General features: G+C 33.1%; 6 protein-coding genes and 1 long non-coding RNA gene across 11 annotated transcripts; 4 read left to right on the plus strand and 3 right to left on the minus strand.

The window, feature by feature from the left end:
• Positions 1-26564: 26564 nt before the first annotated feature.
• LOC124364290 (39S ribosomal protein L3, mitochondrial) lies at positions 26565-42772 on the minus strand. Its single transcript, XM_046819645.1, has 8 exons — positions 42587-42772; positions 38482-38590; positions 35454-35702; positions 34358-34486; positions 32067-32227; positions 30133-30316; positions 27400-27506; positions 26565-26779 (listed from the first exon to the last, which is right to left on the minus strand). Exons 1-8 carry the CDS (start codon positions 42673-42675, stop codon positions 26644-26646), a joined length of 1164 nt encoding a protein of 387 aa, XP_046675601.1. The 5' UTR covers positions 42676-42772; the 3' UTR covers positions 26565-26643.
• Positions 42773-49404: 6632 nt separating this feature from the next.
• LOC124364291 (CCAAT/enhancer-binding protein zeta-like) lies at positions 49405-75884 on the plus strand. 2 transcript variants are annotated; one of them, XM_046819646.1, is made up of 15 exons: positions 49405-49726; positions 51203-51311; positions 51807-51995; positions 53181-53464; positions 55780-55925; positions 56979-57114; positions 60926-61119; positions 62959-63106; positions 64374-64550; positions 65534-65792; positions 67462-67705; positions 69839-70068; positions 71183-71415; positions 73505-73646; positions 75677-75884. In XM_046819646.1, exons 1-15 carry the CDS (start codon positions 49595-49597, stop codon positions 75799-75801), a joined length of 2748 nt encoding a protein of 915 aa, XP_046675602.1. In that variant the 5' UTR covers positions 49405-49594; the 3' UTR covers positions 75802-75884. The 2 variants fall into 2 exon arrangements, with proteins under 2 accessions (XP_046675602.1, XP_046675604.1); XM_046819648.1 differs by having other exon boundaries at positions 71186-71415.
• Positions 75885-77064: 1180 nt separating this feature from the next.
• Positions 77065-98691, minus strand: LOC124364292. 3 transcript variants are annotated; one of them, XM_046819650.1, is made up of 9 exons: positions 98544-98691; positions 95528-95635; positions 91535-91744; positions 89970-90383; positions 89037-89106; positions 87680-87842; positions 86082-86246; positions 82292-82337; positions 77065-80785 (listed from the first exon to the last, which is right to left on the minus strand). In XM_046819650.1, the coding sequence occupies exons 1-8, from the start codon at positions 98568-98570 to the stop codon at positions 82310-82312; spliced, it is 1185 nt and encodes a 394-aa protein (XP_046675606.1). In that variant the 5' UTR covers positions 98571-98691; the 3' UTR covers positions 77065-80785; positions 82292-82309. The 3 variants fall into 3 exon arrangements, with proteins under 3 accessions (XP_046675606.1, XP_046675607.1, XP_046675605.1); XM_046819651.1 differs by having other exon boundaries at positions 82280-82337; XM_046819649.1 differs by lacking the exon at positions 82292-82337.
• Positions 98692-102445: 3754 nt separating this feature from the next.
• LOC124364293 (TOX high mobility group box family member 4-B-like) lies at positions 102446-112870 on the plus strand. Of its 2 annotated transcripts, none has more exons than XM_046819652.1 (5): positions 102446-102569; positions 107801-107885; positions 109218-109354; positions 111746-111847; positions 112692-112870. In XM_046819652.1, the coding sequence occupies exons 2-4, from the start codon at positions 107805-107807 to the stop codon at positions 111795-111797; spliced, it is 270 nt and encodes an 89-aa protein (XP_046675608.1). In that variant the 5' UTR covers positions 102446-102569; positions 107801-107804; the 3' UTR covers positions 111798-111847; positions 112692-112870. The 2 variants fall into 2 exon arrangements, with proteins under 2 accessions (XP_046675608.1, XP_046675609.1); XM_046819653.1 differs by having other exon boundaries at positions 102475-102778.
• A 4833-nt stretch (positions 112871-117703) lies between these two features.
• Positions 117704-142764, minus strand: LOC124364295 (cyclin-dependent kinase 1). Its single transcript, XM_046819655.1, has 8 exons — positions 142606-142764; positions 139542-139635; positions 138556-138712; positions 137639-137777; positions 135881-136036; positions 134926-135089; positions 133917-134058; positions 117704-118678 (listed from the first exon to the last, which is right to left on the minus strand). Exons 2-8 carry the CDS (start codon positions 139627-139629, stop codon positions 118565-118567), a joined length of 960 nt encoding a protein of 319 aa, XP_046675611.1. The 5' UTR covers positions 139630-139635; positions 142606-142764; the 3' UTR covers positions 117704-118564.
• Positions 121339-123734, plus strand: LOC124364296. The gene is made up of 2 exons (XR_006922594.1): positions 121339-121780; positions 123570-123734. It is a non-coding gene; the product is annotated as an uncharacterized LOC124364296 (long non-coding RNA).
• Positions 127488-131689, plus strand: LOC124364294. The gene is made up of 2 exons (XM_046819654.1): positions 127488-127876; positions 128530-131689. Exons 1-2 carry the CDS (start codon positions 127488-127490, stop codon positions 129839-129841), a joined length of 1701 nt encoding a protein of 566 aa, XP_046675610.1. The 3' UTR covers positions 129842-131689.
• Positions 142765-144179: the final 1415 nt, after the last annotated feature.

The following is a 144179-nucleotide window of genomic DNA, read 5'->3' on the forward strand; positions in this document are numbered from 1 at the left end:
GCAAGCGTGTTATTGTTGTGATGTTGAGTTTAGCTCTAGTTCATCTTTCTTTTATTGCAGCGTCTGACATCTGGCGCTGTCACAGACTTGACTCCTGGAATCTGGAGTTATGTTCGTCTGAAGAGATCCAAAATTAACTCGGCGACGAGGAAGTTCTCTGCGTCATTTCGATACCAGATACACCTAGGCTACAAAATACAGTGTAATCTAGGTGTAATATTCTCACTGTCTCATCAGTTGCACAATAATTGAAATGGAGCAAAATTCAACATTTACATTGAATGAACCCTTCCCACCATAGCTATGTCATCTTATTGTTGATTTCAATATTCATTTTTCAATTTATTTCAAGCTATTGTAAAAAGAAACACGAGGTTCTAGTACTATGGTTAATTTTTTAATCAGTGGTTTGTAATTTACATTATTGCATTCTACCTTTTTTACAAGAACAGTTGTTAGAAATAATACCAATATTTCATGCCTCGAAAAAATTGAACAGATAAAAAATACAATAATCCAAGCAATAGTGAGTAATTAAAACCAAACTGATAATGAAACATGATAAACATACAACAAAAGAGTCTCTTTAACGCCTCCTTATTATTAATATGTTATTCTTCTATTTTTATATTTATAAAATTATATTGTCGAGTTCCACATTTCATTACACGTTTATTGTCTACTCGGTTTTCCAATCAAACTTACCGAGCACGTTCTTCATTTTAAACTATAGAACTGGGACTAAACAAAACAAAGGTGAACCATTCACATATGGAACTAGACCGGAAGAACATCAAAGCTACAATGCTGAGGTACAAGATGCTATTCCTATCGCTACTATATAGCTTTCATCGTAGTCCACGAGCCGAGAGACAATTTGCATTGTTTAAGCTCACAACCTACCTTTCTTGAAAATCAATAGAGACATTCTCCATAAGAAATAAATCGATAGGCAAGCGTGGCTGTTTTGGGGTAAACGGACTGTAGGTCCACGTCATAAAACTGCCGGAAGCATTTCTTACCTACTTCTTAAGGGGTGGACAGTGGGTCCACGGTCCCGGCCTGGGACCCACTGTCCGACTCACGGGTTTCTTTTGACGAGGGGTTGACAAGGGATCGTCGTACTCACACTGCAGAACTGAATGGATGTGCCGAGATCTAAACTCTGCTAAATAGTTTTCAGTACACTACATAAGACCGCTGCAAAAAGAATTAAACAAAATTATATACATAAAATAAAGTCAGGTTAGTTATTTCTAACTTAAGAATGTCTGTAACGGTTATAGTGGTCTTTGCTTTGTTGGATACGTTTTCGCTCCGACTAGGAGAACAACGATTAAAATATCGTAAGAATGCACAGAAAAATCAGGTAAAGAGAACAAGACATTTATGTAATAGTATAAGAGCCTTTTAACTTTAGCCAATTGTTCTGTGTAAACATTGTTTTATAGTAGCACAATCATAAATTAACTTACATTTAGTCGTGAAAGCATAGAATAAGCTTGATAATAACAACACTTCTTATTTCAAACTTTTTTGCGACTACTGTTGAGCACAAGTAAGACAAATATTTAGATAAATAAACTAAAAGTCTTATTAAAAGTCTACTTTTAACTGTACACTTTAGTAAATATTGAGTATGCATGATGAGTACTGTATGCAGACATCAAAGGAATGTACTATATAACTTTTATATAGTTATAAAACGTATAGTTTATTTGACTTTTGACAGAAGTAGGCTTCTCAGAAGTTTGTATGTACCTTGTTTGAGAAAACAAAGCAATATTAACTAGGGCTTTTTTTAACTAAACACCAAATTTTAAAACTTTTAACGGTTAACGGTTTATTTTAAAGAGAAATAAAACTGATAGGGTTTAAGAATAAATTTAAGAATTTGGAGCGTTCGAGGTCCTTATAACTGCTAGTAATTAAACATGTTATCTCCTGTCGTTCCGGGATCACTATTTGAAATAACGTTAATTATTTCGCAGCGAGATATAGCGATGAATAGCAATTGGAAGTTTGAATGAAACTAGACAAATTTTTAGCCGTTCATCGAATTCCTGTTTTAGTGATATTTTACAACGTATCGTTAGCGGCATAAGGTCACTATTATGTAAGTTAGTGTGTCTGTGTAGGCAGATGTTTTGTTTACTGTTTGGATTATATGCCAAGAGCCACTATTTAAGGTTATAAAATATTTTATCTTCGTATCTATTTAACTTAATTTGGTACAACTTTAAAAATGATATATTATATATGAACTAAATGGTTATTTTAACTATTAACAATGTTAATAAAACAATAAACCATCCATTGCAATTAACGTGTACTACGAGTAACGTGCCTACTGGTATATACAGTATTATACAAACGATGGTCCAATATAAGGAATAACTAATACAAACTTACTGTAGATGTTTATGATTCATTAGGACAATGCCAAATTAATCAGAAAGTAATATAATGCTATATGGAATTCGTTAAGATATAATCCCTATTAGTAATCCACTTCATACGTGATAGCTTGAGTAAACTGTTGTTAATATTTACTGCTTTAGCAGTACGCTGTGCGAATGTAGTGGAAGCATCACTGACCAGAATAAGTGCAGGTAGAAAAACTAATTCACGGCCAGGTCAGTTTTGAAAAGTAGGACAGTTAGTCCGCAGGTGTCGGCGTGGACTAACTGTCCTACCTACCCTGCAGAAAAGTGACGTCAGCCACCCTCGTCAAACTAGGCGTGGACCTACAGTCCTACAATCGAGTTTTGGTGGAGGTCGAAATAGGAGGGTATACCAAAAGGGTTAAAAATAGGAAATGATAATTGTTACTCAGATCATGCGTTTCTCATTTCGACACACTTAAAGGCAACTGTTAGGCACTTAAATTAATTTTTAAATGTCGTCAGCTCATCATAGACAGATCCTTGAAGTGGTGACTTACGGTTTATTTAACCTAGTTATCTGACGGTGATATGACTATTATTTATGTATTTAAGGGTTGGTTTTAAGTGAATAAAGGTAGGAAAAACATAACATGAAAAACTTATCGTTTCATAATTTTTACCCTTTCGATATCCTACAAATTCGCCTTTTTTTGGCAAAACGTATCTATTGATTTGAAGAAAACCGAAGTTGTGCCCTTATACAGTGCACCTTGGGTCTCAGCTCCTACACTATTGATCTTACTGACTGCTTATGCAAAATTTTCAGCTATAGACCTATAGTACCAAAAACTAATACAACCAGACTGTAAAGTTGTTTTTGGGAGGTATATTTAATAAATTTGAAAAATTAATTAATATACCAGTATAGCTATAAACAAAGCGGCTTCGATCTTTAGTTTACTGATAGACATAGCGAAGGTACAAATCCTAATATTTTTTCAACTATAATAGTTCTATACTATAGTTCAACTATAATAGTCTACAACTTGAATCTGACTGTGGTAATGACGTGTCATCAGTAAAGAATTCTTAGTGTTGGAAAATGACCATATAGATATATAAATAAAATCGGTCCAATAACAAATCCTTTGGGGATATCACAAAAACAGGGACTTTACAGACGGGTAACTCATGAAGATGTCCAGAAGTGTTCATTACGGGAATCTCCTGAATTGCCTTCAATTCAGGAGGTAAAAAATCACCTAATCAATAATTGCTCCTTCACTTATCGCGTCAGTGGAGTTCATCTTTTTTAGCAACAGGCTACAGCCCATAGTTCTGGAAGTCTTGCTTAAACAAATAAGTTGTTTAAAAAATAATTCTTTTCATTTAATTTCCAACAACTTTACTAATTTACTGTGAAAAAGCCATACAGGCTTTTAAAAACGGCGACTGCCTTATTTTTTATTGAAATTGTCTCGTCCTATATGTACTTTAAAAATTCTTATGCTAATATTTAAAAAAATTTACGTCAACTTTTCACTGACCAACCCCCCGGGGAAATAAAAATGGAAGATTACGTAACTTTGAGTTATAAATTGAGAAGCAGAGTTTCAGTTTTCATAAGTATACATAATCTAATATATAAAGGACTTCATAAGATTAAAATGCCTACACGTCAAAATAGAAACCTCACAAATTGCCTAGTATTCATTTGACGTCCTGCTCCAACTATTCATTTATAATATCTAAATTAAAACTTTTTTGAAGTAGTAGTGACATTAAAAGTGGTCGGTTTTTTTCCTAGTAATGTCTTTGTGTATCTTAATCTTATCGATAAGATTTGTAATGTTGAATTTCGTAATGTTTACAAAAGTACAAAAGTGTTTACATTGTAAAGTTTTATCGAAGCATTCGGCAAGGTTAGTAGACTATAAGTACTATTAGAGTATCATTAAGAATTTATCGAGTATGTAAAATTGATAGCAAAGAAACTATATGAAACACCACATGTGCACCTTACCTCTTGGCTCCTCGCTGTGTCACTGTAGCCCATACACGACACCCGGCTGTTTACTAGTCTGTGTCCCCCCTCTTTCTCCGCCGACAGCCGACACAGACTCACAATCTTGCGGCCGGGGATTCCACTTCAGTGGCCCCGACCCCCTTGTGTCATTCTCAGACAGAACTCCTCGCAATTCGTGGTCAGGTTCATGGGAATTCATTCGTCCGGCTTCCCTTGATCTAATAACTAAGCTGTCACCTCATCATGGAATTTTTCTCAGTGAAATGTTCAATACATATCTCTTTCTGAAGAAATTGGGAATTCTCCGGACATTTACCAACCGTTCAGTGATACAATAAATCAGTAATCACTACGTTTCGAGACCATGTAATCTGATCTTTTCCTCAAGTGGATAACGAATCTAATATATAACTAACCACAAAATTTCATGAGGATTAGGGGAGAAACTTAAGGTCATTTTATTAGAGCTGGCTCTAAAATCTACTTTCTGAATTGAACCTGGCTCTCCACAGCAAAGCCTAAATACGTATCTCAAGATTATAAGTGTTTATCAATGTTTTGGTGGGATGTGAACCGGAAGATTTAGCAGAACATCAATAGTTTGAAAGGATAACAGGATTTTGGACATTTGCCATCGTTATACAGGTTGAATAAAAAGTCATGACCTCCCCCCCCCCTCCTTATATAAGGAGATATCCTATGGGTAGTGGTGCAATGTGAAAAAGGAGTGATTTTGATGATTTTAAAAATATTTTTGTGATTTTATTTTATTTATTTATTATTTATTTATTTTGTCTTCCAACGGCTTAGCCAATTTACAATCAGTATAGTTAAATACAGGACATTATACATATATAGTAAGCAAAGTAGCACAATGTTGAGACGGTGTAACAAGAGATATACAAGAAATATTTTAAAATAAATAAATATATATATTTATATATTTTTTATAAGAAATATTTTTAAATATTTTTAAAAATATTTTTGTGATCTCAAAAGTGCAGGACCAGTGGCGTAGCGAAGGGGGGTCCAGGTGGTCCGGACCCCCCCCCGAAATTTAGGAGAGTTATCATTACTCTTGTCTACAAACATTAAATTGATTGATTTAATACATTGAAGTGACCGTTGTTAAAAATGTAATTTTTCTTTCGTTAAATCATAAAGTATCAAACGATACTTTTGGGCTCGGCCTGTCGGATAGTGTAGTGTAATCACGGTATTTCTATAGGGCGCGGTCACGTGACGTCGCAAAGTAACCTGAACCGTAACACGGCGAACAGTTAAATTAGCGACCACTTCGTTCAAATTCGTTTTTAGGACGTAAAATTACTGCTTAGAATTAAGTTTACGACGTTGATTTTAGGTGTCATTAAACTGTAAACGTGTAAATAATTATAGAAAAAAATATAAAAAATCACTTTCGGTCTGAAAATACACTTAAAAAACTCTACTGATTAGAACTTCAACTAATTTGGACTTCAGTGATTTAGGTAAACGTGGTGTTTTTGATTAAGTTAGGACGATGATTTTTGTTTATCATTAAACTATACACTGTACCTATAAAATTATCGAGAAAAAAAAATTACTTCCGTTTCGGTAAATACCGAAGAAAAGCCCTCTACAGATTCAAGTTTTGGCGATTTTTTATTTCACTGGTTGAGTGGTTGAGGTAAAAGTGGTACTTAGAATTATGTTAGGGCGGAGATTTTAGGTATTAATTCAACGCCGACTAATACATATATAATTATCGAGAAAAAAAACAATTAAATCATTTCCGGTCGGAAAATACCGAGGAAAAGCTCTACTGATTCAGATTTTGACGATTTTGGATTTCACTGGTTGAGTCGCTGAGATAAAAGTGGTACTTAGAATTATGTTAGAACATTGATTTTAGGTATCAATTGAACGCCGACTAATAGCTATATAATTATAGAAGAAAAATTGAAAAAATCACTTCCGGTCGGATAATACACCGGAAACACTCTACTAATAAGAAGTTCCGACTACTTTGGATTTTACTCACTGAGGTATTATTTTCATTTTCCTTAGTATATTCCGATCGGAAGTGATTATTTTTGTTTTTTTTTCTCGATAATTATATATTTATCAGTCGGCGTTGAATGGATACCTAAATCAATGTCCTAACATAATTATAAGTACTACTTTTACCTCAACTACTCAACCAGGTGAAATCCAAAAATCGTCAAAACTTGAATCAGTGGAGAGCTTTTCTTCGGTGTTTACCGACAGGAAGTGGATTTTTTTCCTCGATAATTATATAGGTAGTCGAGTACAGTTTAATGATAACAAAAAAAAATCGCCGTCCTAACTCAATCAAAAATACCACGTTTACCTCAATAACCGAAGTCCGAAGTTCTAATCATTAGAGTTTTTTTCAGGTGTATTTTATTTCCGACAGAAAGTGATTTTTTTATTTTTTTTCCGATAATTATATACTCGTCTACAGTGTAATGATACAAAAAATAGTCATTATAACTCATTCACAAATACCATCAATCAGTGAAATCCAAAGTAGCTCAACTTCTAATTAGTAGAGTTTTTCCTGTGCATTTTCCGACCGTTAGTTTGATCTGTACCCGAGCAACGCTAAAAAATTGCCCCTCCTTTTCTAAAGGGTTTTTTGGGCGTCAGTGGCCCAATGTCCCTGAAGGGGTATTTCATTTTCTCCACAGAATATAGTTGTGTCAATTATACGCTTGAGTGAAGCTCTGTTTTGTTCTTTTTCTTTCTTATCCCGTGAATCCAACATTACTTTGGTGCCTTCTACTCGGCCCAGAATCGAACTTCGTAAAGTTTCTGTAGCTATACAAAGAAAATTTTTTGGTACTAGAGTTCCTGTGAGAGTTGAATTTGCCTATTACATCTTTCCACTTTCTATAAGGCGTAGTTACTAAAGCTCCATATTTTTGGTATTTACCTTATACCAGTGAATTCATTGGCAAATAACACAAAAAAACGTCCTCCGGATCCCCCGGTTTCGGACCCCCCCCCCCCCCCGAACTAAATTTCTGGCTACGCTACTGTGCAGGACCTCTCGTTTTGAAGAGCGAGATGAGGAGTTCACCCTACGCTTGTATCACTGCCTAATAGTAGAAGGGCTGAAGTTTAAACATTTGATTTGACTTCGCAACGTGGTGGGTTATTTCTAAATATTGTTCTCGTAACACTATCATCAATAATAAACTTTCAACAAAGAATCAATAGTTTCTTCGATTTAGTTTTTATCACAATTCAATCGAAAGAAGCTGTTGTTGTTTGGAGAGGGTATTATACCCTCATTACACATCTAAGATACGTCATTACGTCAACTAAATTTAACAACATACGTATTAAATTACGTATGAAAACTAAGCATGCCCCATTCAACGCATGCGTCCTTTGTTTAAAGTTTGTTTTTGGCGATGGAAATATTGTGAATGAAGCAGGTTTTTCGGATATTTGCCATCATTCAATCAATCAAAAAATCAGTAACACTACTTTCGAGAATTTGCGTGGATAACGAAGCTAAATACATAACAACAAATCATACACAGAGAGTTGTGACATGCATACGTCAAGAATCAAAACATGTTTTGTGTCAACTCCATGTAAATGTGAATTAACAAAAACAACACAGAAAATGGTTAAAAACCAAAATAACAATAGGTCTGCAATGAATGAACAACCGCTAATAACTGAGTTGGTAGTTCAGAGCTTGCCTATTGTAACTTGTTTAACTTTGCTCACCTGTGGAAGTCTTCAGATTGCGGATCCAGAAACGTGGTGTTATTCATTTCTAGATCACTGAAGGCTTGCAAATGTCCGGGAAATCATGTTTCCTTCACAATCCTTCCACCGTTAAAAACCAACTTATAAACAAACGAATTTTTTGTATGACACTATTTTCAAGAAGATTTTTAAAGTTTTGAAGAGATGTATTTAATTGTGTTGGCAGGGCTGGACCCAGTGGGAACGCCATAATATGGATCGAAAATGAAGGGCAAATTATAACGTTCTTTACGAGTATAACACACTAGCAGTTACCCGTGGCTTAGTAGTTTACATGCAATTACGTTGTACCAATTACACGCATTGTTGTGTTATACCCATTGTGAGCACTTCTGGTTGAAGTGAATTTTGTTTTCGACTCCAATGTTGATTTTTTCTTGCCATGATCAAGAAAATATGTTAAAAATTGTATATGTATGACCATTTTAATTACCTATAGTCTTAGTATTTGTTTGTCCCATAGATAGTCGAGTTTACCTTTTTTCCCGATCAAGTAAATAACTACATATATGCATTTATAATATATAGGCTCTGAGAACCCTACTTCTGTCAAAAGACAACACTAACATAGATTTCATAACAGTCTTTTAAATGTACCGTAAAAGTTAGACACTTTGTTTTTAATATCTGCACTCTAAACAGTTACCCACTGCTTTGCACGCAATTTAATAGGTGCTACACGTTTTATGGCTACTGCTGGTTCGAGTGAATTATGTTTTCCGACGCCAACAATGTTGAGTTTTTTCTGTTTATCACGATCAATAAAATACGTCAAAAAGTGTATTTATGGGCATTCTAATTTACTTCGTTCTTAGTATTAATTTTCTTTTTTAGTTGATTTTCCTTTGTTTCAAGATCAAGACTATATATATGTATGTAAATAAAAGTCGTTTGACAGGTATTTGGTCTTCCGATCATATGTTAGTTTCCTTATTTAAAACGCATATGTGACAGATACGGCCAAATACAAAATAATTTAATCGGAAAAAGTAAGCGCTCTGAGGTGTAATGGTAGCACATTCACCCGGCAAGTGAGAGAACCGGGTTCGACTCCCGGCGGAGCAAGTACTTTTTGTGATTCAATGTTTATTGAAATTGTATATATATATATATATAGTATATATATATATATATATATATATTCATTAAATTTGTAAAAATAGCCGAATTTAATTTATTTCAATAAACATTTGAATCGCAAAAAGTAACTTGCTCCGCCGGGACTCGAAACCCGGATCTCTCACTTGCCGGGTAAATGTGCTACCATTACACCACAGAGCCCTCACTTTTTACGATTCAATTATTTTGTATTTGCCGTTTCTTTCACATATGTGTTTAAATAACCAAACCTAACATATGATCGGAAGACCAAATACCTGTCAAATGACTTCTATTTACATTCATTAAATTTATATAAATGGCAATAGCCGAATTTAATTTATTTCAATATATATAAAAACGGGCTTTATAACAGCCTTAAAAATGTATAGTAAAAATTATATATTATGTTTGTCTTTTCATATCTAATATTAGCTAAACAAATATGCATTTAAAAGTAAATTTTACAATGGACCTACTTACGAATTTGTTTGGTCTTTATAATCTGAAAAGTATTTAAAAATATTTTAGAACACTTAAAGCTGGAATGGTACATTGGTAATGGTTCAAAAGCACAGTCCAGCGAACTTTCATCTAGCATAGTTCTTTGCCAATTGCTTCAAAGAGAGTTTTCGGAGTTAAATTATGCTTATTTTATATTTTATGAAATTGACTAAGGTAGATGAGTACTTATCTAATTGCTGAAGTATAAAAACTGCGTTAAAAAACTAATGGTTACTCCTTAGAGAATCTATACACACTACAGATGTAAAAAAATTGGAAATAGTGGTTACAGTAATTGAATATGTGGTTGGGCTGTCATAGAACAACGTTTACACAGAACAGTTGACTAAATTTGCCAGGCTCTTTCGATTAATATTTTTACGACTTTATATACCAAGATGGGATCTCTTTCACTACTTTAAAGGTCAGTGAGTATGCCCGGTGGATTTCGAATAATAAGAATAGGCCTATATTCATATCAGGGACCGTAAGAATGTTCATAGAAAATTTCAGTCACCATCGGTTTGAATAGTTTACTTGTGGAAGCAAAAAAAACAAACAAAGGCGCTTCCGCATTTATAATATTATTAGGATTAAATTTAAAGTTTCGACTAAAGACAATTCAAACCTAGTCGTATTGCAGAGATCCACCAATTCGCCAGTGACGCGTAACATCCAATAGTAGTTCCTAGATTGTCCGCCGCACGGCGTTGTTATCAGTGTTCCAGTGGCGTTCTGTGTCGTCTGTACCGTATTTCAACTACGCATTTTAGAATTTTGTCAGTATCCAAACGGCTAATAAAGTAATTGGGGAAAAAAATGTTTTTATAGAAACAAAAATTTTTTACAAACTTACTACAAAATATAGTGGAATCCAGTGTGAAGAAGTATGGTCAATCGTTTCATCAGGTACATAACTGAGTGCACTATGATATTCTTCTGGCACGATACCTCTATATTACGGGAAAATATCAGTTGTCTGGATCCCCCCTCCATATTTTTCCTGGCTACGTTTATTTATTATCTTGTAAATATCTGAATTAAGCTCTAATGGCCAGTTTGGTGACCCTTTTCACTTCAATTAGGCAGTCTTTTTAACAGTAAATTAAATTCACAACTGCGTTATTTATAAAAACCTAGAGAAAAGGCAAATAGTATTCTGAAATGATTTCTCAAACTTTTTGTTGTGAAACACATTTTTTACAGCTCGAATGAAGTTTTCGAGATATTGCTGATTATAAGGGAAATCCCATGAGATTAAATTAATAAAGTTTTAGTTGTCACTACCTACATCTGCCGTTTGTTTCCGGAAGGGCTGTTTCTAAAGCTCTGATTATAAAATTTGCCACTATTAATCCACGTGAGACTTTAAATGCCTTCTAAGTTTTATATACAGAATTTTAAATACCTGTCACTGAAAGTTGTTTTAATAAAAGATTACCCAAGTGCATTAGTTTGCACTTTTACAGCAGCACATGACTAGAGCCATGAGATTGTAACCACCACGTGTTACAATCTCTTCGACTGGTCACTCTTTACGAAGGCTTCGAGGGGTCAAACTTAAGTTTCTTAAAGAATTTGAAGGTGTGCCACAATGGATGGAAGTACTTGTAGCTATTCTTGCAGCCTGATAACTCGAGTGGGTTAAAAGCTGCAGTCTTCAATCTATAAATGAACTCATGTTGTTCACTAAGATTCAAAACATTATTTTAAGAATTGGTTACATCAATCACACATTCTCGTGGTAAATTTACGTAATTAAATGAAGTTAATTCAATTCGCGGTTAAATGAGATAAACATACAAGATAACATGAGACATACACCTTCTTGGTTTTATCGTAAATCGATTGGCTGCTGATTGGTGGAGTGCATACATGTACTTCATGCAGGATCCGAACCACTAACATTTGGCTCTTCAGAAAATTGAAGGAAATGTGCTGTAAAAATCTGGCTGAAACTAAACTTGCTAGAAATAGATGATGAATAAGAAATTAGACCTATCAAATGGAGCTGTTGACGTAACCAAGGACGTAGCCAGCGAGGGGGTCCAACGGGTCCGGACCCAACCCAAATTTTCAATGTTTTCCAATAATTTTTTAATAAACAATTATTATTATTTAAATAATTCAGTTTTAATGACATGTACTGCTGAAAGATCGTTTTCAACAAACGATCAACGGGTCAAGAACTTCTAAAGGATCAAAATTGGGCCTTACTCTATGTCCACTACGGGAAAATATCAGTTGTCTGGACCCATCCCCAAAATTCTGTCCTGGCTACGTTCTTGGACAGAACCATATATTGTGTTTATTACGAGGAATATAAGAAAGGGTTTAGGACCGATGGGAATGATCTTACTTCAACAGATAAAAATTATATTATCAAGCATTAAATATATTACCTTAATTGTACCTTTGTATAGTATCAGTGCTTAAGTGAGAAACATTAGGATTTAAATTAATGTCATGTCTAAATAAAAACAATGCGACAGTAGGAATGAAGTCGTGAAAAAGAAAGGGTGACAGAGACGCTGAAATATTACTTGCCCGAGGTGTCGAAATATCTACTGCAGTCGCTGTTGCCCTGATTGCTATCTTATCTCTTAATTGTGAAACTGAATGTTCAGCAGAACTCACGTAGTGTCGGTTTTTTGTGTTCTCTTCTACTTATTTTAGGAGAGAATACTTTGGCCGCTTCAACTTGGTGATTGAGGTATGTTAATATAAATTATACTTAATGGATGGTACTTTGGCCGCTTTAATTTGGTGATTAATATCTGTTAATATACATTATACTCGTACTTAATGGAGGATACATTGGCTGCTTTAATTTGGTGATTAAGATATGTTAATATAAATTATACTTAATGGATGGTACTTTGGCCGCTTTAATTTGGTGATTGAGGTCTGTTAATATAAATTATACTTAATGGACTATACTTTGGCTACTTTATGTGGTGGTTGAGGTCTATTAATATACTTGATGGAGTGTTCCTTGGCCGCTTTAATTTGGTGATTGAAGTCCGTTAATATATATTATACTTAATGGAGGGTACTTTGGCAACTTTATGTGGTGGTTGAGGTCTATCAATATACTTAATTAAGGGTAATTTGGCCGCTTTAATGTGGTGACTAAGATCTGTTAATATAAATAATTATACTTAATGGAGGGTAATTTGGCCGCTTTAATTTGGTGACTAAATCTGTTAATATAAATAATTATACTTAATGGAGGGTAATTTGGCCGCTTTAATTCGGTGACTAATATCTGTTAATATAAATTACACTTAATGGAAGGTACTTCGGCCTCTTTAATTTTGTGATTGTGGTATTTTAATATAAATTGGATTTAATAAAGGATACTTTGGTCGCTTTAATGTGGTGGTTTATGTCTGTTAATATAAATTATACGTAATGGAGGCTACTATGGTCATTTTAATGGTGTGATTGAGATCTTTTAATATAAATTATACTTGATGGGGCCCTTGTAGGATTTTAAAGGCTCCAAAATATTTAAGAAAAGGGAATATATTTGCATTCATGTTATCTTAGTTATTGAGAGGATAGGTAAGTGTTCTAAAAGGGGGTTTAACAATACTGTATGTAGTCTACATATGTAAAAGTCTAAGCTAACCTTATAAACAGGCTATAGCGTCGGGTTAGTTTTCTAATACCGATACTTGATTAGAAAAGAGATGTTTATCATCCGCCTACTTTCTAAGCTCTTCAAAATGAGGGGATTTACATTAGAAATTTTGACTTGCTTCCAAAAATCCCTGTTTTGAAGACATCCTCAAAATTACAAAAATCCTAATAATACCAAACCTTACTACTTAGCTTGATACTATTAGACTAACCAACAAAATAATGTTTGTTTTAACTCAGGAAATATTAGAGGAAGTCTGGACTTAGGTAACCCACGTGTATAATAGATAAAAAAATTGAAAACTAACTTTGTACTCGTTGTACTGTATCAGCATCCCATTATGGTGAAAGTTTGAACCTAAGAATTATTTCGCAATTACTATAATAGTACCATCCAATTTGTAGTTTATTTTATATAGGCCTTTTTATACAAGAATAATCCAGGGTAAATTAAATTCTCAGGATATAATAATAGTTAATAAATGAATGCACCTACCAGATCCCATAAAATATTGTTTAGTAAAATTCTCTTGACAGATGTATGAATCACCCGATTGTTTTTTTAAATTTTTATTTGTTTCTTTTTGTAGTGGTTTTTCGTTTATTATAGTAACTGCTTCGTAGAGTTTTGCCATTCATACTATGTATGGCAGGTGTCTGTCCTATGTCTGCTTGCCGCTCGTCCCCCCTTTCAAGTTCTAAAATAAGCATGTCAGATAGGAGGCTCTAAAATCAATCGCAACTATTTTTGCCTCCAGTTCACATCAAACGCGTGTCAGGTCTTGGAGTAAAAAAACACTCACGCCTAAGAGCCTATCTTTATGTATGCATGTCTTCAATCAGACATGAATTCATTAGTCTTTGATTAAAATAAGCTAACTTAATGAGTTCAATAGCATCAACCTTTAATTATTGATAAAAATAACAATAACGTATTGTTATTTTAAACCATCCAAGATAAAGCAAAGTTCAAATACAAAATAAATAGTTTAGAGAACTAAGATATGTATAATGACAGCCATAACTTGCTATTTCAATTTTTTAGGTCCTACAAGTTTGAAATATCTTGAACTTGAGCTGTTTTATAAGTTTGAAATGTGCTGAAAACTGACCACATATGTTTAGAAAGAGTAATTATTTGGTAATCTTGGATAAAAATTTAGATTTCCTACAATTAAAAAATAAATAAAAAATACCTATGAAACCCTAAAATTTTGATATTTTGGACCACCCTGTATACATAAATCGAAATAAATAAAACTTTTTCAAAATTATAATTGACTTACCTAACTTTAAAATGAAGTATGGATCGACCTACCTTTACATTCAAATATCTTTCAAAAATAACCTCTATCCCCCAGAAGTGTCATTTTGATGTATTTTATGGTGTTAGAAATTATTATGCCGAATTCTTTGGGGTTGAAATATTGGAGTTTTCGTTACATCGCGGACGGGTGGGCTGACTCACCTTGTTTGTGTGGTATTGACATAAAAATCTAGTCCGCAATGACACGTCAATTATATAAAACAATAATTTTTTACTCCGACAATATTTTTTCCTGGCTTAACTATCAGATACATAAACAACGAGATAAAGAGATTGATCTCTTTAATGGTCTATACATGGTTAGCTGGCTTTGATTCAAGATGAATTTACATGCCTGGTGGTTGGTTTTAAATGTTTGGTTTTAAGAATCACTAAAGTCAGCAATAGTGTTGTGATTATCTGCGATTTATCGAATTTCAATTTTTTTTATAAGTACACTTTATTCAGAAAGTAATAAAAATATTTTGCTGAAATTGTTATCCTTTGTTCTTGACAATATGACTGATATGTAGAACTAGGATTATGCCAATTTAGTTTATAATAAATAAAAAAATTAAAACAGCAAAAATAAATACAAAAATAAATGGGTTTTTTCAAAATTCTATTGTTTGTGAATATTTGTAACCATAGAGACAAAATCCTAGTTCAGTGTATTCTTCAAGCATACAGATTGACTGTGTAAAAGATTTTACCCTATAGGTTAAAGGGTTCATGAGTAAAATGTACCTAAACATAGCAAATTTAACTTGGGCTCTGATGGGCCGTTCAGCTCCCCTTAAGCTAAAAAAATATATCAACTTAAAAACATTACCGTTTGGTATATTTAACCTTTTTGGTACCTTCCAATGTTGACCACCAATTATACTAGTGCGACTGGCGATAACATTCTTTTTAGGAGGAAATCCTCTATGGATTTAAAAAAAATAACCAGGTTGTGTGCTCATGCAATACAAATCGGCTCTCGGCTCCTAAACTACTAAGTTAAGATACATTTTATTTGTCTGAAGAAATGCCATTGTTTTTACAACTGTTTTCACGATCTTCTCAAAGAGTATTTAATAACAAACTGTAAGAGACACACCTACAGCTTTCTGTGTGAACTTCACAGAGACAAACGTCGTGTACAAGGGAAATTACTCTCAGGCTAGATGTTTATTTACTCTTTGTCTTGTCTGAACATTTTCGTTGTTATTTCGATTGTTGCCTCTTTGATACAAATAGCACAGTTGTTCCAAGTGGTAAAACAACATAGTATAATTAACTTTTAAGAATGGTTTTTAACCGATTAATTTGTCCAAATATTTAATGAAAATGTGTTTGTGATTGTAAAATTAAATTATTGTAATACCTTACGTCACTGGATTACCAATTGAATTATTTTTAAATATAATTGTTTGTCAGTTACAAACACTTTGCTACAAAAGCGTTGCTTTGTTTCGTCACCAAAAATATGACTTGTTTTAAAACTTGTTTGTTGTAATCTCTTTAACACTCTAATTTTCAAATATTTTAATTACGGAAGTGTTACGGATTCAATTTGCAGACATGTTTGGGAACCAACCTCAATTTTATTTAATTGTCAGTGAATATTTGAACGGATATGTTCTAAACTAATACTTGTGTGCCGGTATTATCGGAGAAAGTTAGAATTATAAGCAGAAAATTCAATATTATACCTGCTTTTAAAACGCAAAACGCTAGTAGACAAAGTTGCGTAAAACCAAACCAAAAATGGCACACAGGGCTAAAAAAACTGAAAACCTGTTTTTATATTATAATATGTTCTTGTAATATGGAAAACATAGGCGAGACAGAATACCACTAAATGTAGAATTGAAGAATTGAAGAACACACGAAGAATGGGCTAATGGAAATATAAAAATAACTCAACACTGCTGATCTGAAATTGATCACCTGAAATGGGATGAAGCCGGGCATATACACTACAAGGAGAAAATCTTTCAAGGACTAACTTATTGTGCCTTTATACATAAAATTACCAGACTAACCGCTAATCAAGTAGATTTTAATGATTAAACAAACCCACCGTCCTTTTGGACGGTAAATGTCCAAAATCCTATTATTCTTTAAACCCATCCATCGTAAAAGTATTTTAACGTATTGAAATGTTATTGGCAATGTAATAAATGAAGTTTTTAATAATAATAAAGAGTGCCTTACATGGTGGGAGATTCTGCATACAGACATGTTTGTATGTTCTATAAGAAGGAAGCAAAACACAAAATCCTAAATAGTAATTTAGAGAAATATTTGGAATTTATTTACTAAAATCAGTATGCAGCTAAAGCCAATTTTACATGAAGGGGTCAGAAGCCAAGGGGTACAAGTGACTTTATGGTTTTTTCTGAGTTAACTGCAGAAGCCATATCCTGAGTGTATTAAAAATGTTTGTGGCCAACAGGTATAAGTAAAACTCTGTTAAATGCCTGAGATCTAGCGGCAAATGAAAAACTACTTTCAGCATCAGCCGTTTTTAGTTAGTGGCCAAGGGGTACAAGCACTTGTATCCCTTGGCCTCGAACAGCTACAGACATTTTGTTCTGGAATGTGTTCTGTTTACTGCATTGTTCAACAAGCGAATTACTAATGTTGCTTCTAAGAAACACATATCTGAAACAGGTATTCCACCTCGAGACAAAAAGAGGGCGTAAAGTTCCTACCAACAAAATTGTGCAGGAAAAAAAAACTGACTTGGTCAAGAAGCATATTGCAATGTTTCCAAGATACTCCAGTCACTATTCTCGACATCAAAAATCCAAACAGGAAATATCTTGACAGTAACCTTAACACAAAAAAAGATGTATGAATGTTACAAGCTTTTATGTGAAGATCGGGGCGTGGAACCTACTACTGTATCTTATTACAGACACATTTTTAACACCTGTTTCAACCTTACTTTTCCATCGACCACACACAGACACTTGCAATACGTGTGATAAGTTGCAAAAACACCTTCGAACACGGAGATGAAGAAGCAAAGGTAGCTGCTACTACAGGTAAAGAATTTCACCTCCGTCAAGCTGAGAGTACTAAAACTGAAATGGAACATGCGAAAAAGGAGATAAAAGATGACCCAACCCATGTTGCGATATGTTTTGACCTCCAAAAAAATGTTGCCAACCCCAATACTAACTTGTATTAGAATTTACTAATCTCGTCAACTTTGGACCTATAATTTCAACGTCCATGACATCTGTACAGGTAATGCGTTCATGTTCATGTGGCATGAAGCACAAGCTTCTAGAGGGTGCGAAGAAATTGTCTCTTGTTTTGTTGCAGTATATAAAATCATTTCCTCCAACTGTAACCCACTTGACAGCTTTTAGCGACAATTTTGGGGGCCAGAACAAGAGTCACATCACAGTAAAGTTCTGGTTTCACACACAACCATTGATTTGAAGTTTCTGCTTACTGGGCACTCTTACAACCACTGTGACAGGGACTTTGAGAAGATTGAAAAATATGAAGAGGAACACGAAGAGGGGCGTTTATGTTCCTGACGATTGGATGGAGATTATTGCCGGAGCAAGTAAAAATTTCATGGTAAAAAAGATGTCAGATGAAGATTTTTGTTTCCCTGGAAGCCATTCACAAGGTTCTAATGTTAAATCTGTGAAGGGTATCAGTAAGATGCAGTGGTTACAATTTAGAAAAAACATCCTTGGACTTTGTTCCTACAAAACTACTTTCAATAAAGACTTACCGTTTTCAGATATAGCATGATCGCTAAGAACCCAGGAAGGATTCCGACCCAACTGCCACCTTTGCCTCCAAAAACAAACAAAAAGAAAATAAAGGCATCTAAGTAAAAGAATCTTCTTAATCTGCTGCAATTTGTACCTCCGAGTTCACCACAGATTTTACAGATCTCTAGACTATCAAGGGGAATACTTTAACAAGACAGGGCCAATCAAGAGAAGATCAACCTTGTGAGGAACACCCTCATCATGAAGAAGTCAACATTGAATTGGAAAACTTTTTTTGACAGTGATTCTGACTAAATATTTAAGATAGAGCTTACTCTTTGTAATAAAATGTGGTTTTTATTTGACATAAAAGCCTGTGTTCTTAATTTTTTCCTAACTCCATTTGGAAGCCAAGGGATACAAGTGGCACCTCTTATCAGATAGTAGCCCATATCATAAAGAGGAAAAATTCAAACCAATATAAAAAAAGGTATTTTTAGCATTTTGAAATACCAGTAAAAAATAATGTGCTAAATTTACTGAACATATTTGTAACTGGGATTTGATTATATAACTTAAACTTTAAACCTTGTTTTCTCAAAACTCAAAAAGAGTCACTTGTACCCCTTGGCTTCTGACCCCTTCACATAAGTTTGTCGCATAATGATCCGATACTTAAAGTAATAAAACCTAAACCTGATATAACCTAATCAGTTTAGCGAATGTGTCTTCGCGCCAATGATTTATATGGGCAACATCTTATGAACGTGTATTTTGAGATACAAAACCTCGGCTTCTGAATTAATTTGAATATTGTTTTTTAACATATCTCAGTTACTAGCGAGTAGTTTGTATTTGGAATTCCTTTTATACTTTTTAATTTCTGTTTACGATCTGATTTAACATATATTTATGTTTCTATTGATAGATCTTAATTTACAATTATTGTACATTGGGTTTACCGTTGGAAGTGAAATGAATAAATAAATTTGTATAACAGAAGGTATAAAACTGTTATTGATTTGTCAAAAAAAGATTTACTCAAAACTTAGTTTGGGATTGTATAAAATCCCTCCACTCTGATCCTGTTATAAAGGTGCACAGATGTCAGACACGGAATGCAATGTCAGATAAACTTATGTTTGCCGAGGGCGGATAAGTTGTTCACCAACTCTGAATACTTTAAATGGAGATCATCTTGTCTCAACATTGCGGCATTTGTCAGACCTGAGCCGAGCTCAAGCTCGCTTTACTTTAAACAACTGGCTTTTTGTTAAATATATCCTCCATTATCTGACAGCAGTATTGGTGTTTTATAGAACCTGAATCCTCCGCTTCCTTAACGGTAATCCTTATGTCTAACATTTTCTCCTTTATACCGTTTAAGAAAGCTTTCGAACTTTGTTAAAATAATAAATATTCACAAAGTCTGCACAAATATTTCTCCTTAAGAGAGTTATTTCAACTTCAATTGCATCGGTTACTCTAAACTTTTTTACAATAAAACACCCCAAACCCATTTGCAAATTTGTATTGTCCTCCTCGGGAATCGAACCCGTGATATCTTGGTTACAAAGCCGCAACCTTTTCCTTACGCTATTGTGAAGGTCATTGTTATAAAAATATAACTATTGAGTTCTGGAAACTCTAAAGATTTATGTCAATGCTGGATAGTCTTTTAAGTTCAATTGGTTAAAATGAAAGCTTTTTACAAGAAATGATAAGTTAATATTCTTTATGAGAATTCTTATGTACAGGGTGTTCATAAAAGGGTGTCACAAACTTCTGTGGCCGATAGTACTCATAATCCCAAACAAACAATGTCCTGTAAACATAGGTAAAAGAAATGTGTCGTTCAGCCACTAGCCGCCATTTTGTACTATTTACAACAAAAATTATTATCTCTAGAACTAGTACAACTACAGATACCAAACATTTCAAATATATTACGACTCAAAAAAAGTAATTATTTGATATGCTAGAACAAATAAATGGCATATGTTGAAAATATTTTAAATCAAATAACAAAAAAACCCGTATACTTATAAAAAATTTACAAGATACCAACTATTTTTACATTTTTATTACAATTCCAACGGTACTTTTTTAAATAAATCCGTCAATGCTTAAGAGACATGACTACCTTGAATGTATGCTTGCACAAGCCGAGAGCATAAAGCATTATTGACAATTGATAAGCATCAGCTGTGACATGTTGTTGCTCCGGCTTATATGAGCATGCCTTTAAAGCGTAGGCGTTGACGGATTTCTTTGGGAAAAGTACTGTTGGAATAATTGTAATACAAGTTGCAAAATAGTTGGTATCTTGTAAAAACTGGTCCCTTAAAACATGCTGGGAGTTTTAAAATACGAGCAGGTTATTTGTTTATATTTATAAACTATGTATTCACCGTGTGAATTGCCCCAAATGACAATTTAAATGAAGTAATCCTCAAATACAGGTAAGGCTGCTTACATACTTATAGCCAAAAATTTGAAATATTTTCTTCAACATGACTTTGTAGCATATCATTTTCACTTGGGGCTTTAAGCTTTAAGTGAAATCCTTAGAATATCCACGCCAAGGGCGTACCCTTTGGTCTGTTTGAGTAATAACAAATTTACGTATAATTTTGTAATTACAAAAATTAAATTTGTGCCAATTTTTTTCGACAATGGGATAGATTATTCGTTCTATGTTGTAGTTATAGACAGCTTTTTGACATCTTTGCTGCATGTCAATTTGTTAGGTCAGCCGCAAACTAGTCAATAACTAACGTCAAAGTTTTCCGGTTCACACCCAGTCAAAATATTATTGCTCACACATCTCACGGTGAAACATTTCGGCCTTATTGTGGATAGTCATCTTCAGTCAATACAGAATGCTAACCGAAACTGCCAATATCTACAGTCGCCTATATAGGCGAGTTAAAGGATCGGAGCTTTGTTATGATTGGCTAAAGCTTAACCAACCACCGACCAGTTACGATTAACATGACTTCCCAATTTCACGCCTAGACCTACTGCAGTTAGGCATGGTAGTTTGGAGAATTAACGTGAGGTTTGTCTGTGGTGCTAAAATGGAGATATTATTTACCTCTGGAACATATTATGTCCATCACAGGATGTCTCACAAATTGGTCAAAACGGTAAGAGCATTATTAACGTGTTCTAGTCTTTGATCAATCAGTGACTCCTGAAATGGCATTGTCTAAAGGCCTGATACCTTTCTTCAAGATACTCTGTAATTTTCACCATGTGTCAGTTGAGTCATTCGAGTAATTTAGTGGAAATATCATTCCACAATCGATATAAAAGTGCCTGCCAACCAAAATTGTCGATGGAGTGCGGCACCACCACCACCCACCACCATTGTGGTGGGAGTGCCGATGGCCGGGCGGTCTAAGTCGTTGGGACTTTGTGTCTGAGTTAGAGATAGCGCAGGATCAAATCCTGTCTGTGACCGTTGCACTTTTTATCAGTACAATCAACCTCGTACTGTATCGACTTTCCCCCTTATTCTGTTTGATAAGATCCTCGCACAGGCCAGTGGCCCATGAGGGCGGACAGAATAAGGCTTAAAAGGGGATCGGTCTCTCCTTTTATTAAAAAAAAAAATAAAAAAACAAAAAAAAACCGTTGTTTCCTTGATGGGCATCTCCCCTCCGACCGTGCACGGATAGTTGGATCGGTGATGAATTGCAAAGTGAAACATTATCGATATTTTGTAGAATCGTCTTTTAATGTGAATTACAATTATTTTGAACATTTATGAATTAATTTTTCAATTGTGAACATTTTATGAGACAAAACAGTCGGTTACCGAATGCCTGCCGTCTGCAGCCGGTCTTATGCTTCACTTCGTTCAGCCACTTATAAACTTAGGTTACATATGCCAAATATTTATATATATATATATATAAATCAGAGCAAATTTATGGATTCTAGCACGTCTGCAGTTACACGCTAACCAGAATTAAAATGCAATCTGTTAAAATTATGGGCAATAGTGTTTGCATTTATGTATTTTGCATCATTATACTATTAAGCATAAACCGACTATAGCTAGCTAGTCTAGAGATGAAGACTAATTCAGATTAGTCCGAAAAGATTTCTGGCGAATTTCGGTATTTGATTGACACCAGTATTCCAAATTTGGTCCATTCATTTGGCCATATCCAATGCTTAAACACATGTTATAGAATTGCTGCCGAATTTATGTTGATAGCATCACACTAATAGATGCCGCATGTGACATGGCGCCGGCGGCGATTGTTGCTTTATCTGATGCTGCTGGACAGTGACACAGTTTAACTTTGATGAAGAAAATAAAAAATCCGATGATCTCAGAAATATGATAAACAATTTTGTGACGATCTCCCCTTAGTGCAAGCTCTCAGGATTGTCAATGACACCACTGTGTTGTGACCCAGGTTTTGAGAGTACTTTGCTCCATCTATCAATCTTTTCAAGGCGAGCAATTTCACAACAAACAAAACAAACTTCAAACAAAGAATTTTACAAGTTAGTTTGTAAAACAGTGAAATCATTAATTAATAATTTTTTCTTACATCAGTTAAAACTTCTCAGCCTGCTACCAAATACCTTAAAACTGTTTTTCATAGAAGAAGGGGCCGATCCCCTTATTCCATATTATGGCCATATTCTGCTCGTCTTGACGGGCCATTGCAAATGCAACGGTCACAAACGAGATTTTAATCTGCGCTATCTCTAACTTAGATTTAAAGTCCAGCGTCTTAGTCCGCTCGGATCTGCCTGGAGGTTAATTGACTGTATTAACAGTTATTATATGGTGGAGTTTATTGACAAACTTAATTTCGTTTGGACATTTGTTCCAAAAAATCCTTAAATTCTCCCTAATTTTAGACCACTTTTGCTGTTGGTATTGAAACCATAGATTTTCAAGTATATTATGTGCATATTGTCTCAAAAGCAAACAATAACCCTTATATCTCCAAACCAACATGAGTTTATTTACTAGCAGCATAACATTTATTCTGAATGATATCCAAATTTATATTGATAATATTAAGATTCATTAACCAATAGCTTTGCTTACAAACAATTTAGCTCTCCAGTCAGCCTTTGTCTATTGTAAGATGGCTTGAAATCAACCACATCTCTTTGATCTCAGCTAAATGTGGTATTTTATTGGCTTGTTAAACTAATCCCTTTTATAGGATTTTTCACAAAAGAATCAGGGGAAAGTATATTATACAGGTACCTTGGTGTCCTGATAGATTCTAATATGATCTCTGAACACATAAACATTATTGTTTTGAGGGATGGAGGAAACTTGTTTAATGATATTTGGATCACATGATTTCTAAACAAGTCGATTCTTATGTGACATTATTCAAAACCTTGAATGAATGTTGGTGTTCCAAAGTCATCTGAATGTGCCAGTTTTCTGAATGGAAATCAGGGTTACATAAATGATAAATGTAAGCAAGGCTGTGCAGAGAAAATTCCTTTCGTGGATGGCCAGAATGTTTCCAGAGCTGGTTGGAGTGTCTTTACAATAGGGTTTCTGCTCTCTTAATTTTCAGCTCACCATGTTGTGGTACGTTTCTTCATGATCACAGAATCCTGAAAAAACTAGATCAAAGAGTTCTAGTGTAACCATTTTATAGGAGAAAGCTGTTCGTTAGTTCCTAAATTGGAGTCTGTGTCTCAGTAGATTTAATAAATTTTAAGATGTTTTCAAAACAACACTTGAAAAGTATTACGGAGATTTAAAATTGTATGCAAGCTATACATAAGACTGTGTGATTTCTTACATTTAGCTTGATCCATGATGACCTCATTTTCCATCTGTTGCTTGGTTGGGACCAAAACTGCTTTCAGAAATAAGAAATCGCTTTCAGCATTTCAAAATTTTATTTTTTGGAGTAATTGGGAATGGGTGGATTAAAGGATGTATGGTTCAGTGAGATCCTTGTGAAAAGAAACTGTATGTGAATTATAGATCAATGAAACAATATTATTCATTGTTCAATAGAATTTCACATTTAAATATACTATATGTAAGCAGTAAATCCAAGATAAGAATCTAAAACATTACATCTACGTCACATCATGGTCGTAAGGAAAGACAGGGTGCTCTAGCCCTCCTCCAAAATTTTGAAAAATTAATTAAAATTACACCTAGTACTTTTCAGATACTACAAGTCAAGTAATACATTTATAATCTTTACATAAAAACTGTCCAGCACCAGCTTTTTGTCTGCATTCACTGCAGAATATACTGCTCACGAGGTGGACAGGCTTTCTTGATTTGCATTCTTTTCACACAGGACTGTTACTGAGACAACAAGTTTTGCTTACCCCTCTCCGGTGTCTGGGGATTGGGCTCAAAAGAGCAAGATATTTTTATTGCCCTGTTATAATGTTTGGCAGTTCAAAACAAACTTTGGAAATTCGTTATAGTTGTTGTCAGTGAATAAATAGTACCAATTATTTAGCAGACAGTTACGTTCCATAAGAACCAGCTGTAGTGAAACGATGTTAAGTTTTACACCATAAACATCAATGTCAAACCTCAGACACTTGCACCTCGTTACGTTTGATTGTAGAATTATGGTTGATGTTTCACTTTAAGAATTTTATTAATATGGATCCAAACACATTTTTGTTTTCATTACAGTGGGTACTTTTTGAGTATAAATGTAATTTAAAAGAATAAAACATTTGACTATTTCTCCTAAAAACCAATTAAAATATCAATCTAAAAGAGCATTTGTATGTGTATAAACTGTATCTTTTAATTGAGGAATCTCCCATAATCATGGGTGTGTATTGGGGCCATTTCTGCTCTTATTTATCTAAATGATTTCATAAGTACAAATATACCTTCCATATCTGCACTACACTCAGATACAAAAAAACACTTTCTCGTCAGAAAAAAGCCATCAGCATATCCGTTGGACTATCTTACCAAGAGTCTTATAGACAAAGTTTTTCTAGAGTTGAATTATGACCTCGTCCTGTGTGTACATATTTTTTAACATAATATATGCAAAAGAAAACAAAAGCTCAATTCAAAACACATTGTAGCCTACACTCCATAAGCATACCAGGTCAAAAAATAATCTCATAAGTCCAAATATAAGACTTGACAAACACTACAAGAGCTACAAATACCAGCAACAAAAATATTTAATAAGCTGCCTCTCACAGTTATATCTTTACTTTTAATAAAGTTTAAATCGACTATGTCGGAGTAGCTTAAACTTAAAGAATTCTAATAATATTTAGGAATATACAAAATGTGATAACGTGCTAAATAATACTTACAAATAAAAAAATAAGGTTGTTCTATAATAACATATTTATAACATTTTTAATTCTTTGTTTCTGTGGAATTTTCGTGATGTTTGATTTTTCTCTGTGTGTTTGCTGTAAGTTTTTATTATATACGACTACATTCGTTAGAATATAACGAATTTAGCTCAATTATAATTTTGACGATCTATAAGCCTACTGTAATACTTAATGACTTTCATTAATAAAAATCTTCTGGCAAGTAAATCTGCATAAATTATTTATGTGATTAATAAAATCATAAATCTTCACTCAAGTATTGAAGTCAGAATGAACAGAATTAGCTCAAACTAAACTATAAATTTTAAAGAGATAAACAACATATACAAAATAGTTTTTGTTGATTTATACCACATAAAAGAGACATGATAGATTTTATGCAAAATGGATTTGCCTACAAGCTTAATGGATTCAATATAAAGCTTATTTAGTATGGAATCAGATTCGTGTCCATTTCATATGTAATCCTATTACTAAATGCATTGGCAGGCCTATTGCACTAGTTTATGTAATCAATACATATATTTAAAAATACTCCCCATATAGATGTTTAGAAAGACTGTCAATTTTATATACAGAACTTTCAAATATTTCAATTACTAAAAACCTTTGCCAAAATTCAACCGCTTAAAGGAAACATGTTCACACATTTGATTGCATAATTCTACTGAATTCAAGAATATACTGTACAGGTATTAAAGCAGAGTCAAAGAGGTACTAAGGAAATTAATCAAAAATAAGCCTTAGAAAACATTAGTTTTAATTAATAACTCTAAAATTATACAACAAGATATTTACAAAAACGCTGAGTTACATTTACTTTTCTGTCTTATACATAATTGTTGGATCTCCAAACGAATGTATATCTTCTGCGTAAATGTCTTCAGGCAAAGGTTCTTCAAGGTCCTCTGGGTAAAACGTCGGGAAAGCATCTGGTTTTTCCTTAGATTTCCTGTACAAAGAAATAACCACTAATTTAATTTTATTACCTCTCACACTCAAGATAACCATTGTTTACTGGTAATCAGAATAGATTTCTATCCTGTTGTATGATTATCCAAATACTAATGTGTTAATACTGTAATGTGTTTTAATTAATTTTGGTATCTGTTATAATACAAAATACTAAGCTGTAAAATTCTTTTGTACTCAAATTTCTAGACCATTAACTTACACTAAGGCAATATTCTAGTCACAATATACCACTTATTAAAAATTTAATAATGAAAAAAATTGACTTATTTCATTTATTGTATTAACTTACATTTCTATTACAGTATTATTAACAGGTCCTGTGCTCTCACTTCCACCATAGTACCAGTAACCAGTTTCTCATATTTATTTTCTTGTATTTTATAGTTCTGGTACCAAAGAAGTTTATTTTTTCAAAATAGAGATAATTTTGATTACCATCAACAGGAGATCCATCCAGCAAAGATTTCATTGTTGACAGTAATATAACAATGTATACAGTAATCATAAAGTAATTCTTAGCTAAAAATTAAACTATTATACTGTACTGTACACGGTAACTGATGGACGAAAAAGTGCATAAGTACATGGTTACGGTACCTGAGATGTAAGAGAGTATCGTAGATGTAAACGTAACTGTTGATCACTCCCGGAACGCCTCTGCCTTGCACGTAGAGCACATTGTACTTTGTGTTGATCCGCCAGATCTGCAACATTGAATAAATTCACTTTAACGATTGAAGAGTACAATTTTTTTTACAGTACGCACATGTATATGCCTTGTACACTTATTCTTCCCCAAACAGGTTGTTTGGCTATTCGTTTATTTGGTTGAGAGTTTGAAATTCCTCGCAAAGATAGTAAAAATTCCCTTAGCATATAGGCTATGTTGTTCATCTCTGTGAATTAAAAAGCTGAGGATCAATGCAGGTCTCCATACAGTGAAAATATACACATATATAGGTACTGTATTGTAATATTCAGAATTCTTGGAACAATATAAAACAGACAGGAAAGTCAGGTTTGTGATTCAAGCTTTCAATGGCCTCAATGTAACCCTTTTAGTAGCAGTCAATTCACTTATAACCCATACTCAAGTAGAACTTCACAGAACCTGGAGTAGATAAGCAGTTACTAACATACTGTTGTAATAGCAGAGGGTCGATACTGCTCCTGAGGACCTATACATCATTTGTGCTTGATTATGTTTTATATAAATGTTAATTTATTTTGTGACCATCACTTTCGTGAGTGCACTCATTGATGTGTTTTTAACTTTAATTTTTTTAATTTTGAATTCTCAACCGATTGTAAGTATACTACTTTAAAAATTCTTTATTAAGGGTAAAAAAATTAAATTTTTAATGAATTAATTCTATAAAATACTATAGGTTTATTTATAGTAATATATGGAATTAAACTAGTGAAACAATCGCCAAAACTTTGAAAGTGCACACAAAATCTAGTTTTTCCATGTTAATACTGTTGTACTAACCTACCATGCACTATAACCTACTTAAAACTAATATTATTAGACCTAGGAATAACTATATATATATATATATATATTACTAGGACTAATATTATAAGAAAAGAGCCAAGCCAAGTTATGTTGTGTTTATAATAATAATATCATTATTTATTTGTTTAGAAATTGTAATAATTTAATTCTCTATAAACAGTCACAGAATTAACCTGAAAAAAATTATTTTCACTATAAATTTAGTACCCTGAACACATGCAGCACAAACACTATATTCATATATAAAAAAGCAGTTAACTACAGAAAACACTTAAAAGCACAGAGCTATTTCAGCAGACGAGGCGGTTGTGTTATACTGAAACAACTACATTCATAATATTAATGCAGCTTTATAATATGCTAATTCAAACAATTTGCATATCACACAAATGGCATTAATAGATATAGCAGAAACTGATGTTTTCAAAGGTCTCACACTGATACAATGAGTTTTTTATACAAGTAAATTAAATAGTAACAGCATGCCTCAAAGTTTAAAATCAATTTTGCCATTTAAAATTTTTGACAAAATTGTTGAATCGAGGCCTGCTGGGACTTGTGTTAACAAACAACAACCTCTACATCCCATTACTGTTACTTTCACATCAAGGCATTTAAATTCATGTTACAACATGACATACGCTTACATTTCGGTTTTTCATACGATTTGAACAGCATTTGGACCGTGACACACAAAAATAGTCACATATTGACGTGGACAGCGGGAATTTACTCATTTTCAGTTTTGTAAAATTAAAGAGTTGTGGTTTTTTTATTTTTGTACTTACCAGTTGTGTAGACCACATACTAATAAATCAAAATAAGAATCCTCATATAAAAAATATTCCTTATTTATTTGTGATTACAGACATAGACAACATAGACTCAACTGACATAAATACAGCTTACTTAGCGGTTACAGCTATCAACATACAATCAATCAAATATATCGATTGTGTCATATTGCGATAGAGAATTTATTTCCAAGTAACACCACATCAAATATATCATGATATAAAAAAAAATAATATTTTAGCTGCCTCGAATGGGATGGTTAGTTCCCACCGCTCCTGTCTCAAAACGGTTAGAACTTGAAGGGTTAATTATTACGTTATTCTCCGTTATGATTAGTAACGCAACAACACACCCAGGTGGGAATTCCCTCATGTCTTTAATACTCGTCTATGTCAAAATCCTCTCAAGACCTTTCACTTTCTAATTCTATAGTAAAGTTTCTAATACGAGTTTCTTCTCGTCCTAATTTTATGCAAAACCAAAACAGAAAGCCATTGAAACCTATAAAACAACATAAAAGTCTATAAACAAAACATTACACTATAACACGCACAGGCAGGAAAACCCTGCTAAACGAAAATTGAACGGCCATATCTAGACTTCAAATGTTCAAGGTCAATTGAAAATGCAAAGTGAGTGTGGGAGAAGTAGAGGAGAGTTGTCCTAGAAACACAACCTCCAATAACTACATAAACTACAAAAAATACATTTAAAGCAGAGAAATCCGCCATTTTAATAACTGACCATAACTGTCCATTCACAAAAGATATTTCTTCATTTTGTATAAATAATATCTACCTTGATAATCAAATCAGGTAGTTTTATTTTAGTTTTATAGTCTTATTTTATATTAGTGTTTGTAGCTAGTTTAAATTGACACTATTCAAATGTTACATCATTGTAACTAAAACGAATAAAGATTTTTTGGCTTTGATTTTGATACATTGCTTCTATGCTAAGCGTAAGTGTTAAATTAGCTGTAATTTTAAGAAAATAAATATTATCACAAAGCCCACCTTGAGTCCTCTGTGGATTCTCCAACGGTTGCCCATGTGACCGGGCATCTTCGTACCAGGCCAAACTCTGGCCTTGGGACCTCCGATGTTACCTCCCCTCCTGTGAGTCTTGGTCACTCCATGGGTCGCTGGCATTCCGTGGAAACCCCACCTCTTCATCACTCCTTGAAATCCTTGATACACCCTTGAAAAATCCAAATCAAGAATTAAAAGTACTTCTTGTTCTATCTGCATATACCATTATGATTTGGTCTACAAGATTGCATGTTTGGCTTAACTCTTTCCAATCGAAATATTTTCACCTGTTTAACCTCCCACTCCCTATTTATTTTAGTATAACTTCAGTAAAAAAGCTATTGATAGCAAACTAGTCATTATAAAAGAAAATAAATTATTGCAGTTTATTATGTCTTTTTTTAATTTATTGTATCAAGCTACAAAAGTCAATGATTACATAGTATACTATGTAATCATTGACAAAAGTATACTTACAATAATAAATTTTGAATTTTATCAGAGTATATATTTTTAAAATTTTTGCAGAATGAAGACCAGAATGTTTCTCCTCCAACACTAATGTCAGATGTTGCCCGACGTCACAATTTTGATGTTCCACTTGTGTCAGACGGCATCCGCTATTGTAATGACATCACTTTTACTTCATGATGTTTCCATCTGGTGTTATCATTTGGTTGGTTTTTGTTGCTTTTGTTGTTACACCCAGTTCCATCCAATTTTCAGTCACATTCACAGTAACTCAATATGTTATTACCAAGAACGTCTATCCTTTCTGATTTCAAAGCTATTGCTGAATTAAAGAATGACATTGATTATAATACTGGCAAAAATATACAAAGTGATTGTGATGACGTTCTTCCAACACTGGAAAATGTAACAGACAGTGACGTGATGATAGCTAGGACTAGGTCTAACGGAAAATAGTAATCGTGTATTGGATAACAGAAGGTCTGTTTATGAAGGAACTAATGTTTCTCATTTTCTATACATATGTACTGTTAGGTAGGAAACGACCAAACATACTATGTGATCGTGAATTAGTTCCTGAGAATGCAGACATATGACTGGAACAGGAAAATCGCAATGTACGACATACGAGTCATGAGGATTCAACGAATGGGTTGGTACATGATCATGTTATTCTACTAAGTAATGACACACCTTACCTAGTAATGACCAAATTTGTCGGTCCAAGCCGACTCACTACATTCATGTTCCTTCACTCAAAACAATGCTTAATAATGTAAAATAATATTTTGTTTAGTTAAATTCACTTGTAAATAAAAATAAAATCAACAGCTAAATAATTATTTCCCATTTATGTTGAAAATCAATCAAAGAAAATAAAAATTGTATCTTTATGAAAAAAAGCAAAACTAACCTTGTTAAACAACCCATTAAAATATATGCAAGCAAGTTACATAATGCCAGACCGGGATCGAGTGCCAAAAACGGTCTGGTTACATGGTGAAAATATACAAAGCATCTTTTTTTTATATATATTTTTCTTTTGAAAATAAACATTATGGACTATCAAATAAAGATAAAATAGTTCAATAATATATGTATGATTACAACAACAAAATTACTATTATTTTTAGTTTAGAATTAATTTTATTAAGTTATTTCTTGTAACTTTAGTTATTTTAATTTTGTTGTTTATTTATTTATTTTAAATTATTTTTACAGTATAGAGAAAATTTTTATCATGTTGTACTATCACAAATAGTAAAAGTTATATCAGTAAAACCAATTTTGTACATTTTTAGTGTATTTAATTGCTGACACCAGAACTGCAGAGGACTGTATATGCATAACTACTACCTCAATTGGTTCAATAGAGTTTAATACGCCACATCAACTTCCTTGTAAAAGAAAATTAAAGTATAGTGGATACTAAGTGGAAGTAAACTTACGTTTTGCCCCTGATGTCAACAACATCGCCAACTTTGAAGTGGTTGGCTAGGAGAGGAGTGCCAGGCTGGACCACAGCCTCCGGAGACACCATGAACTGTGCCAGAAGCTTCTTAGGCATGAGTCCAGCGTCGGAGAACAGACCACAATACTCTCTGGTATACTGGACACATTACCAGTTGCTTTTAATATATGTCACAGTCATATCCAGTCATTAAGTGCAATAGCAAGTGATTTTGGTCTACTTATCGCTTTATTCAAAGTATACTAATCTGTTAACCTAACCTAAAATAAACCTAACCTAACCTATAAACCTAACCTAACCTAACCTAAATTAATCTAACCTATTCCAGGGACTAATATTAGTTTAGTCAAATCGTATTAATTATAATGTATAATGTCTAGTTAAAGTCTTTAATTTATAGCTTTGACCAGTGAATTTAGTCATTATGCATAATAACCAGAAATTATACATAATGACTGATTATTCACGACTGTAACATAAATAATAAACTTTTATAATTTCAACAGTAATTACACGAAATATTATGTATTTATGTGATAAGTTTACCATTTTTTAAACTGGATGAGTCTATTAATGTAATATTCAAGTATGTACGATGTGTAAGGTTTGGATAGAAATAAAAACAATTTTCCCTACAATCATCATAATGTTAACATTATTCCTTCAACAATGTTTACATCATTCCATAGTCAAAGCAATATTTTAAGTTTTTGGTGAGCTTGTATGGTGTCTCCATCACTTTTTCTTTCACAGTTTCAACTCTCTCAAATCTTATTCCTTTTAGTGTATATTTTGCGTCTATAAAGATAAAATTGTCATAGGCAGTAAGATCTGGTGAGCAAAAATGACTTGCTGACCAATTCAGTAAAAGAATTATGACTTATTTCCCACGTCTCAATCGCTTTCCTCTTACACGTTTATGGGCCGCAGATTGAGACACTGAAATGTAATTTTTTTAAATTTCTGGACTTGAGACAAGTTTATATTTACAACACAGTTTTTAACTTTATACCCATGTTATAAAAGCAAGGCCTCAAATGCATGGTCGGCAGCTAACCAGCTCGCTCTCCTAATGTTTCTCTAAAATGAGGGAAAGTAAAGAGACACCATGTAGAAGATACAGAGGACGTATGTAGAGATATAGACAATTCTCTAAGAAAACTCCCTCAATGTCACAAAAATTCACCACTCACCAAAATGACTTTTTATAGGTATTTTTCAATCATTATGTATAATGTCTGGTTATTATGCATAATGACCAAATTCACTTGTCAAAATGATAAATAATTTACTTTAACTAGGCATTATAAATAATAACTATTGCGATATATCAGTCCCAGGAAATAGCTAGGTTAAGTTAGGTTACTTTCAATACAGAAACTAGAATCAGAATCTTGTTTTTTTTTAATGGCACAAAAGTAACAATTATAAATCTGTTTTGTACACAAACTGGTGTTTTTGTGAAAATGAGACATACATTATTAAAAATCCAATAATCCCTTGATCCTGGAACTGGCAAAGTCGCAATTTAAGACACATGTTTTCCTGCCGTGAACTAGTTGTAATTTTTGACGCATTAAATATCATCTATTAACTAAGTCATCTTTTGAACAATCCTTATTCAAATCGTAATCCTAGTTATATCACTGTAATCAGCAGATTCCGTGCTTTCTTCTAATGTACTCTCTTATATATAAAATGTTTCTTTACATTTTACTGTCCGCTAAAAGCTAAAGGTGTCTGACACAGTATGCAATCTTGACAGCTGCTGCTGTTCTAATCAGCTGGATTTTATTCTATTTAGTTTTTGTTGTTTTCAGTCTATATTATATGTATACATTTTCTTAATCAGCATAACAACCCGTATATTTGGTATGTTTTGAATTTTTGAATTGACGGCATATAGGGATTTCTATGCACTGCAGAAAATAAAAAACTGTTTTTAGAAGATAAAAGTTTCAACTTCAGAGCACCACACTTTCATAAATGTAAAGGCAGACTCATTTTTTATTTATTTTAATATAATATACTGTATTTTATTATTGTATATACACTTTAAATTTTGCATAGTAACTGATTTTGCAGTTATTTTTTGTTTAACTCTGGACTAGGAGTTTGAAAGCTTAGCCAGTTAATGCTAAAAATGCAGATCAGTTGTAGTTAAAAGATGAATTTCTTAACTGACCCATATTATGACACAATTTTTCTCTTCAGTTTTTCAAGAGATAGTCTAACATGTCGAGATCAGCTTTGACGGAAAACACTTACTCTCTGAGGGTCTGAACTCTCCGCACCGACGAGCAAACAGCCAAATCTATTCTTCTCTCTGTACTTGTATAGTCGTTTGGGTTTATACTCCTCTGGTGGTATATATTTGACAACATGATTATCCACGATCTGCAACAATAACAGATTATTACAGTTTCAATATTATCAGTCTTTTAACATTAAACAATTCTTGGACATTTGTACAATAAAGAAACGACTAAATGGTAGCATATTTTTCATATAATCAAATCAAAGAATACACGAGTAATTAGCTCTCCTAAGAATGAGGAAGGTATTGTGGTGTTAGTTTTCTTTCTGAAGAATCTCCTCTAGGATTTTTTTAAATAGACTAAGACCAAATTAGTAAACAAATTTTTAGAGCTAAATGTTATTGTTTGTGAATTATCCTTTATTTCAACACAACACTGATTCTTTAATTAGGTAAACATATTGTTAACAAATATTAATGTATGATGGAAACTGGCGGTAACATCCCTTCAAAAGTTTTCTTTATACTAAATGATGAAATGAAATGAAATCCTAAGAACTTGGTAGAAATTACATACGCGTTTAATCCAAAAAGATTTACCTGGTCAGAATTGATAAAAGCTAACAATTCATAGAACAGAGGACACAATTTCAGTTTTTTTAATAACTTAATTTAGCTGAAAAATCATTCCTACAACAGTTTAAAGTTGAAACTATCCGAATCATTACTTAAGATGAGGACTTTTTGACTTGTTTGTAGCCTAATCTTATGTGGAAACTATTTACCATTTGAGGAATCTAGATAAAATTGCAACTTTTAAATATGGTAATGACAGCAAATATCCATAACCACAAACATGCACAGACGACAACTACAGGCACGGCTGCAGCTCTCAAATCTAAATGTAATGGATTTGATTCTGGAGATATCGACAGAAATGTTCCTATTATGTTTAACCCATTCCCTTTATAACTTTAGTACAACATTAATTTGATGTCAATCATGTTGAAAGAATTCCAAATAATTTTATTTTCGAAAATGGTCTTCTTTCACATTTAACATTCTCCAATCAGCTACAATACCCCAATGAAGGCCAAAAATACTTGCCTGTATCAGTGTGGTCACTATCCGGTTACCCTTCTTATCCCACAAGGGCTGATATCCCAGTTTTTTACCGATGAGACCGGTTCTACGAGTTCTTGGTGTCCACTCTCCCGCGGCTACTGCCTCTGTCCGCAGGGGAGTCTTCAGCTGATATGTCGACAGTCCACTGATGATAGCAGGTGGGCCGAACTTATCATGTACAATTTCCTCAATAAACTGTTTGTTGCTTTCTGTTAAGGCCTCTTCATAATTCTGAAAATTATATTATTTTTAAAACCTGCCTTGCCTACATACATATGTGACAATAATAATTAGTACATGATTTAATATTTTCTATGAAAGATTGTAGAAGCTACAATACCTTTTATAAAAACGATTATTATTACAAAGACTATATCAAATGTGTGTTTAAGTATGTAAATAAAGCTAATAAAATGTGTAAAGAATTAACAGTGTAGCAGAAAGTGTGGTGAGAGGAGAGATACATGGTCCTCTCACTTTCCGCGATAAGCCTATCCCTCTTATGGCTCAACTGAGTACAGTCCATTCCAAAATCTATGTGCCACTGACAATACCCCTTGCTGCTTTAATAAATAAATCATTTGAACAAAAGCACTTCCCATTGATACAGAAACTAACCAAGATTTAACCAAAACTCAAGACTAGAACTACTACAAAATTAGAGAACTATAGGCCAATTTCCTTGATAACTACATTTTCAAAAATAATAGATAAAAACTTTAATCAAAAGGAACATCTGCAAAATCACTAAATGCATTAGTCTGCCTAGTTAAATTTGTCACAGATCAGCTGGAGAACTTGTAGGAGCTGTTATGTTTGACTACAGTAAAGCTTTCAGCTGCTTGGGACATGATCTCATTCTGACTAAACTGGCAACTCTGTGTATCAGAGGAAGGTCAGGGAAATGGATAACATGTTACCTCGAAGGCCACCAACAGCTTGTGAAACTATAAACAACAATAAACAGTAAGAAGATATCCTTCGAGATACCTTTCAGATCTCAAACAGAGGAGTTCAATAAGGTTCAGCTTTGGGCCCTTTTCTGTTTGTCCTTTTTACAAATGAATTTCCAAACTCCATGAACTATACTTCTATGATGTTTGCTGGTGACACTACTCTCCTTCATACCACAAACACTGCTGAGGAGCTCTGCTCAGACATAATTTCATCAACGCAAGAAACTCTTCACTACTGTCTCCCAAACGACCTAGTATTAAATCCTAAAAAGAAAACTAGTCACAATTTTAGTAGGTGGCAGGATGAGATACAAAAAATTCCTGATCTCTTGTTAGAAAAAGAAACCACCAAATGATTGGAAGCTACCATAGACAGTGATCTCTCCTGGACTACTCATGTGAATAATCTGTGCAAGAACCTAGCAGCAGGGGTTTTTGTTGTGAGAAGAATGGAATGGATTGGAGGAATGTAGCAAAAGCAGCTCACTAAGCCTTGATTCAATGTCATATTAGACATGGTTTGAAAGTGTAGGGTGGCACAAACAAACAGAATATAGAAAATAGATACAGAAAAATAGATACAGAAAATAGAATCCTAATCTTACAAAAAAAGCATTAAGAACACTTGCTCTAGAACGAACGGAAAGTTGTAGGAGAGTTGTAACAGAAGCGTTTAAAGCATTAGGAATTCTAACTGATAAGTCTTTATAACCACACTGTTATTACCCACACATACCAGCAGGACTACACATGAGGGGAGAATATCTACCATTACAAGAAAAGACACACAATAGATATATTTCCACTATACCACACTTTACAATACAGCAAGAACCATTGTACATTAGACTGTATAATGCACTACCTGAATCACTGAAGAACCTGAACACAGAACTGCAGGACTGGCTGGTGGAACAACCTTTATACGCACTGGAGGAATTTTTCACCACAACGCAGATCTACTAATCTTGTAAAGCAAGACGCATGAAGACAATTCTGTAATGTTGACACCATTACATTTCTTAATAAAATTGTAAATAAAGTACTTTGATTGATTGAATACAAGTCACATCTGCTCACAACATGAGCACTTTCTGTCAACGTGAAGTTGTAACCACCCATAAAAACCTTGTTTGTGGTATGTTTTTAGCGCTTTCTGGTGGCGAATTTGTTACTCTTGGCATAAATGAAGCGACTGACACTGACAGTGGCAACACAACTTTTCTTGTGGACTGTTTTACGTCCTTCCTTGTTCACTGGAGAGGAGAGAGTGCACGTCCACAAGCCCTGGCTACGCTATGACATATGGTGGTCTCTTTGAGAGCGCTCAAAGCCAATGGCCAGAAGGTTGTGGTTTCACCCAAGTAATGACTGTCCAGATAACACCCCACTATCAAGACCATCGATTTTTATTACTATAGTATTATTATACACTTTTGCAATTACCAGTTGACCATTTAAGTCAGTTTCACTACCTTGAGTGAATTTTACAAATTCAATTATTAACCACAATAATTTTATTATTAAATGAATATTATTTGGTATTGTCTTCGTCATCACCTGCCAAGACCTGTTGGTATTAAATCTAATAATTACACAATGAATTGGGAAACGGTCGCCGACCAGTACAACTATCTAACCACCACTATCACCATTAAAAATAAACTAATTAATAATTAAATTATTTTATTATCTAAATATTAATTAATTCACCATCTAAACAATTATTATTAAACAATATGAGAAAATGTTCCATATATTTCTAATAGGTTACATATCCAGACAGGATGTGAAGGCCTTGGTCACCATGCACTGACTGCACGGTACCGGCTTATCCAGACACGCACTTCATCTCGCAGTAGGTATCGAAGTTCATTTCCCTGGCAGGAAAATCTGACCTCCTTGATTTTATAGGGGAAGAGATTAATCTGTCAGATACCATTAATTTCCTCAAACTGACAAACACTGTGGCAACTTCATGCTACATGACTGAGTCTTGGACTGTATTTTCTAATTTGCAAAGAAAGTTATATGAAAATAAAAAGTTCTCTTACCACATGTTCTTTCCTAAGGTACCACAGTGGGTAACGTGGCCTAACTAAATTTATTGGAGCATAGAGTCTTCTTTCTCTCAATTGCACTGTAACAGCTCCTCCAAGCATGCTAGAACAAACCAAAAATTTCATTAATTGTAAAATGTTGGGTTTATCAAATTAAAATATTTCTTAAGTTTGTAGTTAAGTAAATTATTTAAATTGAATACGACTACCAGACCACTAGTGAGTTTCTCTTAACAAGAATACTGTATCTATTTGGGTGATTCTCTGGAAACCAAAACATATAATCGGTAAATGTTTACTTTAGCCACTTTATTATATTTTTTATTTTCTAGAGTAAAATCCTTAAAATGTAATTTTGAAAAAACCAATGGAAGATTAATTAAATTTAAGAAAGGTCAAAAGTTTGTGTAAAAAAAATGTCATAGAAGGAACTAGAAGCAGAACAGGCTGACAGTAAAGCCACCGACCTTCAGCAGAAGGCTAGGTGTCTGCTGCGAACTGATGACAAACGAAAAATATCTCTCAAGATAGTACCGATCAGTAAAATACGAAATTTCAAAAGTCTGAGCACTAATGGCTTGATAACCCAAAAATATTTCAAAGTCACCATTTGCTGACCACTTACCATATTATTCTACGTAGTAGAGCAATGGCTGCTAACTACTACCGTAGAAGTAAAGAATTACATTATAAAGTAAAATTAAACGAAACAATGTCTATTTTGACAAAATAATAAATAATATACTTTAAAGTGCACTCATAACACTAATTTTTACATTGAACATGCACAAAAACATCACTCAATAACACAAAATGAGAACAACATTGACTCTGTAAATGCCTAACGCAACCAACCAGAGAAACCAACATAGAGATGCCCAAAGTTGCACAATTAGCCAATAGAACTGAAATAAAAAAATAAATAAAAAAATAAGGAAAAACTATGAATAAACGTCACCATGGAGGTAGACACTGTGACCTAAATAATGAAAAACTGGATGAAGTACTGAAAAATTCTTAAATTACTTCAAATGCAGTTGGTAAACCTATTCTTCCAGCTTAAATTCTCATGTGAATGTTGACAACCATGATATTCCCCCCCATAAAGCTGCCTCTCCTTGGTTTGTTATCCTCCACCATCCAAAATCCTGAAACCTCTAGGACTTTGATAAAACTTTCTATACACATTTGAGACAGTCTATTATACTACAATATAACCCTCATTCTTAGACCTCTGGAGATATCAATTTTACATGTTAAATACTGAAAAAAAGAAATCTATTGATGGCCGCACCTCAAAAACGTACAAACCAATTTTGATAAAACTTTCTATATATATTCAAGACACAGTCTACTATACTAAAATACAACTTACATTGTTAGGCCAGACCTATATTCAGAGCTACATATAGAATATGTATGCAAGATAGAATGTATGTAATAGAGTATGTGACTGTCTAGAATATGTATGCAAAGATTAAACAAAATCGGCTGAACTATTTTTCAGGTGACAGACTACCCATAGCATACAGTTTCAGTATTATAATATAATACTTGTAAGGGGACAGGTTTTTTCAGTATTTATCCTGTAAAACAGATATAGCTCCGAAAATAGGCGGGTCTTAAGAGTGAGGGTTAGTTTGTAGTATAGTAGACTATCTCAAATATGTATAGAAAGTTTTATCAAAATTGATTTGTACGATTTTGAGGTACGACCATCCATAATTTGTTTTTCAGTATTTGACATGTAAAAATCAATGTAGCTCCGAAAATAGGTGCATCCTAAGTATGAGGGTAGTAATATAATAAAGTAGAATATGTATTGAATGTGTATACAAAGTTTTATCAAAATTGGCTAGAATATTTTTGAGGTTCGGGACATCTATAAGGTTTTCCAGAACTTGTTTTGTAAAATCGGAATAGTCCCGAAAATAGCTGCTGCAAATGGCGATTATTATGATGAAAGCAGACTTTTCATTTAAAACCTTTAGTATTTATCTTCACATTGCTACATTAACCCTTAGCGAGCCACAAATAAATAACTAAATAGCCTTAAAAATTAAAAAATTCCCACATACCAAAACCAATTTTTTTTATAATTCTTATAACATAAGAGGTAAAAAAACGACAAAATATTTTTTTTCACTCTTTATTGTTAATTTACAGCCAAAAAATGGTAAAATCATAATTTCACTGAAAAAATTTAATTTTGACTTTCTATGTGTTCATATATAAAATTAACAATAGTTGAACACAATTATTGTAATATTTTACCAAAAACAAGCATATAGTTATTTTTATTTAGAGAAAATATAAATACTAAGCGCACGTCAGTAGACGTCGTTGGCTCTGCGGGAGACTATGAACATCCGGCCGCCCGCCATTTTGTCGCTCGAACAAGAGCCGTGACCTTCAAAATAGACACAAACGGTTGTCCCTTGTTTAACAGTTTTTACTAAGTTTGTTACCCAGAAATACTTTTAAATAATATATTTTTTTTTTAAATTGATTTTGAGTCAGTGGACGTCGTTGGCTTTTAGCGCTAGTTTAGGCATGACGTCTAGTAACGTCATTGGCTCGAAAAGGGTTAATATATATTTTATATGGGTTAAGTTGATGAACTAGGTTAGGATTCAGTTAGGAACCAGGTTCGGGTACTCAAAGAAGGGTACTCTGGATGGAATCTATGCCCAGTTTCATGTCCTTATGATAATATCATTTGATAATCATGATTTGATTGTGTTGGTGACCGCTTATTATACTGCAACCCCATATGATTCCTGACCCTAGCTACAACACTCATTTGTGTTCGAATATTGGAGATCTACAAACCATTATTTTTCACTATCAAATACTTTTAACACAACAATAACTCCAACTTGGGACCTATTTAGTCTAATATTCTAAACGATTGGGAGTATACTATGCGTTATATTTTAATTAACCCTACAACTGGCAGTCGCCTGATTATCAGTCGATATTAATGTTTCTGTAGTGGCAGTCGCCTGAAAATCAGTCGATTTGACACGTGCCCGTTTGACATCTGTTATAATCAATACACGAACTAAACTGCAATGATTCATATACCACTGGAATCAGAAATAGTTGCTGATTTGTTCGATGTATTTTGTTTTGTTTTGTATGCCATGATTTTAAGTATGACATATTGAAAACGAGAGTTGTTTGTAAACAGTCGGCCATTGTTGTTGTATTGTTACCCGGTCCGGTCGCGTTATTCTTGTCCATCTAAAACGTAAGTTTATTACATGAAATAAGTGTTTTTATGTAATAAGTGTGTTTATTTATGCGTATAAATTCTCGTATATTGTGTTTTATCAGTTTATTTTGTCATGTTATGAAGAAATATATGTGAAAAAAATATATTAGTGAGATTTTGTGTTCTAGGCTATGTGCAGTGTTGTGATAGTTTTAGTTAGCTTTAGGATCATTTTTCATATGCGATGATCATGATATAAAGCTTCTTTATTTATTTTTATAAGCTTACTTTTAATTTATTTTATGAATTTTTCGAGTAATAATTAAGGTTTTGATGAATTTTTGTAACACAGTCCTATCCATAGCAACGAATTTAGTATTGTACTATCTTCAGATTAGAGTATTTCATAATTGTTTTAATTAAAAAAAGTGTAGTAAACTATACATTTTCTAAAACTATAAAAAATTTTCAACATTTTGGGTATTTTGGAAATATTTTTTTTTCACACAATATGTCTTTTATAGGTGCACCCCCACCACTTTTACATACCTTTTTTATTTTTTTGAAAACAAACTTAGTAAAAAAAGTGATAAATTTCTTATATTTTTGGGTTTTTATTTCCATGAATAAAAAGTAAATTTTCTTGTGAAAACAGTGATATATAAATACATATAGGTTTATAATCAAATTATATTTAAAAAAAAATAAAAACCAATACTACTGCAAAACACCTCAAAATGGCCTGCCACTTGAGGAAATTTCAACTGCCAGCTCGAGGGTTAAATTAAAAGTTGTAATTTGTTGTAATACAGCTAATGGCTAACCTAAAACATGATTCTAACAATTTGCACGTATTCAAGTTTATACATTTGTTTATGTTACCTCATTAGTCCATTTAAATTGGGACATAGTTTGGCAGATAAGTTAGCGACGCTTTGAAATCCCAAGACAGTTTGTGTTATTCCAGCCATTTTCTTCTTTTAATTTTCCTCCACAACTCCAAGACACCAAACGGCAAACACCGCAAATCCTCCCTAACCCTAACCAGCCATCAACATTGAACCATCCATAATCCATATAGACGTACAACCTAACCAGCTGAATGGTTTTATTTTGTAAAAGGCATATATCTTTTTTGTCTAGCTTCTGACAGTATAGCCAATGTAATTTCTACGTAGCCCTGTTCAAATGAATTCATAAACTATCGGCAAGCAATCCAATGCGTTGACATGATTAAACTATTATAGTCTGGCTATAAGTTATTTATCTAGGACTTAAAAAATAAATAAATAAAATTTGTGTATATATAATAATTATATAATAAGTACATAATGTTAAATAATATATTATTAAACATGTTTATTGACGCAGGTTATTTAATAACTCCTTTAATCATAGATTTTATTTATATACGTATTAATACCAGACTAATCGTTAATCGTGGCTTCTTACATAATTTCTTATTGCATGACATTTACATCGTTTTAAATGGAACATAAAGGACTTGTAAGATAATAGATCGTCCTTAGAAAATATTCTCATCTCCTGCTTTACTTTTAAAATAAATTGATTCCAAGTTTAAAAGAGAATTAATAACATATTATGGCATTTTATTGAATATATCCAAAATCTTCAAAGGCAAAATTTGTTGACTATGAATTCTTTGTGTCTTTTAGTAACCATTTTAGTTTTATGGATGGTTCCTATGTATATAGCTCCACATAAAAACTAATTTGGAAAGTTCACAACTATTTATTATATCAAGAAACACACTTCAAAGTATACGTTTAATTTGAAACTTATTTCTGTTTTGAAATCAAACTTACACCAGATTTAGCCTCAATTTAAATCGCAATGGGAAAGAGAAATAATATTCTCTTTATTGAAAATAATTGATCTTCAAGTCATTCTCAGGATCTTTATCCGCCTCTCCTTATTCATATAATAGTTGCTGGCTGAAGCTTTTATCCCCCAGCTTTCTACATCTGCTCGTGTCCTATCTGGATCCTGCCAATATTTTTAGAGCAGAATGCTCCCAACGAAATAGTGTCCTGATTCAGCCTTCTAATATTTTTTAATCATCCACTAAAATGCTCAGGGATGTAAAGTCAAGGTCTGCCTAATTGAAGTTATATGCTTTAACTAATGGGTTTTTCATTTTGGACGGGTAGATGTTGGCAGCCTGTGGCGGCCATGTTGTTTTGGTGTCAGCTGTTTCATTAGTGTATTGTTGTTCAGTAAGTGCTGCCATTTCATGATAAGTTATTTCATAATGACAAGTTACTCTCTTGAGCAGCACGTTGAGATGATTAAACTTTATTATCAAAATGAGTGTTGACTATTTAAAACGTTACGTTCGTTTCGACTATCTTACGTCAGACGCGGAGGCCCTTCAACGTTTGTTAGCTAAATTCGAGAAGACCGGTTCGGTCAACAACCAACCTACACCCAGACGTCAAAGGAACAGCAGATCTATCGAGAACGTCGCCACTGTCCGTGAAAGTATGCAGAGCAACCCGAGGCAGTCAATTCCTCGCCGTGCACAAGACCTCGGCCTTTCCCAAACATCAACTTGGCGAATTTTGCGTCTGGATTTAGGCCTGCATCCGTACAAAATCCAACTCACCCAGGAGCTCAAAGTATATAACCATAGATAGACCACGCCGATTGTTCACCGAGTGGGCTTTGGAGCGTTTGGAAGAGGACCCTAATTTCGACCGAAAGATTATCTTTAGCGACGAAACACATTTCTAGATGAATGGCTATGTTAACAAGCATAATTGCCGTATATGGGATAACGCAAACCCACATGAGGTTCACCAGTTAGCGGTGCACTCACAAAAAGTTACTGTTTGGTGCGGATTTTGGGCTGGCGGTGTGATTGGTCCGTATTCTTTTAAAACAACGTTGGTGAGGCCATCACTGTCAAAGGCGAACGCTACAGAACGATGATAACGGATTTATTTTTGCCCACATTGAACGATATGGATGTAAACGACATCTGGTTTCAGCAGGATGGCTCTACGTGCCACACAGCGAACGACATCATGAACATTTTCCATGAACAATTTGAGGGTATGGTTATCTCTCGCAGATGTGACGTGAATTAGCCACTGATATCGTGCGACTTGACGCTCCTAGACTTTTTTATGGGGTTTTCTGAAGTCGCAAGTCTATGCCAATAGGCCTCAATCAACAGACAAACTTAAGATCAACGTAACCCAGGCCATCGCTCAAATTAAACCGGATTTATGCGGCAGAGTAATTGAAAAATTGGACCACAAGAATCCGTACCATTGTGAGAAACCGCGGTGGACATTTGAACGATGTCATATTCCATACATAATGGCATACATGGGCCTTTCATATGAAAAATAAATTTCGTTAATATATCATACATAGCTTGTTTTATTTCATCTCAACATCTACTCGCCCAAAATGAAAAACCCTATATATTTACCTACGTCTCTTGCTTATCTGAGCACTCTCTAAAAAGAGTAGAGCTTGGTTTACTCTTTCTCTCGGCTTTTAGTGTCTCTGATAGTGTTTTTTAGACTGGCAAGGAATGGGGAGATGATCATATAGAAGAGTGATTCGTGTATGGAATGTCCGCTTGATGTGTAGAGTTTTACTGTTGAGGGTGTTGTGAATTTTTATGATGGAAATTGAGATCCGTCATCATACCTAAGTGGTGGCTTGTTGGCTTGTCATTAAAAAAGATCTGATGAGAGCTCTAGTGACTTATATTCTCGTGCAATGTACAATGGCCTTCTTCTACTATCATTCTATATAATGCTGCTTCAGGTCGGAAAGGAAGATTTCTTTGAACGTACAACACTCTTCCTGCGGCCTATCTTTATCACATGGAACATTCAGGGAAACGATAAAGCTTATGATCTCCCGGTCTATGCATTTTTATTTTATTATCGTTTTTATTCAATTTTAACCGGTTATCTTGAAAAACGGTGTAATTTGAAGATTAATTGTAGATAAAGGAATAGTTTATTATATTCGTTTGTTTTATCTTGTTTCTAAATATACATTTAAAAGTGAAACGTCATTTTGGATTACACCACTGATGGTCGTAGCTATGTTCCTTATATTAAAAGTATTATCTATATAAATAAAAATGAATTTCCGTTCGTTAGTCTCGCTAAAACTCGAGAACGGCTGAACCGATTTGGCTAATTTTGGTCTTGAAATGTTCGTGGAAGTCCAGGGAAGGGTTTAAACGATGAGAAAAATATAAGAAAATTGCAAGGAAAATACTAAAAACGACAATTTGATTTTCCCATACAAACTGTTCTTATACCTGTCAAACGTTTGATTGATGTTCATGTTTAACTTAACTTAATTTAACAGCTGTAACAAATACAAATGACGAAGTGTTTCAGTATCATATGTTTACTTACTACTGCATGCAATTGTGGGTTAAAACAGCTGTCGCCATTATAGGTTAACATTATTAGTGCAAGAAAAACATTAATATCAGATACTGCTTACAATGCCGAGAAGAAAACGACCTAACATAGGTCGTCGAAGTAGATCGAATGTGTGGCGAGCTACCTCACGCGCTAATCGCACTGATGACCAGCAAGAGACTGATAATGATAAACAGTCGTATTGGTATGGCACATTTGCGTTCTACAGTAAATCAGAATGAAGTGGATAGACAAAGAATGCAACGAGTTTCGACACATCGATCACAACAGCAGCGAGCCCGGGAGGGAAAAGGAAATTGACCGATTCCGCAAACGCAATGCTCCTGTGAACCTGGAACGAGCAGCATTCTCCTACGATCCAGAAATCGATTATAGTGCCCGACAAATACAGTACATCCAAATAACGCTGAATGTTATTATCTTAGATTGTTATTGGTGAATGTTCGTGGTCCGACATCGTTTTTCAACAATTGAGAACAGTTGATGGACATCTGTGTGCTACTTACCGTGAGGCGTGTCAACTATTACAGTAACTCGAGGATGATTTACATTGGGATAATACGCTCAAGGAACTCCATCATATCTTCACCACATCAAATTCGAACATTGTTTGCGATTATAATATCCACAATGTTTCCCTTCGAATCCGAAGATTTGTGGATGAAATATAGGGATGACATGTCTGAGGATGTGCTACATCGTGTGCGATGTAAAACTTCGAATCCTACACTACTAATTAATGCGGAAATTTACAATTAGACATTGATCATGATAGAATATATGTGTATTGATGGCAAATAAAGTACTGTCGTGTTGGTTTGGGCCTGACAGCACCCAATATTTTATGTCGAAGATTTTTGTTACACGTGGTAAAGTATATCTTTATATGTTTTACGCACCGCAAAAAAGACAAAAAATATAGTTTACCAGAAAGCTTTAAATTGATTACGTGTATTGATTGCCTTTTGTCCGATATGATAATGATGATAATTTGACAATAAATGTGTTATATTTTAATGTATGCAAAAATTGTCATTGTTTATCATTTCTGATTCCAGGTGCTGAAACCAACAAAAAAAGTCAGCTCTATGAATTTTTTATTCATACAGATTTCGTGATGCTATTAATGCCGTTGCAAATGCAGAAAATTTGGAAAAAATACAATTTTGACGGCCACTTACATTGGAAGCCCGCGCCCAATGCACGAATACGCGCAAGATGCGATGTCGTAATGTTAGAAAATATGGCCGTCCAGACCTATTTATTACATTCACCTGTAACCCACAATGGATGGAAAAAATGCTAACGGCCAAAACCAATTGATTGCTACAAGTGTTTAAGCAAAAATTAAAATCTTTAATGGAATTTCATTATAAAGCATTCGTGTGTATGGCCAAGTACGTTGTTTGGATGTACTCTGTTGAGTGGCAAAAGCGTGGTCTGCCACATGCGCACATATTAGTTTGGTTAGTTGATAAATTAAGGCCAGAAGACATTGATTCCATAATTTTCAGCCGAGATTCCCGATGAAACACTTGACCCAAAATTGCATGCAGTAGTAAGTAAACATATGATACATGGACCTTGCGGAGTTTTCAACAACTCCCCCTGTATGGTCGACAAGTGTTCTAAGCGATACCCTAGAGCATTGATTGCTGAAACCATCTCGGGAAATGATGGTTACCCGTTGTATCGTCGGCAATCAGTTGAGGACGGTGGGCGATCTGTAATTGTGAAGATAAAAGGACAAAATTTTTGATGTAGATAATCGTTGGATTGTGCCGTACTCGCCAATATTGTCCAAAACTTTTTGAAACTCACATCAATGTGGAATTTTTGTAACTCTATCAAATTGATAAAGTACATATATGTTAAAAAAGGTAGCGACATGGCCAAGAGTTAAGTGAAACGAAGTTCACCGGGTCAGCTAGTTTGGAATAAAAATTGGGGTCGGACTGTTTTCCTTTAGGGTTTGTCTACTTTATCAACGTCCCCTATAGTGTAGTCACGGTTTACTTAAATAAAAAATTATGGTTGCCTGTAAAGTCGGTTTTACGGGCGAAGATTTTACGTGACAACGTCTTTTTCTCGGTAGAATATTTATTGATATGAATATTATTAAATTGCACAATAGGAACAAGGAATTGAATGAAAATAAGAATTGCACAAATTTTAACTATAGAAATATATTTTGTTTACTAAAACATTATACATAATTTGAAATGAATTAAAATTTGTTATTGTAAATGGTAAAGTTGAATAAAACATTTACTAAAATTGGAATTTGAAATTCTTGCTAAACACAGTTAAATTCTAACTCCGCGCGTGGTGATTGGTCGGTTTAGTTCGTTTGTTTGGTCGCACTGTTATGACAGGTTAGAGGTTATAATTTGTTATTTTAAATGTTTGACTAGCAATACGCGCTGTTTCTTCTCAATCAACTGAATTACGATTGATTGCAGAGTGATTTAAACTAATAATTTACTTAACACTATCAACATTTGTCAATAGTATGACATAACCTATAAACTCAGTTTCTCAACTTTTGTGTCAATCTAACAATTAATCAATCAATCATAGTTTACGATAATGAAATATCAGTGTACAATTATTTACCTTTATTGTTGTAGTTGTTGTAAATGACGAATCTAAGCACTCCACATTTTCACGAATAAACATAGTTATCTGCTTTATCCCGTGCGGCGGACCCACAGTTTTCTGCTTTATCCCGTGCGGATCCAGTGCGGCGGACCCACGGACAGGCATCGTAACGTTACCGGGCGTTACACTTTTTCATGAGTGACTCCGAGCCGCAACCTAATTTAAGACGTTGTCACGTCAAAATTAAAGTTTGTTGACACCATTTGATCAGTAGTTGTATTATTACCTTCAAACAACTGTAGGTTTGGGATGGTTTAGACATCACATGACAGTCATATAAAGGTCTCCCCTAGTGTTTGTGGGAAGTGGAATGATTTATTGCCTTGATATGAAAGCACTTGCTCACCCATTCTACTATCAAAATATGTAACACAACGATATTAATCTCCATGTCGATAATGATTTTTGCTGCACTTTACATAAAGAAACTATAATAAAACTGTATAGACTGTATAAGTTTGTAATATAGACTAATAATGCCCATGGCATTAAACAACTAAATCTTTGAGTCAAAGACAAATAAACACAACTTTAAATCAGCTGGTTACATGATAAAATGAAATTTTTTGTATATCTTTTTTTACACCTAACCTAACCTCAAAAGGCGTGGAGTGGTTGTGTGTGGGGACTCTCTCGCGTTGTTGTTCGTTTGAGGTTAAGTAGTCTGAGACAATGTAAATGTATTAATAATTTATTTCAGAGAAATTTAGTGAAATCGTTTTAAAATTATATTTTAAAATACAGTGTTTAAGTTCTAGTGTTTGTAATATTACCTGCAGCTGTAATAATGAAAGAGGTAAAAAAGAGAAACAAATATTTGTACAAAAAAGTTAACAAAAATGAAAATACAATTCATGAAGATGAAGAAAATACAGAGACTTCATATATGGAACCTACTAATCCCAAGTGGTATGAAGAGGTATGTGTACAACATGGAATCATATTTGTTTAGAGTTGTGATAATATTTACTTAGCCATGTTGGGGAGACATTAATAAGAGGTCTACACTCATTATTCGATTGCTACTATCGAACAATTCGATATATACTATCCAATTTCGATATATAAAAATCTTATTGGCTACAGAGTTATAAATAACCGTAACAAGAAAAATATCATACATTACAATTTTTAAAACATAAATTTAACAATTACATTATAAAACAACAAAACCAACTATGGCCTAGACTTAGATATCAAAGAAACCGGGTAAGGGTACGATAAGCGGACTCGGTTTTTTTATATCGAAATTGGCAAGCGATATTACTTAATAAGTAACCATCGATATAATAAATCGATACTGATTAATTATTTTGAACAATTAACTTAAATAATCTATACCTTTAGTTTTAAACACTTTCAAATAATACTCGTAATGTAATATTTCAATTTCATATAAGTAACATTTGATTATTAAAAAAATGGCAGTCAATTTTAGAAAACTACACGACATTGCTTTGAAAGATGATAAGCCATGTTTTTCGTGACTTCAACATGTTGGACACGTACCACAAAAACCCATTATGTGAAATTTTGTGAGAAAGAAACAACTGTAACTGTGAGAGGAGCAAATATGGTCGTCTTCAGTTTTCCTAATTTTGGTTATAATAATTTGTTTGATCACTGTAAATATTAAATTCATATTTTAATTTAAAAAATATGATTGTTATTGAGGACTATAGATACTTTATATCGATTAATAGTCTAGGATTTGAGATGCGAATATTAGGTATCGATGAGTACATTATTCGATATAAAAAAACGGGTCCGCTTATCGTACCCTACCCAAGAAACCTTAAAATATTACAACTTGCCCAGCTTTATATCAACGAGTAACTGGTTTTTGTGAAATGGAGGAAAGAATTCCGCCTCTGGGTTACTAGGAGCCAAATCCACATGTTGAAGCCACTTCAACAGTCACTTGTGAGAAATATCTCACATATTTTCCTCATACTCATTGCTATTTTCAAAGTTTAGAAGTATTATCTACTTCTTGCGGTTTATTGTTTACATAAAAATTACTATAACTAGTAAGTTGAAGTCATATGCTAAGCTAAATAAATTCTAATATCGAATTATTCCTTCGGATAAAAACAATAAAACCATTCGATAATTGCAATCGAATGAGTGTAGACCGCTTATTAAAGTCTACCCTGCCATGTTACCTAAAATGATCTAACAAGTCTTTCACAATATATATAAATTAAAAACAAACACTCCAATAATATACTTTTTATTTCTGTCATAAAAGTTTTCACATGACCAAAACAACTCTTTGTCCCTATGTAAATTTGCTATTGAACTGTAATATTCTGCTCTTAAAATTTCAGTGTGTAAAAAGTGTTTTAATATTTCTGTAGTGTATATTTTAAACCAACCATTTATGGTTTTGCAGTTCCCTAAAGAACCGGTTGAATTCCCAGAATGTGAAGAGTCTCAAATAGTTGCACTGAGATCAGAAGCAGAGATGGTGTTGAAAAGAGAGGAGGAAATGTATAATAAGAGTAAGTATGTTCTTTCAAACAATTTGTTTGGTAATAAAGTTAAAAATGTACAAGTTGTTCTTTGATTTCATAATTTATATTTTGTAATTTTTTATTATTTGTTATATTTGTTGATTGTTAATTTTATTAATTGTTATGTTTGTTAATTGTTACATTTGTTCATTGTTATACTCTGTTAATTGTTATATTTAGATTTAAACACATTTGATAAACAACAAATTATCTTACAACATCAAATTTACACTAAAGTTGGATGTCTACTATTTTATTTATGTCATTCTGCTACCATTTAATTGACTTATGTGACAAAGTCTATTGTAACTTATATGTTATTTAACGGCAATAATTTAATTGAATTTAATATAGCTGTTAAACCAAAAACTAATGACTCCTTCTTTTACAGAGTTAAGATATTTTAAAATAGGCTAACTTTTGAAAATCAAAATAAATCTACTAAATATTATTCAGAAAATTAAATGTTTTGTCCTGTTGCAGAGGCAGGCCGCAGTGGAAACCATGACAAAGCTTGGTTGCGAACGGTCATGTCCAAGGGAACAGCATCGGACAGGGTCGCCGCATACATCGTCATCATCCAAGATGCGCCAGTGTACAATCTGTCTGCATTGCGGAATCTTGTCAACATGGTCAAAGTTTCTAAAAAGAAGGAATGTATGACTGTTATGGGTAAGTTTTCATATTACGATTGATAAGAACCTGTAAGTTATTTTATTAGAAACCAAACTATACTAGTTTTTACGCACGTAACTTTTGAAAAAAACTTTTTTAATGTTTTCAATACAAGTTTAGTGCTTACTGTTAAGTTATAGACATAATTACATTGATTACAATCTTTCCATTATTAACTCAGATTGACTTTTTACAAGGCAAAAATAAAACTAAATAAACATTGCAGACTTAACAGAAAAATTTTTTTCATAAAAAATATTTTTTCTGAAAATCTTGTACTTGTCATATAAACACAGAGTGCCAGGTAAGTTGCAAAACTTAAGGAGGTGGTTTGTGAATGTGAAGAAAAAACCGTTACTGTACAATAGATACAATATCTTATTCCGCTTAATGTCTGTTAATGAAAACAAATTAACATTTCAGACATTTGCCACTGTTATGTGTACAAGGATAGAACATTATGTTTTGATAATGGAATCTATCCTCTTCTTTTAGGTTTTTTTATGTGTTTTTGTCAGACAATTCCCATCTATAGGACAGAGAAAGTTTGTGATGCACAGCACTGACTTATACATATGTTACTTTACAGGTTTGCTCTAGGGTATACTTAAATCAAAATAAAACTGACAAAGAAATAGAATGATGCAATGATAAATTAAACTCTCCTTTTCAGTTTAATCCATTTTAGCTATAATTATTAATATATTATTTAGTTGTTACTGTTTATTCATGTTTTTCTATTTTTTAAAATTATTGTTCTTTTGTATTTGCATTTGTAATAAATCAATAGTGTTAAATAATATAAATCTAGTTTAAATAATCAAGTTAGCCAAAACGTACAATTAGGGAGTTAATCGGTCAGGTAACCAACAAAAGTATAATTTAAGATATCTAATTTTTAGTAATTCCATTGTTTACTAGTAATTTCAACTTAATGTCATAAGGGTAGTAAATTTGACTCATACTAATTATCTTTCCTTTGTGTCTTTATGTGCAAAATGTATGATATTCTATATAGGGTAGAAAAATATGCATCACTTCTCTGTAAGAAAGGAAGTTTTTTTTATTAAACCTGCAATCTGCTTGGGCCAAATTAAATTAATTCTAACATAAAGCACTCAACTACACTGATTGTAAATGTCGTTTACTGATTCAACTTACCATTTCTTTCCTTTTTTGCAGAAACCCTGACAGAACTATTCCACTCAGACCTGTTGAGACCTGGTCGGAAACTGCTCAAGTTTGAACAGCACCCGTTGTCCATGCTCCAGGAGTTGACGTCTGGCAATGCCATGTCCAGGAAGAAGTACCTCTCATACTGGGTGTTTGAGGACCACCTCAAGAACTTGTACGCTCAGTTTGTGCACTCCCTGGACATTGTCAGCAAGGACACTGTGGACGCTCATCGTGAGAAAGCAGTCACCGCCATGTACAAGCTGCTGTCGAGAAACCCCGAACAGGAAGTGGTGAGACCATTATCTCCTTTGATTACATCTCCTTCTCACACCAGTTTCGTGAACATAAAGAGGAAGTCAGAATTCTTTTATAATCAAGTCTTATTAAAACCAGAACTATAGATGAGCTGCTTTGAAAGTGACATGCTCGAAGATTTCTTGCGCATAGGGAGAGGGAGGAGCAGGAGCTCGACCACACCTACCACCACTACTCCCTCTTTCACTGCTCGATCTATTTCCTTTACAAAACAAAAGTGGAGATCAAGTGCTTTACTTCCCTGCGTTGGTGTTTTGGAGCATCATGCCGTGTTTTGTTATTCTCGTTGTTATAGAATAACAATTATTATTATTTATGTTAAGAATAGTCTGCTACATCTATTTTATATTTTAGTGCAATTAAGAAGTATTTTAACCCTTGGTACGCTAAATAATGAGTAGGAAAAGCTACTGTTACACTTAATTAATTTTTTTTATTATTTTTTATTTTTTCTAAAGTTTATTTTTTTATTGAATATATTGGTTAAATAATATATAAAAACACATGTTATGTTAAAAAATTATTCTTACTATTTTCATAAATACATGATAAAAGTTTTCAAGTAATTTCAATTTTTTGAAGACTTGATACATATTAGTTTAAAACAAAATAATATGGATTTGGTTCACTGTTAAAAATTAAATTAGAAGGCAAAAAACAGTTAGAAAATTGCACAGTTAGAATTGAGCTTGAGTGTGGTAGACTTCAAAATAGTCATCCGGATGGAGAGCAGGCTTGGCATCGCATGTCTTGCACAGATAAATGGTTTCTTTCCTCAGTCCTCTCTTCAAACACACGACTCGCCTAGCTGTTCATTTTTTTTTTCATAAAGTGAGTCTTTCCATCCAAACTTATGTCATGAGGTCCTTGGGAAGGCCGTCCACGTCTTCTATTTGGCTTAATTCTCATCTTTTCAGCTACTAAAGATCTTACCAAGCTCTTTCTGAAAGCTATGTGGCTCATTGGTTTTTTTGTAATTTTCAATTTGTACACTCACAAAACCAAAGTAAATAATCACTAAGTACAATAGACGTTGCAGTATGTTAGGTTACTAAACAAACAATGCACGTTCAGCTGTTGTTTTCACGAGCGAGTTTACCCGCTCCTGAGCGTAGAGACGGCAGGCCGAGTGCGCGCGCATGCGGTCACGGCCAACAAAAATCAGATGTTGTGACTGACGACAGCTTTTCTGATGTGTCACGCTCCACCAATATCACAATGGAATACAAAAGAAGCACTCATGCACATTCTGACGGCATTTCGTGGAACTTAAATGTATATAATACGTTGTTAAGAGATACCGCGAATTATACCGCTTAGCGCGCTACGGGGAAATTACGATCGGCGATATATACTGCTTAAACGCGTACGAAGGGTTAACAAATGTTTGTTGTTAAAAGCTGTTGTTATTATTACTGGGTTTGTAAAACAGCTGTTATGTAACATAACTTACAAGTGGTAAAGTGGCGACTGAGGAGTGGTTGGTAAGGAATGTAGAAGGGGAAGTGAATCTGTGCTTCTTCTCCCTCTCCACATCTCTCTCACTTCCCCCCCCCCACACTGTTCATTTAACAGGTCGCTTTCAAAGCGGCTCATCTATAGAGTTAATATTTCGATTTTATACACCAATTTATACAAAGTTGCTCACAATTTGAAGTGCCAACTAATATATGGTGTAAAGAATTGAATATGGCATTTCTTTCACTAGGTGATATTATATGTATCTCATGAAGCTCAGTAGAACAATAAAATGTTTTGAAAACAAGATAGAACATTGGTCATTAGAACTAGGGTTCAATATACTATTGAACACCCCTGCCGAATGGGTTTAGATCGGGTAAAACTGTCATCACTGTATGTTAAAGTTTGTAGAGTTAATTTTAGATGTTGTAAATCAAGGCAACCACGCTGCAGGTATTTTTATGGATCTCAGCAAGACTTTTTAAATGTTTGTCATGGTACCCTCATTAGTATAATAAAACATTTAGGAATTGTTGGAATTTCGCTGAACTAATTTACGTCATATCTTAAAGACAGAAAGCAACAGTAATTTTAATCTTTGAGTGTCAAAATTTCAGGGGGAGTTTGAGCCCCCTCATCCCCCCCCCTTGTAATATGTCCATGATTCAGACCTTAGATTAACAAATTTGTATAAATCCTCATAAGATTGGGTTAGTTGAGTGATAATGACATGATGTTCAGTCCAAAAATCACACATTTCTCATATTTATTAGTTATACACAATGATTTAAGACTGACGTAACTGACTTACAAAATGTGTGTTTTTTAGGTTTTGCTGAAGAATCTTGTGAACAAACTGGGGGACCCTAACCAGAAAGTAGTGTCCAAGGTCATTTATTCTCTCACCCAACTGTTGAGAGTTCATCCCGTCATGAAACAAGTCGTTGCCAATGAAATTGAACGTTTTCTCTTCAGGTATATGTGCCAGAAATGTGGATTCTGTAGATTCACTGTAAAAGCATTAAAGCATATTTATTTTTATTATTTTGTAAAATATTTACAGAAAACTCAAGGTAGGATTGTAGGAACTAAAGAAACTGTAAAGAAACTGGTTGATAAGTTATAGTTTTGATGTAAAATGTATCAAATTTTTAGCCATATTGGATCATGACTGTTTGTTTACATTATTTGCAAAAATATTTCATACAATTTGTTTCCACAATATATATATATTTTTTTTAAGAAACTTATTAAAATTCAATGATTTTGTAATATTTGGGGATAGGTGATAATAAGAGAGTGCTAAATATATAGAACTCTCCAACATCTAATGGACAGTGTTTCAATTCTATCCCACCAGGGAAGATTTTTGTAATGTTAGATCTTTGTCTTTTTTCTATTTTACATCCAAAACTCCAAAAGCTGGTTTGTTTGTTAGGTATAAATTAACTGTCTTGTTCATCAGCTATGGACTTTTTTTGCAACGTTTATCTCAATTTGTCCTATAATAATCATAAATGGTTACTGTAAGCCTGTTTTGCACTATTTAAATTTAAATAAATTAGATTAGGATATTATTTCTTAAAACACTCATAAAACAGTCTCCATAATCTCCTTAGCTGAAGAAACAGTGAAGAAGTTAGCTTTTTTGTGTTCACTCTCCTGTGCCGACCCATTATTGGTTGTCATTTAGTTCCTGGCTTGTAGTAGTGATTCCGTATGTTTAGGCACTAACAAACCTCTGAAATCCACTGAAATAGATACAATTGGTCCTTGGAAAACCTCACAAGATTTCTTGGAATAATTTTCTTTTTTTTTTGGAAATCATCCAACTTGCGTGTTTTCAATTATTGATAAACACAGAATAATTATGGCTGAAAATCAGTTTCAGTTCTTCCAAGAGATGTTATTAAGTGGAAATTACTTAGATATCCTCCAGTGCACGTTGCATAAATTTATCAAAAACTACTTCATACGTTTATTTTAAATTGACCGTTGTCAAATAAAAGGTATGTTTGTGTGTTTCAGGCCCAACGTTGGATCTAGGTCACAATACTACGCCATATGTTTCTTGTCACAATACTTGTTCTCCAGCGATGATACAGAATTGGCAGAGAACATTATATCTATATATTTCTCATTTTTCAAGGCAAACATAAAAAAGGTAATTGTCTAATTAATTGTTTTGCATTTTTCTTACTTTGATGTAATTGTTGTTGTTTTCTTCTTTCTTTATGATTAAAAAATAATTGTTTTGAAACAGCGGTGCCATTTGCGTTTAATGTGCCTTTTCTTACTCAGTCGTACACGTCATACACGTCATAGTAGAAAAATTGAGACATATAGGATTTTCCACCGAGGTTCTTACATGGATGGGATCTTGTCTAGGTGGAAGACAGCAGTGTGTTATGGTTGATGACATTAGATCTGACTGGAAGCCTGTTACGTGTGGTGTTCCACAAGGATCCATTCTTGGCCCTTTACTTTTTTCACTATATGTTAACGATATAAGCAAGGTACTGACACATACGAAGTTTCACTCTTATGCTGATGACTTACAGATATATGCTCACTGCAGTGTTAGTAACATTAACCAAACTATTGAAAACATTAACTTGGACATTCAACAGATTGTACTTTGGACTGAAAAGCACGGACTGAAACTCAACTCGGACAAAACTAAACCCATAATAATTGGGCATTTTAGACTTTTGAATACAATTGACTTTAACAATGTACGTGAAATATTGGTAAACGGAGAGGCTGTAGCATACTGTAGTAGTGTCAGAAGTTTGGGATTGACAATTACGAAAACACTGGACTGGACCGACTACGTTGTAGATACCTGTAAAAAGGTATTTGCAGCAGTGCATACGCTGAAAAGAATGCAACGATTTCTACCGCACCACATAAAGCTTTTACTAATTAAATCACTCGTATTTCCCCACTTCCTCTACTGTTGTGCCGTGGTTAATGACATGACTGTGGTTTTGAATAATAGATTGCAGAAAATCCAAAATTATTGTTTAAGATTTTTGTTTAATTTAAAGCGAGATGAGCATATCTCACCTTATTATGTACTAATGTCAACGTTAAAATTGCAAGATCTAAGAGCTTTCCGAATCCTAATTTTACTTTTTTCTATCCTTAAAACCGGGTTTCCAAAATACTTTACAAACGATTTTAAGTTCATTGCTATTGAAGAAGGCGTAAGGAACACCCGCACTGGCTCGTCGACGTTGCGAATCCCCCACCACAGAACGACTGTCTTTAATAAATCATTTGTAGTGTCTGCTTGCCGTTTGTGGAATTCTCTTCCAGATCCTTTAAAATCCTTGGAGAGCCGGGATCGGTTTGCTTCGGCTGTTAAGTTGTATCTTTTGCAGCGGATGTCCGCGGCCGTGGTGCCCGAGGATTGCTAGTCATGATTTGTTGCAGACAGAATGAATGAATGTGTGAGTGTAAGTAAATAATTTTAATAAAAATATAATGTTTTAATATTGTAATGTTGTATATTTTGACTAAATTTTTGTTTAAAAGTATCATCAATATTATTTTGTAATCAAGTATTAATTTTATACACAGTATAAATTTAAGAGTGCAATTTTGTTTTTGTTAAGAGATTTGTTTTTATTTTGAAGATTACAAATGGCTTGTACTTACATATACTAATAATCAGGTTAAGTGTAAGAAAGGACTATGTAGTCCTAACTTCGCCTGAAAAAATAAAGAGAATTTTCATTTCATTTCATTTCATTTCATTTAGCAATTTTTTACTAAATTTAATTTTATGTTACAATATTGTATATTTCAGTTTTATGTTAGAAATATAGTTTTATATTTTAAATGTTTATTCTATTTAGAGATGATATTGACAATTATTTTAGTACTATTTAAAATAAGTTGTCTGGCTATCTATGAACAATTACATTTTTTTTAGAATAAAAGTTTACAAGACAGACACTATAAATTGTGAAGAACAATTCAATCAAAGAATACTAAGAAGAAAAATAACTATTTATTGTCATAGCTAAGTTGTTTTCAGCAGTCATAGAGTATAAAACAAGATAGGAGTACACTACACAATGTGTCATGTAATAGACTTCACTGAGGTTACTTGCAAACTTTAAAAAACTTCTCGTCATTCTCGAAATGTCATGGCAACAGATCATACTGAAAATAAATTTTTATATCCTCTGGGGGGAGAGGAGCCTGATCAGACAAAAGAGAAGTTCTGTGTCAGCCTAGAACTCATTCTTGTATATCTGGAAATGAAGTTTCATACAAAAATTTAATGCCCAGTTAAGAAATCTTTCTCGATACATCTTGTCAAATGGTACATTTTGTTCATTACGATAGGTTTCATAACATAATAATAAAAATTCTATTGAGCTAGGGTGCTACAACACAAGAGTACACAGACATCAAATCTCGCCAAAGACTTTGAACATTGACTCCTCACTCAATTATACGTTCTTTTTACTCTAGGAATAAAAATGACACTCCCATATGATTGTTTAAAAATTTACTTATGCTGCTATTTTCGCGGGAATTATGGGTACCCATAAGTCCAGTGTAAAAATATTCGCTAATGCTCAGGCAAATCCCATGTGGTGACATGCATGATCGTCAAATGTTACCTATATAGAAATGAAGCTTCATATAAACTTTAAAGTCTACAGATCAGTTCTTTTTTTAAATATCGTGTGGAGAGACAGACAAAAATGAAATTTTTTCCAGCACCTTGAGTTATAGACTTCGCTCATGCTCAGCCAATCAACGTAAAAACCTTTTCATACTGGTCTATCGCCGTGCAAACTGCCAATTCAAACTGTATGTGATTGGATGTGTAATTTTTCCTTAGTTGCAACAAGTTAAGAACAACTGCGCATGTGTGTCCACTCCGGTGTTCCAAGCTGATTGCTCTACAACTACAAGCAATCAGCGTTTACGCGTCTTAAAGTAAAGTAAAGATGTCTTATTTTTACCAGGCGAAGTTAGGGCTAAGAAGCCGTCTCTAACATATCCTGGGGACCAACGGCTTAAAGGTGACTTCCGAACCACCACCAATGGTCGGGCAGGCAGGCTGCTTGCAAGGACTGGATCTCTCAGCGGTCACCTATCCAAGCAGCAGCCACGCTCGACGTTGCTTGATCCGGTTATCTTGCGATTGTACCGTTGTACCCACTACACAGCGCCATTGGCCATTGGCGTCTTGATGTGTCCATGGAGTCTATGTTCATCAGTATGAATGGCTCCAATTGTTTTTTATATTTCTGTTCATGGATACCAGTGTATAATTGTTTTTAAGCAATGTTGGATTAACCATAGATAGCATACAACATTGAAAAAATAGTACTGAATATTATAACCTCAACAATATGTTTTGGAAAAATAGCTACCATGGCATTTCTTCCACAAACTTTTGGTGGTTAAAGATCATTATTGTAGCACTCAAAGGGTTAAATCATCTATTCATAAAAAGTATTGTACTTAGCATTGTTTTAATTAAAACAACCCATGACAAATTAAATTCAACATAAACACAACTGTCTAAAGATAAATGATTGCCAGATAACTGGTGAAACAGCTACCATACGGTTAAAAAAACAGCTGAGGAAGTGCATTGTTCCTGTTTTATTTCAAAATATACAAAATGTAGCCTAAATAAAGTAATCCCCTCCTTACTACACTCATGTTGAAAGGACCAAACATACTTCTGGTGCCAGGTGTTTTATAGTGATACACATTTTTATAATTTTAACAATTCCATTTGAACAAAACTGTTAAACACTGTACATAATTTTAAACTGACATGAGTGATGTCATAAACCGGTCTTCGGCCTTCAATCTATAGACCATTGAGCAGACCCAATCTTAACTTGTAACAATTGAGATGAGCTAAAAATTAAAGTTCCTAAAACATTCCACTTAGTTTTATATGGAACAAGGTTAAGTAAATTGGACGGTTCCAGGGAGACATAGACTCGCGCATGATGGGGGCTCTACTGATGGGCGTGAACCGAGCGTACCCATTCGCTCGGCTTGAGCGGCACGAACTGAGTGAGCACGTGGACACTCTGTACAAGCTGGTACATGTGTCTACCTTCAACATCAGTGTCCAGACCCTGTGTCTGCTGTACCAGATAGTTGGGAACTCTACTGACAGGTTGGTCTGTAGCTTTAAACCGGATTTTGCCACCGGTTAATTTGGCACGTGGGGTCTTGACAGAATCAGATAGTGGCACATTGATTGTGAAATACTATATTCATATCATGATATATCATTTTTAAACCTTTGACAGCCATAGACCGATATACTGGCTTTGGAATTATATTTCTGAAATGGCCGTGAGCCGAGATCTCGGCATGGCAAAATCCGTTCTAAAATGGCACCGTGCCGATATATCTGCACCCTTCATTTTATTACATTATTCCCTTACTTTTAATAAAAAAAATTTTTTAAAATACTAATATACATTGAAATTAAAAAATAAGTTTCATTATTTGTTTAAATATTGCTATGCTTTTAAAAATAATATTAAAGTCAAACAAAAATCATTGAAGAGTCTGCCAATAGTGCCATTTTGAGGCTGGCCTTTTTGGTAACTAAACTTGATTTAATGGCTGGGGTATTTTGAAGTAAAATTGAATTTATAGCTAGGCCTTCAAAAGGTTTAAATATGGAACCACGCTGAAGTTAGAGATCGTTTTGTATTTTTAACTCCTTAGTTTAAAAAGGATCTCCGTCAAAATTATCATAAGTGCATGGAACTTCTATGGAAGATATAGTGGAAATACTGAGAAAAGGCTGATGTTTTAAAGGATCACACAGTTATTATAGGGTTTTAGAGAGTTTTGGTACAAACTATCAGTTGAGGTCTGATAAAACATACATAAATACCCTTACTTAATGCAATGTTTGTGTTTTTTACTGCCAATATTAAATGTCCAATTTATTGTGTAAATCTAATCAAATCAAATTAAATCAGATTTTTATTGCCAGAACATTATACAACGTATGGAAAATGTCAAATTTTTGCTTTTTACTTGCTAAAATTTTTTGTCAAACACACCACAAGAAATCTCAATCAAACATACAATTTTGCAAACGTACCTACATCCATTCATTCACCAACTATTCCCACTTCCAGCAACAAATTTTGTGAGTCTTTTTAATTGGTGTTCTCCCAATCATAAGCAATCATAAATACCGTGTTTTCTCAATAATAATAATAATAAAACTATTTATTTTTTAACCAATTTCGTTATTGTAAAATTTGTATTTAATTACAAAACTTTATTGTAAACAACATACTATACCTGGAACATTTATAAAGACACCTTTATTGAACAGTTACAGATCTAAATCATAATAGCATGTATTGTTGATGTTATTTGAATATTAATTAATTTTTTTATAATTACCATTTCAGTTATAAATAACCAAAAATGGTACTTTGATATTATCCAGAGGCCACTCTGCCCCTATCACTATTTATTGTGATACGATTTAAGTAGGTTTAGTTTAGGCTACCATAAATTTGAATTTAGGTACTATCTCAAGGGATGTTTTTTCCCATTTTCACCAAAAATGTGATGTGGGATGGAAGCCCACACTGACGGTGAGTAGAATTTCCAATTGGTACTTTTCCGACCTCAGATCACGTCCTAGATCGTCCAATTTTGCCGACATCAGATTACGTTGGACAATCTAGCACTTTATAAACTTTACTCTATTTATAATACATACATATTTATTTCCCTACCTGATGACAAATAGTAGATAGGGACAGGATGGTCTTTGGATTATACCAAAGTACAAAATAACATGTTTTTTTTTGGGGGGAGGGGGATTAATCTCAAATTGTAGAACATTTTATATACTTAAGTGTTACTTAACTAAGGAGATCAATGTTGTTGTAATCTACAATTTTCAATACAGAAGGCTTTTTATTATACATTTTTTATTATACACTTTACAGCAATATTTAAATTGTTGACCCAGATTCTACTGTGCTCTGTACAAGAAACTGTTGGACCCACACTTGGCCACGTCAGCACACCAAGCTATGTTTATCAACCTGGTATACAAAGCTATGCGGCAGGATACCAACACGAACAGGGTTAGAGTCTTCATCAAACGGTTACTTCAGGTACTGACAACCCTTCTTTTTTTAACTTTGTGTAGTAAAAAGTGACGTGTTCTACAAAGATTTACATTAGTTTAACATGTAAATGTAACTACCACTTACACTTATGTCAGCGTTATGCGTACTGTGTTAAGTTACATTAGTTGTATAGAAGTGATGTTGCAATATTATAAAATTGGTTTTGTAATTTCCGTATTGGTAAATTATAAAATGGAAAACTTAAATTGATTTTTAAGAGGCAAATCAACAATTTTTGCTATTGCAAATCTAGTTGAGTACAACACAGATCAAATTAATAAAGAACAGCTTTAAAAATCAGATTGCAGCAAAGCTTTTAACTTCCTGAGACTTGAATTGATTTCAAAATAACTTAAAACACTAGAATCGAGATACTTGTCAAAAGACTGCTTCATGAGCCATCTACAAGGATGTGTGCAAGTTTTAGAATCGCAGCAAAACACCAACTGAAACAGCACCTCTAGCACTCATCTTTCCACTACTTACCATGGTATTACTTAGAGAACCATCTTGGGACCGGTGTTATTGATACTGCTAGTAATAATGTTTTATTACAGAATCTAAACACCATCAGTAACATATGGGGACAATAGAGCAATTATACTAAAAACCATCCCCACAAGTAGACTTTTAACATACACAACAGCTATGAATAAAACTCTACAGTCCTGGAAAATAAATGGCAAGAAATGCCTGGGACGTCTGTCATGCTGGAGGGAAAACAAATAAAATTTCTCAGGCTTACACTGGACTATGTTTCCTGGAAACAACGTATAAAAAAAATAACTCAAGAATTTACTTTGTGCTAAAGATCAAACAGAGAGGCAGCCTTTTAGCAAGAAAAATAGCATTTTTTGCTTTGGTAGAATCTTACATCAGGTAAAAAAAGAATCTTCATAGTAAAATTAGAAACAACGACAGAAAATACTAACTAATCATAGCTCTTGCAGATCTTGAACCATGACAGTCTGGTCTACTTTTTAGTTTCAAACTTTTATAACACTAAGAATAGTGACTATAGAAACTCTCAACATGCAAGAGATCATACTGCACGAGATATCCGAGCATGAACAGACTAGAAGATGAATAGAGGAAAAGAAATCAATTCCATCTACAACACTCATCAAGGATGAAGATAAAACTGGCATATACTACTCATGTAATTACACTCTTGTCACATATCACCATAATAATTTAATAAAAAACTTTTTATTTATTGGATCCACCTTCTCAGTTTATTTTATGCCACTAGGTATGTCTGAACTGCCCTTCTCAGCTGGCCTGTGGACTGTTGTACCTCATCTCTCAGCTGATTGCCAAGAGGAGTCAGCTGTTAGCGCTGATCACCCACAAGCAGCAGATGTTTGAGGAGAGTAACGACAATAATGATGCAGATGATGAGGAAAATTACAAGGATGCTCCTCTTGATGTGAGTGTACACTTTACAATAAATCACTTGCGATTATTATTTTTGGTAAATACTAAATAATATTAGTATTATTTAGAATACTAATCTTCAGAAAAATATTAGTAATTTACACAGCTTATTATTTGTTTACATAATGGATTTAACATACACACTTGTTTTTTCTTCTGTCCTCAATGGATGTTAGTTTTAAGATAAATAATTTATAATGTTTCTACAAAGCATCTCTTACTGCCTCTCTATATAAAGGATATGGGAAGTAAGAATGGTTTTGGTCAGAATTTTTTAATATTTTTACTGAAAATTATACTTTATGTGAAAATTTTGTTTTAAGTTCTAATACCAAAAAACATGTTTTTTCAAACGAAATTTTTATAATTTACAGTTAATTGGATGCCTAATAAAGTAGCACAAACAACATCTCTTTTGAAATTTGTGTCCACAATATGAAGGATATAAACTATCTTCTGGTCTACCATGGACGATTTGGTTGAGATAAAATTCATAGTGTAGGCCCAATTAACTTTTTAAATTACTAAATTTTTTACATATTTTTAGGATTTTTAATACCAGTAACTCATGATTTTTGTATACATTTTAAAAAAATGAGTATTTTTCATAATTTTTAATAAAACACGTTAATGTTATAAAGACATTAAAAACTAAATTTTACAAGCAGCACCTCTTTAAAAAATTGTTTATCAAAAGGTCATTGAATTTTAATTATCTATCTAAACCCGAATTCAAATAGAATTTATTATTATTCCGGAATGCTGCAGCAATTTTTCACGTAAATTATTAAATGATATTTGGCAACAATTCTATTTAGTGGTAAATACAATAATGTTTAAAGAATATTTTGCTCTTGAAATTTATTGAAGACACCAAAAATTAAATCGTATGCCAGAAGAAAATTAGTTACAACAAACTGTTCTGTTCTTTTCTCAAAGATCGACCATTTTGTATTAAAAGAGTGAAAATATCAGGTGGAGCTCGTAAAGGAAGCTGAAGCAAATGGAAAGGACGACAGTGACGTGGATATGAAGCCAGAAGAGAAGCCAAAGCTGAAGCCAGGCTGGTTCCACTGTCAGAACGCAGCATCCAAGGTGGAGCTCAAGGTGTACGACAGTCGGGCACGCAACCCGGCCCATGCGAGAGGAGAACATGCGGCCTACGAAGAGTTGACTGTGCTCTCCACCCACTTCCACCCCACTGTGGCTCTCTTCGCCCGAAACATCCTTGACAGTAAGTGACCACTGAGGCAGGGCCTTAACAATACTTCAACTGGAAAAAGATGAAAATCCTCCTCCATAGTCATTAAATATATTTGCTCTGATGAAAGTCTTTAAGAGTACTAATAAATCTTTTTTAATTCATAATGGTTTTTTTATGTGAAAACATTATTGGAATACCTTAAAACAGGGCTGCCCAACCTACGGCCCGCGAGTCAGTTTTATGTGGCCCGCCTTGTTGCCAAAACAACCAAATTTGTTTACAAGCATTTGAAATATTAAATAAATACAAATTTTGAGAACCAAGCAGTCCAGCCGATTTCACGTAGAACGAGCCGTATTCATTTGGTGGAGTATGAGTGTTGAAAGAAGTAAAGTAGTTGCAGACAGATTTCACTGACTACGGTGGTGGCTACCGGCTGGCGAATAGAGCGCGCGTAAAGCACTGCACAGCGCGCGGTGCGGCGACGCAACCCCTACCCAACTCAAGGTCACCACTCGCCACGTAATTTGTATGTCCTAGTATCCTAGTAGGATTAATTTAAATCAATGTATTCAATTTATTGGTTAATTTTTTTATTGTTCCCTCAGAATTAGATCAAACATCCAAAAGTCTGGGTTTATATTTATTTCTACTAAAAGAACCTAAAAACATTATAAACCTTTACCTAACAACTAATAAATAATAAGAAATTACAATAATCAGGAAACAAGGGCCAAATAACCTGAAAACTCATATTTTGCACAGCATTTCTGGAACAAACCCCGGGCAATGCGTTTTGTTTGGGGTTCCAAATCCCCTGGGATGTTGGCCCGCCTGGCCATAAAGGGTTTACAATGTGGCCCTTGGGTAAAAACGGTTGGGCACCCCTGCCTTAAAATATACAATCTAGGAGTATGCCTTACCATATATATATTTTACTATCACGGTTCCCCATAAGATCGATGTAAAAATATTCGTTAACGCTTTGCCAAATCCCATAGAGTGACATGAACCCCCATCAAACTCAGTGTTGCCTATTTATATAGAAATTAAGATTCATGCAAATTCTCAAGTCTATACATCAGTTTGTTTTCTAGATATCGTCCAAATAGATAGATATGAAATTCTTCTAGCCCCTAGAGTGATAGGCTTTGCTAAGGCACAGTCAGTAATCGGTACGGTTGAATTCTTTTTGGCAAGAAGATTTGAGCTTTATTATGTTATTCAAAATTTAAACTAAATTGATGATTTACCTTCCTTATTCATCAGGAAAACTACAAGTAATTCTCAATTTCTTCAAATATACTAGCATTGTTGGAAGAATGTCACATGTCTAGGCTAAAAATATTGTTTTTGTACTTTTATACGTATCAAAGCCAATGTCCGTTTAATTGAGAGTTTTAGTTCAATATGAAATAAACATTCTAAGTTAGTTGTACAATGTGGTATTAAAAATTTTAATTGATCTGTACTGGTTTGATAAATTGTTACTATGTTTTCACAAAGTAAAGTATAATAATTATATGTTCTATATTTTAGGTGAATTATATAATATCCAACATTGCCATTCGTGTTTATAACAATACATCGTAAAAGAAGCTAATTATCCCATCAAAACAAACTAATTAAACTTTTTTACTTAAGATTTTATGAATACATAAGGAAATATTTATTAAGTGCTATGTGCATTTAATTTCAGAACAGCACATAAAATACTCAGGCGATCCGCTGCAAGACTTCACGCTTCTGCGGTTTCTGGAACGGTTTGTATTCAAGAACCCGAAACAGCTATCAGCCGACTCGGTGGACAAGGGGCCAGACCCATGCTTGGCGCAGCGACGGCTCTACACAGCGTCGGGCCCCCGGACACTGGCCGTCACTAGTGACACATTCCTGCAGCGAGGCGAAGACAAGGTGCCCGTCGACGAGCTCTTCTTATACAGGTAAGCATAGGTGTGGAATGATGGAAGATTTTATAAAGTTTAACAGACGTAGTCAGGGTCTCATGGATCTTAACACTTAATCCGAACTCAGATAGAATAAATTTAATCTTTACTCCCCAAAATTTGGTGTGCGCTAGAGTATCTATACATATTTTCCAGCCGTTTTTATAAAGCTGTTATATACCACTAAAACTTGTTAAGTATCGTTTGCTGAGAACTGCAAGTAACAATTTCTCTTTTATCTATAAGTGTTTGAAAATGCTTAGGTACATATTTTTTTAACATTGTACTATTGTATTATATATGTATGAAAGTTTTACATATTATCTATTACATAAATAAGCAACATTTTATAGTTATAAAAAATATGTATGTCGTTCTTTTCCATTTATTATAATTCTTTTTACTGCACCTTGTTTTTGTTTTTTTTTTTCAAAATTATTTTTATTTATTGTTACAGTATTATAATTATTTTACGTTTTTTATCCAACAGACTGCTCCACATAATAAAAAGTTGCTACACATTTGTTAAAATTAGCATAATGATAATATAAACAACAAAATAGAAATAGATTTACTTTTAGAGACAAAGTTAGGTCTTTACAAGATTGTAATCTTATTTCACTTAGTTCTGAAAGGTTCTTAGCACTGCTTTTGAAGTGACTGGATATTCAGGATAGGAGAAAGGACCATCTCCTTTCGAGATACTTTGTTCCATCCTTCATGATGAGAGATAGTGGACACTATATTTCAGTCATGTGACCATGGAAGAAAGAGAGGCTTTCTCTGTTCTAGTCTCTTTCCAGTCAAAGCGGACAAAGGATAGTACTCCCTCATGTTTAGACTAGAAAAGCTTTAACACTGAAAGAGCCACACCTATTCCAATAGTCATCCTCCACATTAAACTTGAACTATTGATCTATCCTTTTGCCACTATATCTGGACATTTACGGTTAGTGATGTGCCACTCCTGGAATTTGGGTTGCCCAGGTGTAAGTGATCTGAGTATCAGGTTTGGCTGTACCCATGTAGGTTCAACTAGAAGGTACAAAACGAGCCAGAAGTGAACCGCTCTGGGGAGAACATAGAGTTATAAAGTCGTCTTTGATTTTGTTTTTTTGACATCGATCAAATTGTTATCAACTTCGTAATAACTCATAAATTCGCCTGTACAAAGCCAGAAATAAAACAAATACGGTGCAGTTTTGTAAAATGGGACCAAGCTGGCTGTTTTTAGTGCCTTAATTTTGTAATGATTTTATAAACCATTTGCCCATTACCACCCAATCCTTGCCTATCCTGTATTTTGTTTATTTATCTGCCTGGTTGTCATGATGTAAGACTGCCTATGCAATTTCTTGTTTAGTCTTCATTTACCTTGCCATGATGGGTGCATCAGTATTTTTTTATTGTGTTGTAGTGTTTTACTTTTGCATCTCTTAAGTGCTGGGTTTTCTGGTACATATATTGTATATTTTTAACGTAAACTCTTCTGTTGCTACCTTTAACATGTTCATCGCCATTATTTTCACCATATTTTGTCGATTTATTATTTTTTATGCTCGCTAAACCTTTGTCATTTTTTTACACATGAGGAAGACAGATAGCAGTTCTTGAAATGTGGTGTTTCAGTTTTTGTAACTTACAATGATGCCAAATGTCCTAAATCCTGTTATCCTTTCTAATCATCCATTATCAATAATGAGTGTTTATCAAAGAATCGATTAATATACCACTGTTCGTATTCAGTACAAATTTGTATCATTCATATACCACTTTATAGCAATTCCCGCATTTTATGCAAAAACTTACTATCTCATATGGCAGTGCAGCACTAAAGGACTTATAAGTTGTGTAAGAACATACACTGCAGTCTTAAGCACCTCTACAAATAATGTGCATTGTATCACTGAGGATAATATTGTTTGAGGTTGAACTCTTATTTATATTATCTATGCGTTAGAAAATGTGTTAAGGTTCCGAATGAATTTCAAATGTCTTTAATCATGAATTTTTCATTTGTAACTACAGGAAATTTGTTTAATTTCTTTATATAGGCATTTCTTCAATCTTCTGTTTCTATTACCATTGTACGATTCTGATTCTGAGACCCGGTATTCTTTCCTTTTCAAGGTATTTGCAAACAAAGAAGTCAGGTGTTAAGGAAAAACCTGTGAAAGAGGTGAAGAAAGAAAAGGACGAAGAAGAAGAAGATGCTGAAAGTGATGTGGAAAGCGTAGCCAGTGAGGAGTTCAACGATATGTTGGACAAGATGGTGGGCAAAGTAGACGATGATCTTGACTTTGCAGATGATGTGGGCGACAGGCTGAAATCCAATAAGAAGAAATCCAAAACCCAACAAGGTGAGAACTCATATTATTTTGTTTTTAGTTTTACACCTCAGTGTATGTTTCAACAATTTATGGAATTGGAAGATGATGGAATAGAACTGATTATTATATTCAGGTACAGATAAGAGTTATAAAACCAAATGAATAATTTGAAGAATTGCATATAAATTTGATATATGCTGTAACACATTGCCCATTAATATTTTAGCTCCTGACCTCTCCTGATAGATTCAAATATCCATTAGCACTTTGTTTTCATTGTACAATTACATTAAGTAGTCATTTTATTTACATTGAAAAAGACTTCAACTACTCAATATAAAAAAAAACAAAGAAAAAAAAAATATATATATGATTAAATTATACTTGATAAGTTAAGTTGTAACAAGTAGGTATATTTATTTATTATTAGATACCTACATAAATGTTCATATATTGAAATACTAAAATATTTCCAAAAAATGTGTTTATACAATATACATCCTTTAGTAGTATCAAAATGAAAAAAGTTAACTTTATAAAATTAGATTTTTAACTAATAGTAGTTACACAAGCAGCCGTCACAGTTTTTGTTACATCGAAACTTGCTCCATAAACTTAAGTTTTGTGACAAGGTCTATGCCAAGATACTTAATGGTAGCCTACTGTTTGTCTCTAAAACTGCTTGGTTTATTCGGACCTGAATGACAATGTACTTCCTTTGTCTAGTGAGAAGCACATTGTTGGTTGGTATGATCAGTTAAGCCCAATTAAGCTACCAGTGTGTCTCTTCAAGAATTCGTGATGTAATAATCACACTGATTGTGATTTTAAGCCCTTATAAGTTCAATCTCAGTAATAAAATTACACACCAATCGTGAAGTTACTGCATTAATTGTAAAATTAGACCCTGATCATAAAGTTTGATCATTTGGAGCTGCTGGTGGTTGTCAGGATTTGTGTATTGCCTCATTCATACGTTCATCATTCTCCAGCAGTTCAACCACTTGCACAATGTTGATCATGTAGGAAATAATAGATAAGTAGTTCACCAAAATTAAAGTTAAAATTTAACAAAAACTGAGCATAACACAATCCATTTGCCCTGTTTTTTTTTCATTTTTTACATTTTATTTTTTATTTGCAGCAGAGCCTGAGAGTGATGATGAAGAAGATTTCAGTGAAGATAATGATGACGTTGATGAGGATGAGGATGAAGAATTGACTGACTTGGAGGACGAAGAGGGTAGTGAAGCAGAAGCTATTGATTTCGGAGAAGAAGGTGAAGACTTTGATGGCGACATTGACTTGGATAATCTGGGAAGTGAAGATGAAGATGATGATTTTGAAGAAGAAATGAAGACATCCAAATCAAAGAAAGTTAGTCCTTTTTATTCAATTATGAATTAATAATGGTCCTTGAATAATTAGCTGTAAAGTAGCCTCTATTTTCCATTTACCTGATACATAGCTATTGTGTGTTTAAGTTTTATAAGCAATACGTAAATTTAGTAGAGTTGTTTGAAGATTTAACATCAATGCCACAGTCAATAGAACCATCACTGTTTATCTACTTTTGCTACAGTGAACTCACAACAATTACATTGCTAATTTTGGTTTTTTCCAAAAATATTATTTTGGGTAAAGTTGCCTAATTAACACGTTCGCTGCGGCAAGAGCGGCCAATGATGTACCCGATATGCGGCAAAATTCAAACTTGCGATTTTCGTTGAATTGGCGTTATTTTGGTTTGATGCGCTATAAAATAATGATATTCGATTATATTACGTTCTTATGCGTTCGTAATCATCGGGACTGTCCGGACAGTGGCCCGCATTTTTGGCATGGCATCATTTATGTTAACATATGACGGGATATATAAAATTTAACTATAACTAACCAAATGTGTTGTGTGATGTCCAAAAGTATCAAGAATACTTCAATCGACTTTGATATGCATCAGGTTCCGTTGCTAGACAACGCTACTGTCCGGACAGTAGTCCCGCACATAGCGTAAAACACCCACAGAGCCCGCGGTGCAGATCGCCGCCCGCGTGCTGTCCGCACAGTAAAACAAATAAAAGTATCGTTTGAATGAATTTACTAATGAGACAATAGCCTACATACTGTATACAAAAAAGCAAAATATGTGTATACTATGTACAAGAAAAAAGTTGACACCACACATATAGATAAAATCGCAATACCGGTAAAAGATTACCTTACTTTTAATTTAGTAGTAATAACCTATCCAATTTTTAAATAAGCCTAGCTGCTGATACGTCTACTCACGAAAACATTAACACAAGGGAAAAGAAATTAGGAACACGTGTTTTATTTTTTTCCTACTGGTTCATAATAGCAATAAACATGTGAAATTTCAGCTGTTTCGCTGGCACTGTCGGGACAGTAGGTCCGCATTTCCAGGACAAACTGACGTATCAGAAAGTAAGTATACTTCATCTAGAACAAGCTTGAAAAGTTTCCGACAATTCCTGCAAGATTGCAGCACGTGACAAGCGAAACGAATAAGCAATGCATTGTGCGTATCGGCACAGTCCGGACAGTGCCTCGCAGTTTTGGCGAGGGTCACGGGACTGTCCGGACAGTGGCCCGCAGCGAACGTGTTAAGTTAAATAAATATTACATAAAATATCAGAAATAGTAACTAAATAGTACACACTTCATTATTTATATATACACATGGTGCCTTACCTTCCACACTACCACCTAATTTCCTTTCAGTTTCATTTAAAACCAAGTTTTATTGTAAAAATTTGACAGGTACACTGTTAAACTACTTTCTACAGAATCATCATTAAAATTAAGGCACTTATCATACCGTGGCACACGCTTTTCAATATAATCCCTTGAAAAATGTTCTACCTGTTGTTTAAATGACTGGTTTACTCAGTATCCAATTCAGTGTCAGTATCAGACTTTTTCCGTTTCACGATTTATTGACATTATTCATGGTATGAGGAAGGTGCTTCCGAATCCCTTAAAAGATTACTAGTCAGTCAAAGGGTTAAACATCAACAGATTTGTAGAATCTTGAAATATTAGTTCTACAAAATTAAGTAAATTAGTTAAGAGTTGATTATAAAAAATGAAATCTCCTAATCAAAGTTATACCAAATTACAGAAATCCTCAATAATTAATAAACATATAAAACATTGTAAAGCATAAGAAAGTGTATCATAATAAATCAAATGCTTACAACATTTATATTCATACAAATTTAAATAAGCCTATCTAAAATGAAATCAATTATTTATTTATAATGCTTATCTGCTTGAACACTAACAATTATATATAAAGAAAAGACACTTAAAGTACAAATTGTGCAGTACCCAAATAAAGTTGAATATATTTGTATATAAACGTTAACTGTATTGTGAAACCTTAATGAAAGTAACAATAATTTTATTTCACTATTGGTCTTCTTTAACTCACTTATTTCTTTAGAACAAGTTCCCGAAGAGCAGCAAGGGGGGAATTCACACGATGTTTGCACCGGCGGAGAAGTTCGCTGAAATGCTGGAGGAGACGGGAGCCTCTCGTCTGAAGGTTGGAACTGCTCACGATGTCTCAAACAAGGATAACGCAGGTTTGTATAAATCTTTCGTAAGATCGCTAAAAATTGTTTGCGAATACCGTATTTAGTTGTGTTTTCAATTATTCATAACAAATCATAATTTATTACAGATCATCCTGTACTTTCTTTTTTCTAGGGATGCAGAAGTTATTACATTGTTTTAAAATTTAAAAAAGTTTGCATTATAAAAAGGAATATAAATGTATGTAAATTAATTTAAAATGTTCTTTGTGCACATAACAAACCTTCAATATGTTTTATCAGACACAATTTAACTAAGCATTGTAAATTTTTTTTTTTTTTTTTACATTTACAATACTTTTAGTTCATGAAAACAAATCACTATTAACAGTGCAAGCCTTGAAATAAAGCAATTGGCGCATTTCAGCTGTGAATATGTTAATAAATCTGTATGGAGTCACAGAATGAGCAAACCCCATTTAGACACAATCACTCTTATTGCAGTTCCTTTTGAGAACATCGAAAACATTCTAGAATGTAATGTACATTCATGGAAAGTTTCATAGCAGCTGTACATTGGATTTTGTTACTTTGAAAGTCAATGTAATATAAATGTGGAAGAATATAGGCCAAAAATACTGTGTTTGGACTTTTGCAAAAAAGAAGAAAACATTACTAACTGGTTCACTTTGGTTTTATGGTTTTCCCTTCCAGGTATTTTCCTAACAACCTCTTGTCCAACAAAACATGTAATACAAGTTTGCTGAACGTTTTTAGTGGTTTTTATTATTATAACTGAGAAACTACTTTAAGATATAAAAAAGATACTTACATTGCCGAAATTTGAGTGTTTTAATTTTTATTGTAATGTAGAAATTAATATATTTTTTTAAATTATTATACAAATACATAAATTATACAATTTTAATAGTATAAGTATACAAAACAATTTGATATCGCATTTTTGAAAAGTAAAAATTTGTCATCAGTTTTTTTATGCAAAGGAAGCAAACCATCACCTTTTATTATATTTTAAAACTGTGTATTTACATACAAAACAATGAATTACATATAAGTACAATTTTATAGAATTTAGAAAGTTTTGTGTGAATCTCTTGACTTTAGCCTGGGCAGGTTTTTAGAGAATCGTGTTACTAACAACACAATAGACATCAAACTACGTAATAAAATTATTACGGTTTAAAATTAGCAACTGCATAATGCACTAAGATTTGTAATTGGAAAACATTGATTTTGTAAAATAATGGAATAGGTTATCACGTGTTAATGAAAGCCTTTATGTCATGTGATTATAATACAAACAGCATGTTGTCTTTGGAAGGTAGGATGGACTCTAATTTCAACAGAGTATTCATTTTTATAAAAGTAATTTTTAATAGCATTGCAATTAAATAAAGTTTGTGTTATAAACCATTGGAAGTGTGATATTCCAGATTATAAATTCAGTCAAAAGGCAGTTTTTATTAAAAAATAAAATACAATAGTGCACTCATTCACTTAACAGAATAGAATTTAAATTACAAATAACTTTAATTTTAGATTATTACAACTGTCACAAGTAATGTCAATCCACAATATCCGTGTTAATTCAGAGCCTCCTTCCCCAATTGGTTTTGTACTTGACCACTATAGCGCCTCTAAGTGGCTATAAATACCTCAGATCAGATCTGTGAATTGCCAGTTTTCTAATAAAAAAGTGGCTTTCTCCGGTTCTTAGAATATACAGCTGAGAACTTCTAGTACCAAAATACTAAGAACCGTTCCATCTCTATAAGTTCATTTTACATGAGCTAATCTGTTGCAACATGATACGATACTTTTTGGAAACAAATTTAAAGAGATGGCTTCTACTGAAACCAAGGAATGAAATTTATACTTTAACTCCATTATTATTGGGATATTTTTTAATCAGCCAATCCACATTTAATTCCCGTAAACAATCACAATATAAAAAATGTATACTTTTTCAAAAGGTAACGTGGATTTATCATGTTTACATGCACTTTCTGTGTGTTTTCTGAAGAATTACACAATTCATATTTGACTTTACGTACTTTCAGCACTAAAACAACTGGAGTGGGAAGCGAAGAGGAACCATTGGGCCCACGGAGGAGGCAAGAGGAAACAATTTAACAAAGGAGGAGGAAAACCATCATTCAACAAAGCAAAGAGGAAAAAATATTAACCACACATTTTTTTCTAAGTGCTCCTGTACACACTTTTTTATCTATTGTTTTTGTTATCGTAAAATAAAATAAATACTGTAAATGTTGTATTATTTACATCCTCGAAAAGTTTTCATAACCAAATAAGTACCACTTAACCCTTCGAAAGTTTTCATTACCACATAAAGTACTGCTTAATCCTTGAAAAATTCTCATGACTCCGTAAGAACTACTTCTACTTAACCCTTGTAAAGTTCTCATGACAATACAAGTACCACTTAACCCTGGAAGAGATATCATGACCACATAAGTACTAATTAACCCTTAAAAAGTTCTCATTACAATAATATAAGTACCACTTAACCCTTGAAAATTTGTATGGCCATATAAGTACCACTAACTCCAAAACTGACAAGCACCCGATATCGGGCTTTTAATATATCTTATAGTTTTTGTTATGTTGTTAATTAATTATGGTAAATAGTTAAGCACTAATGAACAGAAGGAATGTTCAATATACATATATCATAAACTCTCTGAACAGTTGTAATATTCCTTTACACATTTATATGTTCATAGTCCTCCTCTGTAGACTAATGGTTATAGTCTCGGCTCTCTAACTGAGAGATCACGGGTTCAAATCCCGGGGAGGGCCAATCATGTATAGACAAGATAAACCAGTGAACGTCGAAGCCTACATAGCTGAAGCTAAAAAAAAAAGTTCATAGTTGTGACAAACAGCTGGTTCACTCAACTGATGTTATTTAACCAATCAAAGTATTTATTATTTCATTTTTTTGTGGTTAGATATATTGCAGATTGTAGACAAAAAAGTTTTCCAAACTCATTTATGTTCAAATATTTTCATTTCAATTTAGCAATTCCCTTAATTTTTTATTTACTCACAATTAACACCTTCACGACGATGTGCACCCCATCAGGTACACACAATCGTTCACAGTTTAACATAAAAAACATGATTACGGTTTTTTGCCATTATTATTGAACAATTCAACCGCAAATAAAAAGTCTGAAATAAGCCATGGTCGTGAATGTGTTAAGTACTCTCTTTTTCGTTTATTCACTTTGTTTATATTTCTAATCATAAGTATAGCAAATAAATATAAAAAAACTTCTTTCTACAAACAGCTAACTAGAGTTTTCGTTACATTTTTCCAATAAGCAATAAATTACTCCAAAAGTACCAAGAAATGTACGAGTGGTAAATAACGAGTAGAGCTGATGGTAGTTGTCTATTACTAGGGTTAAATAAGTAAACAGTGTTGAGATTGCTTAATAACGTTTACTGCTAAATTGTACAAATATTTTGTGCAGCTATTCAAAGTGCTTGAAACATAGAATCTGGCAAAACAGATTTTTAATATTGATTGCATAACAAGTTTTAAAACTATCTTAAAACAAAGGTTAAAGTTGAAAAAAATGAGGCACATAAAATAGAGATTTTTTTATTTTGAAATGGTTTTAAACATCTTTATTTGTATACGATGAATATTTGTATGGATGTTTTATTTAACTAAAGAACATTAAAAACACCAGGAAGAAACTAAAAAATACCATAGTTAATTTCTATACAAATTTTGACATCCAAAATAATTTTTCTTTTATTAAGTCTATTTCTCTTTTACATTTGAATTGGTAGTCAATAATAATCTTTGACATACTGTAGCTTCAAAATTACGTTTGTAACAAAGATTTTAGTACTACAGTTTTCCATGTTCCGTCAAATATTTTATTCCTAACTGTAATATTTCTCTTCTTCTTATGTAAAAAATACTAAAGATACTGGACAAACGGAGAGAATGAATTATAACTTTATATCTCACCCTCAAACAAATCTATTTCATTATGAATATTCTAATATTTGTCCTCTAAATGTTATTCAAAGAGTTATTTGGAACCAATTTATCAAGCAGTAATATAAGCTTGTAATACTGAATTATATAATTGAAATAACAAGATTAAACGTAAAATATTGTATTCAATATACTTGCGACATTAATAAATAAGCGTATGCTGCCATTAAGTAGGCACTGAAGGAAGAGATACTTAAAAAACGTAAAACTTCTTGTTTGAACGTTTATTGTGCATAATACCAATTATTTAACAATACTTATATAGAGAGGATTTCTAAACCCATGTACAGTCCCTTGGAAATGTGTCCTGTACAATATAAAATATAAATAAATATAAAACATAATTACAACATATATAACATAAACAATAACATATTAAAAACACATTATCACTAGTTGGTAGAAGAATTTTCTGGCCTACCCTCAAAACAACCATCTAGGATCCACTGATTTGAAAAAAAATTTAAAAGTACATATATTTTACATCTATTTAGAAATTTTCGATTGCACTGGAATTTTTCTTAAGCAGTAGAGAACATTCTAGTTGTCTGTCCACTTTGGGTTGCAGAGTCAGTGTGTGAAGCAGGGTTGCCAATTCTCTTTTTCACTAAAATATTTGTACTTTTCTGCATTCTTTCAAATCAGTAGACCCTAGATGGTAGTTTTAAAGATAAACCTGCTGATTTTCTTATTTCTAGTAGTAGTCCTTGGCTTTCTTTCAGCCCTATTAATTCAAACCTATTTAAAATACAATATTTTCTTCCTATGAACAAGAGTTCACAAGTAATTGTTTTCAAAATTTAGGTCTTGGATTGGGTTAGTAAAATTTGTATTTTTATTACAGCAGCCAAACAATGTTTTTATTAGGCCATAAAGTTGTAAATATTTCTAAGCAGTGGAGGCTTTAATAAGCAAAATTTGACTCAGGCTGAAAAAAAATTGTGACACCACTTTGGCATTTTGTTAAAATTTACATTTGAAGTTAGATCAAAGGCTTAAAAAGAAAGTTCCAGACCCATGTTTGTTAGAAGAAAAAGATCTTTTCTGACAACCATATGGTTACAAGATAATCTAGGAGTGGAGAGCCAATTTGCAGAATATGAGCATACAACCTAGTTTTTTGTAAATTGATAGATGAAATTACCCTAAGAAAGAAATTGATCGCCATAAGCGTAAGTATTGTTAGGGATTGAAATGTAAGGGTATTAAAAGAATTTAGACACAAAACAATAACTACATCTCCGATCAAATCTTCCATTTTGATACATGATTCAGATAAAAGATAAATTAGATTCAGTCAACTCTATTAAAACCAGTGTTTTGGCTGAAAGTGATGACCGAGTCTCTTAGTTTGACACTGACATATTATTTATGAGTATTATTTAAGTAAGTATGCTTTTTATGATACTAAAATTAAAATGATCTGAGAAAAAAATTATTTTTGTTATATCTTTATAGCCCTTTTAATAAAACGAGTTACTCTCTCCCAATTTTACAATAGATTTTTTTGTAGATTACAATGTAGATTTCTCTACTGATTTCACAAAAAACTAGGTTGTGTGTGTATAAAATGCAATAGCGCTCTCTGCTCTTAGACTAAGGTTTTGAATATTTTCAGTAACAGCCTGTATTTGCATTTTTGTGCATTGTTGTTAGTTAAGACAGCACCTAAATAAACAACACATTATATTGGATGGATTGCACATTTTTCCAATATCTAAAACACTTCATTATTTGGCAGTATGATATGTTACATACTTTAATATTACCACAACTGTAGCAGTTTTGTGCAAATGTTTTGAAACTAACTCTAAAGTAGTTGCATTTTGAGTCAAAGAAAATCTTGAAATGCCTGATTAAAAATAAATACATGGTTGGAAAAAGAGTTTTATATATAACATCTTAAAGTTCTTCTGTTAGGTACTCAATTTTGTAGTGTTGCTTTCACGCAGAGCATGCTTTGACGAGAGTTTAGAGCATTGTTAGCAATTTTTAAACTTAAACAATGAAATATTTAACCCTTTTAAGACCTAGTAAAATTTACTACTGAAACAGACCAGGTAGCAGTTGTCTACCACTACATGTAACTCATAATAAAATACACACTTCATGGAAATAACTATTCAATTTTGTATTTAAGAAACTTTTCAAATTTTGCTCCTAAAAAATTTGTTTTTTTACCTTTATTATTTAATAAATCAACAATTTCAACTACTTTGATATGTAGTCTTCTATTAAAATATTTAATTTGTTTTGAGTATAGAACACGTTTTTATTATAAGTTTATAAAAAAATATAATTTTACTCTGAACATTTTTGCATCATAAACATAAAATTTAAAGTAAAATATTTTTTTATATTTTTCAACTTTCTTGGTTCACAAGTATGCAATAGAACCATGTAAGTACCATGAAAAATGAGGGCATATACAATTCCGTGGTTTTCAACCAGTATAAAAGAGTTAAGTAACTTCTTGGTAACTCAAATTATGTATTTACATATAGATGATCTTTTTTATGCACTGCCTCAACTAGAGTTAACTGGAAAACTGAATACTGTCAAATGGTTGAAATATTTTCCAATGTTTCCCTCACAGTTGAATTGCTAAATGTTAAAAGTAAAACAACTTGTATAAGTAAAATATATCTTGTAAAATTATATTTTAGTTTCCAATACCATTACAACATGAAACATTTTAAATTGATTTTTCCTTTTTTTGTTTGCATTATCAATAAAATATCTGGACATTATAAAAATCATAGATGTTAATTGACAAAACTTACCATGAATAAAAGCTAACTTAACCTGTTTATAAAACAGTTATTAACAAAACTAGAGGAAACGTTTATTCTATTATCTGAAACAAGAAGTGAAGAAGTGATAAATACGTTCGCTACAACAGAATCAATTGATTTTCTCTATAAAAGCTACATTGGTTTGTATAGTTCTTGTAACACAAGTGTTCTGCAATCACTTCATTGAAATCGAGCGACAATAATGATAGAAGTTAGCAAAGGCATTTGTACAATTGATTAATTTAAACGAGTCCGTTGCCACGATTGGGTTCCGCCACCACTGTCATACGAGATGTTCCTCTGAGTCTGTGTCGCTGTTAGTCAACAGCTGCTCGCTAGAAACGATAAAGACAGTTAAATTTTAATTAGTAAAATAAAGTAATTTAAATGCTAGAAGGCATCACGTTACACAATTTACAATGACAAAAGTTTACAATTACCACAATATAAATCACAAAAATAAGATATCTTAATCATTTGGGCTTGAAATAACCTTCATCAGTTTCTAGAATGAACTAGTAATAAAATTTCCCATTCCCTCCTTTTTTACCACCATCTTGTTTCTGCTGTGACAATTGCCATTTACTATTGGCCTCTGGTCAGTCATAGGTGGTTGGTCGGGAAATGCACACCTATTGTGACCTATATTCTTTAGTTCAGTTTCAATAGTTAGTGTTTAGTTTTTATTTATTTATTAAGTGCACGTTTTAGAACTAGTGACGTTGACACACAACATGGTGGTTGTGATTCCTGACTTAAGCGTGACACAACGCTGTGGTGTGATTAGTTTATTTTAACCTATATTGTAATTATATGTTTGGTAAGTTATTCACTTGAGGAAGCGATCAGATTGCAGATCTTAAAACTTAGTGTTATTGATTTTTTGTATCACTGAATGACGGCAAATGTCTGGAGAAATCCTTCCATTTCACAAGCCTTCCATCGTCAATAACAAACTTCAAACAGAGAATTTCTTTGGGAAGCTCAGTACACTATACAATAAAATGGTTTACTGAGGTTTACTTCATTTAACCTACAGTACCTGAAAATGGATTCTTCAAATCCGAAATATACATCATAGAAATTAAAACTTCAAAAGTGTTACAAGGTGCATTCTTCTTACTTAATACAGAGCGTTTTCATAAACACAACTGCTACGCAAAGCAGTCTGGTTTCATAATATGGCATAGTGTCTAGCCCACACATTAGTATGCTGTCATTATTGGTTTTTTTAATCTTAAGTTGTGTTTACGCTCGTTATAAATGTTCTATCTTGCATTCCAGTGGGTTCTGGATAAAATTAAGCCCTAAAAACGTAATAAAAGTATTGACCCGGCCTCACACTTACTAAAGCCAACTCTGTTAATTATCTTGTGGACTTACTCAATTGTAGTGTACACATCCAAAAGATACAATTATTGTTATTGGAAAATGTTATGTTTTACAGATTAAAGATTTATTTATAGTTAGGAGAACTTGCTAACATCCTTGCTATTCCAGGGGTATTCCAATTCCACTTTGGAGAGCTGATGACTGAGTGGTCTAGGACTTAAGTAATACTTTGGATGTAGTGCAGGTTCAAATCCTGTCTATAATCAGCACTTTTTATCAAAACCATTGGCCTTGTACCTTACCGAGTCTCCTTATTATGTTTGATAAGATCCTCACACAGGCCAGTGGCCCATGAGGACAGGCAGAAATATGATTAAAAGGAGATTATAAATATCAATATTACACTAGCAGTAATATTTGTGTATATATTATATATCTTATGTAATACGTTAATAATTGTAATGTAATGACACTATAAACTAATAAATGTTACTAACATTCAGTATTACCTTCCTCTATCAGAGCACTCACAGACGTGTTGTTCGGTTGTAACAGCTACAGGGCATGCAACATACAAACATATAAAACACTATACTAAACACAAACAGGACCATGTACAGCCAGTCAACTCCCAGTAATCTATACTCTTCATGTTTGTTGTGTAAATTAAATCCTTCACCAAGGTTTGAGAGGTTGATTTGAAAGCTTTAAATGAAACTTTTTTGTTCACGTTTTCAAGTTTGTCATTTCAGCAGAAAAATTTCAGTATTTAACTAGGTATCAGCTATATTGTCCTTTTCCACAGCTAATTTTCATTAGTCCTACTAATTTAAAATCATATATATTAAATAACTGTTGATTAAGAAGGGAACTCTATACTATTAAAACAATACAGTATAATTATTCATCAAGCCCTTTATTTTATGCAGTGTTGAATATAAAAGTATGAAAATATTTAATTTAGTAATAAACATCCTGTACGTAAATATAGAACGTAACTACAAAGGAATATTGAGATTAGCTCCATGTCACTTTCCATCCAGAGCAGCGTCTGAATCTGACACTGTCACAGACTTGACTCGTAGAATCTGAAGTCCACATATGAGTGAAGAGATCCGAAAAAAGTCAGTCACGAAAACTGTTCAAAACAAACTCTTCGCATCATTTCAATATCAGAGATACATAAACCACAAAAGAGGTCTGTCTAGTTTACAGCCATTCAGTGTTATTTAGTTTTAGAAATTTAGAAAACTAGTAATAATTTCATTGCTGGATTATTTATAATACTAAATAAGCAAATAAGTTATATTTATTGAAAAGTAACAGTAAAAACACACATAAAAAGTAGTGTGTATTTCATAAAAACAAAAAATGTAACCAGTAAGAGAAACTTTTGATTTTGAAAAATTCATCTTAAACATCTGAAACTATCAAAAGGGGAAACCTTTTGTTTCTTAACATTTTGATTGGCAAAATTCCTTACTAATATTTGCTTAATGTTTTTTTTTTAACCTTTGGAGCTAAAAGTAGCAACATTTTTAAAAACATCCATTTTAATTAGTATGGCTATGGTACTCTGTCAAATTTAATGGTAGCTAAACAAAAAGTAACAGCTTCTTTGTCTTTTTTCCCACCTAGGTGCAATGGGTACTTCAATTAAAAGGCCTCAACATTCAAGATACAAATTTTCCAAAAAAGTACATCGTGGTAATAATTCAAATCCAAATTTCTAAATTTTTCTGCTTAATCCAATAATGCAATAACATATTTGGAATTATTCTTTATAAAATACGATATTGCCTGTTATAAGATGTGAAACCTTATTTTAAACTGTTTTAATATTTCAATGGTCAAAAACAACGTACAATGGCAGAATGGATTCTATAACAACTCAAACACGCAGAGTTTCATTCATACGATTGATCATCAATCGTGGTCAGAGTCAAGAACTTCTTTATTCGATAAGACTGTTTATGGACAATGCAGATTAAAATAATTATAAATTAATAAAAAAGTAGACTTGCATAACGTAAATCAAAATCAAAACTTTTGTATAACTTTCCCATGGCATTTAATCCATGACTGATTTATGAACATATAGTTAGATTAGTGAGAACTGACTGATGACAGTTTATTTAATATTAAATATAATAGGAACTAAAGGAGAGCTATTTTGATTTGGCTATTCTATTACTTTGTAAAACACTACAATGATAACTTTCACTAAATAAGACATGTTTACTGGGGAGATTTTACAACTAAGTTTGTATATTTGCTACGGTATAATAATTCACTCAAAGACAATGCATTCAAAGTGTTTTCTGATTTGAAAATGATTACATTTTCAAAATTGATTGAAATACGATACGCAGCTGCATTTTACCTTTCAGTACACACTTTTTGATAACTTTTATACACGCCAAACATTTTGAGGATTTTTATTTAAAAAACTTTTATTTGGTTTTAAATTAATAATTGGCATTATTGAACATTCAATAATCTTTGAATACACTGTCAATTTCTAAACTAATACTATCTAGTAAGGTCTCTAAGCCTAATTAGAAAGTTTATCAAATTACAGTACATAAAGTAATTTTCAATGTAATCCGTTATGTACAGTAATATACAATATTTCATATGTGAGCTGTGTTTTTAAATACTGTTTTAAAATTTTGTCACTGTAGCGTTGCGATTGGTGTTCGGCATTTCGCACTAACTACCTACATCTATTAGCACGCCACATATGCGATTACGGCAAAAATTGATCCCTCTTACATGTGCTAATGCATATTTCAAAGAACTTCGTCAACTGAGAATCCTGCAGACTGTGAAGTACGTGCTGTTATTTGTTTTCTTGGGGCTTAAGGCATGAAAGCAGTTGACATTTACCGTTAGTATTGTGAAGTGCGTGGACAAAACATTCTGCGTAATGAAATGGCATTAAAATAGGTAACAACTTTAAAAGAGATCCAAAAAAATGTTCATGATGGAGAACGGAGTGGACGACCCTCAATGATCACCAACGATTTAGTGCAGAAAGTGAATCTTAAAGTGAAAATAAACAGACTTTTCACAATTTCTTCATTATTAGAAGAGTTTTTGCAATTTTCAAGAAGTCTTTAATCAAGAATTGTGTTTTTCTGCAATGTCCATCCACATGAGGCAAAACAAACTCAAGATCTCATCAAAACATTTTGCTATGAATAATTTAATGATTCCCAAACTTTGAGGAAAAAAATTTGAGGATGTAGTGCCCAATTTTTTTTTTTTTTAGGACAAGAAACTTATAAATCGCACTTAGTCCTACAGGACCTTAGCACTGCTTCCGGAGTGACAGGATATTCAGGATGGGTAAGGTTATAAGGTTAGGGGGTAGGGGCCACCTCCTATCGAGATCCATGCACTATCTCAAAGTCATGTCCCCCCCAGCAGAAGGAAACAAACCCCACCAACTCCAACAGCCATCTCCCGTAGTAGACCAGACCTATCGAATTGCCCTTGTACCCCAGAATCTCAACACTTGCGGTTAGTGATGTGCCACTCCTGGACATCCATAAGGTTGCCCAGATTTAAGTGACACATCGGTTTTTGCTGTGCCCAGTGGTAGGTTCAACTGGAAGATATTAACCAGCCAGAAGTGATCTCTGCTGGGTGGTAGCGCTCAATTACTATCAACTGTTTTTTTTCACTGGAAGAAGAATTTTGAGGATATCACCGCAATGACATCAATAGCGTCAAAATGATCGCGTTGAAGTCTCTGTACAATCAGGAGACAATCTTCTGTGACGACAGTATACAAAAGTTTGTTTTTAGATATGGAAAGTGCCTTAATATTGATGGCAATTATGTAGAAAAGTAAATAAAATGTGGGCTTTCATATAAATATAAAATGTTTACAAAAAGTTTACTTGATTTTTTTTATATATAAAAACAGTACTTACTTAATTAAAATGCCTTCTATTAATTACAGGAACTTTTTCAAACTATTATATTCTTGACGTCTTTGTTTTGATTTTTGTTTGTCTTCAACTACTTCCTTTAATATCCAATCCACAAGTTTTTCAACATCAAGATCTCTACGATATTTGCATATTCTACACAACTATTTGATAGACTGTAAAGGTTTTTCTAACTAACGGTGTGATCAAATCCAAAAAGGTTGTATTTCATTACAACTTTTACGTTATGTTGGTTCCAAAATGACATTATAGATATCATATAATGTGACTTTGGATACCTCTGAGTCAACTCTTAACATACATTGTATTCTGTTGGAAAGTACAGTATGACGTGACTAACCTTTCCAGCAGCCGCCGCTTGAGATCAGGAGGATAAGTGACGTAGATGTAGTGTTCGCTGTGCGCCAAATCATCGGGGGCATAATACTCTTCGCTGTAGTGGGAGTGGTGCGCCGGAGACGAGCTGGCCGTTACACTTGTGCTGGCCACACTCATGTCATCTGAGCTGCAGACGCCAAACGTTACGTTACATTACAATTGGAGCAAGTGTGAATCTAGATGTATTTTTGGTGTGCCTAGGGTGGTCACTGAGGAGTATGGAATCCCACTACAGTTTTAAGTGTTTGTTCCAAATGGAGCAATTTTACAAATAAAACAGATGTATATTCGTCAAAGACATGTAATAATGCTTTGTTTCAAGTTTGTTATTGACGATGGAAGGTTTGAGAGGATAACAGGATTTCGATCATTTCACAGACATTTATAAGTTCAAAATGTATAACAACGGTTTGAGGATTGAAATCCATCCTCTTCATCAGGTAAGAAGACAATTAGTACATGGAAGTTAAAATGTGTGGAAATGGACTTCCATTAACGTTAGTGTTACACTTTTGCCTGTGCTGGTATGACGTATGTTTGTGCTTTTGACTTAACATGCTTGTGACGCATACTGTGCTGTGACAACGCCTGGGTTAATTTTCTCCTGTCTGAACTCCAAGCAGTTTTCGGGTATGTTAAGGCTCTTTTCTTTCTTTATAGTGGTTGTCTATTGCCACATGTTCTAACTTCTATGAACTAATTTAGTAATGCTTACATTGATTTTGTATGTTATTACATTCTTAATTTTAAAGTTAGTCACAGTAATTTTTAATTAGGAACACTAACGATAACAAAACAGAAACCTTATATATAATAACTTTTATGAATAGTAACCATTTATATTTTTTCATAATTTTTTTATTGCATGTCTTAACATACAATACCTAGGAAAATTCTGAAAACAAGTATATTGCTTTCTTAGTTCTAATTTGTTTTAGTTTGTATTTAAATTTATTGTATTTTTAGTCCCTCTTTACTTCATTTGGCACCTGTTTAAAGAAGTGTTTACCCACATAACTAGTTTTACTTTTTTAAATCTAAATAATGTGTATCCAAAACTACTTGATTCCTAGAACTATAGCAGTGGTTTGTTTCAATAGAAATTCATTGTGTTGTTCTCTGTTATACTTTATTGTTTATAAATTTCACAAATTAATGGCATAAATCTTATGGATTTGTTGTAAGGATTTTTATAATTTATATTTAGAAATGTCCTCTTATATACATATTCCATATAATAAGTGTGAATGTATTAAAGATTGAAGAACTATTTTTAAAATTGTCAAAATACATTCTCTTTTTCAGTTACAAATTCCTGACAAAATTGCACTCGCTACATTCCAACACAATTTATCCAAGATAAATCACCATCAATTATTAGTCCTAAATACGTTGTCCGATTTGTTCTATTTGGTGAGTTCTGATGAATTGTTATATCCAGATTAAGTTCTTTCTCAATTTACTTAGTGTGAGGTTATGGTATTATTTTTTTAACATAACTTCTAAATAAATATTTTCAGTTGGTGAATTATAGTACTATAAAAGTTGTAACTGACTCACTCAAAGAGAACCCAGATGATGTAGTAACAGAGGCAGATGCCGAGAGAGAGGACCATGACGAAGACGAACACGAGGCCCCAGGGAAAGTGACGTGGGTCCGAAGGGGAGTCTTGCCAATAGCGGTCACAGGTCAGGTACCAGCAGACGGCTTGGTTCAGCTCCTCTGCCAAACAGAAGAAGAAATTGCTATTGAGGAGGCATGTTTTAGTAAATAAACACATTTTTTATATATAAAAAATCAAGTAAACTATTTTATTTTTGTATGAAAGACTACACTTTTATCTACTTTTCTACATAATTGCCATCAATATGAAGGAACTTATCATATCTAAAAACAACCTTTTGTTTACTGCCATTTTAGAAAATTGTCACCTTGGACATTATTGTCGTTGTAGCGGTGCTAAACCTTCAAGGTGCTTCTTCTGGTGAAAAAACAAATTATAGTCACTGAGCGTTAAATTGGGACTGTTAGAGGTATTATCAAATTGTTCCTCGCAAAATGCTGTGATGAGATCTCGTGTTTGTTTTGCGCATGTGGATGGACATTGTAATACAGCAAAACAGATTACTTGATAAAAGCGTTATAGAGAACACAACTTGAAACTTCAGGAAACTCTTCTGATAATGAACAAATTGTGAAAAGTTTCTGTTCATTTTCACTTTATAATTCACTTTCTGCACTAAATTGTTAGGGATCAATGAGGGCTGCCATTACGTTTCTTATCATGAACATTCTTTTGCCCATCATTTAAAGTTCTTACCCATTTTAATGACATTCCATCACTCATGATGTTTTTGTCCATAAACTTAACGATTCGGACAGTTTAAACTGCTTTCACACCTTTAGCACCAAGAAAACAAATTACAGTATGTACTTCACAGACAGCGGGATTCTTAATTGAGGGGACTTTTGAAATTTGTATTAAAAGATGTGTCTATGGTTTGCTAACAGCTTTAGGTAGACAGTGCACAAGCGTGGAACACCAACCGCAGTGCTACAGTGGTGGAATTTCAAAATAGTACTTACTTAATAAGCATATCTTGTATATTTTGCTAGGAGTGGTAGAATAGTAACATTTTATAATGTGGTTTAAACATTACAAAAATGAATTTGAAATTGAATGATTTTTTACACCTCACAATTTTAACCGTTATTAATAGTTTGTTCCTCTTAGCATGGGAATTAAGTGGATTTAAAAAAACCAGTGTTGATGGTAACAACTACCACATTTCTGCTCTTTTTCCATTCCTTTCTTTTTTACTCTGTTTTGATTGCTGCTTCAAATTACACTGAAGAACTCATCTAAAAGAATTTGCAAGTTTGCAATCTAAAACGGACCTTACGATTGGAACTTACCTTCAACATCTTTAAAATCTTGAATGGACAGGTTGACTAGAAGGCCGGCAATACAATCACGCACCAACACCTAAGTAAAAAGATTTTGTGAAAACTCAATATTTTTAAAACTTACCAGCTGCAATTTTCAGGTAGAGGTAAGAGCCAACTATGATATTAGATTCTTATATGGATTCTTAAAGCAATTAATTATCCATTTTCATGCCACAGTCCAATAAATATTGGACCACTCACTTTTTTTATTTTCCTTTTTACTTATGACCATCCAGATGCTTTAAAATCACATGAAACAACTCAGTTTAATTATGCTACAGAGAAAAAATGTTGTCATGCTTCTTGCATTGTATATGTTTGGTTGGCTGCATGCATAGTCTGTAGATAAAGTCTCATTCTTCGAGGTAAAACCTTAAACTTTTGCATGGATGTTAAAAACCAACTTTATAAGAAATAAATTAATGTGAAAGAGGCTTACTCATAAATAATAAATTCATTTATTAATTTTTAATTTAAGATAAATTAAGTTTGTTCATATATTATTATTGTTGGAAAATACATAAATTAACCTAAAATTAAATAAATAAATGAAGATTTTTTATTATACTTTGACAAGCTGATTTGTGTGAAACTTTACATTTTTGGAAAAATATGTTTTGGTGGTTTCAACCAAAAAACACTGTTGCTTCAAAAAGATAATCTATTGTAGATAATTTTTAATTATTACAAATTTTACAGTGTTGTTAAATTTGATTTATATTTTTCTTTACATTTAATTACTTTCAATGATAGAAACTCAGTCTTTTTGCCTATATTGGTTCCATGAAAAACTAGGTTGTGGTTGTGGAACAATGCAAGATAGTTCTCACTTACTGGGGAATAGGTGAGAGGAATCATCCTCCAAGTAACTAATTCATTTAAAGTTGGTCCAGTTCCTACCTCACACCTGATCTTGAGCTTCTGCAGCTCTTCAGGTTTGCAGTTGGCTTTGAGCTTCTGTAGTTCACTGATTCGTTGGTGTTTGGGCGGTACAGAGGAGTCGAGCAGGTTATCACAGACGTCGGCGGTGTTGTTCTCAGTATCGGAGGGCGGGGCGGCCGAGCGGGGGCAGTGGTGTGTGCTGGCGGGGGGCGTAGGAGGTGTGTCAGCACGTTGTAACACGCCTCCACGTAGTGACACACGTGCCAGGTCCCGCGGACCAGCGGGAGTCAGTGCTGTGTGGTACGCAGTTGCCTCCCGCCATATCTCGATGTCAGTGTTACCGGGTGACACTTCTGAGCCGAGATCCTGTGTGCGTAACACCTCACACCTCATTATGTCGCAGTAGTCTGCCAAGCAGACAGCATCCTCCGCCTACACATTCAGGAACAAGTCATTCTACAATATCTGTCAATTTTTGTTAAACAAAATAAATTGTAGATCAATGCAAGATAACGATAAATTGTACAAAACAGCATTCAAAAGAATATATAAAATTAATTTTACTGTAATAAGTACTCTTTTATCGATAAACTTACTTCCACTTCTTATTCATTATTAAAATATTGCATGGTTAATTACAATTATTGTGTTATTGAAGAAAGTAATAATAAAATTTAGAACCATTTCCAAGAATATGTGAATTTTGGACATAAATAAAATAAAATTGTTTATGAATGAAAGCTTACAGAATCCTGACAACTAATAAACGGTTAAGAAATGTTCACAGATCATATCTGCATACCAAATGCTTTGTTTGTTACAGCACCATGTTTATTTAACTTAATCTTCATCCTAGTCACTGAACTAAGGAGTCATTGGATTTGTCTTTAAAATACACATTTTTTGCATTTTTGTAAATTTAAAAAAATCTAACAGTTTTTTGAGGTATTTCAATTTGAAAATTAAAAAAATTTGAAACAAGAGTATATTTAATTTTTTACAATTTTCTGGATTCCCTCTAAATTTTAGAGGGAACCTAGAAAATTGCCCATAAAACTTCAACAGCTGTTTGAAAATCAAGAGTTTCTTCATCCCTGCATTTTATTTTTATTTTTAAGGTAACTAAGAATCAATAATTATGGGAAGATATTTTCAGTTGTCCTTTTAATTGCTTAATTTACATAGTATGAATATGTGATGTGGGATACAATGTGAAATAAACAAGACTTGTTAATTTATTATGGACTATATTGTATGAAATACAATGTGTAAAATAAAAGGTGTAATACTGTCTCTTAGATGACTTTTTATCTAATTATTCCAATAGGGAAAGTAACACATAAATGTCTGATTTCACCACCTGCCCTATAAAGCTATGTACTTTCTATACAAGGAGTAACTTAGTCTATTTTGGCTCTTTGATTTATTTTGGTGTATCCAAAGAAGATTGTAAAACGAGGGTTGTAAACCACAACCTTTTCTTCGCTACACTACTGAGTTAAAACTAAACCATAACAAAAATAGACTAAGAATTTGACTTCTGTTTCCAATATATTATTCTGATGAGAATAAAAATGTACTACCATGTTAATATTATTCTTGTGTCTGTTGTCAAAATGGAGATCTAGAAAGCGCTCGTCATAAAAGGACTTGCCACAGAAGCCACATGTCCACTGACTGTTGCGGTGCTGCAGTTTGGCCGCCTGTTGCGGTCTGAAGATGTCCCGCAAGGGGTGGAAAGGGCAGTCCAGCGGTAGACCCACACCATACTTCTCCAGAACTGGCATCCATTTCTGTGCAACAGTAAATTATTGTTTCAAAAGATTAATTTTCACTAAATGAAATTAGGGCTAAGAAACCCTTTTTTAACCAGAAAATCTACACTATAGATGACTTTTGAACCACAAATGACTTATCAGGACAGGAACACTCATCCGTGATACTGCCGATCTTTTTGTTTTTTAAAATTATGTTATACCTTCCAGACAAGGGCAATATTAAAACTCTTGTAACAATATAAGAGGTTTATCATTGCCATACACTCAGTGCGGTTATTGACAAAATTTGAATGTAAAAGGCAAGAGGCACATTTCACAGTAAGGCTTTTAGTACTGAGTAACTTTTAAACAACAAAGAAATATGCAAATTAAGAAATCAACATAATGGTACTTTTTGAGTTTATAAATTTATCCTCAGTTAGTTAGTTTCTCAAAGCAATTGTAAATAATTGATTTATTATCTAAATTTAAACTGGAGATCAATCCTCTTTTATATATGACAGAATGCTTAAATACTAATACACCCTAATGCATTACATACCACCCATCTTCACATGTTATTGATTCTAGTAACACTAATTGTAGCACTGATGTGTCACAATAACAACACTGATGTATCACAATATGAGCACCAACATATTTACAAGAGTAGCAACAATTTGCCACAATCACAACACTGGGTGTGTCACAATATCATCAATAATTTAATTTAAAATGTAAGAGATCTGGAGGAAGTAATGTTTGATTTTTTAGAGGTCTTTGAAAACTTTCCTTCCTAACTAGCCTTATAAACATTACCTCCTATACCATCAAAGTTTTGTACTGGCTTGCACAACCATCACTGAAATATAGAAATACTGCAGTAATACTTTTTTTTATAAATTTATTACAGTTTTTTTATTTCTATCAACCATACAAACATTATGTTTCATGTTCTTAGATTTAATTCGAAGAGACAATACCTGTCTTTCAGCTTCAGTGTTTTTATACTATGCTGTTCGAATTAATTGGGACAAATGAAAAAAAAAAACCAATTTTTTCCTAAAACATTAGTTTTTAATCATTAGATACCTTATTTAGATTGAACAATCAATACATTAGTATGAAGTATGTCCTTCTTTAGCAGAAATGACCTCACCTACACGTCTTGGCATTGACTCCACTAGTTTAGCACACATGTTCTTGACTTCATCATCGTGAAACCAAACTTGTATAGCACTTGTTATCATTTTTTCTTTTGTAGTGCAATCCATCTTAGCTAAACGTTTCTTGAGAATATGCCATAAGTTTCTCAATCGGATTTAGGTCGGGTGAGTTACCAGACCAATCAAGCACTTTTACTTTGTTTTCCCCGCATAAAAGTCTTGACCAATTTTGAATTGTGGCAAGGGGCTAAGTCATGTTGAAATGTTCCATCAAATGTTTCCATAAATGGAACTATCCGACTGCGTAGTATGTCGATGTATTTGGCTGAATTCATCATCCCATTGATGGGAACTAAGCTCCCAGTACCATTTGTGGTAAAAAAACCCCAAAAACATCTGTTTAGAAGGATGTTTAAACAGTCTGTTGGATATGACCTTCTCGCAAAGGTTCACCTTCACTCCGCCTAACAACACTTGATAGATATCCCTGCACAAATAAATGTGATTCATCACTGAAAATAACTTTTTTCCAGTCATCTACAGTCCATGATCGGTATTTCTTAGCCCATACTAAACGTTTTTGCATCATTTTCTTAGTAAGAAATTGTTTTTTTCTTCGGTTTTCTTGCCTTTCGACCAACTTCCAGAAGTCTTTTCCTTACAGTTGAAGTACTCACTTCAATACCAGAATCCAACAAATCCCTTCGAAGGTCTGTGCTTGTCTTTCTTGGATTTATTTTGCTATTTCTTATTAGAATTTTGTCAGTTCTTGGAGTTGTTTTACGTTTGCGCCCACATTTTCCTTTTCTTTTTGGAGACAATGATCCGGAATCTTGATATGTTTTTAAAATTCTGGAAACACTAGATTTTCCCACACCAACTGCTGTAGCTATATCTCTCACAGTCATAGACGTGTGTTCATTAAGAGCAACAACTTTAGCACGCTTCCTAGGTGTTATATCCATCTTTGAAGAAGCACGTAATAAACGGAACACAGTACCACAACCACCGACCGCCACAAAGAAAGGCTCACAACTGAAGGAATGACACTCCAAAACCAGTCAAACAAGTTTTTTTACAGTCAAGGTCAACCCAGCACACTACTTCTATGCAGTTATAACCGGTTTGAAGCGGTCTGGGACATCACCAGTTATCACAAACTAACAAAGACCAGAAAAAACATGTTTGTCCCAATTAATTCGAACAGCATAGTAGTTTTCTGAATTAAGATGTTTATTATAAGAGTCAGATATCCATGAACTTGAAATTCTAATAATAATAATTATTATTATTTTCCATGAGCATTAAAAAAGCATTGGTAATATGACAATAAATGCGAGCAATAAAATAAATACATATAAGTAAGATTACATAATTCAAAACATCAACTGAACTTAAAAAATACTGATATTAAATAAGGGTTTAGTGAATATGTTTCATTGTTGTGTTTTGTTCTCTTCTTGGAATGTCACTTTACCATACTACTTCTGTAAATAATATAAATTTTACTCTAAAAATGCAGAAAAATCCATTAGATTAATTTTAAATATTATGGGGACAATGGGAACAATTGTTATTGATTCCAGTTAAAATATTACATTCTAGAAGTTATAAGCGGCTTTGCATGCAATTTTATTTTGAAAAAGAGGGACGCAATGAAAGTATTCTTTGACATTCCAAACAATCTTCAGATTAGTGATATTCGCTGAAAGATATTTCAATCTCTTTATCCATTTTAGATTTAAGTTTAAAGGAGGGGCTCTGAAATCGGAGGGTGAAACAGTTTTTTATAAGTACCTCTGAAATTTCTCTCCAATATTTCATATTTTATTGAATAGATCCAATGACTTCATTAACAATTGAACTATTTTAGGCCAGTGTGGAGAAGCCCTGAGTCTAAAGGGATACTAAAGTTGAAGTTCTTAGCTTTGTACACTTATGGTGTAATAAATTCAATCTACTACAGTTTAAATATCCCAATAAAAACAAACCGAGACAAATAAAAGTTTCTGCATGTAACATGACATTTGTAAAGTGTAACTGACTTTGACAGATGAATAACATTAAACATTTACTATAAACTGTTTTAATGTGTATATATTATTATATTTATTATTCTTGACTTTGACAGGTGATTGAAAAACATTTAATATCTACTGATTAAACCAAAAAGGAAATTTTCAAGACCAGTAGCGCATAGTCAGAAGTCATTTTTGAAATAGGTACAGACCTATATGTTAACCAGGAACCCTAAGAAAGTCCATGTAAAATTTCAGTACAGTCGGTCCAGTAGTTTTTACGTGACTGAGTGACACAAACACAGAGCGACACTATTCAATTTTTCTATAATAGTTAGTTTAGACCATTTTAAATTTAGAAAACCTGTAATATAATTCTCTAAAATGGATCCTTGTTTACACAGTCCATGACAACCCACTTGTATTGAATTGTGTTAATGTATAAAATGTGATCATGACCATGGTTTGATAATAACCAGAAAAATTGGTCCTACTAAGACAAAACTGAACAAGTGTTAAATCTGAACTATTTCTTTACTCCTCTTGAATACCAACATTTTTCAGACAATAAATTAATATGACAGGTCAATTAACCGTTAATCTTACAAAAATATACCTAAAATATTACAAAATACCTTTTGGACTATTTTGCGGACAATTGTGGCACTGTCTCGAGGACAGGATATCTTGAAGACGGTCGGACCGGGCCAAGGTATAACCGAGAGCACGACAAGCGTGAGCACCTGTTCAAAAACATTTACAGTCATAATATATCACCCACAAATTAAAATAATAAACAATCTAATACAAAATGGAAAACTTTGTTTTGATTATGAGTGATTTAAAATATCTTAAATTATTCCTGAAATCTTTTTTCTTTACAGATTTTTTATATTTTTTGTTCTATGCAATTTTGATTTTTTTTCCTCTTGACGATGATTCAGTTGAAGAAAAAACATTAACACAATAAAAATTTATAAAATAAAAAAAGATAGCACTTATTAGAATATAAGATTAATCAGATTATAAATTTAAAAATGTAATGGGATAAAGACCATCTAAATTTAGTACCGAAATAATTCATAAAGAAACTACTCTAACAGAAAATTGGTTGATTTCCATGCATGTATCAAAATCACAGTTAAATATATTTTTCAACAGTAATTTACCAAGAGTCAAATTTACATTGACTGCACAAACAAAATACACTGTAGTCAACATACATACAATACAATTAACTGTAGACCATAAATTTTCTCGATAGTATATTAACAAAGCTTTTAGTAATTGTAATAAATTTCATCTTAACACTTGACATATTTTAAGATGCTTCAATTATATTTTAGACTTTGTTGGATGAGCTTGAGCAAAGCTTATCTTCGAGGGGCTGAAAATATTTTATTTCTGTTTATAAGCACAAGATCCCGAGAACAAACTGATTTACATAGTTGAAGATTTATTTTTATACAGGCAACATTGAATTTGATGGTGCCGCATGTTATTCCAAGAGATTTAGCCAGTGGCGTAACTAGAATTTGGCTTTGGGGAAGACAATATTATTATTGAATTCTATGCTAACGATCTGGTAGTATTGATTACATGTGAATATATAAAAATTTATTTATTAGAAAGGCCTAATTCAAGGTAAAATATTTTACTGCTCCATTTCAAACAAGTTGAATTATACAAATATTCTATTTATTTTTAAGGCTCTCTCGGAAAGGGGTAATATAACCTTCATCCCCCTGTAATTGTAGTTACACCACTGAATTAGACATTTTCCAAAATTTATTTTTTTATTTAGAGAGAAAGAAACTCTAAAACAGATATTTTGACTAAAATCCAACTTTTTTATCTTTATAATACAAAATGTTTCTTTTTTACAATGTATTGAAGGAAAATTAAGAAGTTTTTATATGACATAATCTTTTTATGTTATCGTTATTTTGAAAAATAATTGTAATCATATATAATTTACAACAAACTTTGTTTACTGGGTTTTAAAGGTTGACTTAATTTTGTTAGTATATCACAGATAATTCTACGTTGACATGAAGCATTAGAAGTCAATAAAATATAGAAGAATACAAATAGAATAACAATATCTTTATTCATAAAAGTGTTAGGTACATACTTGTAAACTTTTACAAGAATTTTAAAATAATAATTTAAGAATCACTTTAACGATATTTAGCACTTAACACACATTTCATACCACTTGCATGATGACTCTTACATCAAAATAAGTTTAATTTCACAAAAAGGAAACACTTTACTTATAACGTCATACCAATCAATATATTTATTAAACATACTTTTATGAATATATAGGGCCTCTAAAGGCAAAGCCTCTGCAGAGGTTCCTTCATGCTAAATTAAATTTGTGCTAGCTCAGATAAACTGTTGTCAATTAATTTTGATTAGAATAACTCCCATTTATCAAATGTCTGCATTACTTCTAAATCTATACTTATATGCAAATCGTATCTGAATAAACGTTTTAACCAATAGTATGCAGAAGAAAATTTACATTTTGTTTCCTTAATAACCATAATTTTAATAGTTTTGAAAAATGTGTATATTTTGTAATCATATATTGCTTTTGGTATTGTATTAAACATTTTCGGTCCCAAAAAATAGATTTTTCAAAAAATGGTTAAATTGGGTTTTGGAACTGCTATTTTGTCTTTGTGCATTATAATGTATTTTTTTTGTATTAAATCAATGCAGGCAAATTACCACTAGTGACATAAAACCTTTTTTAAACCTTAGACACAAACAAATAATTTATTGGGAAATTGTTTAAACTTATAAATAATAGATTAGATGGCTTGTACTGACATTTTTTAACTAATCAAATGCATTTCTTTTGTTGCATTAAAAGAGGCTTTAAATTTGTTTCATAGGTTCCACCAATGCAAAATATTTCATATTCCAATAACAATAAATTAATAATTAAGATAATAAAGTAGATATAAATTTATGACCAAATTATTGTAAACGGCATTGTAAAAATGAACAAAATATAGTTGAAAGTCATTTTTCCAATGATAAATATGCAGTGTTGCAATAGTAAGCTCTGATCATTGGGCTATTATGGAATTGGTACATAAATTAATGTAGATATTTTCATACATAAATAAAACACAAATATTTATAGAGACATATTACATGAGTTATAAGTTGTAGAATTAAAAGTACTCAGTAAATTCAAATATTAATAATATTTAAAATTAGCATTTAATTTTCTTTGAATACATTTTAGAATTAGGAAACTGTTTGCCGTAGAGATAAAATATTCAAATGCAATACACAGTTTATTGCAAGTACATAGACCGAGAGCCTGCAAAACAAATAGCTGCTACTTGCAAGTAGGTGTGCTATGCGGTAGGCCTATAGAGTATTGATCCAGGCGCTCCGCGCAGGTTACAGTGATAACGGTCCGGAAATATTACTGTCTTTATACATATTTTCTAATGTCGATTAATATTCTATATAACATCATATGATTTAAGTTAATTCACGCAACTACTTTAAATTCTAATAATGTAATTAATAAAAAGTATTTATTATTCATAGACATGATTGATTCTTTATGACATTACAGTAATTTAATAATATAGTTTGCATGCTGTAATAATTTAGTCTCACCTCCAAGTGGAATCCTTTAGACCTCATGCATATTCTCTGGTCTTCTCACACAATTATAATGATTGAAATGCCATTATTAATCGGAATTTTCAATAGCTAAGTGTTCTCAAACTGATGAACCACCTAACCAACCCCAGCGCTAGTTCACCGGCTGGCCACCAGAGTGTTTGTTGAGGGCTCTTGCCTTCCTGTGCACTTTACATAATTAATTGGCAAAGTAATAAAGTAATTACCCAGAGTTATTATTTTGCAGTGTTTTACCTTATTCCTTAGAATGTGTTACGCCCCAAATGAAGTCAGTAGCTGAAGAATTGTTTTAATTAAATTTATTTAATTTAGGATACGATGATATCCGCCTAGTTCAAGAATATAAATACGTTTCAAGTAACAAATTACATAAATTGATTCTAATGTATTCTAATATCATCTTGATTAGTTTTACAAGCGTTTATTACAATAATGATCCATCGGTCATATCAGTCATGAAATGTTTATAGGCTCTAACAGATGAGTTGGAGCTGCTGTTGACTTCATGGGGACTAGCTGTAACCACGTCATGACAGAGATGAAGGCGCATCACTTACAATACCATGGGAATGGACTACAAATGAAAGTTGTTTTATCAGTGGCACACACAATGTTTAGTTTTTATAGTTTAGTTAATGATTAAAAATATATCATGACTGCGCAAGACCATTCAAGATCTCCTCTCTAATGATCACTACTTAGGTTCTTAATAACAAATAACTGCTTTTCTCCAAAAGGCTATTGCAGACAATCCCTTATACTTTTCTTGTCTACAGCTTCCCTCACCGTCTAACCCTTATCAATATACGGTACCTCTGATGATTGATGCCGAGTTCGCCATTATTGGTCATTCAAGGGGATGTCATCCTTGTGTTATAGTGCCCGCAACATTCATCTCGCTCTTCACGTGACGGAATCCCGTATACTTTCTGGGGAGTAGTTATAATGACGTTTTGGGCAAGAAATGTTTGAAGCGTCAACAAGTGTCAAACAACGGTGAGCGACTGTTTACGTTTTATGCATAACGGAACTCACAGATAGCAGTCGAGTAAAACAGTCGATAATTACGTGACACCTATTTTATATCTGATCTTTTTCCTACAGGCTCGCTGGAGTTTTGGGAGGATCATGTACTTCTCTCTGATATGAGGGGGGGGCTTTACCAGGACACGGTTATGATCGGAAAGGTTCAGGAAAGATTGGCAAGTTGGTGTTTTTGCTGTTAAGTTTTTCAAAATTTCAGACGCAGTTTTGGATAAAACCATAGAATAAAAAAGAAAGATAATTTAGAATTTTTTTAATGATATAATTTTGCATTTTTCCACGTCATTTTAATCAGAGAAAATCAGGCGCTCTCCAAAAAAAGAAATTGCGATGTTAGTAGCATACAAATTAATAACATGATGTTTTAAAACATTTATTATATACCGTACGATTAATATTTCAAGAATAAAGACGCACGGCAATGTTAAAATCTTTAGATTGATAGTATTCATTGTAATGTTTCTTTTGTTGCAAACCAAGTATTGTTCGCAAACCCTATTTTGGCCAAAAAAAATCTCTTTCAAGTTGGTCTTTAATGTTCTTCTCCATAGAGTGGGGAATATGTGACTATGAATTAAAGGTATGATGTAAATTTTTAAGTAGACGTGTAATTTAAAGTCCTCTTAGGACTAGGTCAATAATGTCTCTAGGCATCTTATCTCTGTGTTTGCAAGCTGCTCGCACCAGTCCAGATCTTTACTCGCTTTCATGAAGTTTTTGTTTGTTCAAGACCAACCTGTGTTACAAATTCGTTTAAGTTTATTGTCGAGTTTGGTGAATTTGAATTCAAGCATCATTTGTTTTCCCTAGATTCTTTTTAGTTTGTTTTCTTCAAAAAATAGTGTCAATTCATTTATATTGACAGAAGAATTAGTTTAAAGTTTCATCACTTTTATTCTTTTAAGGTCAAAGTTGTATCATCAGAAGTGATAAAACTGTTTCGATTGGATATCACGTCAGTGATTTTATTTATGCATACCAGAAACGATATAAGTCAAAAGTTAGAGCCCTGCGAGACACCTTTTTTTCTCGACTTTATTTCTTGATCTGAAAGTTTTTCTCTTGCGCAAATAACTCTTTCAATTAAGTTTTATCTGTCATGTATAATTTAATCCAATTTATTACTAGATGATTTCCCCCCTGATTGGCTTAACGAGCAATATATCTGAATCAATCACCTTTGATATGTCGAAAAAGTAGCGTTTCCTGTGTCCATTGAATTGATATATGTGTTTATAAAATCGATTTTGTTCAACATAATTCATTTCTATTTCCAAAAACTTTACTACCTATTACGAAGTAAATTATCCTAAACACATACTCAAAGTTTGCAATTCAACTGTTCGGAAACGACTTAAAAAATATTACTGTGAGAATCGAGTTTGAACAATAGCTGCACATTTCCAATCCACCCCCCTCCTTTAAAGATCGGTCTGACTCTGGCTATTCATTTTGAAGCAGACTGAAAATTTTCAGGTTTTGAACAACGAAAGATGTCAATAATTTGAAATGTTGGATTCAGCATTTCCATTTATCAATACTTCGGATCTATCATGCTGACAATGTACGTCTATATCAAGGTTTAAAAGTTTGCAAATATTTATTTCTTCAATCCTTTTTTACCATTAGGTTTAGTAGTTTTAAACTATTTATAAATTTGTTTTGTCACCAGAAATGTTAACTTCTGGCTGGCTTATTCCTTCAAGTTGAACCTCCACTGGTTACAGCAATAACCGATGTGTCAATTACAATTGGCAACCCCATATGGCCAGGAGTGGTACACCACTGGATGGAAATGTCGAGATATTGGAGTTAAAGGGTTAATAGATCGATAGGTCTACTTTACTGCGGAGGATGACTGTTGAAGTGGATGGAGCTCCCTTATTTATATCTAAAGGCTGTTGATAGCCTAAACTTGAGGGAGTACTGTCCTCTACTATTTTTAATTGGAAGAGACTGGGATAGAACAAGTCCCCCCCTTCTGTTAGATTAAGGTGGCATGGCTAAAATATAGACCATGCTATTGCTCCTCAATGGATCTCAACATAAGGAAGTCCCTACCACCATCCTTATCATTCTGAACATCATGGCTTTCCGGAAGCAAGCGCAAAGATCCTTTTAGGACCAACTGCAACAAGGAGCTAGATCAGCTAATTGTCCTAAAAGAAAAAAAATGTCTGAATTAAGTCTCTTACATTTTCAGTTGTTTATCATCCGTCTTTTTCTATCCACTCATTATATATTTCCATTGACTAACATAATATTTTTCGTCCCTAACATCACATTAATAGTATGTCATATCGGTATTCAATCAGATCGGAAATAGAAACATGACCTGAAACACAGGACAACTTGTGCCATCTAGGAGCATGTGGCTAATGAGTATAAATCTATATTAATCCATACCCAACTTGTAATAGTGAATATTTTGAGTTACTTACTTATTTGTCATATTCGATATGATAAAAAAGGACTGAGTGGGGAATACTATGTCACCACGTTTAGCCTAAATGTCTTCGAAACTCCACAGTATTCAGGCTAAGAAGTAATATGTATTATGCTCTCTTGTTGGTTTAAATTAATTTTAATCAAATACTATTAATTCACATTATAAACACACGTCCGCGAGCGGCGCATCAGTTTACGTTCTTCTATTAATATAGGTACACAATAAGTCTCAATACAAAATTTGGTAGTTTTAAAATATCGGTAGTCATTGTATTTTTAAGCGTAATGTGATATAAATACAATTATAAAATAGATTTACTAATCAAATTTATAAAGCACCACAACATAGGAAATGTAGAGCATTATGGTATAAAAATACCGCTTGCCTTATAGAGATAGAGAAAACCTAACCCTCAAACCTCATCCCTAAAATCCAAAAACTGAACTAAACTAAACAAATGAACGTTGTACACACTGAACTGAACTAAACTAAACGCAACTTAACCGGTAAGAGATAACTGTCACGTACTAAAGATTTGTTATGAAAATATTTAATTAATTTATTATTACAAACTTAAGAGGTGCTAAATATTTCTTAATTTGTTGCTTTGAATTTTCACTCGCGGTACAATTTCGTTCCGAAATTTATTAATTGAAATGGACTTCAATTAGTTGACAGTTTTATAGATTGTATAGTCTACATTGTTATTAACAAGGTGAGTTGAGTGTTTCCTTACTTAATTGTAGATTGCTGACGGAAATAATCTAAAATCGACTAATTTTTTCTAGCTTGTGTATTGAATAACCATATTTTTCCATTAGTAATAAGCTGTACATTATTCAGGACTCTTAAATTTTCTCATTTTAGAACAATATGCTACATAACAACATGTCTACATAAGAAATAGTTGGAGAATAGGCTTGGCTAGGTCCTTTTTATCCCACCTCAGCCTTAATTCACAATTACCTAAGGATTTTTGATAAAATAAATTTGTAATACAATATACTAAGTACAAGGAATAATAATTAATAATACTATTAAAGCCATGTTACCTACAACCTCTTTTAACAATTTCACAAAAGTATATTTTCATTTCCTGAAAGTTTTAAGTGGTAACAAACTATAGCTTCGCCTATATTGCACTAAAGGTTGGAGTTTGATAAGTGGCCACAATTGAATCAACTATTAAATAGAACGATTTAAATGCTGTCAGACATGCTTGCTCTGTAAAAGTAATTGTATATACGGGTAGGTTACGATAAGCGGACCCGGTTTTTTATATCGAAATTGGCAAACGATATTACTTAATCATAACCATCAATATAATAAATCGATACTGATTAATTATTTTGAACAATTAACTTAAATAATCTATACCAACAGTTGTAAACACTTTCAAATAATACTCGTAATGTAATATTTCAATTTTATACAAGTAACATTTGATTATTAAAAATGACAGTCAATTTTAGAAAACTACAGGACATTGCTTTGAAAGATGATAAGCCATGCCTTTCGTGACTTCAACATGTTGGACTCGTACTGAAAAACCCATTAAATGTGAAATTTGTGGGAAAGAAACAACTGTAACTGTGAGAGGAGCAAATATGGTCGTCTTAAGTTTTCCTAATTTTGGTTATAATAATTTGTTTGATCATTGTAAATATTAAATTCATATTGTAGTTTAAATTGTATGATTGTTGTTGAGGACTATAGATGCTTTATATCGATTGATAGTCTAGGATTTGAGATGCGAATATTAGGTATCGATGATTACATTCTTTGATATAAAAAACTGGGTTCGCTTATCGTACCCTACCCGTATATACTACGCTGCTGAAACTTGTTATAAATAAAAGTGTATTATTTTCTAAATCTAAAATGCGTAGCCTATATTTCTTTTACATATAAAAAATATAGCTTCACTATAATACAGTCTTAGTCTATAACCTAATTCATTTTGACATTATTGTTCTAACTTAAATCAAAGTTAAATCGTGCATGGTATTTGAGTACTTAAGGCCACTAGAGATGGGACATATTGTTATATGTCAATCCAATCTCAGTATTGGCATTATGCTGTTACTAAAATAATGTTGCTATATTGCAAGTAAACATCTAAATCTACATGTGTGGGTCTATTTACACAAAATATATAAGCATTAAATGTGATATGATGTTGGATAAATTCAACGTTCTGGGATGTGATGTGGGGATGGGAAAGTTCCGACCGGAAATGCCCCTGGCCACCAGTGTGAGTTTCCGTGGCGCCATCTGCACTTCTGGCGAAAAATAAAATCTGGTGTCCCTAAATCAAATCATTTATTTGATCATTAATTTAAAATATACAATAGCCTATGTCCTAATCTAAATTTTACAGTTCTATGAAGGAGATAAAACATGCTCATGCATATTAAAAACTGCAAATTGGATTTTGGCAAAGAGCTAACATCAACAGGTAGGAAATTGAAAAGCTTAAAACCCAAAAGTAAAACAATTTAGGAAAGAAAGAAGCCTGTAGAAAATGTTAGAGCTTGCCCTGGTGACATGGGTATATGCACATCATCATTGGTTACATACAAGTCAATATTGTCCTTAATTGCTTACAAACATTGGTAAATATGTACAGTTAAATTTTCATTGGCTACAAACAACGGGCAACTTTAGTCCAAGTACCTGCATTAGAAAGAACTTTAATTGCTCTTTTCTGGACCAGCAGTGCTATATGCGTGTGTGAAGAGTGGCCCCATAGCCTAGTGCCAAAGCTTAGCAAATAATGAAAAAATGCATAGTAGGCCATCCTGATGTGCTCAGATTTAAGATTCTAAAAAGGAACAGTATCCGATTCAGCCAGAATCAGTGCATCCACGTGTGAGTTCCAGATTAGCACAGAATCGAGGTTGAATGAAACCTAGGAGTTTCACTGGATCGGATAACGGTGCATCATGGGACAAGGACAATGCCAAAAATTGGATCTTGGATTCATAGAGAGCGAATCTTTTCACAACGAACCACTCAGATGCCAGGAGAGTATGAGCTGAATAAAGTTTTGTCATCGAAAACAACGCATGTTGCCCAGACACGCTGTAATACAAGTCGTTGATCACAAAAAGAGGGGGCTCAGCACCAAGCCCTGGGGTACTCCGCTTATTACAAGCCTAGGAGAGGACTCTATGCCCATTCCAGGCCACCATCTGCCTTCTGTCGACTAGGTAAGATCTGACCATCTTGAGCGTAGCCTCACCAAGACCGTACTTTTTAAACTTGCTAATGAGAATGTCATGTGACACACAATCAAATGCATGAGAAAGATCGCACAAGGCTACAGCTGTTGAATGTTTTATTTCAAAAGACTTTAAAATTTCCACGAGAAGATGCTTCACAGCCATGACAGTGGATTTTCCTGGCCTAAAACCAAACTGGGTAGGGGCTAGGAGATGGTGTCACTCAAGATAGTTGTACAATTGACTGAACATCAAGGATGCAATCAATTTTGTAATGACCGGAATCACAGAAATGGGCCTATAGCTGGAGACTACAACTGTTGATCCTTTCTTGTACTGTCTTGGACCATTTTAACGCATTAGAGAAAATCCCCTCAACAAGACAGGAGTTTATGAGGTATGTCAAAGTACATGTACATCCTTTTATAAAAAGTTACATGATATTCCATAAATGTCCTTACTATTATTTAAAGCTATTTACAGCTGCCACTACTTCTCTCTCACTAACAAACTTCCACTCAAAATTAAAAAGTGGCCTAACTTTATTGGTGTGTCATTTAATTCATCATTACATGGTAGGTCAGCAAGAATAACTTCAACTGATTCGACAACAAAAATCATTAAATTGTTCAGAAGTGGAAAAGTCCTTGCTACAAGCTGTTTTCTTTGGGGTTTTTTTAATTCGATCCCAGGCAGCTTTACAAGAATTTGCAAGATGAACTGAGAGTTAAAATCTTGCCTAGCTACTTTAATCTTAAACCTATAGGTTCTCTGCAGCAAATAGAGCCTAGACTTCAACTCAGTTCTGATTTTCCAAAGGTCATGAATACGAGAATATTATTTCTACTCTGCAGAAGTTCAGGTGTAAACCAGCCAAGTTGATTTTGCATTGCTCCAAAACTGCCAATTCATTTACGTTTGGTAGGGCCAGTGACATCGGTTTTGCATTTCAGTGGAAAATGAAAATATTCTGCTTTAAAATAATATAAAATACTGAAAACTATATTAGTATCTACTGCACTACTTATATCATACCACAAATCAACATTGTGTTATGATTTTAAAAAACCTGGAAAAGAAATAAGGTAGATAATCCTAAAAAACACATTCTTTAAAACTAGAGCACACTGTTTTGACTTGCAATAAAAATATCATAAATAAAAAGGAAAACATGTGGTCTGTTAAATTATCCCAGCTTATCTCCGCATCATAGTTGCAGATACCCAGGTTCATCAGGATGTTATCCATGTACGCTTTCTCACAAGTTGGTCCAATGACACTGCAGAACATGTTAAAACTTCAAAATACAAGGCGCATTATGAAAGTAAAGCACATCTAAGAAAATTAGATTTATTAATTCGATTGTTACAAATGGTTAAAATTCTTCAAAATGGTCTTCTCCTGCATCATTACACCTGTGGAGACGATTCTGCCTTGCCTAGAAAGCATCTTGAACTCCTCAACTGGAATGCCTCTCAGGAACCTTGTAACGTGAGCATGGATGTTTTCCACCAACTTCCCAGTGCTTTCCCTTCAGCTCTCTCTTCAATCAGGGGAACAACAAAAATTCATATGGACCATTCAAAGTCAGGACTGTAGAGGCACGGTGGTCTTGTTCTGGGTCAGGTAGTGGGTAAAGATGAAGGCCGTGTGGCTGGGAGCATTATTATTGCATGTTTACCGCCATTGTTCTTGTCGATGGCATTGGCCTACTCAGTATATAAACGAAATAAAAACAGCTGGCAATGATTACACATAATGTAATTATGGCAGGAAGGGTTGATTCTGTTTGAATGTTGAATTTAACTCCAGTTCACTTTCCTTTTATTACAACCTCTGGTATCTGACGCTGCCTCAGACTTGACTCCTGAAATCTGGAGTGACGTGTGTCTGAAAAGATCCAAAGAAAGTCGGTGACGAAGAAGCTCAAAACGAATCTTTACATTGTTTCGACATCAGAGATACCTTATAAATAAGTGAAGTGGTAGACTCATTGTCTCATCTCAATTGTGCACCTGATGAGAAAATGAGACTTCGTCTATTTATAGTAAATTAAGTGCCATTATTGGGGAATAACATTCTTTGTTTTCTATTGGCAAGATAAGACTGGAACCATGCTAAAGAGTTATCAAAAATTCCATAAAATCTTTGTTTATTCACAGTATTAAGTCTGTCTGACTTGCTTGTACTTCTTTTAACAGATTGTTTTATATTAAGTTTAGGTTTATAGAAATGAGCTGTTCATATGTTCACCAGATATTTGTTTCGCTCATTATTGTTTTGCATTTCAAGATTTAGATTTCAATATAGATCTTACTTAGGCTTACATAGTGAGAGTCACAAACCTCTTTCATCCAAGTTTTTCACTTCACATCACATTAAAAAATCGCTTACAAAATGAAATCTTGAGAAATTTTTTATATATGAATTGGAAAACTTGATTAATAGGTTTTAATGTTTTAAGTAGATCTATTTGTGTCATTTATTTAAACATAAATTATTCTGTTAAACAGAAGGATGATGGGAGGAAATAAGGCTCAGCAGCAAGTACAACAACCTCAAACAAACAACATCGACACTAACGGTCAGCAGCAGCAGGTATTATTGCTTTATACACAAAAGAGAATTAACTTATAGGTCTATGTATTTTTTTCCGATTCACATTAATTTAGAGCACATTATGATCAATATATGTTCCTGCAGTAGATTTTATGTTTTAAGTGCGGGATACGTTGGCCCTGAAACACAAGCAGTAATGTGATATAAAAAATAGGTTGCTTACCCAATATATTAAGCTTATGTGTACGTGGTGTGTTTTCTTTTCAGAAGGAACATCCGGGTCAGTTACTTATATTGAAAATTATTTCGGGAGGGGAGGGCTAATACACTGGGTGATTTAGTAAGTATGAAATACTCCCCAAATAGGAGCTCGGAAATATTCACCCAGGAATTTTTTGAGCTTTAAGACCTCATAAATGTGTTCTAGCTTAAAACAGACCATTGAGTGCAATTTGAATGTTTGTCTTTTAAAATTTCTGGGTCTTGAGACTCCCTTTATATACATTCACCCATGATCCGAGTAACCGTATATTTAAGAACATGCATAAAATGCTGATGTCCGGATTTAAGTATGTTTTCAAACAATTTTAAAATATATTTTATATGTACTTTATATTAATTCACATTGAAAGTCAATCTTCTTCTTCTTGACATACAGCACAAACTCAGCCGATCAATCAGTAGCAGATTCAAAATGGTCAGTTATCATTTTTTGAAATCCCACATTATATACTTTTTTTATTAATTATAGGCTGAAAATACCTTGTTGTATAACCCAATATTAAAATCGTTCACGTATTTTGGTATTAAAATACCATCATCAAATTATAAATACACTACATATATCGGTATTAGCAATTTATATACTGTGTTTTTATCCTGTGATGATGGTATATTTATACTGAAACGCAGAAGTGATTTTAATTTTGGATTTTACGATAAGGTATGTTTTAGTCTGTAGTCATTGTACTTTTGCAGTCCTGGGCATCCAAAATGTTGTTAATTTCAATTTGTTTTGAACATTTAGCTTTCTTTTAGTGCTAAATATTTTTATATTGTAATTTTGCACAAAAGAAAAAGTAATGAAAATTGGTCAATAAATAACAAAATTATGACTTTTAATAACTGTATGTGACATAGAAGTTTTGGATAATGCTTCAAAAAATACTGTCTAGGCACTTTAGGGGCCAATATTTAAAAAAATTGTTAATCTGAAAGGGGTAAAAAATTAAGTCATTGAGAAATACTTATAGTGTGTTATGTATCGTCCTAATAGGAATTTGGAAAAGTTCATTGTTTAATATTAAGAGTTGTGGTGAAGGGTTGAAAACGAAAATCTTGAATTACAATGTCCTGTGTATTATGTGCCAGGGGAATGGTGAGTCAGAGGCTCAGACACCTGCGGCCCCACTCTTTTGTATCCGCCATGGCTGTCAAAACCCTGCCATCACGAATCCCGAGTGGGAAGACGAGTATTGTAGCAACGAGTGCGTTGTCACACATTGCAGGTACGTTACAATCAACAGCATCAAAATAATTTCTCATGGACTTTTTATGTTAGGTGCAGTGTTTTAATTTACCGGTAACTAAAATGTATGAATAAAGTACAAGATTTTGTATTGTATAAAACACTTGGTAAGCACGCCCAAAGGTGAAATTTCTATACTTTTAGTAAAGAGTTTAGACCTTAGAACCCATGTAAAATAGGTCTTGGTTATCTAAAATATCTACTTAAATAAGAAATTTTCTTTTTGTCATATTTTTTTCTTGTATAGGGAGAAAAAGGTAGTTTATACATCTTACTTTTCCTTAACCTTTTCTGATTTATATAAGGTATTTCACAGTAAGGTACAAATGGTGCTATTCAAAAAATTATAACTTGACCTTTTTATTGTCAGTTTATTCAAATTTAAGAAAATTGTTCCTTAAAATGATGTCTCATAATACTTTGAATTATCTGGAACTGAAGGATAAGATAGTGTCTAATAGAAACAATTGTTGTGCTCTGGTACACAAGTACATGATGACATGTACTCCATCATCAGGTACACTTGTTTTTTCATAACTGCTGTTGTGTACTCCATCGGGTATACATCGAGCTTTAGTAAAGCATGTTGAGTGCCCTATGAGGTACACGTTATTAAGCATTTTCCTATGAGTGTTTCTATCATTTGCCTATCTTTGTAGTTTGTGAAATATGAGTCCTACTTGTAGAAATAAAAAAATTAATTTTTTACGCACTCCTTAGGTTACATGTATTTAAATTACATTTTTGTGCAAAAATGTGATCAACATACTTCTTTTGTTATACTTAGACATTTTACGTTTTAAGAAAATGATTACAGATTTTGGTGATTATTATTAAAAACTTTGACGGCATAAAAAAGTCTGAAAATTAACCATTATCTTGAACGTGAAACAAGTCTGAATGTTTTTCTTTTAAAATTATCTGCATTCTAAATAAATCCAACAATTCCAATGCAATAATAACTTATAACATAATTCTTGAGTACAGTTTTATGCACTTTATAGTTGAAAAATTACTTTACGTTCAAGAACATAAAGTGTCTTGTTTGTCTTATTGTATACTGCTTAGAAAGTAAAGATTTGCACAAAATGTTAAAACCTTGTTATGGAACTTATATCATAGAATTTGTAGTAAATCATTTAAAAATAAAATGCACAGCATTGCATTTATATAAATAACTATGAAGATTTTCCATCACAAAGCTAAAGCCATTGAAGCTCTGCTTTTCGTATTTAATAGAGGCTGATTAACCCTTAAGGAAAAGGATAAAAATGAAACTAATTAACAATTTGCTCCATAGTCTAGTACTCCAGTCAGCAATAATGTGAGTGATTGTGTGTCATTTCCCATTTATTCTTACAATTGCTCATATCATACACTGCATTTTGAATTTGTTAAAAAAAAGAACTGTTGTTATTGTGATGTTGGAACTTTTTCAATATTTATTGCAAACTTTATATAGGTTATTTTTCAAATTTAGCAAAGACAATTCATATGTTCTATTATTTTTTTCTAATGTCTATGTTTGTTCATTATCCTTCAATTCTTTGTTTATATGCGGACATCAGGTGTTCTGCGGTTGTAATATGGCTACAAAAATTTAATACTTATAGTTATATTTTTTTATCGTAGATGGAGTTGGTTTAAAATTTGTTTAAACTTTAAAAATTGTAAATACTTGTTATTAGTAATACAAATATATGCCACTATTTATTCAATAAAAGGCTTATAAAAAAAAAAAAAATATGGAAAAAAATAACAAACAGTTCCGAAATCTATGGAAATTCTTTGAAAATCGTATAATATTATTTTACTTTTATTGATATTTTAGTTTGTTTGTTTTAGGTATTGGACGATCTCCAAAGATTTAAGAACTGTCGTCATTTCTTTGGTGATGATTATATAGAAATAAAACTTGGGTTATTGGGGTTCAAAATTCAGAAATCGTTATTTTTAAGATTTGGATTCTGATTTGACCATCATTAAATTTTCAAGTTAAACATAGAATTTAATGTTGGCATTGGTCTAAATATGATACATGATTTAAAAATCCAATGAAGAACATACTTTTTTTCATAAACAAACTACAGTGTTCATCGGCAATAACAGAAATGTTCCAGATACCTTGTGTTCCCTAGCAGTGGTGACAAGTCTAGGATGTGGAATTTCCTCTAGTGAACTTTTAGTTCGGTATAGTTGGCCATTCCAGGAACTATTTGATTCTCTTTTCTCAAATAAGCTGTAAGGAAACCTTTGCGATTTTTGAGATCTCTTAAGAGGATATGAGTCAGTGCTTGGAAAAGCAATTTGTTTATAAATAAACTAAGTTGTGTAAGATTTTCACATAGTTAAATATGTATTCTTGTTTCAGAGATGTGTTCAACTCTTGGGTAACGTCTAACCAGAATGGTCCGCAAACGTGAAGTGGTTGGAGTCACTTGCTTGTAAATATGAGTCTATTCTACAAGGATAGGTATGAAGTAATGATATCACTCTACAAGAATACATTTTGCAATTAACATTAATGATGACTAAATGTACATTTGACATAAGAGGTATTTTGTAATCGTCATAATTGTCAGATATGGGGTTTTGCAATTTAGATTTTGTAATCACTTGTTTTTGGCCAGCCAATTGAATGTTCTTTCAACACACTTCCGGTGTCATGAAACTGATGAAACCAGTGACCTTGATACGTAACTTGAAACCGATGCTGCACACTCAATAATCGATTTAAATTCAAAATATCATATAACACACTGTGCCTTCTGTTTCGCAGTACATATCATACTTGCGACTGGGAATAGCAGACTGCCACCACGCAGCTGTCCTGCGCATCCCAAGGTCAACGTTTCCTCCCATGCTGCACAAACAAAATTTAGTTATTTCAATATGAGTATAAATCATTTATCTCGAATAGTTTTAAAGGAACGACTGTTCAAAATCCCAGTATTTTTTTCAGAGGCGGTACATATTTATTGGATTTTCATTAAATACCAAAGTCTTATCATTCTGAAATTAAAGATAATAAATTGTTAGAAAGAATGGTTGGTGAAGAGCAGTATTTATTTTGCTGAAATACCATAACTTTTCCACAATTATTTTATTTCAGGTGTTATTCTAAACCCTTCTTGTTTTACTATTATCATTGTGACTGATAACTAAATACCAGTCTAAGAAAAAGAGTAGCTCATCAAGACTTCATCTAGATCTGGAAACTTTTCGTAGTGTAACTTTCAAAGATTTACTAGTTTAAGCAAAATAATTTATTATAACTGTATATTAGCTAATTTAATATTATGATGTCTACATTTCAGATGCTGAAATGTCTACAGTAATCGAGGATTTACTACCTGCGGATTGCTATCTCCAGTTGGTGTATACGTGATAGTATATTTTATTTTACAAGTTATTTTTATATGAACTTAATCATGATTTTACTAATGTGAAAATTGTATCCTTATTGATATAATTATAAATATTAATGTATAGTATATTTTTCTTGTGTTCATTTAATGAGTTCCTTGTAAAAGTCAATCATAAGATTGATATTTAATCTAAATCACAATATTATATGAATAGAAAGTTACAACCAGAACACATTTCATTTGCCACTAAAATGTACAATATCATTAACAAAGTCATAAATACAGCTCATTATTATAAATCTTACAGCCACGTCAAAATCTTAAAACTAACAAAAATGAAGCCTAACGGCACAACAGTCATTGTAACAAAATACAAAAACGCAATAATCATTAAAAATCCATATTTTTAATTTTGAAAAATTCGTTTAAGCTATAAAATGAATTCTCCAACAGCCAGGAATAGAAATTTTTTTAATCTGTCGAAGGAATATGAGTTAATTTGTCGTTCAACAAAATTATAAACCTTCAAAGATACTACAACATGGCTGTCAAGGGTTTTACGTAATTGACATTGTCCAATTTCAGCATATTTTTTTGCTATGCGTATTATGGCCATGAATTTCACGTTTCAACTACGAGTTTCATTGAGTGTAGTGTTAGCGGATACAATAACACTTTGCTGAAGATTATTCAACTGTAAACAAAAAAGGAATGGTACTCCTTTCAGTGTGGTAAAATTTGATTTACCCTTCACCATTAAACTGTTACTGTTGTTAATCATCTGTGCTGTGCTAGCAAAATGGGAATAACATCTTTTTGTCTACAGTGATGTCACATTTATTAACCTGTGGCGGACCTCTATTTTAATGGTAAGTGAGTGTACACATACTATTGGGTTGACCTTCAGTAGGTGACGTACACTTCCTCCCCTACCCATTGTAAATTTTACCTTAACTCTTTCAATGTCAACGTCTGTATAATACGATATTCAGTTTTCTCGAGGTAACAAGCTGCATGGTTAACAAAAATTCCTCATATTTCGTTAGTCTTGCTCATGATCGATGTATCGTTTGTTTGATTATATTTTGTAGTCTGTGGTATTGTATAACAAAGTTATTATGTTTGATCATATTCAAGCAGTATATGAATATTAAGCATATAGTAGAATAGGCTTAATTAACTAATATTTTAAAGCCTATAATTGGTTCAATAAATAAGAACCAAGTACACATTGACAAAATTTCTAAACTTAATGTTCATGAATAAAGAGTAGTATGTCTATTGTCTAAAGCAGTGGTTTTCAACCTTTTTCATTTCACTTACTTACTTACTCCCAGGGCCATTTATATCGGAGGTGATATTTAGCCGCACCAACAAAGCTCCTCCATCTTGAACGGTCCTCTGCATCTTCCTCTGAAGCGCCCACCTTCTCCATATCAGCCTTCACCTGGTTCCACCATCTCACTTTCGGTCTCCCACGGGGTCGTCTTCCTTCTGGGTTACCGTACATTACCCTCCTCAGTTTGCATTCCTCTTCTCTTCTCAAAACATGGCCTGCCCAACGGAGTCTTCTGCACTTTATTTCTCCTATTACATCTGTACTATTGTAGAGCTCCCTGATTTCTCTATTATGTTTTCTTCTCCATACCCCTTGTTCATATGATGGCCCATAAATTTTACGTAAAATTCTATTCTCGAAAACTAGAAGCTTTTTCTCATCCTTCTTATTTAGCCTCCACGTTTCGGATCCGTACAAAAGCACTGGACATATAATTGTTTTGTATATTCTAGTTTTAGTTTTGTGAGAGAGAGATTTGGTTGAAAGTATCCTATTGCATGCATATACACATCTATTTGCTGAGTTGATCCTATTTTGTATCTCTGGTTCATTTGTGTTTTTATTTGATATTGTGACCCCAAGGTACTTAAAGTTCTCCACTTGCTCGAAAACATGCCCATCAATTTGTAGGGGTCCTCCTCTTTGATTTTGATTCCTTCTAAAGTGCATATATTTAGTTTTTGCATCATTCGTCTTCAACCCCACTTTCTCTGCCTCACTCATAAATAGTCTAGTTAGTGACCTCAAATCATCTAAAATGAAAATCATTGTCATATTTGCAGAAAATGTAGATGATTTTCATTTCACTTACCCCTTAAATGTTTCTAACGAAAAGTACCCCCCCCCCCCCCCCACCAAAAGTGTAATCTGTGAGTGATAGTGTACAAATAAAAATCTTCCAAAAAGTTTGGATTTCTTTTTTTCTATTTTTTTTGTCTGGATGTCTCTGAATCGGCGATGAAACTTGTTAATTAAGATCACAACAAACTTGGGATGTATATAATTGTCATCTGCAGAAGTACCGGTTCTTAATTGAGAGTTTATACTTGGCACGATCGCAATTCTGCCTGTCTGGGAAAAAAAACCAGACGGGGAGTTTTTCTTGGTTGATTGTTGAAGTGTAGGAGACCTTTCACATTATAGTTACAACACGGGTACGATTTGTACCCATGTTGTAGCTGGAGCCACACAGTAGCCATGTCATTCTCCCGGCTCAGTGACCTATGTCACCAAATGCACGCTTTCAAACTAGACGAGTTTAGTTGTTTGAGTTCTGAACCTTACAGTGTGCATTCAATTTGATTATGTGTTGCGTTTTTGGCGATGCCTTCAATTTGTGTGTTTCAGTGGCTTATTTAAAAGTTATGGGGGAAATTGACGTTGAAATTTTGATATCAATCGTTGAATCAAAAGATGTTGCATCTAGTGCAATTCATAAAAAGAAACAACTAGTATAAAAAAGTAGTTAAAACTTTCGGTTGTCATTTCTTAGGTTTTCAAATAAACATAGAAGGTCCCGACTTCCTCACATGTCTAACTAATTGGGCAAAACCAGAACCGCTTGCACCTTTTTCTTTTCCGCCAACGACACAGTAGCCATAATGCAATGACTAGCTCACAATTCACCTTCAACAGAAATTGTGTTTTCGATTTGTGTGATTGGTTTTTATTTTTCATACGGTTTTTCCCGGACGGGCAGAATCATGTAATGTGCAATAACAAATATCTGTTACTGGTTTGGTTGTGAGAGTTATTTGTAATTTTGTTGATAGTTTTGTAGATTAAGTGGCATTAGGGACATTCTTGTGGAAACTAATATGAATTATTTAAGTTGAGGTTGAAGCTTACTCCCAGTTCTTCAAAAATGTGTTTCTTTTATTTTATTTTTTTTTCATTACAAAAATGAACCTAATATATCTTTTACATAATTTATTTCAGTGAAAAAGTAATGCAAATCTTTAATAATATATAAAAAATATGATTTTATTACCAAGTATATAAGATTATTATTATCCCTCTTCTCCATAAAATATAATTATTTTATTTATTTCATAATGCAGGACAGTAAATTACCTTTATAACAGGTCACATTTTAGTTAATGTTACATCATAACCCTGTGAAGACTTGAGAGTAAAAAATTAAAATTAGTACCCTATTCCGCATGCATGTTTTCAGAGTTAAAATGTTTTATCAATAATTTGTTTAAATCCACCAAATTCACAAGTGCAGAAAGGTAGGGCCAACCCAGTACCTACCATTTTCTATCCCGGGTTATTCAGTTGTGTCTTAAGACTCGTGATCAAGCAATACGTTATGACAATTTCAGCGTATTATACGTTGTTTAGCATCATTTTCCTCGTTATGGTGTTTATCAATGCAAGTAAACAAAATGTTAAATAATTTGTTCACTAAAATTTTGTGTTGTCCAAAAATTCAAGACATAAAACAGACTAAGGCTGTATTTTGTATTTACATGAAAGTATATCCATTTCAAACCTTACCTTATTTATGAATATAGAGGAGGGAGAGCAATATCTTTATAGATTGAACATCATTGGGAAAAACTATGGATGGATGGTCTAAGACTTCGGATTTGAGTTAGGCAGCGTAGGTTCAAATCCCGTCTGTGATCATTGGTCTTTTTATCAGTACTGTTGATCTTGTACTTTACTGACTGACCTTATTCTGTTTGATAAGATCCACAAAGGCCAGGGACCCATAATGAAGGGCAGAATTAAGCTGAAAAGAAAATCAGCCTTACAAAAATAAATGGAAAACATTGTACAATTTCAGTGAATACAGTGAAACCTAATATATGGAGTCCTCCCTATACCCAGGAATGCACAGTCCTTGGGAGAAACACCTTAATCTGGTTTTATGTTTCATATGTGTAAATGGGAGCTGTCTTTTAGAACTTTGGTTCAAGAGCCATGGCTCTGGCAATTTGAGGATGATTGGGAGGAATTTTTTTTTTATTCTGTGCACTCACGATGATTTTAAGTTTGATGTCAACATGACTATATTCCCATGCCTCTTCAGACCTAACAAATTATTTGAGAACAGGATTATGCCAAATATTTCTATAATTGTAGACATAAAAGTTGTATTTGAGCCTTTGGGTGATGGGCCTATTATAATTAAATGTGTGCAGATCAAAAATCCTTTTTCAAGCAGCCTAAATGATATATTATCAACGCGAGAGTTAAAAGATAAAATTGCACTTGAACCATGTACTGAAAAATATGCATCTTGAAATTGATGTGGATTTAAGGAAATTAAGCTTGGTGCCTTAGTTGATTACTTTTCGTAGCTAGGACGATTCAAATTGTCCAGTCTATTCCCTGTAATATATGAACATAGATCTGAGTGATCATACAGACTACTTCAGACTTTAAGAACCATTTATAGTACTAACAAAATAATTAACGCTAAGTTTTTGGCAAAATTTAAAGACAGAATTTTTCAACTAGAATTACAAATCACAAGCTAACACTATGATATTTTAAATACGAAGCAGACTAAAAGACCAAAATGTACAGATATTATTTTAAATGTCAATTTTCACAGAGTTCAGAGAGTATTGAATGGATTCAAGGGGAGACATAAAGAATATAAAAAATGTTCAAAATGTAACAAATTTTATTACAATTGAAATTAGAGATATATATGATAAATTAGCACCTATTGTAAACAAACAAGACAAAATTACAATTCATTTTGAAAGAAAAAATTAAAGCTTTGAGCAAAAAAATGTGAATCTTTGTGAGACAGTCATTCTAAAAATTTAGCTAAATATTCATAACATAGAAAATGGAGTTTTCTTAATTAATACTGCAAATAAAAGCAAAGTAGAATAAGGAGTTAATCTTTTTTAAGCTGTATACTTAAATGCAACTTTTCCTACTCCACAACTAACTGACCCCAGTACTAGTTATACGTTTAGCCACACTGTTTCATTATCACAAAACTCTAGTTTGAAAACAGGTACAGAAAAGACACAAATTATTAATATGAAAGTAACCAATTTAATACAAACTACAGTACAACTAAGCATTGGAAGAATAGTTATCAGAGACTTACACCTTGAATAAGAAGTTTCAATTGACATTTTGACGCAGTTTTATGTTGATGTAATTTGGAAAAATATTGTTTTACTAAATGCTATCTTGGGCAAGTTTTCCAAAAATATTCCTTGAGGTGTGTAATCCTGAGTGGTATGAGCACAATGCATGAAACTTATTTTTCAAGTAGCCTGATTGACTTCTCTGTATACTTTCCCCTTAAATCTTAGTCACATCACAACGTCCTAAAATATGGTAAAAAATCTTAGTATAAATAGTTATAAAAATTATTACTTAATATCATGTCTTTATAACATAGTGAGAAAGTAACATAGTAATGGCAAATCAAAGAAGAAAGATACGGAAGAAAAGGTTTTAGGGTTTTTACAAGTTTTTAAAATACGAAAAACCAAAACAAGATCTAGAAGTATAATGGTGATTGAGGGATTTTGGATTTATCGACATCTTTAAAGTATTTATGTTTCAAGGCTGCCTTAGCTGTCAATCTCTCTGCCGGGTCGTAGATCAACATTTTCTGTAACAGAAACAAAAAAAGAAATTTATTTTTTCAAAGAGTAAAATGTAAATATGATTGGTGCAAATCATTAAATTTTTGAACCAGAATTCAATGTTACCTTTAACTTAATACGAGATGTGGCTAGAGAATAACCAGACTGAGGCTGAAAACAAATTTTGCTTACAGATATTTACAACTTTATGTTATCTCCTTCAATGTACTCCCCTACTTGATGTCTTCACTGCTCCATACAAATTTTCCACTGTACATAACAATGCTGCAGATCATTTTCCATAACCATATTCAAGACTTCCGTAGTGTTTCTTTAATATCTTCAACAATCTTAAATCTCATTCCTTACAAAGCTGACTTTACTTTAGGGAACAAAAAAAGTCACAGGGAGCCAAGTCAGGTAAGTAGGGTGGATAATCTAAGACAGGGATGTTGTGTTTGGCCAAAAACTTCTTCACTGACAAAGCTTAGTGGGTTGGAGGTTTATCCTGGAGGAGGATCCATGGCTTTTTTTTTAATTTGTGTTTTTTAACCCTTTAAGGAGTAGGGTCGTCATATGACGTCTCCTTTCGATAGGCTAAAATGAGTAATGGATGAAATCCAAAAAGTTACCAAAAGGAGTAAAACATTAAAATCTTAAAAAAATGTTTATTTACATTTTAAAGCTTAATAAAAAAGGACTACATGTTCTACAAGTCAATATTTCAGTACTTTTTCAAAATCAAATGTCTTATTTCCTCACTACGGCAGAGTCAATCAAAGTATAATAAGTGGCTGCAACAATCGAGTCATGGGTATTACATTATCAATTAGAAAGACCTAAACTATTGAATACCTTAAAAAGCATTCTAATTATAGTTATTTACAATTACCTATTGAAAGTTTTTTAATGTATTGAATAGCATTATTGTTCCAATTTAATAAGCAGCCACCATGACATTTTAATGGCATTTCTAAACTATCAAATATAAAAACATTTGCCCTATAGATATTCATAATAAATAATGACCAGCTATATCTTTATTTTACTGAATAACAGTATTAAAAGCCTAGCCTATAACATTGTTCGGTTCGGCAATATTATTTAAAATTAATTCTACAAAGTAAAATCATGTGTATGGTATTTGTGTAATTGCCGGCTGATCGCAAGTACAATGGAAATGTACATGTATTGTTTGTGTCACAAGTTTTCAGACACATTTACCCTTCAAAATAGTAAAAATTTTATGTTAAACTATTGTTTGTTACATTTTATAAACATACATAGCATAGAGTTTTATTCATCAATAAAGTATTATTTCTTAAGATATAAAAACAGTCGAACTATACTGTAATTTGAAATACCAATAAAGTAATTTGATTTCAGTTGTTATATCGAAGATTCGTTACTCATGAATATCGATGATTCGATAATCATGAATATCGGTGTAGTGGCCACCTATTATACTGCAGCCAATACAAATAACCTAGAAGTTATTGTTTATAATTAAATTTTTACATTTTTAGATTAAAAAATCACTGAACTAAATCAGTGATTTGAAATATTTTCTACGTAATATGGTTCAATATTTTGGTTTTTGTACTTTAGATAATCATGTATATGGATGATTTAATTGTGGTGGTGGCAGCTTATTATACTGAATCCAACAACTATTACATAACAATAGCGAAATAAATTAAGTCACTTAACTAAACATCCACACGAATGAAAAAGATTTAAATTCTTGTTGTTTATGGACTAGGTAATCCTCATGTTTTTGTGGGAGGAAACTGGATCCTTGTCAGATAAATTATTTGCATCCTGTGTTTGGCTAGTTGGTCTACTAAATTAAATCTTATCACTGTTTTGAGTGTGTGATGTTTTTTTTTTTCTTCAAACTATTAATTAATAATATTCAAAAATATACCAAAATTCAGGCTAAATAAGTTATTGTTTTCAATAGCCATTTTCATTACTTCTATTTGACAAATAATCAGAATGTAAAAAATATATAAAATTAAAATCATCTGTTTTTACAGGTATATTAAAATAAAATCAATGTTATTTTTTGTATTCATTGTAGGCATTGATAATTTACTTGGATGTTCCACTTGATTGTTTTGGGGACCTGATATCGAACAAGGGCCACATCATCAGAAACCTACCAATGCTAAATGTTTTCATTTATATGCCTTTTTATAAACTAATTCATGATTGTCTAGGTTTCTTTATTACTTACTACCTTCTATATAGCCCGCATGTCTAACTCACTCACTCACATATAAAAATTCTATTCTACTTCTAGAAGGGCTAGAAACTAGAAATTTGGCTCACAGCTGGCTTTTGCTGTGTAACCATTGGGAAATATCTGAAAACCAGTAATTTTAAATTTTAAACCCATAAAATAATTATGTATTACAAATTTTAGAGGAATTAATAAACTATTCCCATTTGTCCTCGTGTTTTTTACAGTATTATTACAGACAGTGAGACTAAGCTCCTCTATAGGCGTATCTCCACCAGTTGACCCAAAAACGCTCCCATATATATATATATATATATATATATATATATATATATATATATATATATATTTTATATATATATAGATTTTATGCATATTTTGCAAAATTTTCTATGTAGAACTTTCATATAAGACCAATAGTGCCCGAAGTACAGGTTATAGTTCAAATCTGATTTCAAAATCAAATACTAAAATTACATTTTCTAATAAAAAGCTTCAGTTACTTTTTGTTGTTCGAGTATATCTAATGGTTCATCAAAAAAATGTACTCAAACTCAAAGTATGGTTGTATTTAAACCTTTCAACCTGGGTTAATCATTAACATTTATTACTGATTATCATTGTATATCAGTTAAACACTTCCAAGTTTAACAAATATCCTCTTTTGGCTTTTACTTTGACATGGAAAACCCATGCATTCAATACCTATCACAGGTACTATGGCAGTTGTGTTAATAACTTAAACTGTATTGTATACTAATAACTTTTTATTAAAATAGGTTGGAAACATGTGAAGGAGAGACCTCTCAGGACCATATAGGCTTTAAGTAGATTACTGTAAGTGATGGAGAGCAAGTTTGGAAGTAAATGCCAAAGCACAAAGGTAATGACTTTTATATGTATCTGGGATCCTCTTATATCAAAATATAGTTTTAGATTGCTAGATTTTCCATTTATGGCCTAGTTTAATGCTGTGGGTGATTTATGTTGTATTATTCAAGTTCATAAGAGCTGGATCTCTTAAAGCATTACTTTGCTCTTAAATTATTAAATTTCTTTAATTTTTGGATCACACATAGAAAAAAACAATAAGGTTTAAAAGCTAACCAATAGCAAATTTGTTCCACTGCTCAAAATGTATCACACCGTTAATAAAAACTCCACAGATACACTACTGTGATGATTTTCATAACTTCACAGTGATTTTCAACTTTAACAATTTTAAACTGCAAATGTCTTTTTTAAGCATGGTTTGAACAAAACAGTCTTGTTCTCGAAATTATTAACCTTTTTACCGCCAGACCATAAGGCACATAATTTTTTGTAAGTGACAGCCAAAGATACTGACATGGGTGGAAGCATAGATCAAGGCGCCAAACGGTTAAAATTTAGTTACATGTGGATTGAAAAAATAAATTACGAAACTATGTTATGTGTCAATAGCTGTATAAGCCTTGGAAAATTACCATACAATTTTAGTTGTTTTGGAGGTGATCTTGAGTCTGAGTATTGGGCTTTTGAACGTTTGCTTCAAAATAAGAGTAAACAACATTTTTTCTTGGTATCAAATCTTTTTGTAATATCTTAGAGTATTGAAGATAATAAAAATGCTACACTATTGAATATAATCCATTCAATGTTAGTTACACCTTCTAAACCGGTTACTTACTCGTGCGTACACAAAGGAAAAAAGTTACTCTTGTATATTTATTGTGTATTACAATAAAAGTAACAAATGTTTATTTTGCCACGAGCAATGGTTTATTCGCGTCGCACTTAGGTTGTAAGTCATTACTGATTACTCATTCAGTTCCAACTTTCTTCACCAGGAGCAGTTACCTACTACCACTATTAGTTTTTTCAGACCATATTGAACCATATGTGAGTGAATGCGTTTGTTGCAAAATACGTAGCTGCATTGAACCAAATCTACTAAGTGTGCAGAACGAGTAACCAGTTACTCGCCTCATGGCAACTGATTTTCCAACTGAAAAATGAATGTCTTACCTTATTGGCAATAAGGTTGTAAAAATTCCCCCAAATTAACGCAGCATTATTAACAACTGTTGGATATATATAAACCACTATAAGTTTTTTTCCAATGTTTTACAGAAATCTATAGGAAACATTTTGTTTTTCCGTTAACATAACTTTTTTAGATGTTTAAGACTTAAGATATAAATAAATTTATAATTTTGGCTACAATTGTAAATACTATATATAGGCAGTTGTGTAACAGTGTCTTTTAAACCAAAACTTGAAATGTATAACTTTATTAATTTTGAACTAATTCAAAAATATACTATTGTTATTCTAACTGTTTTTCAAACTAACATTTTTATGGTAGGTAATGGAAGATTTTTATAAAATACTAAAATTAAAACAACATATACTATATTGTACAATATTAATACTATATTTTAAGATCACTTGACTGATCTCTAAAGTTTTCTTGCATAACATAAAGTAGACTAAACCATAGAAAAGTATAAAATACAAAACAGTAGTGACAATACTAAAACGCTATCAGGTAGTTTATGTTACACACTATAAAATTGCCCTAAAAACCAGTTAATTTTTACAATCTTGTTAATATATAAAGAAGTCTGCTTTGGTGATAAAATACTCATTGTTACCAATCAGGACTGAAATTTTTGTTTTTTATTTTACAGCTCCATTGGTCTAGAGCTCATATTGAAAATACAACCAAGGCTGCCGTAGGAATGGTCATCACCAGATGGCTTGTACAAAGCAAACTGAGACACACAAGATAAGAAACTTTAGTATACCATATATTTTAATAGTATTTTGGCAAATTATATATCATATCATAATCATCATGTATAATTTCGATTTACTATTTGCACTTTTTTCAGAACAAATCCAGATTTTAGTAAAATCTACAGAGGAATAATTTGTAAGAAAGGAATACATCGTAAGCCGTATTTTTTTAGAAAAGGATACAAATCTGATTGTAGCTAAAGGGTGATAAATATCCAAGATAAGGTATAATATCCCTTCTATTTATCTTGCTAGCTGGCACTACAGCAATTATTTTGTGTGGCAGATTGTTTTTTAAAGAGTATCAAGCCTTAAAATTTAATTTCTCCTTTGGATCACTTACTATTTATTTTATAATTTAGCTACCAATAATAATACAGTAGTTCCATTTATATAATGTCTTAGATATAACAAATGCAATATTATCAAAGTTAATAAGTTAACAAATTCCAGGTTAAACAATCTGGATAAGGAAAATTGATAATATTTTGTATCCTTGCATAAATCTCAAAAACTACTAAACGGATAACTACAAAATCTTCATATGATAATTTGGAATCCTATTGTAGTTTTATAGGACACTATATCCAACATTTAAAGATTTAGGAGTATGGGAAAATGTTTAAATTTCTTTTAATAATTTGGTAGTTAAAAAACCCACATTATCGATTCACGATATCAAAGGAATATTTTATAAATTCAATAATACAGACTTCTATAAAATCTTTTGGATTTTTCATTAATTTTAATAACAACTTTTAAACAGAATTTGTTTACTAATTTATGTATTTATTTTACATGCGCAATATGTTCTGTCTGATAAGTTTGGAATGGCTGATGGCATTACATATAATGCTCCTTCCATTAGCCATAAAGAACCAAGGATTGACCTCATAAGATCAGCTGATGAGTAATGTAATTAGTCATGTACACTTTCAACATTCTCTCATAGATTTCACTACTTTTTACACCCTTTGCAACTAAAAATATCATCTCTGGCTCTCGAACTTGAATGGAATATTTCCTTGAGATTTAGGTGGTAAGGATGTGCTGATCACATATTATCATAGATATCTGGGGTTGGCGACAAGTGGCCGAACCGGTAAAAACCCACCAGTGTGTTCTCGTTCACGCACGTCCTGGAATTGTGAACATCCTAATAGTTATAAAGATTTATTTACAATGATAAACCTTGTTTTGGTTGGAGCACTGAGGCCTAATCAGATTCACCACCACTGTCATGGTCTATCGGTTGACGTTCTAACAACTCTCTTTTGTCACTTGATCGATCTAAGTCGCTCTTAATATTATTTCAAATGCATCTTATGTTGGTAAAATTCAAATCAAATCAAATCAAAACATCCTTTAATAACATGTTCATTGAGAACAGAAATGGTGTCAATTATACATAGTCATAATTCAAATCACATAGAGAAACAAATTATACATTTGTAAATGAGTCAGTGAAATGTTTTAACAGATAAAGCGTTCTTTGGAATCGTTTTAGTCATGTTGAAGGAACTAATTGATGGAGTACAATGGACGTTCGGCCAACCAGCTGTGAAGTCTTGATTTCAGCTTGCTTCCACTTCCTGTTCTTATGTCCCTTGGTAGACGGTTGAAGAATTTAGCACCTTTATATGTGGTTTTTTTCTCATATTGAGTGAGGCGATGTGCTGGGAGGTTGTAGAGGTTGGCATTACGTGTGCAGTAGGTGTGTAGATCCGATCCTCTCAAGAGATCTTCTCCATCCACGTACATCACAACTTCTTTGATGTAGAGTCCAACAATCGTTAAGATATTTAATGATTTAAATGCTTCCCTGCAGCTGTCAAGTCGTTGCAGTCCGGCTAAAGTTCTGACTGCCTTTTTTTGAATGACCAGGATTTTCTCGATGTTTTCTGCAGAAGCTGCACCCCAGACGGCAAGGCCATACCTTAAGTGTGTTTCGAAGAGTGCAAAATATGCAGTTCTTGCTGTTGCTAGGTCACTAATGGCCTTAATTTGTTTAATTGCATAGACACTAGTGTTTAATTTTTTACAAAGATTTTCTATGTGTGGGGTCCAGCATAACATGTTGTCTAGAGTTATGCCTAGAAATTTCACTTGGCTTTCCAAGGTGACGCCTGGTATCTGTGGTACATCTTCGTTTCGGTGCCCAAATCCAACTTGGTTAGTTTTTGTAGGGTTGACGACCAGGTCATTGTTATGGCAGTACTGATAGGCCATGTTAAGAGCTATGTATGCGGTAACGGCTAATTTATCAGTTGTTTTGTCATTTAGTAACAGTGTCGTATCATCCGCATACATGATGGTAAGACAGTGGTCCTGAAGAAGTTGGGGCATGTCATTAGTGAATAAAACGAAGAGAACTGGGCCCAGCACAGAGCCTTGAGGTACGCCACGGGTTACTGGCAATTTATTTGATTGTACATGTTTGGTAATGCCATTTTCTGTGTGCTTGAGCTCCACCAGTTGGTGTCGTCCAGTTAGGTAGCTTTTGAACCAGTCTTTGGCTTTCCCCGATATGCCTAAGGCTTTCAGTTTTGTTATAATGAGGTCATGGCTCAAGCAGTCGAATGCCTTTGAAAAATCTAAAAAAAGTGCAGTAGAAAGTTTTCGCTGTTCGAGGTCGTCAATAACAGATTCTATGAGTTTAATCATGGCTGTTGTTGTTGACTTGCCCTTAATAAAGCCATGCTGTGCGTTTGTGAGGAGACAGTTTTCGTTGCAGTATGTCAGGAGTCTTTTAAGGACTATTCTTTCACATAGCTTAGAAAATGTTGATATTAGGGAGATCGGTCGATAGTTGCTAGCAGTGGCTGGGCAACCCTTTTTTGTGTTTTGGATACACCTTGGAGATTTTCATTCCTGATGGAAAAAGTCCTTGATCAAACGATTTATTGAATATAACTACCAGTGGTGTGCTAAGTTCATTGATACAGTGCTTTAAAAGTTTTGGTGATATTTCATCATTTCCGGAAGAACTTTTTGGTTTGAGATGTTTTACTATTTCTTTAATTTCTTGGTCAGTAGTGTGAGGCAGGGTTGAGAATGTGTGATTTAATGTTTTTTGTGAATGGGCTATTGCATTTGATCTCTTTTTATTACTTTTTAAGGTTTCCTCTGCGATGCTGGTGAAGAATTTGTTTAGGTGGTCTGCAATTTTTCCTGCATCTCGGACTATTTCACCTTCTATTTGGGATTTATTTCATGTGACTGTTTTTTCTTGACTCTTACATTGTTTATAACATCCCAACAGGGGTGCCCAGAAGGGGGGGGGGCATGGCGCAATTTGCGCCATCAAAATTTTTTGGGGGGGCATGATTTTTTTTATGTTAACATTTTAAACCATGACGATAACCAGAGAAATGAGAATTATACTCAACAGTTAAGTTAAAAGTACTGATTAATCATTTAACCATATCATCAAGATTCAAGATCGAAATTGCCATAGCTAAATATTATTCCGCCGTTTAAACTAACTCCAGGATCTCCGTGTAAATCCTTAAGAGAAATATTTTATTTGTTTAGGGCGATTAGGTTGGCAGAGGCTCAACTGGCAACACTATCTTGTCTGCCGTCTGCTGTCTGTCACAGTCACATTACAGCCGTTAGTGATGTACTGATGTGAATGTGAGTCGTGAGTTTTGAGTTTGAGTACCTATTGCAACAGAACAAAACTGTCTCGTTTGAAGAAGCTCGGATACGGATGTTAATGAAGGTTGAATGTGCGTGAATTTGTTATGCGTATGGTATGTCTTATGTTATGTTGTAGATTTGTGATTTGTTCATAACTAAAACTAAAGATGCCTAAGAGAGCAAAAACGTTGTACAAATTTAAATGCATAGAAGTGATGTGCAACACGATCCATCGCAAAGACAAATGGTTGGATCACTGTAAGAAGAAACATAGTTACAAGTTTAAGAACAATTTAAAAATCAATTATAAAGTGGTTGAAATAAAAGTCGACAACGGCCCATGGCAAAAATACGTTCCAGACCCAAGCCCAAGCCAATCTACATCCCTGGATGACATCCCTCATACTCTGACGAGTAGGCCTACCCAAGACCAAGATGAAGATGTTTTTGAGCCAACATCAGAAAGTTTCCAAGATAAATCTACCAGCGAGATCGAGACTGATGCAATTACTCTACCACTACTAGAAGTCACAGACTCTGAACTAGAAACACAAAGGTAGGCCTAACTTTGTAATAACTAACTAATGTAAACCTAAGGGGCAAAAACGGTTTTTACTTAGTCAAAATTTTAATATGTCTAGGCCTAGGCGCAGGGCGCAGGCTGTTATATTGTTTTATAGAGGCAAACACGATTAACACGAATACTAAGCCTTTATGTATCCAACCTACCTAAAAACATAATATCTTGTAAAATGTATGGTATAGCCTAACTTACCCAAGCTTGTATTCTGAGGAGTCAAACCAAAGTCTGATTTGGTTCTGCCGTATTCACTGTTATAGGTATTTTGGTACTGTTCAGCACTCTGTGGAGTTAGGTTAGGTTATAACATAGGCCTAATAGTTATGTACCCAAATAGTTTGACCCAAATACTGAATACAAATATAACCGTGTACAACATTCTTGACGTTCTTCACTGTCTGAATATTGTTGTAGTTCGCCAAAGTCCCGTTAGAGTTCAGAAGCTTCTTGGTTGTTTATCTATCGACGTGTAGAGCATAGAATTGGCGTGCATAGAAGGGTTAATTTTCTTCAGGCATATGTTGGAAGTTATAGGCAATAGGCCTACCATTTTTTGAGAATTTTAAAACCTATTAGCTTAGGGCTTAATAACTTCTCACAGACTAAACAAATTTTGTATATATTTGTAGATCAAACCAAGAACTGGAAGAACAGGAACCTGACAATTTTGGAACAAGTGATGTAGATGAACCAGACTCGGATATTTCATCTAATGAAGATCACAGTGATCCAGCTTCATATGCTAACCTCAAGCTCTCTCCTGAAGACATAAATGTGGCTCTAAATTTGGAAAATCAAGACTTATCATCAATAGAATTTCCTTCAACGGGTGGAAGAAAATTTAATCCTCTGTGGAAAAATTGTATATTGCCCAATAACAGTGTGAAACCTAGGAAGTGGCTAGTGTACAGTAAAAAAAAGGACGCTGTATTTTGTTTGCCTTGCACACTATTTGCACTTCCAACTGAACGGTCTGTATGGGGAACAACCGGCTACAGAGGGTGGACAGAGCATAGAGGAGAAAGAGATTTTTTACTCCACGAGACTTCCAAAAATCATATATCTGCAGAGGTTGCCAGAATTCAATGGATCTCACAAAAGAGAATAAATTCGAGCCTTGCTCAACAATGTAACAGAGCAGTTGACCAAAACCGAGAAGTCCTGTCAGTTGTCTTTGTTTGTTGTAGTTACTTGAGTGAGGAAATGATTGCCTTTCGCAAAAACGATGTTTTAGAAGGAAAGCTGTTAGGGTTATTTAGACTTATAGGAAAATATAGCCCAGATGCGAGAGTTTACCTTGAAAAAATTGATAGAGCAAGGGCTGAGAATGTAAGACTGGGATCTAATTTCTTGAGTTACAGGAATATTTTTGATCTTATCAATACAATGAGTGACGTGGTAGTTAATAAAATTGTAACAAGTGTGAATTTAACCAACATTTATTCGATTATACTAGACTCTACCCAGGATGTGAGTAAAAAAGAATGTACCACTATCATAGTTCGCTACATTGAGCACATGGATGATACACAACAAACTACAATATCAAACGTAAAACCAAAAGAGCGCTTGGTCAAGGTTTTTACAAGTGGGGATACATCCGGGGAAATGTTGTTTAGAGAGCTAAATAAATGCTTAACAGCCCTAAACCTTGATCCCAAAGGTATAGTGGGCCAGAGTATGGACGGTGCAGGGAACATGAGAGGGCAGTTCAAAGGTCTCAAATCACTAGTCACAAAAGAAAACCCTAAAGCTTTTTATGTATGGTGCTGCTCTCACAGGTTCGCCCTTGTTGTAGAGCAGTCCCTTGATATATGCTGTCAAATGAGGAATTTGTTTTCATTCTTGGAAGATTTGTATGTTTTCATGTCAGGCCACAGGAGACACCACCTTTTGCTCGAAAATCTAGAAAAGGGGGAAAAAGAAGCAAGAGACGCTTAAAAAGAGTACAGACTACTCGTTGGTCGAGTAAAACTGACGCCCTTCAAACCATTGTGAGTTGTTTTGAAACAATAAGAGATACATTGCAAGATTTTTCGACTGACAAGAATTCTGACAACAACACCAAAGCCAAAGCAATAGGCCTCCTAAAGCAAATGACAGATTTTGAAAATATAAGCACAATATACATAGCATCTTCTTTGTTCGAAATATTGTCTCCCATAACAATTTGTTTTCAGTCACCTACCATTGATTACAGTATAGTCCCAAAAGTTATTAAAGAAACACAGGAAAAACTGGCGTTCATGCGCCAAGATTCGGCGTGGGAAAAGATTGAAAGTGGCATTACTTCCTTTGCTGAAGAACACAACATTTCTTTACCCACCAGACAACGAATCAGAAAAAGGAAAAGATTCATGGACGAGTTGGCAATTGAGGAATGCATAGAAGACCCTATTAAGAAAGTAAAGGTTGATATTTATTTCAACGTTCTAGACTCTCTCTAAAACCAGCTAAATGACAGATTTCCAGAAAGTTCTCTGGCTATGGTGTCGCAGATGGGATATTTTTCTCATGATGGAATTTTGAAGATGGTAGATGATAAGAAAAAAGGCCTAAAATGTAATCCATCTTCAATTGAGAATCTTTGTGAATACTACAATCTAGACAAGGAATTAATTGTAGATGAACTAGACATCTTCATTGATGTTTACAAAGCTACTCACTTGGACATAGATATTTCTGATGTCATGTCTGAGAAGAAGAAATCAGAGAGAACCAGTACTGCTAACCCCGAGGATAGTTTAAGTTCTGACCATGATGAAGATGAAGAACAGGAGGACGTTACAGTGACTGACAAGTTCAAGAAAAAGAAAAATGTTGACGACTGGGTGAAAAGAGGATTTATTAGACCATACAGGTGCCTATTGAATCTATCAGGATTCCCTCATCTCAGTATACTTTATAGGATACTGTTGTCTCTGCCAGTCACAAGTTGTTCTGCTGAGAGAACTATGAGTCGGTTGAAGATAGTTAAGAATCGTCTAAGAAGCACCATGGGGGATATTTGGCTTTCTTGCTCATTCTTTCTTGCGAGAAAGAAATTCTAAAACAGATCTCAAATGAAGAAATCATCAACAGGTTTGCACTTTCAAGTGTGCAAAGAAAAAAACTTCTTTTGTCAAAAATTTAAGAAAAGTATCAAATGAAGCCAATTTCAACCTTTCAAATTTACACCCTATTTACCACACAGTAATCAAGTAACTATTGTAATGTTTTATTACTTTTTTCTTTTTTGTAAAAGTTGTTATTGTTATTGGTATTAGTAGATAGAATTTACAAAATGTACTTGTTCAGATGATATCTTTATTCCAAAAATCAAACCATTTAATGATACATTTTGTTAGATTTTTGTTATTTACTCTTGTAATGTAAAAGTAAATACAACCTACAACACAACATCAGTAACAACCTGTTCCAATTTATAATAATTTAGAATACCTAAACTTGCCAACATTATATATTAATTTACAGCTATGTTTATTCTATTCACTTGTGAAAACTCTGGTTATTGTTAAACATGATGCCTCCACCATAATAGAAACAAAATTAAATTAATACATTTATTAAACTTTTTAATACATGCCGTTTTATGAAATACAATTTACAACACTATTTGGATTATAATATGTTGTACTATACTATTTGGATTGTATTGTATGATCAGCTGTAAATTGTATCTCATTGTTTTCATGACAGCAACATACTAGACTAGTGACTATAATTGCTATTGGAACTACAGTATAATTACTTATAAATAAAAGTGTTTAAAATGACATATACATTGAAGATTGAAGTGCTATTATTTCATTGCCTTAACCTTCAGTTCTTCAATTCTTTTTCAATCCTTTTTTGGTTTTTTGGCTGGAATATAACTTTTTATAAACGTTCCAAAATTGTATGAATGTTTACCAAAGTTGCTATGCAATATTCTTTTGCAATAAAGAATTATCAATGATATTATTATTCAACTTTTTATAAGTAACCTTAACATTTAAAAGGCAAAGCCTCCCTTACTGACCTTTTAATATCCTATTAAAATATTTGTCATGTAGCTATTCCTGATGTAATCTAGTACTTTGATAAACATATACATATTAAAAACTATAATAATTGTTTACTACTTTTTAGTCCTCCCGTACAAAGAACGGGTGCACTGCTAGTGTCAAAAATTATATCAAAATTCAAAAAGATACTTTATTTCTATTCTAAAAAAGATAATAAACAGTGGTATATATGTTTTACAATAATGAAAACAGAAAGAATTCCTCACAAGACCAAAGGTAAATGATGTCCTTTGGAAGATTAGAATGTAAGATGTGAATTTTATTGTCATACACTGACTAATGTTAAAAACTAAAGGGTTGGGTATTGGGGTACTTTGGGGGGGGGCATTACACTTGGATTGGGGGGGCATGCGCCATTGCCCTTGGGGGGGCTGGGCACCCCTGCATCCCAAACAGCCTTGGACTTGTTGTCAGAATCATTAATGTAATTTTTAGATGCCTCCTTTCTTAATGACTTAAGCCTCAAGTCATATGTTTTTTTCACTTCAGCGGCTTGTCTCTTGTCGTTAGGGTTTCCTGTTACTTCATAATGATTTAGAGCTTTTAGGTAACTGTTTTTTAGTTTTAAAGCATCTGCATCTGCGTAGTGTTTGGGTTTAAGTCTGTGTTTTTGCCTTTTCTTTATTTTAGGGCAGGCCGTGTTGAAGGATAGGGACAGTTTAGCGCTAAAAATATTATATGCTTCTTCTGCTGTCGGGGCATAGATGACAGGTTGCCAGTCCTCTTCTTGAAGTAAAGCTTTCAACGTGTCAAGATTTCGTCGATTTAGGCATCGGTAAAGTATTTGTGGTCTTTGTGGTTTCTCCGGGTAAGTTATATTGCACATTTGGGCTGTGTGGTCTGAGAGGCCAGCATTTATTACACTTGCATCAACATCTGTCGAGTCGAGGTTAGTACAAATACAGTCTATGGATGTTTCAGAGTGAGCTGTTATTCTAGTAGGAGGTAAGTCCACCCTTGTCAAATTATGGAGAGCTAAAACTTCATTCAGTTTAATTGTCTTTATGTCAGGGTTGATGCTGTCAATGTTGATGTCACCCATAAGGACTAATGGTAAGTTCTCAGTTTTTGTTTCCTCAATTACTTGTGAGAGTATGTTTAACCCATCATCCAAGTTCCCTGCTGGTGATCTGTACACTCCCATTACATGAATAATTCTTCTGTCTACCTTGATCTTTATCAGCGCAAGTTCACATGCGATTTCTTCACAGTACTGGTGTATGTCAATGGATTCTGAATATTTTTGTAAGGTTTGATTAACATAGATAGCTACACCGCCTTGTGTGTTTTCCTGCTGAAATGAGCCTTTAAACTGTAGTTGGGAATGTGGCAACATCCTTCGATTTGTTCTTGCTTAAGGCCATGCTCTGTCAAGATTATAATTTCAGGATTGGTATCTTCTATTAGATGGAGGAGTCTGTCTATTTTATTAGAGACAACATATTAACACATTCAACATATTAATGAAACTTGCTAAACAAATTTGACACTTCTAACCAAGACCTGCATAGATTACGAAACTTAGGTTATTTTGAAACAAACACTAATTATTTGTTTCACTACATCACTCCTGTCAAAGAGAAATAATTTCCTAAACATGTTTATACCACTTCACTATCATTTCAAATAATGTTACATACTTGCAACAAGAAATGTAAACAAACAAACAAACCAATATGTAAACAACAGCAAAACAATGATGAGAATGAAATTTATAAGATATTCTTCCTTTCTTCGACTTGTATCAAAGAGCGAAGAGTACCAACCGTTATATCAATTTATGCGCTATCGAATGCTATCATTACTTTCTCGGTTAATGGATTTGTTACCGGAACCAGAATTCAAATTTTGCTTATGGAAAAGTCAAAAGATTTCCTGCAAAAGTCTGCTGAACCTAACAACTCATTTTCTTATAAATACTTTCCCAATGGTTCTCTCGGACACATTACCTCGAGAAGATCCAGTCCTGTTTCATCAATATTCTTGGTGTGAGTGGAGAGATTGTTCTGGGTCCAATTAGGGAATGTGGGCTTGTAGTCCGGTAACTGGGACACTCCGGGCCACGACTCTTCCGTTGGCGTAGACAGTACTCTACAACACAGAGGGAACGCTGTATCCATGGTTCACTGAATATCAGTAGGCAGCTTGTTCACAGTTAGACATGTTTTATTTTTATCTATGCAAATGCTATTCAGGCATTGCTTACCCATATAAAACAGAATATTAATAGTCTAATCAGAATCACTGCTAAATACTTCTTACAAAATAAATCTGGACAGAAACTTAAGAACAAGATGTTCCGTAAGTGTCATATTTTTAGGATGTTCCCCGGATACCAAATGGCACTTTTCAGATTATTGTCACGTGGACAATTTCTGACCCAATGGACTGATTTGAAAATTAATGAAATATTTGAGCTAAAATTCAACACAAATTTGATTTAGAGCTAAAAGAACATCTACAAAGATTAACTTTAATTTGACATATTTTGGAATTTTCGTGATCACGCTCAAAATAAAACACCTATTGATGGTAAACCTACACTTAGTGCTATCGGTGAAAGCTCATAACATCTACCTTGCTTCACAACTTTAAAAGCATTTTCTTTAAAAAAAATCATCATAATTATAAGACTTGTCCAAATAATTTTATTTTACATATTTTAAAACTTTTAAACGACATTGTAAATATTGTTTTTAACAACGTATAAATCAATTCTTTTTTAATAACGTATAAATCAATTGTTTTTTAGATTTATATTTTTTGTGTATTTATTACTATTGCATTTTTTATAAGCTAAATAGAGGATATTATGTGTTAAATTTCACGATAAAAAAATTACATCCTGTATGCTCGTCTTGTCGGAACAAAAGCAGTGGAACATTAGAGACATGTACAAAGATGGAGACCTTACACAGGCTGGCTTCGTTTACGTTACTGGATATGCACCATTCTCACCTGAAAATGCGGAACAGCTGATCGATTTCCGAGTCGCCCTGGAAGAGTGGGTGCCTGGTGGCCATCTCCGAGAAGATGCAGCCAATGGACCAGATATCCACAGGACAAGAGTAACGGGTCGAGCCCAGCAACACTTCCGGTGCACGGTACCACAGGGTCACCACCTGTACAGGGGTAACAAATTAAATATATGGTGACGGAACACAAAAAAATTCTTTCAGGTATATATGTTCAGGTAGTTGTGTACAATTTTTGTTGTTATCAACTGTGACTTTTGCGTACTTATTAGTGCACAATCGAATCTACGAAGATCCGCCATGTCATCAATTATCAGCTGATCTACAGCACACAAATTACTGATAACCGAAACGTGTTTGTAAATAATATTTTGCTTCAATAGACATTGCCGTTAGTCAGTGATTCATTAAGTACCAATTACTAATACTTGTTTTGATCGAACTTATTGCTTGAAAATCCTTATCCAAATAACCTAATCAATATATTATCGTAGTTTTGTAAATAATCTTTTGCTTTGTTAGTATTTTTCATGTTTATGTTTGTGCAGTGTTGCGCATCTGCTGTATGACAGGCAGTAAACAGAGTATCACTAATTTATGTCTAATTCACAGTTGTATAAATATTTCTTAAATAAAATATATTAAAGTATAAGTTAATATTTTTTATCATGGCTAGGGTTTTGTTATTCATTATATATGTTATAAATAATATAAATATACCCAAATGTTTTTCGCAGATTAAAGGTACATATTCTGGAGGCTTAAATTTATCAAATTAAATTAGAAGGTAGGGGATTTTAATTTGTTTTTGTTGTTGTGAAAATGAAATAAATAATGCATCTTGTGTTAGATCTGGTATCCTTTTATAAAGGCTTTAATTTAATGGAGCAACTACTCAAAAGCATGCAATTTGGCAACAAGTGAAAAACGCGACTCACCTCATGAGTAAATACTCGAACTGGTACTCCAAAAGCCCTTCCCAAACCAAAATCAGCCACTTTGATCAACCCTTTGTTGTCGATCAGAAGATTCTGAGGTTTCAGATCTCTGTGGAGAACTCTTCTAGTATGACAGAACAGTATGGCCTGCACAATCTGCGAAATAAAAACTTTAATGTTTAACCGAAGCTAGCTCCAAAACCAAAAACTGAAACATTGGGTCTCTTAAATCTTAATTAGTTAACTACCAGCTGAAAACGAGTTTTTTCACTCCAAGATATTACCAATTTAGCAAATTACTTAACAAAAATCTTTAAAAACCTTGAAATTTAATGTCAAAAATTAAGCATGTACAACTAATTAAGTCAGAAAAGATTCTTACTTTTTACATTTTTATTACCTCTTCAATAGATCAAGCTAGTTCTAACTGACCTTAAAATATCTAAAACTGTCCAGATACCAAAAAGAAAATTCACAATTTATCTTATTCCGGACCCATCTTTTCAGAAACACTGAAAATCATCAATAAACTGATCACACAACTACAACAAAAGATTAACAACTAATTTTTCCTTTACAATGTAGCTTGTGTTTCGAATTATCAACTAGCAATGTGTTGTCAAACTAGCAATGAATTCCACCGAGGAGTTTCTCCCTGAGTGAAAAGTTGAGTATTCCAAACCGGAAAAAGATTCCTGGGAGCATATCTCCTCAGCCCCAACGACATCAGAGAACAGTAGCCCTCAAATCTGATCGGTTTTTGCAAAAGCCTCAGACTTTAAAGGACACAAAATTTAAGTAAGGGAGGCGCAAAGGTCCTTTTGGGACTAAGCACGGGGACAAACTGTCCTTTTCTCTCAAGACAAAAAAAAGTTTCCACTCACTAACCCCACCATATTTCATAGCCAGTTCCCACTACTTATCGAAGCGAGGGAAGAAAATGGCAGACGACAGTCATTAAAACCTAAGCTATAAACTTACAAATCTAATATATTTGCTAAATAAAATAATCTGTGGGACGGACCATTAAATAACTAAATATAAATTAATTTTGTATAATTATACTGTCAGTAGCTGGAATAAAAATAAACCATAAAAGTCACATCATAGCTGGCTATTTTTGGCAGCAGATTTGAAAATCATAACAGAGATTTAGAGATTTGCATGTAGATGATCCAAACTTTACTTTATCCTAAAAAATACAAAACAGTCCCAACAAGATACATATATTACTTGAAAGTAAACAATATATACTACATTATGGCATATAATACATCTGGTTTTATGCACTGAGAAATATTTTATTACGCTACCAATGATTTTGAATTCTTCAAGTTTCGCAAGTGACACTCAGAACTGTATGTTGCCTTAAAATATAAAAACTGGCTCCAGGATGATGCATATACCACGTGAAAGTGCACAATATACACTACATTAAGATATACAATACATCTGGTTTCATGCCCTGGGATTTGTTTATTAGGCTACCTACCAATGAGTTTCAATTCTTCAATATTTGCGGGTAGGCGGTCCGAACTTTATCTTATTCTCAAAAATACAAAATGGCTCCAGGATGACACATAAACCACGTGAAACTAAACAATATACACATTATAATATGCAATACATTTAGTTTTATGTGCTAAGAATTTTTTTATTAGGTTACCAATGAGTTGGAACTTAATTTAAATCACATTATGTTGAATATGTTTTATTCAAATACTTTAATAGAAATAAGATATAATACGAAAATTCTACCTGGTAGAGGTATGATTTCACATCAGAAGGATCCATGTATTTTCCTGGTTCAAAAGAATCCAAATATTTCTTCAAGTCCATTGACAAAAACTCGAAAATCAGGTAGAGCCTAGTCTCATCCATCAAAGTTTCTTGAAGACTGAAACGTAGTAATGCAGTAATTATAAATGTATTATTGTTTTGTTTGTCCTGGAACTAACTAGCGGTCCAATTTTTCTTTCAGGTCAGTTTCTTTACCTTGTACATCATCTTTTACTTTTAATCATGTGTGCAAAATTATATTATATCCATTTAATTCAGTATTATTTTCTACAAAATGGAATTTAATATAAATGGAATGACTCTGATGGGACAAAGAGAACACCTCTTCATCTACATTACACTTGATCTTGTAGTCTAGGTATCTCAGATCTCGAAACGATGAAGAGTTTGTTTTGTAACTCTTTGTTGGCAACTTCTTTTTGTATCAATTCAATGAGATGTTGACTCAGATTTCACGAGTCAAGTCTGTGACAGTTTCAGATTTCAGATACTGTACTAAGTGGAATGTGAAACAGAGCTGCACTCAACATAATGAATCAACACCTCTCACTATAAAAATTTTATAAATGGAATGTGATAAAACATTTTTTAACTATTGCATTGTTACAAAAAGTGCTTTAAAAAAGTTAATTAAAAGGGTTTGATCTCTACCAAAGTTACGATAGTCTATAATATTATATTTAAAAAAATTATATTGATTGAAGTTATAGTAACAGGTTGATATTTTGTACACATTATTATCTAGTTCAAGTTGAATGACACTGGTTAGTTGATCAAACCATTAAGCAAGAATAGGTGTGATACAGATGGCAAATGATTGCATTAAATCTCATTTGTGTAGTAAAATTATAGGACTACCAACATTCTGTACTTACTGCACTATATTTGGATGGACTAGTTCTTTGAGCAATGATACTTCTCGAATTGCTGTCGATGGAATTCCCTCATCTTCACTTTCCATACGGATCTTTTTTATCGCGACAAACTCCCCAGTTTTTTTATTCTTTCCTTTAAAGACCACTCCATATGTGCCTGTACAAAGACATTATGTAGCTTACAATAAGAGAGAAATCTTGACAATATACACTGTAAACATACAAATAGAAATAACAATTTACACTAAAGACTACATTAATATGTTGAATAAAAGTAAAAATTGTAGAAACAAATTAAGTAATATTTTTACCTTTTCAGCCTTTCTTTAAACCTTCACCTCATCGTAATCTCACGTAAAAGTAAAATATATTTAAATATTAAACAACTAACTAAATGAAAGTTTACCTGCTAGGTTACGAAATTAACCCTTAGACTCAAGGGATGTTTTTCATTTTTCGCCAGAAGTGCAGGGTGGCACATAAGGTGCCACTGATGACCTAGGGCATTTCTAATCAGTAACTTTCTCGACATCAGATCACGTTGTTCTGGCACTTAATTTGAGATCGGAAAAATACCGATTGGACCCCTAGCCATCAATGTGAGGTTGGCACCACCTCACACTTCTGACAGAAAAATAAAAACATCCCTCGAAATAGTACCTAAATTCAAGCTCAGATCATGTGAATGCGCGTTAACTTCTTATATTTATAATAGTTACTTATGTTCATATACTTATGTATTTACCTACTTTATAGCCTAATAACAAAAATAGTAGATAGCGACAGAGTGTAGTCTACTCGCCAACATTACTTCCTCTTGGGAGGCAGAAAACTAGAACTAGTTGTTATAATAACCTGTAATTTTTACAGTTAAGTCCAATAAAATGAGTTCTGTCTAATAATGTGATTTTTATGTCCCCGGTTAGAAAGCCTCTGCCATAAATAGTGTACTCTGAACAATACCAAAGTACCCAAACTTTACTCACCTTCACCAATTTTTTCTATTCTTGTATAATCTTCCAGCTTGGAGCCGGCTTTATCACCCTCTCCTTTCTTTACACCGTTGGATGCCATCTGGTTCTAAACAAACAAACAATTCTTGCTTAAATGTTTTAAGTCTCACACAGCATAAATCAAGTAGCATACAAATAACTCATGATAAGGAAATTAACAAAGGAGTTAAAGAAAAACTATTCGTTTTGGTTTTCTATAAGTTACGAGGTTGTTACAACTGTCCAAAAACCAGAAAGACTCACCTAATTGGAACACTGGTAAGGTTAACATACCATAAGAATAAAGAAGATTATCGCTTATCCCACCTTTTTTCAACATTCAATTTACAGGACAATGTATTATTTTCATATAAATTAACTCTTTCTCGAGTTAAGAGTCTATGTTCTTCACCAATATCTAATTAGCACTAACCAATGCTCGATTTCTAGAACTGTTAGGTTATTTTCACTGTAACTTTCCGGGACACTGGGAGTATAGAACATCAAAAAGAAACTGGGAGTCCTTCCAAGAAATTTTAAAATATGGGGTCTTAAACCAGTGTTTTTATTCATTTCTGAAATGATGGGGAATGTTTTCCGTGCCAATCGAACATGGCTAATATTTGTGTTCTCACCTCATATTAAGCACTGTCGCTCTTGGGAGGTATTAGTATTGTTTGAACGTGGCTGATTTTTTCATGATAAGGTGGGAGGTATTAATACAAACAAAAATAAAGAACACAAAGAAAAGAAGGGAAAGAAGAGAGTTCAAACACACCCAAAAACTGCTTGGAGTCCATTCCAGGCATTGTCACTGCACAGGATGCAAGTCCCAGCCCAAATCACAAGTTTGAGAGTCACAATCACACCAGCCTCCTGTCCATCGCCTTCCTGTCTCATTGTTTCAGACAACACTACGCGGTGCCGATGAAGGAGCTAACATCGAAATTCTTGTTAGTATTCCACTGTAGCCTGTGCTGGTGTGATATGTGATTCTCGTACTGTGTTTTGACAAATAAAGTGTTTTATTTTATATTTTCACACCAAAAATTTAGGTTTCGATTATCTGCACTTGATAACCATTAAATTATTGCTACGGTGGCGTTAGTACGTAAGTACCAAAATAAGAAACACGAAAATCAAGTGTCAGGAAGTCCTCTTTGATCATGCAGAGCAATAAAAAGGATCACTGTCCACCAAATACAGGGCTGAAACTCATCTCATCCAACCTGAAGAGAGGTTTAGATGCTCACATAACATGAGCTTAATTTTTTTTTATATCTCAAGATGTGTTTAATTTTCCGCCACCAGTGTGGGGTGGTGCCCTAGTCCGCACTGATGGACAGGGGATTTTTGATCGGTAAGGTTCTATGTTCAGATCTTGTTAAATGATTTGGCACGAGAAAACACTAATTACTCATGTCCCTGTCCATCAGTGGAGGCTTCCGTGGTGTCTTTGGCACCACCCCATGCTCTTGGCAGAAACAGAAATTCATCCCATGTAAGTCTAAATTCAAGCTCAGAACAGATTAGCGCTTTGATCTCAATGAGTTTAGCATTGATTAATTAAATAAGGTAAGGTTATTATTACACTTTAGTCCATCTATAACATGTACCGGTATTACGCTCACCATCACCCTAAGAACTTATTTGATTGTTTCCAACATCCCAGTGTGGACTCTGAATTTTCTTATTACTCAGCACTGTTAACAATGCCTATCCGACACTTAATTTTCATAGTTTTTCTTTGTAAAGATTACCTTAGGTTCTAGAGTACAATGAGCAGACCCGGTTTTTCATATTGATATTGACAAACGATATGACAATTATAACTTTCAATATAACCAACCGATCAACTATAAACACTTTTTCATATAATAAACATATTTTCTTTTATACAGTCAAAAGCTATAGAGGATCGTGAGATGAAGTTTAAAAAGTGTCATATCAGCCAACCATCATTTCTGTATCTGTACAGGGAAGAGTAGTTTTCTAAAGAAGATGCTTCATTAACTTCTCGAAAGCAGTTAATCATTGCTACCTAAGAGAAAACATAAATAATTACGCATATTTCATATTTTCTGTCATAAAGGATTGTTACAATTTCATTATTATTTATGAGTTTATCCTATTTCTAACCAATTTTAATTGTTTGTTCGATTGTTATAGCTCATTTATTTATAGGATTATCACTATGTGTATTATATTAATTATTTTTATTTCAAATATGATTGTTATTATGACTAAGTCATCAATCAATATGTTGAATTGATTTATATTCGATACATGAATATTAAGTATTTGATGATTTTACTAGTTGATATAAAAACCAGGTCTGCTTATTATGCTCTATCCATCCTAAGTTAGATATGTAAACTGAAAAGCACTTAAATATAGTCATTATCATTAGTATTACCTGATCATCACACTAAAATATGAAAGAAATTGAAGTAGACCCAGTAATTGCCTAGAATTAATACCGACGGGTTGACACTTTAACATGTCTTTATCTTTAACACATGTGTGAACATATGATGCTATGTACTAGACTCGTTTACGAGTTTACTTTTGCTTTTGTGAAAAAGAAGTAATAATAATCCAGGTTTTTTTAAGACTTAATTTTAAAAATTAAAATTATCAGCACAATCCTACTCAGAGAAGGAGAAATTAATCACCCAGTGAATGTATTAAAAGATTTCATACTACTCAACCTGTTGTTACTGCATATTATGATTACTGTAGAAATAGGATATGCTCAAAAATTAAAATTAAACAGGGACTTTCCTGTGACAGTGAATAAGAGATATAATCTCACTCCCCAATAACTGTTAACCACCATAGCCTACATCTTGATTAAGTAAGTTGTCTCAACCCAACATTACAGCCTGCAGATATTATAAAACACATATCAAAATGACAAATACATTGATATTAAAAGACAAATAGACTAACTAAAAAAACTATATCATTCTAAATGCAGTATCATTCAATGGCTTACTGAATTCATCATATTCTAAAATTAATAGAACTTAGAAAGAAGTACCAGAAACAAAAATACCTCTAAGATTTGCTGTTTTATGAAAGAAAACTCCAAACGCAACGACTTTTCTTACAGTCTTTCCAAAATATTAATTTATTCTAGTTTACAACAAACCCAAAATTCTGACACGAACATTCCTGTGCTTAGTTGAAAGAAGCAGTTAGGTTTGGGTTTGGTTTAATTTCCACATTTGAGCGGGAACAAGACAAAGAATGTCAAAGAACACAGAAACACAGATAAAAACGTTAATACTATAGTAAAGTTTGGTAAAATATGTTGATAGCTATAAAAACAATCTATGTAGCAGTTTCAACAAATGTTGTACAAATAATACAAGTTTTAAATCATTATGATTTTATTAAAATAAAGATTAATATTGAGTTTCCTAACCACCATTTATATTTTAACAATTTTATTATTGATTCTAAGACCATTTTAAGATAGTCTATATGTGATTTTTTTTGCTTTCAGCGGAAATAAACTTTTCATTGATTTTCGTAATATTTTTGGAAGAATTAACGATCAAATACAGGAAACGTGGCTCTTTCAATGTGTTTATTTCTTTAGTTCAGATTACACTGGCGAATATAGGAGCCCAACTGCCAAGGTTACTACCCAACTGCTGCTGCATAATGCGAACAAGAATTAGCAATTTTTATCTCAAGTACTGTCACAAGTGATTGCGACGTCACTGTTGCTGGTTGTTATGGCAGTCAAAATAAACTCGACACATACAGTAATATCTTGGCAATAATAGAGATTTTAACGCTGACACTGCTTTTCAAGTTCTTGCAAACAATTTTCCCACACTAGTAGGGATTCTTTTACACTATACAGTTTTAATTTCCGACACTGTCCTCCAATTCTCGTGTAAAACTGTCCAACACAGGTTGCGACGTCAATCGTGAGAGCTCTTAAACCAGTTTAGCCTAACAATTTTTACTATCGAATACAAAACTTGCACAACTTCTTGTCAGTGTTAACCTTAAAGTACAAATCTCAATCCTTTGGTTATGCGCTAATTTTGAATGCATTTAAAAAATTATGTTTACAAAAATTAAATATCACGTGCACATTATGTTTAACTTTAAATATACTCGGTAATGCTGGCAGTATCAAAGTGTTACACTGACTGATATCTGAGGCAATCATGATGAAACCCTGTGGAATTATGACGTTCTAAAGATTTATTTCTCATTTTCGAACAATTCCAGTATTTAAATAGCAAACTAATTTCATGTTTTAACCATGTTCTGAAATTAAACATCAAATGCATTTTATGTTCAACATGTATTGTACATTTTAATGATATCAGAAGAAAATTTTTTGTATTAATTTCTACATAACTTCATATTAATTAATAACCAATAATGTGCATACTGTATTAGCACTTTGACAATTTTTCCATTTTGATTTTTTACGTTTTTATTTGTTAACGACAAATCCATTACAACACAACATAAGTTAGAATTCAAATAGTTTTAACGAGAATAGTACTAATATAACGTAACAACAATAGAAATAACAACATTAATTAACGATAATAATGTTATGGTAATGGTGTGAGTTAATGATTTCATAGCAAAAGATAC

This window comes from Homalodisca vitripennis, chromosome 6, assembly GCF_021130785.1.
Source record: "Homalodisca vitripennis isolate AUS2020 chromosome 6, UT_GWSS_2.1, whole genome shotgun sequence".
NCBI lineage: Eukaryota > Metazoa > Arthropoda > Insecta > Hemiptera > Cicadellidae > Homalodisca > Homalodisca vitripennis.

What these genes read in the sequence shown, in the direction of transcription:
- LOC124364290 (XM_046819645.1), bottom strand. Translation starts at nt 42,675, where the DNA reads ATGGCTGGAATAACACAAACTGTCTTGGGATTTCAAAGCGTCGCTAAC. An exon ending in GAATCCACAGAGGACTCAAG is followed by an intron (nt 27,507 to 30,132) that starts GTGGGCTTTGTG and finishes TCAATGTTGCAG; the next exon opens with ATCTGGCGGATCAACACAAA. An exon ending in GATACTCTCTTACATCTCAG is followed by an intron (nt 26,780 to 27,399) that starts GTACCGTAACCA and finishes TTCTTTGTACAG; the next exon opens with GAAATCTAAGGAAAAACCAG.
- LOC124364294 (XM_046819654.1), top strand. Translation starts at nt 127,488, where the DNA reads ATGCCTAAGAGAGCAAAAACGTTGTACAAATTTAAATGCATAGAAGTG. An exon ending in TCTGAACTAGAAACACAAAG is followed by an intron (nt 127,877 to 128,529) that starts GTAGGCCTAACT and finishes ATATATTTGTAG; the next exon opens with ATCAAACCAAGAACTGGAAG.
- LOC124364291 (XM_046819646.1), top strand. Translation starts at nt 49,595, where the DNA reads ATGAAAGAGGTAAAAAAGAGAAACAAATATTTGTACAAAAAAGTTAAC. An exon ending in CGCCCGAAACATCCTTGACA is followed by an intron (nt 65,793 to 67,461) that starts GTAAGTGACCAC and finishes ATTTAATTTCAG; the next exon opens with AACAGCACATAAAATACTCA. An exon ending in GACGAGCTCTTCTTATACAG is followed by an intron (nt 67,706 to 69,838) that starts GTAAGCATAGGT and finishes TTCCTTTTCAAG; the next exon opens with GTATTTGCAAACAAAGAAGT.
- LOC124364292 (XM_046819649.1), bottom strand. Translation starts at nt 98,570, where the DNA reads ATGAGGTCTAAAGGATTCCACTTGGAG. An exon ending in TCCGCAAAATAGTCCAAAAG is followed by an intron (nt 91,745 to 95,527) that starts GTATTTTGTAAT and finishes ACTGTTGCACAG; the next exon opens with AAATGGATGCCAGTTCTGGA. An exon ending in AGCTCAAGATCAGGTGTGAG is followed by an intron (nt 89,107 to 89,969) that starts GTAGGAACTGGA and finishes CTTTTTACTTAG; the next exon opens with GTGTTGGTGCGTGATTGTAT.
- LOC124364293 (XM_046819652.1), top strand. Translation starts at nt 107,805, where the DNA reads ATGATGGGAGGAAATAAGGCTCAGCAGCAAGTACAACAACCTCAAACA. An exon ending in CTAACGGTCAGCAGCAGCAG is followed by an intron (nt 107,886 to 109,217) that starts GTATTATTGCTT and finishes ATTATGTGCCAG; the next exon opens with GGGAATGGTGAGTCAGAGGC. An exon ending in TGCGTTGTCACACATTGCAG is followed by an intron (nt 109,355 to 111,745) that starts GTACGTTACAAT and finishes TTCTTGTTTCAG; the next exon opens with AGATGTGTTCAACTCTTGGG.
- LOC124364295 (XM_046819655.1), bottom strand. Translation starts at nt 139,629, where the DNA reads ATGGCATCCAACGGTGTAAAGAAAGGAGAGGGTGATAAAGCCGGCTCC. An exon ending in TGAAATCATACCTCTACCAG is followed by an intron (nt 136,037 to 137,638) that starts GTAGAATTTTCG and finishes TTTATTTCGCAG; the next exon opens with ATTGTGCAGGCCATACTGTT. An exon ending in CAGGACTGGATCTTCTCGAG is followed by an intron (nt 118,679 to 133,916) that starts GTAATGTGTCCG and finishes TTTCTGTTACAG; the next exon opens with AAAATGTTGATCTACGACCC.